General features: G+C 42.9%; 1 protein-coding gene across 1 annotated transcript; it reads left to right on the top strand.

Moving 5' to 3' along the window:
• The first annotated feature begins 40,975 nt into the window (after window positions 1-40,975).
• On the top strand, window positions 40,976-105,090 carry LOC147883764 (pyruvate kinase, cytosolic isozyme-like). The gene is made up of 3 exons (XM_087398317.1): window positions 40,976-41,317; window positions 78,889-79,350; window positions 103,597-105,090. Exons 1-3 carry the CDS (start codon window positions 41,057-41,059, stop codon window positions 104,407-104,409), a joined length of 1,536 nt encoding a protein of 511 aa, XP_087254443.1. The 5' UTR covers window positions 40,976-41,056; the 3' UTR covers window positions 104,410-105,090.
• Window positions 105,091-110,815: the final 5,725 nt, after the last annotated feature.

Here is a 110,815-nt window from a genome sequence, read left to right as displayed (position 1 = left end):
AATCACAACAGTGATGGTTGTATGAGGCTATATGTATGTAGTGTGTGTGTGTGTGTGTGCGCACGTGTAGTGGGGGTGGGGGTCGGGTGGGTGGGTGGTTTTGAATTGGAGGTATTGCTTTATCCATACAAAATCACAACAGTGATGGGTGTATGAGGTGTTGACCCTTAAAGGTGAACTAATTCAGAGTCAAGCAATTAGCAAAAGGCTATAATCGAAGGGTCTAATCATAGAGTACATGGGAGGGGGCTTGCCTGCCCTGAAAATGAGACGGGCAGATGTTCTCATGTATGTAATTCAAGCAAATTGCACTAATTCAAAAGCACGACTGCCTAAATGTTATACATTTGCACTCTGTGCTCCCACTATAAAACTTTGAAACATCATCGTTAAGAAATATGATAATTTCCGTTATTGATCGTCGTCTTACCATTTTTATTACTATTTGAAGATCCGCCAATTCCTCTAGATGACGTAAATTGGCCCAATAAGTAAAGCTAATCTTGGATCCCTTGTATTGGATGTCCTTTGCAATAAATGCTATGCTTAGCTCTACAATATTGTGATTCTTTCAACCAAGTGCATTCCTAATTAGTGAGATTTTTAGGGACGATACAATCTTCCGCCAAGGTTATTCCTAATCATGAAAGAATCACAATATCATTTAGAAAGATTCTACAAATTTAGAGTTACATTTGGGATGAAATTGTATGTAAGGCTAACCAATACCTGAAGTAATTGGTCACTTCAATTATTACACTTTGAAACCAAATTTGTCTTAGCCATTTTGATTTGTACATATGCATCTAGTCATGGGGCGAGTAGTAGTGCTTCACTAATAAAGATAAAACACTCAAAAATGTCTCCTCCTAGTGAGCTTCATCAAATGAAATGAATTCTTGTCTCCCTTTCTCTCATGATGTTGAAGATTGAAAATTCTAAAATCATACATAATATCAAACATTGGCTTGTCCTTACTCTAATCGCGTGGCCACCTTGGCTTAGTCTGTAGATAAGGCTTGTTTTCTAGCTCACTCCATTAGAAAGTGGTGTAAACTCAAGTACAATGTGGCCCACAAATAACTTTATAAGCTTTATCATATCTTGAATGGAGGCATCTTGATTTGAATAGAAATATTCAATAATGCTATAACTCATTGATTATGTAGTGCAATGTTCTATATTTTCAAATTGGTTTCCACTACTATTATTCATGTTCTACACGTTTGTGCGATCATATTTGCTTCTCATAAAGCTCAACACAGATCCATAACACCTTAGGGATGACTAGCTTCAAGATGATGAATATACCTCAACACCACTTCAATTAAGTAATGATAATAGATACAACCATTGTGCATAGTGCCTCTTATATCATCTATATAATCAAAACTCTTAGAAGAAAAAGTCATGCTCATTTGAATCAAGAGATGCTTTTAAGAACATGCACCACCACTTAAGTGCTCAAAAGGTCCATCATCTTGTGTTATAATAGGTTTCACCTTTATTAATTTTGATTGCATATCATGCTTTCTTAACGCATCTTCCTTTGAAAAATAGCAATGGTTCCTAATTTTGCTACTACTTTTTACATTTTAGGTTGAACCTTTTACCTTAACAAGGCTTTCTCATGACTCATGAATTCCAAAACCTCATGCGATTTGCGTGACTTAGATGATTATCGTGTTTTTTGGCACCATCTAGTAAAATTTCATGCAACAAAATATGAATTTGTGGTCATTTTGTTGCATTGGTTAGATTAGTGGGATGTAAGCGTGAAAAAGTGGGGAGGGATGTTTTTTCAAAGAATTGTTCCAAGAGTGAATAGAGTTAAAAAGGCGAAGCATTTACATATGCATGGAATCTAGACTAATAAATTCAAGGAGTCCTTGGAAACACCCCAATTGTGTGGAAGGTTGCATTGATGATCTCAATTACTACGGTGGAAAGAGAGAACTTGATTGCCGTAGGGTTGGCATTTGATACTAATGATGACTTTGCAATGAAACATACCAACTCTCTTATAAGTGACGTTCTTCATTAAGCATCATACATATCAATTCCATGAAAGCCTAATAAATACATACTAAGATAGCATAATCCACAATCAATAGACTTGAGACAATGATTGAGTTTGCATCCTTGTCATTAGACATAGAGGCCAAGGTAAGAACCTACTACATAATCATTTGTATGTGACTTAGATGCATCCCAAGCCTCTCAACTTTTGATATCTTTAAGACAAAGAGCTCTTACTTGATGAAAATCCTTGAAATTTTCATTTTGGCACCAAATGACCCTTCATGAGCCACCCAACCATTTGTGTCTATCATAAAAAAGACCAAATGATGAACGTAAGTCCTACCAAGAGATTTTGTCAACAAATCCCATATTCTGACCATTTTTAATCTCATTTACGTGTATCTTCTTAACAGCTTGATCATTTGGCTAGATTCTTCTCAGAAAAGCAGATGCAATTGACAAAGCTCGAATTTATTCATATCAATTAAACCTCTAGCTATTAAGGCCTCTGTTGCCAATAGACTCCCAAGCTAGATCTATGTTTTTCTTGAAAGTGTTCTATTAGACCAAAAATATTCAAACTAACAGACTAGAAGAAGGCATGCTCAAAGAATTCAGGGATATAGACTTAAGTTATAAAGTGAGCATTTGTATTTGACCAAAAGACCATTAACTAGCTCAAAACCTATCTAGCCTTGTACAACATTGTTAAAATTTTCAAACTAACAATGACATAATACTTGCATTAAATAAAATTTTAACTTAATTGAATGTATAAATTTATATCTTAATTAATAAAACTTGTACTGTAAGATTGAAATTTAAACAACATTTGACACCCACTATCCAAATAATTGTTTCAAAGATGAAGCAATATATCAACGTAACTTGAAAGCTCAAATTTGGTATAAGCAAAATATCAAATGAATTAGAAGTTTACAAATATCAAATTAGTTAGAAGATCAAACATGATATAAGCAATGAACAATTTGGCAAAACTAAGAATAAAACCAAGATGGAAAAAACATGGACTTTACAAGCACTTGTTAGCAGGGAATCTTGGAAATGCATTGACCATGCTAAAAAAAGTTCCATTGTTAATGGTCATCCGGTCTCTTAGAGGTTTTTTGCATGATTGCCCTTTAGATTTATTGCTATTAATGCTTGAGCCAACATGAATTATATGCCATATAGCTTTAGCTAAATCCCATTAGGTTGGGAGCATCTTTCAATAACCATTGCTCAAATCCATTACTTTAGCAATGCACTTGAGTTGGTTCATAATGAAAGCAAAGATGCTCCCCACATAACCAATGATACCTGACCTTTCTTTTATAAAGTGAGAAAACCATATTAATAGCCATGCATGAGGCATAGTTTTTTGTAAGTTCAATGGTTATGCTTGCAGGATTCCTTTAGAAGCATTTTTATTGACCAATCCCCATGGTACATGATGTAGGATATCATCAAAGAATCTGCATGTAGCCAATAAAATAAAATTTGGTTATCAATTACATAACCTTAACACATGAAGAATGATTTATTATTTCTGTATGATTGGAGTGATGGTATACCATCCAATTTATTGTCTTTTTTTGGGGCTTTTACCATTACAACCAGTCCTCCATGTGCTCAAGAGTGATTTGGCATATGGTATCCTCATACTTTGTATTTATTATTTCTCTATGATTGGAGGGATGGCATACCATCTAATTTATTGTCTTTTTTTTTGGATTTTTCTGTTACAACTAGTCCTCCATGTACTCAAGAGTGATTTGGCATATGGTATCCTCATACTTTGGACGGCAATCTTCTTGCTGCTTCTCTTAAAATCTTGGCTACATATAAGGGAAATAATTCATATATTCTTCTTTTGTCAAAGATCTTCATCTTCAGTTCCCTTGAAATCAACTAATTTGCTAGAAAATAATTGTTTCTAAGCCATCAATCCAAAGCTCTTGATCAAGTCGGCTTTGGTTAAGCTAGACTTGTGCTATGAAAATAGAGATTAACCATGTCCAAATATTTATAAGCCACTAAAATTAAGATCAAAAGAACAAAGAAAAACCATTAACAAAGCATGAAACGGAGACTAGGAGAGAGAACATTTCCAATCCGCCCCCTAGTATTGCGCGCTAGGTATCTAAAGTGCTAGTGTGGATAGCTATCTAGCACTAGTACCTAGTTAGCTAACATTGCTATCTAGCTATCTAGCAATGCCAAATAGCACCACTACTACTACCTATCTAGTAGTGCTAGTTGGCTATATAGTGGTGCTGTAGGCACATAATAGATCGGCATGTAGAACTACTACCTAATCACCTTACCTACCCATCTTGCAATGCAAGCTAGCTACCTAGTAGTCCATATCTACTAGCACTACTAGTCCATATCTACTAGTACTACTTACCTACCTAATAGAGCTAGCTAGCTTGCACTATATCTATCCATCTAGTATACTAGCTAACTAGATAGTAATTGTGGTAGATACCTATCTAGAACTACTAGTTAACTAGCTAGCACACTAGGTAGCTAAGTAGCACTACTAGGTAGGTAACTAATATTTCTATGTAGCACAACTATTATTGGTAGGAGGTAGATAGCTAACATTAATAAGTAGGTTGCTAACTTTGCTATTAGGTAGATAGCTAACACTGCTAGGTAGAATAAGCATTCCTAGTTAGGTAGCACTACTAGCATTGCTAGCCTAGCAAATGATTAGTAGATACTTATCTACTAGCTCTAAGATTACCAGTATAGATCACTAGCATTCTTGGATAGTGAATGAATACTACTATTTAGATATTTAGTAGTACTAGTTAGATGTCTAGTCGTACTAGTTATCTAATCGAGAGTGCTAGATATAGTGTTCTAATATAGCTATAGAGCATTGTTAGCTAGAAAATTAGTAGCACTAGTACTAGTATTAATCTCTCTCTTGGGTCGTCTCTCGATACAAAGAGGGATGTGTTCTCCATGATCTCTATATCTGGTGAGTCATATTGATCCTGACACCTCGACTATGGTCATCTCCTCTAAGTAGAGCTGGGATGGGCCGGACCTTCACCTCGGCATCGTGTGTGGTCTCTATATCTCTAGCTCCACATCTCCACATTATCTCTTCCAAGTTCCCACTAATCCACTCTACCCTCATATGAGCTAGTTCCCCCTCCATTTTATTATGTCCTGGAGATGACTCAAATGCATAGAAATATGTGACATGTTACTATGCTCAATATGTCTTTGTCTCCTATGACACTATCACCAACTATTGTCTAATATGTCTTTGTAGGGATCTCTATGTCACCGCATCTCAATCAAGTAGAGACCAATGCAAACCTCATCATGAAAAGTGGATCAACCGAGAGTGTGGCCCAAAACTGTGCCCCTCTTGATAGAGACAATGGTATCATCCAAGGATCTCATAATAGACTGGACAAGTACATAGGAAATGCTCTGTTGTGGAGGGTACTAGTACTACTACCAGCTCTAGGTAGCTAACTAGCATTGCCTACTCATTAGCTAGACTACATAATTGTGATGTTAGCTAGCTACAAGTGTTAAATGGATAGATGGTGGTGCTAGTTAACTAACCTAGAATTGTTAAATACTTAGCTAGTGGTGCTAGTTACCTACTTGAAGTGTAACTTTGTTAGCTAATCGTCCTACCTATGTAATTGGCATTACTATCTCGCTAAGTAGAAGTGCTAGTTGGTTGCCTTAGCAATGCCATTTTGGTAGCTATCAATGCTACTAATCATAGTGGCATTTGCCATTAGATAAAATTCCAGCTTGCAATCTAGTAGTGCTAGTCTCCTTACTAGGAGTGCTACGTATCGATAAAGCACTAATGCAAAGGTAGCTAGTAGTGTTAGTTATCTATCTAGCTCTACTTATAGAATAATTACCAAAGGTTTTTAGTTATCTAGTAGTGGTAAATATCTCTATAGAGAAATGCTAGCTAGAGTTAGGTAGCACTACTAGATAGTTAGCTACCACCACCCACTACTTGTCGAGCTTCCTTCATCAAATCTAACTTTTGTTTATATTCCTAAATAACCTCTAATTCTAGTAATTCTATTTCTTCTAAAAGGTGTATTTGTATCTAATGTATAAACCTATAATATGACTATATGTTTTATTAGGATGGCTCAGTAATTAATCCTAAACATTTCATTTTCCCCCTTAATAGATTTGTATTTCAAGGGAAGGGAGGTTGGGGGAAGCACACATGCCACATAAGACTTAAGGAATCTTGAATTGGATATATTAAATGCACACAAAAAAAGAATTCTTGCTACACAAATATTAAGAAACCTTAAACTCAACATATTAATGTGTATGCATGTATGATGTACATTGGAAAGAAGGTCAAGAAGCCAACATTCTTAAAGCCCACAAAAAATCACTCTCTCAAGACTGAGGAATATTTACTTGAGCCTAATCCAATGCCTTGAGATTTTGGATGGATTCACTATCATCCTTGTAGGCAATTTCATTTCCACATGTACCCTCTTAGAATTTATCAAAGACAACCCATGTGGGATTTGGACTACCTCATTAGTCAATAGTCTATTGTCCTTTGTCTTTAGAAAACTCTAGTCTACATTTTTGTACTTGCTTTGGATAGTATTCTCTAAGATTTCCTTTTCCTGTGAATACCTTTGGAAGGTAAGCATGCATGCATTCATCTAGTCTACATGCCTTTACACAACTCCATAAAGCAAATCTCAAAATTTTCCATGGATAATGATAGGACCTCCTAACATTGGGCCTAACCGCAAGCATTATGTGGTTTGACTACTTCTACACCTATAAGCTCTAGTCCTCTTTCTATAATGTTGCCCATATTTAGAGGGTGAGTGTTGCATAACACCCATGCATGTCTAATGCCATAAGCATCATGAACATACATTACATCAAATGCCTAAAGAGGGTCCACATCCTAATTCAATGGTGGCTCAAATTCTTCCACACAATCATATGTAGTACATATCAAGATAGCTAGGCTTGAGTACTTGCATAGTTATTATAGCCTCAACAAAAGGTGTGCAAGCCTTTTTCATGGTTCTGTTTCATGAATATTTTCTTTACATTTAGGCATTTCCTTTGGAATATTATTAAGAGAGATCATGTATATGTCATGATCTTAATTGTAGAATGATGAAAAGGCCATACAATAGGAATTTGTTTGTTGTGAGTTTTTTCTAACTTTGTTTTTCATAACGTAATGATAAGAATCAACAAATTAAGCCTTCAAGGCTAGTGATACAATGGAGCTCTATCATTAGTAAGCCTTGTTTTTGCGAGAGGCCTTTATCACTTAGAGGTTATGGGTAATCAAAGGATGTAAGCCTTTTACTATGGAGGATCTTAGGCATATGGGAAGCACTTTGAATCTTATACGTATTCAATACATTTGATTTTTTTAATGTTTAAATCCTCTTGGCACATTATGAACAATTCCCTTAAGAGGGAGTTGTGGTTTCATCATTTCTATGAGGATTACTTTCCTTTGACTTTTTGGAGCTTCTCCTGCCAAACCAATGTTTCTATATGTTGAGTATTCCTGCATACCTTATAGGCAAAGACTACCTTTCCTTCTACATATACTTTGGTGGGGAAGTAGGATGATTAGGATGGCCACATGTGAACTCTTAGATTCTAATTCACACACAAGACAATGTTCTTATCGTGGAATTATTCAAGCTTTTAATCAACATTTGCTTCTTGAGAGTACTTTATCCACGTATCATGCTCTTCATGAGAGCATTTTCTAGTCTTATGAGCTCTTTTCTTGCTACCCCTCGAATTAATGAAAGGGTTTAACAAAAGAAAGAGTCAGGATCCTTCTAGAAGGAAGATTAATGCACGTCTTATGCTTTCTATGTTTACTCATTTGTGGAGACAACTAGTTAATTTTTTGTGTGTTTTTAAACTAGTGTATGTCCTAAAAGGGGTTCTTTAACTTAAAATGAAAAGAAGTTTGCCAAGCAATTTTATTATATTATTTATAATTAGTATGATCTTCGGCTATTTGCATTTCATAAGCATGTCTTTAGCTCAAAATGGAAAAGATATTGCAAAATTTTTTACATTGTTTTACATTTCTTTACAGCTCCCATTGCTCCAAAATCGCAAATGTTAAACACTTCTCTTACTCTTTTTCCACTGCTTATTTGACAATTCTTAAACTTTACTAGTCCTTTTCGTATAGGCAATATGTCATCACACTAGGTGATGACCTACTGTCTCACCTAGTGTGTTGTATCCTACTGGGGCAAAGGTGGTGGCTACACACACACACACACACACACACACTCTTGCTATTATCCTTTCTCTTTTGCATCCACTTAATTTCTTAATTTTTCCTTTTCCTATTTTTTCTACTTCCTTTTCCTTCTATCGCACAAACACTTCCTAATTTTTCATGATTCCTCCTAAGTAGTATGATCACACTTCGGATCTCATCTCTATTGTGGCTATGGGAGAGCAAAGGTTTTGTCATAGTCCATTGCTTCCATCTATGCAAAGTCGTTGGCCACCAATCGGGCCTTATAATTGTCCAGTGTTCCATTAGATCAATATTTAACTTGTAGATTCATTTGGCCCCTATGACCTTACATTGGGGCAATTTTGCGACCACATCCTAGTTCTGGTTCCTCTTAATGGAAAACATCTCTACTTTCATGTTGTAGGTTGCCAATTCATACTAGAACCCCATTGATGTTCTTGAAAGGATGAGTCTGATTCCCTTCATGGGATAGCTCTGGCTATTAACCATGATGATGCTAGATCCATAGTCAACTCTATCGAGTGTCTAGAAGCAATACCATGACTTCACCATCTACTTGGAAGCACCATTTTCCATGTGTGTGGAGCACTTCTCCCTCACACAAACCATTAACAAGTCCTAGTTCATGATGTTGGTGGCTACCTTTATTCTTGTTGCTAAATCTGGTCTTGCCTTTCTAGGGTGATTTCATCTCAGGCCTATCTCCTTGCTCTAACATTCACTAGCACATTGTCTTGACTTTTAGATTAGAAACACTTATTATGCTCCCTATTGGATTTCCTCTTACAATCCTCATCTACCATGCTTTTGCTTGATATTACCTTGCCATTTCCTTTATCTAGGAAACCCTTGTCCTTAGATCTTCTAGTTCTCTTTTCTTGGGGCTCTTCCTATAGGTGCAATGGAGCTCAAAAAAACCTCATCATTGCCACACCTATGTCCAATAGTCATAGTCATCATGAAACATTGTAGCTCTAGGGAAGCACGCCTAGCACCAATCTAGTGACCTAATTTGACTTTATTCTTTGACTAATTGTAGCAAGTGGATCCCATGCCACCTTCACCTTGGTGATGTAGCCCTACACCAAATCTCCCTTATCCATCTCCTTGCTATAGAGATCTATCACAGGGTGGAGGATATGAACTTCATTGTTCACCTTGAAGATCTCTTAAAGCTCCTTCAATGCTTTCATTCATATGACATCCAATTGGATGTGACGAAAGATGGTTTCTATGTAATTTTAATAACAACCAATGCCTCTACATCTTGCACAACCAAGTTTTGCACTATAATCAAATCTACTACAATGATAACTACTTTGACAACATTCTTGTTGCCTTCAAATTGCAACTCCATTCTAAGTTATATATTAAGCACCATTGACCATCAAATGACTTTGGAAAGGGTAGTTGGATTCATTGAGTTTGTTGATCTCCATGAAGTTGGAGAAGTTAGGATGGGCATCTAGCTAGCCATCTGCATTGAATTGCCTCACCCTATAAGGAAATCCTTTATTAAGCATCAACATACACTATGAGAATCCAATAAGGCTCTCATGCCAAGTTGGATTTTGAGACCTGACCTACCCTCAAATTCATAATAAAAAATCAACTCAGGGTCCTTGATCTTCAAAGGAATTCTGACTAAACTCTCGAGCACGATGCACACACAAGGAACAAACGAATGTGAGATGCAAACACCAAGGTACAAAAAGACTCTGTGATTACATGAAGTTGTCAAGTGCTTCACTCAAATTTAACCCATTCAAAATGTATAGTAGCTCTGGGTTACAAGCAAGAAGAGATATGGTGGGGATACCACATGCCTGCTCAAATGTCTTTAGTAGAACAGTGCTTACTTTGGCACTTTGGCTCACACGTGTTGTTCCAAGAGTGAAAATACTAGCTTGTCAAGTCTCAGGCTCTCTAATCCATATAGATCAACTTGCAACTTCTTTTCTACACTGCTAAGTCCCTTATGTCTCTAACACAAAATCCAGTAGCATCTATCTACTATGATTGGATTTGCAACTCTCAAGTCAACTGCCCTTTATGCCAAACTATGTCTCTTTTCCCAAAAATCATGGACATGGCAATGATATTAGTTTTTGACTGACTCCTAGAATCATGCCATGATTACCCCCTAAAGTTTCCTCGATGATTACATAGATTATCTTCAAATCTCTAGCTTATAAGTTCAACCCTTGAATCAATGATCTAACTCAACTTTTTATCAGAAGGTTCCTATCATTTGGGTCTTACTCAAGAATCCTACTTTCTCAAAACCAAGTCTCATTGTTCTTGCCTTTTAAGGCCTATCACCTACTTGACCCTACTTCAAGTTTCATATTCACATTCCAATTTGGTTTCCCCTCTATATCCTTGGCTAGGTTACATCAATATCCCTATTTGAGTCTTCATCTAGATCCCTACATGGGTTAACATCTAGTATCTAACTTTAGTGAGAAAACTAGCTTAGGATTGTTCTATCATTGGCCACATTTTCCTCCTCATATGGGTCTCATATATGGGGAATTCATATTCAACATAACTACAAACTAATATTCATGATCAATGCAAACCTTCACACCAAAAGGGAAGGCATACACAATCAAAAAGTATAATCTCCTTACGAATTCTATGCAAGACAAATCAAAAGATTCTACAAACCCTAATAAAGTTGGATCATGAGTGAAGACAAGAAAATGCATTGGAACAACAGTGCCTCAACAAAGAGGTTTACAATTGATACCAACAACTCTCAAGCTTACGGGAAATTTGCCAAAACAATGTCAAAATACAAAAAGTGCTTCTTAGAGAGTCTTCTAGATCTTTATACCACGTACCAACTCGTCCACTCTTCCTATAAACCAGATCATTCTGGCATTTCCAAATGTTGTGAATCACTACAGCTCTTATAACCTGCCACACACAAATTGCATCTCATTGAGAGTACCCTTGTCTCCCGATAACACCTTTTTCCATCTCATTGGAAAAGCAATCTGCATAGAGTTCAACCATGATAATACTCTCCTCCAAACAGGGAGAACTACAACACAACCCCAAAGTAAATGAAAATGTGTCCCCCTAAAAAGATGGCAAAATACACATGTAGACAGAACTCTCAAATTCCACTTGGATAGTCTAGATCTCACAGGTAGCTTTTCAACAAGGACTTTCCATAGCAACACATTGTATTTGAAGAAAGGCCATTCCATAACCTCTTTTGCCAGATAACACACTTATGTCTTAGGGCCTTACCCACCTGCAAACCACAGAAGCGACCCATGGCCCTTGCTGGATCTCTAAATATCTCAGCCCACACTTATGAAGAGCTTTACCAGGTGCATTTACAAAGCCCTTCACATCACCTCCATCACTAATGACATGATTCGTTCTACAATCCTAGTATCTTTCGCTTGATTTCAGTCTGCGCATTTGAAATTCTATACATTCTTCTTAGCTCATCCATGCTAAACCACCTCCTTCCACTAGGATCCCATATATTCTTAAATTTAACCTATTAACCACGGACACCCCCATTAAAAAAAGAGAGGACACGTGGCAGCTTGGAGGAGAAGAGCCTACCACGTGTCACAAAGAAGGAGCTCTTGGATGGAGGCTTAGAGGGGGGAGGAGGTGGAAAGACAAGAGGTAGGCTTTGGGGAGGAGGTGGAAAGACAAGAGGCAGCTTTAGAGGCAAGGAGGAGATAGAAGGTCAATGGAATGGAGGAGATGAAAGGTCGAAGGAGGAAGGAGGAGATGGAAGGTTAATGGAATGAAAGGAGGAGATGGAAGGTCTCAGAGCCATGGGTTAAGACTTAGCCAAAATTTAAAAATCCAATCCAAGTATACAAGGTGAATTGATTAGCAATTTAAGAATCAAAGATCCACCTTCAGATGGGGAGTTGTTGAGGATGGTCATGCATCTTTGCCCGTGCAAAGCACGGTTTCAGTACTCGTTCCTAAAAGTATAGCACATATCTTCCTGCCTTGCTTAGTAGCTTTGATGAAATCGTCATTATATGCATACGTAGAGGATCTTGAAAGCGACGAATCTCCCTAGGAGGATGTATTGCTTGCGTAGTGTAATTGTTGCTCCACTACTCCACTCGTTTGCCCTATTTATCGCATAAATCCAGCAGCCCCGACTGTGTATCATTTAAAGTTACCGGTAGTCTATCCCTCGAGTGGAAGGGCAACACAATGTATCGAGGAAGCAATACTTCTTCTCTTCTTGTGCTTCTAGTGTACAGATTGTGAGGCCTTGTCTCGATTGAGAGGACTACGTGTTTCAAGATGTGATCCATCAAACGAAAGGCGTAACAGATGGCTTATTAATGTCTTTTATCATGTTCTTACCTTTGATTTGGCCCTGTGAATTATAGAGACAAGGATGAACTCCAACATCTCTACTTCCCTCTTGCACAGCGCATGGCTCCTGGGGGGTCTACATAGCCTCCCCCTAAACTCTTCCCCACTCACGCCTTCTAAAGACCCCATCTTCCTCCCTCATACCTCCTTCCTTCTTCTTCTTCTCTTTTCCTATGACCTAAGGCTCCCCTGCCCTACATTCTTCCTCTTGCTATCACATCACCTTCTTCTCACAATTGTCATCCCTCTTGTAGGCTGGTTTTCTCCCCTATTGATAACTATGGTGCTCCTCCTTTTACCTACCTTGGTTTACTTACGTCAAAGATGCATAATGAAACAACCAAAGGATTGGGAGGGGAGAGCTTGAAACCAAGGGGGATGGTGGAGGATTGAGCAAGGATATTTAGAGTGAAGGAGGATAACAAAAGGGCAACAATCTAGAGCTGAGGGGAGGGAGAAAGAGGGAGGCTAAGGGATGAGCATGGTGGGAGGTTGTGTTGAGTTCTAGTGTGTTTCTAGGAAGGAGGCAAATGACATCGCCATGCCAAGAAGAGTAGGAGCATGAGAAAGAGAGAGAGAGAAGTGGTGAAAGAAAGAGGTGGGTGCTTTACATTTTCAGGCAAGCAACTTATTTTATAGAGTGAGGTACAAATATATAGCATGACGCAAGGACATCTTTTCATTTATGTTGCCTGCCTAATGATAATGGGGCCCACAACAATTTGGCTAGAATGATAGGAGTTGAGAGCATGAATGCTTGTTCACACAATCTTTAATAGTGTTTGACTGAGGTCCCTGTGTGAATTTCTAACATTTTGCAAATAGCCCTATCACCTTTGTAGCCTTCATGAAGTCCCATGATGCTAACTCTTATAGTAATCGAGCAAGAGGTGTTGTATGCTCTCTTTGGCTATCTAGTGGGTGTTTAAATGCCTTTCTCCCGAGCCAACATAGATACTTCATAGCATTCTATTGAATTCATAAATAAATAATTAGAATACATACTTGGTGTTGCTTGCTATTGTAGCAAGCCAAGCACACATCTAGAGTGCCATCCTTTTCTTCATTGTCATGATTTTGAAGCCATGTGACAATTTTAGCTATAATTTAAAGGTACACTCTATTATCTCTTAGTATATATACATATTATATATATATATAATATACATTTTTAAAAATTATATGTATGTGTGTGTGCTTTTGTGCATGTGTGTGTGTGAGGGGAGTTAGTAAATGTGGCTTAACACACTATGTGTGTGTGTGTGTGTGTGTGTGTGTGTGTGTGTGTGTGAGAGAGAGAGAGAGGGGGGGTGGAGAGAGAGAGAGAGAGAGAGAGAGAGAGAGAGAGACCCAGTGGAGCGCGTCGCTAACTCATCGTAGACAGGTCCTAGTACTCATCTTTCCTTCCATGAATCATGCAAGGGTGTATTTCTAACCTATGTATGTATCTTTGATGGACATGATGCTTTGCACAAGCCTAACTTTAGTAAGATTAAGGCCTGTGCAAAGTATCAGACACCTTAAATATCAATTACACAGTTGGACATGTATATTTCCTTGTTCACTTACTTGAACCATGGATCTTGCATGAGTATTAAAAGCATAAAACATGCTTCTTATGTTTTGGATGGGCATGATACTTTGCATAGGCCTTAATGTAAGTCCTTGCAAAGTATCATACCCTTGGAACATCATTTGCATGGTTGGACATGCATATTTCCTTGTTTTCTTATTGAAACCCTAAACCCTAATTCTAAACCCTGATTTAATGGTATAAAATTGTTTTAAAAAATAAAAAATATATAAGTATTTTTTTTTAACGCTATCTTTTTTAAATTAAATTGAAAAAAAAATCAAACTATGAAGAATTCTTTTAGTAAACCCCCATTTTGAGCTATCAAATTGAAAAAAAAAATCCAAATGTGAAATTATTATTTTTTGGAAAAAAATGCAAAAAAGTTCAAAATCTATAAACGTTTTTTGAAAAAACCTCATTTTTGCTAGTAATTTGGGGGGGAAATAAAAATATCTAGAAAACCCCCATTTTGAGATATAAAATTGACAATATCCTTCAAAAGTTAATTTATGTTTTTTGGAAAGAAATTTATTAAAAAAAGAAAGTAGAAATGTTTTCTTAAAAACCCTCATTTTTTGCTATTAATTTGTTTTTTTTCCTCAAATTTAGGAGAGGGAGGTTTGGCAAATAATCTCTTTAGCTTGCAGGATAACAGCCCTATGAGGAGGCGATGAAACACAAATCTTTTCACTGGATCTGAGGAGGCAGGGGCGGGGGAGGGGGAGGAGGAGGGAGAAAGGGAGGCTGGAGGCCAAGATGTGGCGCACGCCCCATGTTGGGGGTTTCCCTAATATGTGGCACATGCCACATCTTGCCCCCCGATTAGGTTAGGGGTTAGGTCATAGGCTAGGTCCAGTTAGCTTAGTGGTTAGGTTAAGCTAGTTCTTACGTTAGGTTAGTAGTTTGGTCAGGTTAGTGCTTACGTTAGGTTAGGTTAGTTTAAATTACATTAATTAGATTAAGTACGTTAGATTTAGTTTAATTGAGTTTAGTTAGATTAATTAGATTAATTTAGTTGGATTTAGTTTAGTTTAGTTTAATTTAATTTAATTTAGCTTAAATACATTAATTAGATTAATTAATCTAGTTAATTTAGTTAGATTTTGATTAGTTTAGTTAGATTAATTATTTTAATTTAGTTTAACCTAATTAATTAATTAAATTAATTAATTTAAGTTAATTAACCAATTAATTCTATAATCAATTTAATTAATTAATCAAAGGCAATTAATAAATTATTAGATTAAAAAATGATTACATAGATATTAAATTAAGATGAGTAAATCGAGCACTTCATAAAGACCTTGAAGGGTTTCATGAGGTAAAATGCAAGGTAGCCCGGAGGTAGCATGGCCGATATAGATTAAATTTCAAAATCTAATTAGATTAAAAAAAGATTACTTGCATATTAAATTAAGATGAGTTAATTTAACCTATTTTTATTAATTTAATATTTTAAAATTAATCTAATTTAATCTATTGAAATTAACTTGATCTATCTTATTTAAACCATTTTAATCTTTTTAAATTAATTTAAACTAATTGAATTAATTTAAATTAATATAAGTTAATTTGTAATAAACTTTAGTTAATATATTTAAATTAATTAAATTAAACTATTTAATTTAAGTTAATCTACTTAAATCAATCTATTAAAATTAATTTAATCTATTCAAATTATTAAAATTAATCTATTAAAATTAATTAAAAATAGTAAATCAATGAAATGAATCTATTTATGTTAATCTACTTAAATGAATTTATTTAGATTAATCTATTGAAATTAATTAAATCTATTTAAAGTAATTTAAATTAATATATAATTATTCTAAGTAAATCTATTTTAATTAATTAAATTAATATATTTAATTTAAGTTTTTACATTTAAATTAATTAATTACTATTTTAAAATTAATTTACTTAAATTAAGATTAATTAATCACTTAATCTATTTAAAATTATTAATATATGGCATACTATTGAATTAAATTTAGATAAGATATATAGGTAATTGAATATATATTAAACTTATGTTGATTTTTTAAAATTATTTTTAAAAAAATCTTTTAGGAAAATGTTTTTGAGAAATTTTTATTAAAAAATTAAAATTTTGGGAAATTTTTTTTAATTGGAAACTTTGAAAAAATTTGCATTTTTTGAGTTGTTTTTTGGAAATTTTTATAATAGATATCAAATCATATATATATATATATATATATATATATATATATATATAAAACAAAAAGTTCTCTCCTCTACATGCATTTTTTGCTTCCACTTGGATTCCAAAGTGACAATATAGGGGGACAAGCACCACCCTTCATCATAAAGTTGGTCGAAACAAGCATGCATCCAATTGTAATTGAAAATGGCCTACACTTAAATGGTGTATTTTTACACCAAGAAGGTGTATGTGTACACCATCTCTCCAAAAGAACCAGTCATCTTGATATACTTAAGACTTTGGTTCAAAACTATGTGGTGTCGACCAAAGTGTAATTATTTGGTTAATCATATGAGGTATTTTTGTAAGCTTATCTAGTATTTGGTAATTTGACTAAATTTGGGTTTTCAAAGTTTGCTGGAAAAACTACCAATGGTTACTCTATATAATTGGGTGTGTAAAGTTTTAACCAATATTGCAATATTTGTTTTGAAGTATATGGAAAAAAAACCATGGGACTATGACATTTAAAAAATTAGACTTATATCTAGTCCAGTTTTGGAATTGGACTTTATACAAGTCCAATTTTTTTAAATACAATGTTAATAGTTAAAATATTAGTCTATATTAGTATTAGTTATTATTAGAATGTAGTTAGAAGGCACACATTACACGCATCATTGGCATATTGCCAGTATTCTAAAGACAATAGCATGACCTGTCTAAGATGGGTTAGAGGCCTACTCCACTGGGTCCCAAGGTGAGATCTTAAGATGTTAATTTCAAGAAATAAGACTTCAAGTTTACTCAATGATTTAGGTAGATGAGCGACCATGTGATTTTGATTGAGGGGCAAAGCATTCATACAAATCTCTCTCTCTCTCTCTCTCTCTCTCTCTCTCTCTCTCTCTCTCTCTCTCTCTCTCTCTCTCTCTCTCTCTCTCTCTCTCTCTCTCTCTCTCTAGTATACACCCATTTGCATAAATAGTTTATCTTTAGCACCTCTCACACTTATCACATATATATAACCTCTCTCTCTCTCTCTCTCTCTCTCTCTCTCTCTCTCTCTCTCTCCAAGCGAACATATATAATAGGAGATCCCCCCCCCTTTCTCTTTATCATGTACACTTGCACACACATACATGCACATCCTTGTTACAGACTTTCTCTCTCATACACAAACAAATTAATATATTTGGAGGATCACATCCCTAGGAGTTTGGAGGCACTTTGAGCTCACCAAATCCTTTTTTTCTTATAAACAGTATGCCCATTGGACCCCTTAGCTTTCTGACACGGCTTTGGTTCTTTTATACATGATTATGTGCCTACCGATAACTTCACTGCTAATCTTGGTGTACATGGAATACTATAGTTGATTTATAGATTATCAATTTGTAATTTTATATAGATAGGCTTTCCATCTCTTGTATTACATTCATGTTTCACTTAACATACATTTTTAATGAGATGCTTTCTATTTTCAAGCCACACCAAGAGGAGAAGGCAAAGACCTGCTAGAGAGAGAGAGAGAGAGAAAGAGAGAGAGGGGGGGGGGGGGATTTGTCAAGCTCAAGGATAAGGGGTGAAATCTGCCCACATCATGAGTACATGAAGGTATATGAGTGTGTCACTATAAGGTTACAGCCTAAGACAAATGCTTTTATGCTCATCTCCTCCAATAGTAACACATTGCCTCCATCATCTCATATAGTACATTTTCTTTAACTTTTTTACAAATCCTGCATCCTCTCTCCTTGATTTAGCCTATAGTGTGGGATTATCCACTAGGAAAGGGCAGTTCTAAGCTAAATCTTTGTAACCTAGATTATTTTTGGGCTTCATTGTTGTATTCCATCATGTGCAAAATTGGATCCCCTCAAGTGGGTATTGAATCAAGCAAAGACAAAAGGGTCTATCCTCGGCAAACAAAATTTTTAATGGCTTAATTACCCATGCATACTGATTGTTGAACTTTATACTTCCTTAGGGCACATTGCAATGAGATTGGGTTCCACTTAATTGATGGATGCACATGCATTTGTGTCCTTGCATGTGCATGTGGGTGCATAAATGTACTTGTAATGAGATTGCAATGAGATTGGGTTCCACTTAATTGATGGATGCATGTGCATGTGGGTGCATAAGTGTACTTGTACATGCTCGTGCTAAAGGTTCACATAGTTGGAGGCTGATCACATTCCCTTGGAAGGCCTAAATTGTCTAAAGCCTTTTTGGTTTCTTATAAAGAGTTTGTCCGTTGGACCTCTCAACTTTGAGAGAGAGAGACAGAGAGAGAGAGAGATTATATATATATAGATTCGTGTGTGTATGTGTGTGTGCACACGCATGCGTCAATGAATGAGAATGAGAGAGAGAGAGAGAGAGAGAGAGAGAGAGAGAGAGAGAGAGAGAGAGAGAGAGAGATGGGGACGTGGATAGATGGAGTGGGTGGGGGGAAGCTTATTGGGCAAGGCATGCAAGGAGGGAGGAGTGAGGTAAGTAGAAAAGATAGAGTTTCGTGTGGCATAACCTTCCCTTTTACTCAGGAGGAGTTCTCACAAAAGACACAAACTTTCAAAACCACTCCATGCTCCATCTCTATATCTCTCACTTCAACTCTAATGTCGCTCTGCAGATCACTCCTTAGGAGGCAACAACGCACCACTACGTGGCTATGCTCAGCTCACTCTCCACCAAAAGGCTCTCCCCCAGCTCACTCTCTGGGAAGTTTGGGTGCCACCTATCAACTCTTCCTGCCTCTTTGTTGTCAAGCTTGTTATGTCTCACTTGGGAAGTTGCCCCTTGAGTGCCACATGGCACATCTCCCAACCCCCTATCCACTCCAACTCCTCCTGCCACACTAAAAATGAATGTGCTTTGTTCTTGCTTTTTTTGTCATCAAGTAAGTGGTCTTTGTGCTACCCATACATCATGTGTGCACATGCATGTCTATATGTGAATGTATTAGTCTATGAATATACATATACATACACAAATAGATAGACACACGTGCACTCACGGGTGTGTACACACGTGCATGTAGGTATACTATGTATGGGTGTGGGTGTGGGTGTGTGTCTATATGTTTTTTTGAGTGTGTATGCACATTCATGTGCCTGGTCCCTCACATCCCACTCTATTTCCAACCTTAAGATCCCCCCCCTACCCCAAAAAAAAAAACTCTAGGCCCCCCTACTCTATTTCCAACCTTAAGATCCCCCCACCCCCCAAAAAAAAAACTATAGTCCCCGTCAGGGAATGTGTGCATATTTGTATTTTTTGCCCATTGCCTCGGGGTTGTGCGTGCATGAACATGGGGCATATTAGCTTAAAAACATTGATTCTAATACAAAATCTCTCTCTCTCTCTCTCTCTCTCTCTCTCTCTCTCTCTCTCTCTCTCTCTCTCTCTCTCTCTCTCTCTCTCTCTCACACACACACACACACACACATTTATTTATTTATATGTACACACACATGCACGCGCACACACACACAGAGCGCGTGCATGTGTGTGTACATATAAATAAATATGTGTGTGTGTGTGTGTGTGTGTGTGTGTGAGAGAGAGAGAGAGAGAGGGGGTGTGGGGGTTAAAGGTCACTGTGCCTTAACCCCGGTTATGTACAATACCCAAACACACATATAAATGAATGAAAAAGAAGATTAGGGTGGTTCTGCACCCACCAAAACTTGTGTGGCTCTCTGTCTCTCTCTCTCCTTCTTCCGTTCTTGCTTTCGTTGAGATCACTCTCAACTGGTATCAGAGCACGGGTGATCTAGTTGAGCGTGCGTGAATGCTTGGAAGCTCAGCAACTGTGTGGGAGGAAGGAGAAGCTCTGTGGGAAGCTTTGTGGGCGACTTTACTTGCATCCGAGTGTGCAGAGACCTTGGAGGAACCTTTGGAAAAGTCACTTTGGCTTTGTGAAGTGGTTTTGAGAGCCTGTTTTCAAAGAAAGTCGTTTTTTGAGCTTTTTCCTGTTCCGTTCGATGGCAGAGACTCCGTATTGACTTGTAGAGGCAACTATTGCTTGCTTTTGGTGTCCACATTACTTCAGGTTCTTGGAAACACCTTCATTCTTGAATCTGGGATCATTTCAGTGGATTTCTGACTCACTGTGTCAGTTCTTGCGTTTTTTGCTCGGGTGTTAGAACTCAAGTTTGGAGCAACCATTTGCAGATCTGTCAGTTCCGGTGGACTCAGGAGGTCCTAAAACTTCTATGTTGCTCATCATTCGCACTCCGGTGGAGTTTACAAACAGCTCTGTTTCCAAAAACGTTTTTCAGTCCGTGTGTTGGACCCAGTGATTGAGACCACGGTTTCCAAAACCGTCTGTCCCATTGCATTTCGGACGCCCAAAAGCCCCTACCTGTCAGTTCTTGCGCAATTCGGTGGAGGATTTTCAGAGTTATAGATCTCTGTGTATTCAATTTCGTCTCTCTGTTATGCATTTTTCATTCTAAGGTTTTGAAGCCTTAGATTTATGCCACATGGCAGTGGATAAGTGTTGACTCCCATTTCTCACTCATTGGTTGGGATTTTGGAGTTATAGCAGAAGAGAGATATTTGCAGATTTTCTTGCTAAGTCCGATTATGCAATGGCGCCCATGTTTTGCGGCATCTCAGGTTCTATTTTCAGTAGCGCTCATTACCGTGGGACTATGATTTCTTGAGCATAGCTTATGCAGATCACTCTGGTTGTAGTTTGAGCAGTGTGCGCTCATTCGTGGTATGCATTGGGTTGCAGTGGATGATTTATAGGCCATTTGGATGCATTGCGGTCCTTGTTGGATGTGCTGATAGGCCCAAATTGCCTTGTGGGATGCTATTTTTTTATGGACGCTTTGCACATGGATGCTATTTTATGCTGAGGGACAGCTTTGAAACATTGCAGGTGATGCACTGATAGTGCTATGCTCTCTTGGATGAGACATTATTGATGCATATACCAGTGGACAGTGTTTATGCTTGAGTCATTTGGCACTTATTGGCATTTTCTTTTGGGCCAGATTTGCTCATATGGATGCATAGTATATGCACATGAGTCAGATGCATCTTTTGATGCTTTGAGCTTTGAGTTTTGGTGATATTTCACTCTATTGTGGCATACACATTTGGGTGCACCTGGTATTTGGTGTGATTCTCTCTTGAGGCACTAGCATTTGGGATTTTGCTTTATTTGCATCATGGGATCCTCTTCCATGTCTGAAAAGGAGTTTTTCAACATTAAAAAGTTTGATGGGACAAACTTTTCTTTGTGGAAAGAACAAATAAGGGATGTGCTTATTCAAAAGAAGTAGATTAAACCCTTGGTAGGGATTGAAGCTAAGCCTGCAAATATGTCTGAGGATGATTGGAATGAGTTGGATGCATTAGCAAAGTCTACTATTAGACTTCATCTTGCAAAGTCAGTTTATTTCACAGTAGTAAATGAGCAGACTACTGAAGATTTGTGGAAGAAACTGTGTGCCACTTATGAGAAGGAAACTGCCTCTAATAAAGTTTACCTCATGAAGAGGTTGTTTGAGCTGCAGATGAAGGAAGGGTCTCCATTGCTTCTCACTTGAATGAATTCAATATTATTTTCAGCCAGCTTCAGGCTCAGAAGATGAATTTTGATGCAGAGACTAAGGCAACATTTCTCTTATGTTCATTGCCATCCTCATGGGATACCTTCCGTACAGTTGTCAGTAACTCTGCACCTGGTGGAGTACTGAAATTTGATGATGTTGTGGGTAGCTTGTTGGCCGAGGAGATTAGACGGAAGTCTATGGATGGCAACAAGCAAGATGCAGCCTTAAATGTGCAAAGGGGCAGATCACAGTTCAGGGGGAAGTCCCAAGAAAGAGGGAAGTCTCGTAGCAAATCCAGGGCATGGAACATTGAGTGTTACCATTGTGGCAAGAAGGGCCATATGAAAAAGGATTGCTACAAGCTGAAAAGAGAGCAAAAGGATAAGAAAAAGAATGCAAATTGGGGTGCAAATCAAAAGGAAGAAAGTCCAAGGGAAGACAAAGCAAAAGTGAAGATCGAGGAGATCAATGCAGTCACACATGATAGTGACAATGACGTTCTCTTCATGTCTAGTTTATCTGCAGAGTTGCTTACCACTTCAAATGATGCATATTCCCAGGATTGGATTTTGGATTCTGGTGCTTCATTCCATGTTACTCCCCATAGGGAATGGTTCTCCACTTATGATAGTGGAAAGACAGGTTGTGTGCATCTTGGAAATGACTATGCATGTGACATAGTGGGAGCAAATGACATAAAGTTTTCTTTTGCAAATGGGTCTGCATTTGTTTTGAAACATGTGAGACATGTGCCTAAGCTGACCAAGAGTCTTATTTCAGTGGGTCAGCTAGATGATGCTGGTTTTCACACCACTTTTGGCTTTCAGAGTTGGAAAATTCAGAAGGGCTCTATGCTTTTGGCCAGGGGTGCCAAGTGTGGGACTTTGTATCCCTTACATGTATCAAGGGTATTTGATCATGTTGTTGCAATAACCGAGCAGCCAAGCACTTCTTTGTGGCATTGCAGGTTGGGGCACATGAGCCAGAATGGAATGAAACTCTTATGCCGTTTGGGTTATGTACCGCATTTGAGTTTCTCTAATTTTGAATTTTGTGAGCACTGTCTCTATGGGAAGCAGACTAAATCAGCCCATAAAAGAAAAGGAAAGAAAGAGTTTGAAATGCTTGATTTGGTGCATTCAGACGTATGTGGTCCCACGCCTACATAGTCATTAGGCGGGGCTGAATACTATGTGACATTCATTGATGATGCAACTAGGAAAGTGTGGGCTTATGCTATAGCTCGGAAGAGTGATGTGTTCTAAGTATTTCAAAAATGGCTAGCCTTGGTTGAGAATCAGTCAGGTAGAACGCTTAAATGCCTGACAATGGTGGAGAGTATCTCTCTCATGACTTTCAGTATTTCTATGATACACGTGGGATTAAGAGGGAGCTCACATCCCCTCGTACTCCAGAGCAAAATCCAGTTGCAGAAAAGATGAACCGTACCATTCAAGAAAGGTTGCAATGCATGCTTTCCAATGCAAGTCTTTCTGGTGGTTTTTGGGCTGAGGCAATGAAGACAGCAGTGCATGTGATCAATAGATCACCTAGTAAGAGTTTGGATGGTGGTATTCCTGAAGAGGCATGGAGTGGCAAGAAGCCCTCTTACTCTCATTTGCGTATATTTGGGTGTTAGGCATATGCACATGTGCCAAAAGAGCTTCGAAAGAAGCTAGATCCTAAGTCTAGGAAATGCATCTTTCTAGGTTATGGTGAAAGTGGAGAGATGGGCTATCGTCTCTGGGATCCAGAAGCAAAGAAGATCATACGCAGCCATGATGTGGTCTTCAATGAGAAGAAGATGCATAAGGCACCCATGAGGGATGTGGAAATGAGGAGAATCACTTTCCAGGATGTGAATCCACCTGCATATGTTGATAGACAGCAAGTTGTCCATGCACCAAATGTGCAAGAAATGGTACAACCAAGTACTCCCACAGGTATACAATCAAGGGTAGATGATGGATCATCTATTGGTGGAAATGATGAGCCAAATGTGGCTGATATGCAAGTGGGACAGCAAGCTGAAAGCCCTTGAGAAGATCATCTAGAGTGTCTAGACCGCCTGATAGGTTTGTTCCAGGGGTAGACTATGTGATGCTTACTGATTGCGGGGAGCCTTCTTGCTATAGAGAGGCTATGATGCGTGAGGATCAACACAAGTGGGAGTATGCTATGCAATTAGAGATGAGTTCACTTATGAAGAATAAGACTTGGGACTTGTTTTCTTTGCCACATGGAAAGAAAGCATTGCCATGTAAATGGGTCTACAAAATGAAGGTCACAGGTGATGATGTGCCTAGGTACAAGGCCCATTTGGTTGCTAAAGGGTTCAAGCAAGAGAAGGGTGTGGACTTTGATGAGATATTCTCTCCGGTTGTGAAGATGACCACACTTAGATGCATGCTTGGACTAGTGGCATCAGAGGATATGGAGCTTATGCAGATGGATGTCAAGACAGCTTTCTTGCATGGGGATTTGCATGAGGAAATTTACATGGTGCAGCCGGAAGGCTTTGAAGAAAAGGGCAAAGAGCATTTAGTTTGCAAGCTAAAGAAGAGTCTCTATGGTCTTAAGCAAGCGCCTAGAGAATGGTATCAGAAGTTTGATGCTTTCATTCTGTCCCAGGGTTTTAGGAGTGAAATTGATCACTACCTCTACACTAAAAGAGCTAAGGATAATAGCCTGATAATCTTGGCACTATATGTGGATGATATGCTATTGGCTAGCAAGAATACTTATGAGCTAGATACTTTAAAGGCCAAGTTGCATGAGGCCTTTGATATGAAGGATTTGGGACTTGCAGGTCATATTCTTGGTATGCGCATCACGCGTGATCGGAGTAGGAAACTCCTTTGGCTTTCACAAAAAGAGTATGTTACAAAAGTATTACAGCGTTTCAATATGGAGGGGGGGAAGGCAGTGAGTACTCCATTGCCTCCATATGTGAAACTGAGTCATACAGATAGTCCCAAATCAGATGAGGAGAGGGCCATGATGGCCAAGGTTCCTTATGCATCAGCAGTTGGGAGTCTTATGTATGCTATGATAGCTACTAGACCAGACATTGCATTTGCAGTGGGAGTTGTTAGCCGGTATATGGCTAATCCAAGAAAGAGGCATTAGGAAGCAGTTAAGTACATCATGAGGTACATGAAGGGTACCAAGGAGATGTGCATCTGCTTTGGTAAAGGAGACATGCGTGTACTTGGGTACACAGATTCAGACTATGCAGGGCATGTGGATAGTAGGAGATCCACTTCTGGTTATGTGTTCACCTTTACAGGTGGTGCAGTGTCGTGGATGTCTCGCGCACAGAAGTGCGTTGCTTTGTCTACCACAGAGGCTGAGTATGTTGCAGCCACAGGGGTTGCAAGGAGGCTATATGGCTTGATCTGCTAGTGGGAGATTTGGGGATTCATACAGGTGTACCGACATTGCATAGTGATTCCATGAGTGCTATTCAGCTAGCACGGAATCCGGTCTTTCATGCACAGACCAAACACATTGAGGTCAGGTACCATTTCATCAGGGAGGTACTTGAGGACAAGCGCATAGAGCTTGTCAAGGTTCATACAGATGATAACCCTGCAGATATGCTGACGAAGAGTCTACCTAGTCAGCGGTTTGAGTATTGTCATGTATTGATGGGCATTGGATAGTATGCTCACTGGTTGTTCTCTCTTAAAGGCACATTATCCTTTAAGTGGGAGGTTGTGGGGGTTAAAGGTCACTGTGCCTTAACCCTGGTTATGTACAATACTCAAACACACATATAAATGAATGAAAAAGAAGATTAGGTGGTTCTGCACCCACCAAAACTTGTGTGGCTCTCTGTCTCTCTCTCTCCTTCTTCCGTTCTTGCTTCCATTGAGATCACTCTCAGGGGCGGCAAGAGAGAGAGAGAGAGAGAGAGAGAGAGAGAGAGAGAGAGAGATCTATGTATATCTCCATGGCACACTTCTGGCACCAAATTCATATCTTTTAGCCAAGGACTTGAACTATAGAGTCCACTTGTGAGGGTTGTAAAGGGGGGTGTCTGATGCTGCACCATAACCAAGCCCACTGATGGGGACCGTATCACCAACTTTGGAGGACAAAAAAGCTTGTGGGCATGGTGCTAGCATGCCTTCATAAACAATAGCTCACTGAGAAATCAATTTTTCCTTAAAGCTACTTAGTGCAGGCAAGCTTTGGCCTCAATATAGCCACTATCGGTATAGCTGCTGTCGACAGAGAATGGATTATGCAGCATCTACTACAATAATCTAGCCATTTACACAACCAAATGGATAGAATTTGGTAAGCACGTGATGCCATTATATATCAAAATCAGAGTGCAAAAGCGCTGGAGTAGAAATACAAACCTGTTGTTGTGGCGTGACTTGCATGGGCAATTTATACAATGAAGCAAGGTTGCACAATGGCCAAGTTGGTGCTACAAGAGGAGCCAAAAGAGGTTATTCTAGATGGAAGACAGGAGGCAATGTAAGGGAAGTGAATCTGTCCAACCATTCCTCATCGCTAGCAACATCATGATTATCCCTTTAGATAGAGACCATCGGCAACGAATTGGGTGTGCTTAGAAGGGTGAGATCTTGTGTCCAAAAGTGAAATTGTCCCTTGAAAGGAAGCTTGATCAGCTCATTATCTGACTCACAACAACCCCTTGAGTGGAACACCGGCCACCTCTTGTTTCATAGTTCACTGAGCCCCTATTAAACCCTAGCCTTATCACTTAGCATACCATTCATGGGTTAGCTGTTACAATGGGCTACTTGGAGAAACATTGTGGAGGACTGAGAGGAAAGAAGAGTCAAGCTAATTTTGGAAGCTTCAAGTTGTGGGCAAGGTGCTTGAGCATGATGGAAAGTGACCACACGAGCTCAAATAGAGGAGGAGGAGAGCACATATGTTGTCAGCCTGGCTTGGCTTGTCCTCAATTATTGAGAGAATCAAGTAGCATGACCCGTCTACAATGGGCAAGTCTCAAGGTTGGGATACTAAGCTTTATATTCTTCCTTGCACACCCTTCATTGTGTTGCTCCAGCCTCCAAATTCATGTTCACATTTTTGGAAACCTTCTACACAATTTTGAACCCTTGAATTTGGAATCTCGACATCTTAGTGAAGTAGAGGCAATCACGATGCATATACTTAGCTACTATTCAAATTTTGATCTTGAAGTTGCTTCTTGGAAAGACTTTCCACTTGAAGGATGCCCTACCTCTTTTTAGTATTAATTTACATCTAAAAATCTATAGTACTATGGCATATTCTCTTTTGAATGTGCCTTGAATACAATGGGAAGTTTAGACACTCAATTACCATGTAGTAAAGGAAATAAGCCTAGCATCCATCCCTAGTGGAAATTCTAATATCCAAAGTCCTCTTTCACTTTATGACTTGTTGTTTTTAATTAATTGGTTCTATAATTTCCCTTTCTGGCTTCATAAAATTTATTCTTGCCCTCCTCTTTTCTTGAATATGATATTGTTTTCTCCAATATCTATCAGCTAATCCCACAAAGCACAACATTCCCCTACAAAATAGACTACCACCCAAATATTGTGCAAATGTTAAAGAATTCTCCCTTCTCTCTAATCTTTAACTCCCCACCAAGGAAGGTTATTTTTACTTATAATACTGAAAAAGTAGTTTGGTACCTTTTAAAACTTCAACAACCCTTTGATTGAGTTTTAAGAAGAAGAGTTTTAAAAAGAACATACAAGAATGCCCAGAGACCCTACTCTCTTCAACTCAACTCTTTGAGGCATGACCCAAGAACCCACCTCCATGCATGATGCATATAGTCCAAAGACGAGACTCCTCAAAAGTACGAAGTTGTGACCACAAAATATATCTTGCTAATAGCTATAATTCTTTGATGGACCATTGACCTCAAACATTCCTCACTTTATTAAGGATTCCCTCTTTATCCATCAACTTGCTCAAGCAACAGAGGCTGCTAAAGTAAAAAATTGACAACATTCAAATCACGGGTATTTTTGATATTTTGTCACCCTATATAGCAAGACATACACATCATTGGCTATATGAGGTGATGATATGACACTAAGAAACATCTTAAATTATAAATGGTTTGCGAACCTTAGAGGTCAAATACAGGTGCATCATTTAATTAAGGTGTTTACATGTATGTTAATAGCTAGAAAGCTCCTTTGGAGCTATTGAAGAGTATAGCCATGCTAGATTGTGCTCAACTCATAAAAAGAAATGACATATGATTGTGTACCCAAGCATCCCTTCAGTAGAAGAATTCATCATCATATTTGGCTCTCAATTCAGTCATCTCAATTCTATGCATCTTATCTTACTTGTTGTTGTGACCCAGGTTCCTCAAGCATGCATTAGAACAACAATAACAGCAATTGACAAGACCACCTCCTCGCTTCATCACAAGCAACTTGCTCGAAAAGGACAGAGTTCACAGGTAGCTTAGTCATGAGGATTTGGGGGAGATCACCCACAATATTCTACCTCAGCTGTATTCTGACCATCCAACCAGGTTGTCCTTGTTTCTTAATTTCTATGGCATTCATTTTGTGTCTCTATTTCTGATGATCTTTGACCTTCAACTTTCTGTCAATCATGTAGGGAAGACGTTTGGGAGCCGATGCTATACACTATGGATCTAAGAATCCTATGAGATTTGTCGTTTTTGAAAATGTCGTGTTCAAAATTTATATTCTTTTTGGATTGACGATCCAACAACTTTTCCATCGATCCTCTGGACTGATTCCATCTGATCTTATCTGTCCTCATCCATAGATCCATTGGCTCAAGCAACCTTGTATCCTTCAATCTTCCTCTTCTCTCACACATTCAATCAACGCAAGGTAGGGAAGATGGGGTTTGAGATGGCAATGAACATAAGAGAAATATTGCCTTAGTCTCCGCATCAAAATTCATTTTCTGAGCCTGAAGCTGGCTGAAAATAATATTGAATTCATTCAAATGAGAAGCAATGGAGACCCCTTCCTTCATCTGCAGCTCAAACAACCTCTTCATGAGGTAAACTTTATTAGAGGCAGTTTCCTTCTCATAAGTGGCACACAGTTTCTTCCACAAATCTTCAGTAGTCTGCTCATTTACTACTGTGAAATAAACTGACTCTGCAAGATGAAGTCTAATAGTAGACTTTGCTAATGCATCCAACTCATTCCAATCATCCTCAGACATATTTGCAGGCTTAGCTTCAATCCCTGCCAAGGGTTTAATCTGCTTCTTTTGAATAAGCACATCCCTTATTTGTTCTTTCCACAAAGAAAAGTTTGTCCCATCAAACTTTTTAATGTTGAAAAACTCCTTTTCAGACATGGAAGAGGATGCCATGATGCAAATAAAGCAAAATCCCAAATGCTAGTGCCTCAAGAGAGAATCACACCAAATACCAGGTGCACCCAAATGTGTTTACCACAATAGTGTGAAATATCACCAAAACTCAAAGCTCAAAGCATCAAAAGATGCATCTGACTCATGTGCATATACTATGCATCCATATGAGCAAATCTGGCCCAAAAGAAAATGCCAATAAGTGCCAAATGACTCAAGCATAAACACTGTCCACTGGCATATGCATCAATAATGTCTCATCCAAGAGAGCATAGCACTATCAGTGCATCACCTGCAATGTTTCAAAGCTGTCCCTCAGCATAAAATAGCATCCATGTGCAAAGCGTCCATAAAAAATAGCATCCCACAAGGCAATTTGGGCCTATCAGTGCATCCAACAAGGACCGCAATGCATCCAAATGGCCTATAAATCATCCATTGCAACCGAATGCATACCACGAATGAGCGCACACTGCTCAAACTGCAACCAGAGTGATCTGCATAAGGTATGCTCAAGAAATCATAGTCCTACGGTAATGAGCGCTACTGAAAATAGAACCTGAGATGCTTCAAAACATGGGCGCCATTGCATAATCGGACTCAGCAAGAAAATCTGCAAATATCTCTCTTCTGCCAGAACTCCAAAATCCCAACCGATGAGTGAGAAATGGGAGTCAACACTTATCCACTGCCATGTGGCATAAATCTAAGGTTTCAAAACCTTAGAATGAAAAATGCATAACAGAGAGACAAAATCGAATACACAGAGATCTATAACTCTGAAAATCCTCCACTGAATCGCGCAAGAACTGATAGGTAGGGGTTTTTGGGCGTCCGGAATGCAATGGGACAGACGGTTTTGGAAACCGTGGTCTCAATCACTGGGTCCAACACACGGACTAAAAAACGTTTTTGGAAACAGAGCTATCTGTGAACTCCACCGGAGTGCGAATGATGAGCAACATAGAAGTTTTAGGACCTCCTGAGTCCACTGGAACTGACAGATCTGCAAATGGTTGCTCCAAACTTGAGTTCCAACACCCGGGCAAAAAACGCAGAAACTGACACAGAGAGCCAGAAATCCAATGAAATGATCCCGGATTCAAGAATGAAGGTGTTTCCAAGCTCCTGAAGTAATGTGGACACCAAAAGCAAGCAATAGTTGCCTCTACAAGTTAATACGGAGTCTCTGTCATCGAACGGAACAGGGAAAAGCTCAAAAAACGACTTTTTCTTTGAAAGCTCTTAACAGGCTCTCAAAACCACTTCGTAAAGCCAAAGTGACTTTTCCAAAGGTTCTTCCCAGGTCTCTGCACACTTGGATGCAAGTAAAGTCGCCCACAAAGCTTCCCACAGAGCTTCTTCTTCCTCCCACAAAGCTGCTGAGCTTCCAAGCATTCACGCACGCTCAGCTAGATCACCCGGGCTCTGATACCAGTTGAGAGTGCTCTCAATGGAAGCAAGAACGGAAGAAGGAGAGAGAGAGACAGAGAGCCACACAAGTTTGGTGGGTGCAGAACCACCCTAATCTTCTTTTTCATTCATTTATATATGTGTTTGAGTATTGTACATAACTGGGGTTAAGGCACAGTGACCTTTAACCCCACACCATCACCATAGGAGGAGGCCAAAGGAGATGGATAGGGGGGGGCATGAGATGGAGAGGGGGATGGAGGAGATGGATAGGGGGACGTCCTTGAGCTACACACAGAGTATGGTTGGGATATCACACTACAGTATGCTTTGGCACATTGCGAGATGCTTGCTTAGGTGGACATTTTGCAAAGGATTGACACGTGGCTTGTTAGAGCCTTTCTCCCTCCTTTACATATAGAAAGAAAGAAGATAAGAAGGATTGTATAAGGTCTCATTTTCAACTTTAGAGTATTCAACATTGTCTATGTTCTTTTTGGTATCGTAGCCTTGGTAAACTTGTGAGGGTGGCTTTCTTTGTTCTCATAGATTCTCTGAAGTTTGTGATATTGTACAACCTCCATGACTACATCAGTGGGAAAACAAAACAACCTCCTCTATGATTTGGCTCTTTTTGGCATGCATCCATTGTTTTGAAATGAGGCTAGAGAATCCACGCTTAGTTGATAACAATTATAAATGCATTACATTGATTGGCTTAGCATAATGATTCAATGAAAGATATCTTGATGAATATAGATTGTGAATTGAGTAATTCAAATAAAAAATGGAGTGTTAGAGACAATTAGAAAAATTGATCCGAGATGTAGAGTCTATGTAGCTTTGTGCACCTAGCTCTATTGTGAGATTTGCATCTTCTTCATTTTTTTTTCTTTATCAAGCCCCATATCAAGACTCACCGATCCGCCTTGCAAATGTTAAGGGTAGTGCTTTAATGACCAAGTTAGTGATGTATTAATACTAATGACTTTGGGATCTGAAACCTAGTAAATGCATAAGTAGGGCATATTTTGTAAGTTATCAATTTAAGACTTGCTACAACTTGTAAGATGTTGTGGCCCATGGTGTATACAATAACGTGCTCCATCATGTCTTTCAATTTCCCAATGTTCCTTCATCATCAAGAATATGCATCAAACTAGATCCGAGCAGGTAGCTGTATTGAACTAGAATATATATAAATGAATTTAGTGCTTCCTAAAAATTGTTGCATAATATTTTCCATTTTGACTTAATTTTTAAAGTTAATTTAGAACATAGATTTATGTAAACTTGCGATTTGAGAAGAATTAATTATGATATCAAAAAGAGCGCTATAATAGTAGAAATATTTGAAATACACTACAATATTTTATAAGAGTAACAATACATGAAAATTTATGTAGTATACTTAAAAGTGTTTATTATTGGATTTGTTTTAAATGGAGTTATATATCACTAAAAACATGACGTATTTAAAAGCATTTTTAAATAATAGTTCATACATGAAATATTTTTTGAGTTTTGGAAAAAATTAGTAATGTTTTGAAAATTAAAAAAAATTGAGTAATATATGCTATGAATTAAGAGTCCTTCAATACTATGACTTTACTATAGTTTGAAATAGGAAGTGCCATGGGTTTGGTTTTCATAGCATATTTAGAAGGTAATATGATAGGCCTGTGTTGGTTATTTTTTGAATATTCATATGTGCTTGCTACAACAGTAATATTCCTGCATGGTATGGAATGACATTACGATGTTCTAGGGATGGACGGAATTAGATCCATCTTTGTGTGAGAGGATCTAAAGTAGGTTTAGTTTCTAAATGTATAGGATATGGAAATCCATATTTGCATTTGTGGTTTGTGCTTGAGTTAAATAGATTGCATGTTGGCCTACATGTGTGGATTTGTTTTTTCTTTACCATATAGTTAAGCTTTCTTTGAATTGAATTCTCTGGCCAGTTATTAAAATCATTCATGTAAGGGATATATGCATTTATCTGGTTTGATATGATCTCTATGTCTTGTTCATCTACCCATAGCATTATGTGTGCATTCATAGATCCTTGATTTTGTACCTCATATCTTATGATGTGATGGTTGACTCTACCTAGTAGTCCTTTATCACACAGAATATATCTTGCTAAGAATTGTTGCAGTCTAACATGGAAGAGCACTGCGCATTCAACTGGACAATCTCTCCGTGTGAAGTTCTTATTGAATTGTTTAGCAATGTTTCTATTTGATCGATTTCACACCATCTTGTGGTTGATACCTCATCTACAGTAAGTGTAAGGAATATATTGGGAAGGTGCCATGTGTCAACCATTGCCATTAGATCTTTTAAGTTTCTACGGTGCCATGAAGGAGATCCAAGAATAGAACTTGGTATTTGAAACTTAAGAATACGTCTAATTATCTCTTGTTCAAATATTCTTGGATCTTGTTGTCTTTGTTGGCTAATATCTCTTTGTAATACTGTAGTTTGAGTAGAATTTGCCATTATAATAGATTGACGTATTTGGTACATCAATAACAAGTATGGTTTGTAAAGAGTGAACACAGAGAATAATGTTAATATTCTCATTTTTAAATATATGTTGAAGAACATCTTGCCATCATGAGCACCATATCCGAAAGAATAGAGGAATGGGAATAATGCATAAAGTGTTAATTCGTCACATTGTGACAGACCTTCCATAGATGTTATGGGTTAACGCTCAATAATTCTTGTTGAATCACAAAGTACAATTGTACCGACTTCTTGCGATGAATTGATGAGTTGTAGGTAGCATGTTAATTTGTTCTAGTAATGACAAGTAGTTGTCCTCATGTGCAATTTTCATAAGATCGAATGGTGAGTCAGTAGAGTGTCTTTCAAGAATATCAAAAATAACTTCTGAAGAAAGAACACTTACTCCTAGTTTTGGATGCGGTCGTTCATACATTTCAAGTATTTTTTAAATATGGGATTTGTTCTAGAGTTAAATGCTAGAACGTGTTTTGTTGTCGATAGTAAGTTTGTTGAGTTAGTACAAAATCTTTGTTGGCAATTGCAACATATTAGTAAATTATCCAACATCGATCTTCTTTGTAGTATACCTATTTCTAAAGATGTAATACCTTTAGAAACGTTTAGGGATATATCGATTATAGAAAGCATTTGCATTTGAAATATGTATGCACCTAATACATTCTATAAATAGTCTGGATCATAGGGAACCGAGTACAACTTTCTGAATGGACTATCTATGCATGCTCTACAAGCCATTTTTTATCTATGTCCTATGCCATTTTCTACATGCAAACTTATGAACATATCGGATAAGTCATATGGTGTTATACTTGATTCTAGTAGTGATATTACTAATTTTAACTTTGTAAAAGAACCTGTGTTAAATTCTATTCTACCACAAAATACACAATATTGCATCTTCGAAATATATTGAGAAGTAATTTGGTTCCATTCTTTTAGAAATTTATCGATGAATAGCCATGAAGAGAAACTCGGTTGTAATCATCTTTTCTTGTTTTCTATGCTAATGTAGGAAGCATGTTCTCTTGTTTCAATAAGTGACCTTTTCATATTTTTAAAGTAAATTATATGTTAAAGTAGAAGCACTTACTTTATTTTCCCGTTGTAGATCAAAGCATTAAAAATGACTTGAAATTCACCAATTCAAATAATTTGCAAACAAAATATCAAGGTTGTTAACACACTATATTTTTACCAATTTGATACCAATTGGAATATAGCATATAGGAATTTGAATGTAGCATATAGCATTTTGAATTTGGAACATGGTAAACATCTCTTTCTTTTTGCACATAGGAGTTTTTGTTTAACATATTTTTTTTGGCATGTTTTTAGTAGCTATTTGAATTTGGGATATAGCATTTTCATTTATCACTTTTTATATATATGGTAGCAATTTGACTTTTGAGATATAGCACTTTGAATTTTATACAAAGCATTTTGCATTAAGAATTAGCACTTAATCATTGAGCAACTACCATTTTTGCATTTATCATATAGCGCTTTGTATCCAACACATAAACAAATAAACTTAACCACACATTTGTGTGGGGGGAGAGTCGACACATTTCCTCTCCCAAAATTATAAGACCAAGGAACGTGCCCTTTCTTGGGTTCATATCAATTTGCATTTTGCATTAACATATATTTTTTTGCATTTTTTTGGTAGCTATTTGAATTTGGGACATAGCATTTTCATTTATCAATTTTTATTTTTATGGTAGCAATTTGAATTTAAGATATAGCACTATGAATTTCGTACATAGCATTTTGCATTAAGAATTAGCACTTATTGAGCAACTAGCATTTCTGCATTTAGCATAGAGCGCTTTGTATCCAACACATAAACAAATAAACTTAACCACACATTCAAGTGGAGGGAGAATCGGCACATTCCCTCTCCAAAAATTATAAGACCAAGGAACGTGCCCTTTATTGGGTTCATATCATTTTGCATTTTGCACGTAGTATTTTGCATATAGCATGTTGCAATTTGAGTTTGGGATATAGAACATAGCATTTTACATTTTGCACATGGTACTTTGTTTTTAGAAATGTATGATTTTGTGTTTTGTACATAGTATTTTGCATATAGTACATAGAATTTACTAACTAGTATTTTTGCATTTAGCACATAGCACTTTGTATCCAACACATAAACAAATAAACTTAACCACACATTCGTGTGGGGGGAGAGTTGGCACATTTCCTCTCCAAAAATTATAAGACCAAGGAACGTGCCCTTCCTTGGGTTCATATCATTTTGCATTTTGCACTTAGGATTTTGCATATAGCATAAATAATTTGAGTTTGGGATATAGAACATAGCACTTTGCATTTTGCACATGGTACTTTGCATTTAGGAATGTATGATTTTGTATTTTGCACACAATATTTTATATATAGCATGTAGCAATTTGAGTTTGGGATATAGAACTTTGCATTTAGTATATAGTAATTTTCATTTAGGTATTAGTGTTAAAATGGCTAACATGCCATATCAACATCTTAGGTGGTTCTTGTTCTAGGTATATGTGCAGCGAGCTATATGGTGTGTTGACTTTGTATGGTTTCAAGCTTGCAGAAGAGGAGCGAGGAATGAGGGGGGGAGGGTGGTTTTGGGGGGGGGGGGGGGGGGGGGGGGTACGTGACATCTGCGCAAGGGGGGGAGGGGAGTGTAGGGGAGGGGGGGTTGCCCGACATGCGCACAAGGGGGGGAGGGGGTGTGGGTCCGCGACATGCACGCAAAGGGGGGGAGGGGCATGGTGGGGGGGGTGCGCGACATGCGCGCAAATGGGGGGTGACATGCGCGTGAAGGGGGGGGATGGGGTGTGGGAGGGGGGGTATGCAACATGCGCGCAAGCGGGGTGGGGGTATTGGGAGGGGGTACGTGACATGCGCGCAAAGGGAGGGGCATGGGGGGTGTAGGGGAGGGGGGGCGACATGCGCGCAAGGGAGGGGGGGAGGGGCATGTTGGGTGTGGGTGATAGCGGAGGGCTGTTAGGCATCTTGGGAGCTATGTGTACAGGCAGTATGGTTGCATAGTGGAATGACGAGCTATTGTATGCACTGTACAAACTGCACGGAGCCCTTGGTTTGATCATAGGTAGCACGACTGTATGAAATTCATAGGTTGGCTCTGTGTGTGTGTGTGTGTGTGTGTGTGTGTGTAGACCAACACACAAAGCAGTTCCATTTGGTGCTCTACAGGCTAAAAGCGTACGGACTATACGGACAGTCTGTATGCTAATATTAATTGCTGGCCAAAATGCTAGGTTGTATGGAATTGTAGACAGATGGTATACCAAGCTGAGTACCACTTGTGGCTGTACATGTTGTATGTATAATCCTTTATAATGCAAGACTTACAGCTTACACAATCCTTGTATGTAGCTATACGAATATGCACTGATGTGGTAGCATAGGAGTACCTTCTCCTTTGGTTGTGACTGGTTTGGATGGGTCTAGTTGGTTGGTAGCTCCCATGCTCATAGGGCTTCATGATTGTGTTTATAGATAGCTCATGGGTTTGGATGCAATCCATTACCTTCCGGTTTACTGTCCTTCATTTCTTGATGCTTGGCATCCCGTTTTTTGTCCCCTTTCTTGCTATCCTTGATACCCAAATTCTCTCTTGCATCCAAGCATTGGCTGTCTTTGCATTCTCAATCAACTGAGTCATGGAACCAACCTTGGTTTTGATGCAATAGTCACACAACTCACTTGGTAATCCACAATAGTACCTCTATCATGCCTGTAAGAGATCAATGATAGCAACACAACCCAAAACCTTTGAGTATAATCCTCAAGATTCTTGCTGTTTTTATATGACAAGTCATGCCAATGTGAGAGTACTTCCACCTCAAAAGTTGGAGTAAGCTAGGTAGAGGAAAATACTTGTTTAAATTCTAGCCGAGTGGAAGGAGCATCTCCTTGAAGCATTAGGTTGGTATATCACCTGAGTGCATTGCCTTTCAAGAAAGTGGCAACCTTCCTGATCTTAGATGCTTACGTAAACAAATCACCCATCAAACTGTTGAAGAAATGTGATGGCTTTGTACCTATCTTATACTCCATTATATGACTCAAACTTGACATGAGAACCACCATCCTTGAATTCCTTATAAACACTGGATGTTGGCCGTCCAAATGGTGGCTGTACATTTAGGCATGGAAGCAAATACTGTGGGTTGCATACATGGCTCTAGTGTCCTTTGTATTGTTTCCATTGCATCTATGTCCCATGTCAGACCCAAAATCTGTGGATTCTGTCTGGTTTGAGCCTGGCAATGCTTCAGCGGAGGCATGTCCTGCACAAATGTCAAGTCCTTTTTGTGATGAACTGAGCTCGATCCTTGACACACGATAAAGCTATGGACCCTTAGTGTTGGATGCCCTCTACATGGCTGATGCCGTCATTATATTCTTGGAAGCTTGCATTGAAAGATCTCTGCATGGTTGATGCAGTCAATCAGTCCAAAACTGCATTAAATAGGATTTCTCCTCATCAAAGACAAATCCTTGCATAGAGGAGAGCTTTTCCTTACTACTCATCTCTGATTCCATGAGAACTCAATAATTTGAGACTGGCTTACCACCTCCTAACATAACTTTTGTAAGCACAGATCCAACAAAAGGGAATCCTCACTCCACTGAAGCAATTTATGTAATAGGCAAGGGTGAATTGGCCATCAAGCTCTCCACACATTGTGAGATTTTATTCTAAGTCCATTCCTCAATTTTCTTGATGATGAACAAATGAAACATGGGCAACATGATAGCTGCCATGTGGGCACCAGGGACTGCACAAAAGACTGGCAGATGACTGCAACTTTACAGGAGTACCTTGGGGCAGTGAAAGACATCAATGCAAAGCTATCACGTTCATGTTAGAGGTTTGCAAGTAGACTGCAGCACCCAGGGTATGTTGGGAGCTACAAAGGTAGCAAAGCATAGATGTCTATTCCAGGAAAGAAAAGGATGATGAACAAAAGCAAGGACTAGTAGAGTGGAGAGAAAAGAGAGAGAGAGAGAGAGAGAGAGAGAGAGAGAGAGAGAGAGAACATGGAACCAAATGAGGAGAGAGTCAAAGGGCATGATTCGATAGACCTCACACCGGGTGGTTACTCACATGAGGACAAGGATATGTCCTCTCTTTATGACACGGGTAGATAAACCACTTGAGTGAAGGTAGCACTTGCTAGACAGTGGTCCACATCACGAAGACTATAGAGTAGGAGGATAGACCTAGACAAGTTGAGCAACACTAGCATTGTATCATTGATTTGCTTCCTTGATGCTAGCTCTCACCCAATCTTGTGCCATTGTTAGATGAGCTTTCCTCTCCCCTTAGCCGCCTAGTGGAGTTGGTCCCATAGATATCATACATAGGTCCATCTACTTAGATGGACAGTCAATCGATTGATAGCTAGCTAGGGGACTCTTCTTGGTGTTTGCTTCATCTTTTGGGTGCTATTGTAGCGATATCGTGAGCATCAGTCTTGGCAAGGGCTAGTAGAGCGGAGAGATCAATGTGCCCAAGCCCATGTGAACCAACTTCCCAAGGAAGAGCCTATGGATGTGGGCTAGGATGAGGACCAACACTACTTGCTGCTGTGTGCAAAAGTATTGCTCATGAAAAGGGAAAACTACCCTTTAATAACAGAGAGGGCTGAGAATCTGCTTGACTAGTATGTTGGGGGGCCAATTGGCCTCATTTGGAGGGCTTACTGCCCTATATAAAGGGCCCTAGGCAAGGGGTCAAAAGTACTTTAGAGATCTTGCACTGGGTGACATCGAGAGCCCCAGTTGATGTAGAGTGCAATGATCAAGCATGTGCCCCTCTTATCACAAACTTCTAGATGCCAAATCAAAGGCTGGCATTAAAACTTCTCTCTACACTATGGACTGGTTTGGAAGGGGAGGGGTCCCATCCCAAGCAACAAAGGATTAATTGATGTGGAGGACTTGGTGATAAGCCAAGCTTCATCTACGAGCTTGGCTACATGCTATGTATGCCTTATATTTAATATCCACTGCTGCTCGGGATCTCAATTTTTATTGCTACTAGCTAAGGAGGATTTCAGAAAGCCGAGTCAAGTACCGGGCCTGAAATGACATGTTGTAAGTTGGGGTAACAATTATAAGAAGCTTTTTGAAAGTAGGGTTGTCAGAAACTTGGCTGCTTGTTGCTGGATTTTGCAACGTTGAAACTAATATTTTCATGTGTGAATGATTGGCGATGACAGTGTGCGCCTTTACCGCCTCAACCCCTCTTTCTCTACCTTTAAAATTGTTCACCTAATGTTGCACATGGTGGGAAATCCTTTAATTTCTAAAGCCAATTCACGCTGATCATAATGTGTATAACCTATTGACCTCGGTAAGGACAAGGACGTCAAACTTGTGGGCTCCAAATAGCAACAACTATCGCTAGATGTGCCCTTCTCTCTTGTGGTAGTTTCGATATGCGATTCTGTAGTGAAAATTTGAGCGTATAAAGAGACAATTACTAGATGTCTGTTGTAACAAAGATTATCTATCAGTAAAATAGCTTACAGCGGAACTTACCGCTAAGAGGACTCAGAAAGTGTCTTGTGTTTGTAATGCATTCGTTCGAGGATCCGATGTGAAATGGCTAGGGTGATCTTTTGAAGGGTCAATGAATCGAAGTTGCTGCCATGAAGGTTGATTCCACGTTCTACACCTCCAAGCTTCCTTGGTAAGCAATGACTCTAGAGAAGGCAACTTTGATTCTAAATTTAATCGTTGCACACTTTTCTCACGCTCTGAGGATCCTTCAATGCTGCATCATCGAAAAGGAGGAGATCGGCCACTCATAGCAGGAAGGAAATGAAACAAAGAGGGGAGCTTTGAATTGGGAAAGGCAATCACAAAGATGGTAAAACAGATTACAATTGCAATTCCTTGCGTTACAGAAATCTTCGAATCAAATGTGGGGAAAGAAAGGGAGAGAAATTGGGGAGGAAGGCAAAAATTGAAGGCACGGTAAGAATTCTTGCATTACGCCCTAGCTACAATCTCTACCACCATCGCGAGTTGCTGCAACTACAAATGATGATGATGATGATGCTTCTTCTTCTTCTTCTTCTTCTTCTTTTTTAGCAGAAAAGAAACATAGAAGCATCAAGCAGCAGAGAGAGATGAAGCATGAGGCCATGGCATTGTAGATGATGCAAATTCAAATTGAAGGTGGAGGAGAAAGCGAGTGAGGAGGCCATGAAAGCTTCAAAAGAGGAATAGATGGAGATCATTGGAAGATTGAAAAATTTGAAAGCTAGAAGGCTACGAAGATAACAAGACGACGACGGAAGAAGAAGAAGGATCAAGACGGTTTGACCAAGATAGGCATTTCCATTCCAAAAACAATTAGAATTTTTAGAGTTGAAAAATGATGACACGTGGCTTAAGGAGGGCTCACCTTTTCATTTGATTCCACAATGCTACCTGCCTAAAGAGAGTGTTCAAACCATCAAAACAACATATTTTTTTCATTTCCCCAAAACACATAATACATACATCCACACATACACATACACTTAATAAATAAATAAATAAATGTATGGTGAACCCTGATTAACTACAATTAATCAAATGAAATGATAATTACAATTGAAAATTGTCAATGCTGGTGCAATGATAGTAGAGCTTTGACGGACGAGGACGCACAATTGCCTGCTCTCATTTCGGAGATTCGTTGCAGATCAGCTCTCGAAATGGCCGTTCTCGACCTCGACGCCCTTCTTAACCGAGTGGCTGAGGCACCTGGAGGAATTCCCAAAACCAAGATCGTATGTACTCTCGGACCCAAGTCCAGGGATGTGCCTGTAATAGAACGGCTCTTAAAGGCTGGCATGAACGTTGCAAGATTCAACTTTTCCCACGGATCGCATGAATATCACCAGGAGACCCTCGATAATTTGCGGACCGCCCAACACAACACTCAGACGATATGTGCGGTCATGCTCGATACGAAGGTCCGTTGAGCTTCTCCTCTCTCAATCTTATTAGAGGTAAACTTATTCCATTTTCACCCGAATTTGTTGTAATTCGCACGTACTTTTGGTAAGTCTCCCGTGGACTCCCGATTCTCACTTGTTGTGGGTTCGCGCTTTATCGTATTGGGTTTAATTTGTTCATTGTCCCGTGGACTTTTGATTGAGGCTTTGCGGGCTGGATTCACGTAAAAACAAGGGATTCCTAGCGTCTCAGCGTAACGGAGTCTGAGAATCAGTTACGTTATGGCCAATAATTTAATATGCTGGACGAAAATTTGATTGATAATGGACCACGGGTGTCTTAGAACGCAGAGATGATCGCGGAAGACCAAGGCTGCTGTCCATTGGCAACGGAGTCCTCTAAGCAGTTTGTGAAGAGTTCGCTGATGTAAAGCTGGATGTGTCGGATGGTGTTCACTTGGGTCCTCTGTGGTTTTGCTCATGAGGTTGCTGGTTCTGATGAGAAGGATCCGTGACTGGGACAGAAAACCCTTGTTTAAGTGAGACGTGAGGTCTCCATGTAGGGTAGGGCTTTCTGGATGATGGGTTGAAAGATCATCTCTGTGAGCTCAAGCAGAAGGCCAGGAAAAATGGTCCAAAAGGAGATGAGCCTCGGCCTTGAAGCATTTGGCATGACGGAGGCCACCCAGGAGTAACGTGTTCCACCGACTTGTTGAAGGTGAACGGGCTAGATGTAAGGATGAGCTGAGTCTGAAGCTTAGTATGATCCTCTCTGTGAGCTCAAGCAGAAGGCCAGGAAAAATGGTCCAAAAGGAGATGAGCCTCGGCCTTGAAGCATTTGGCATGAAGGAGGCCACCCAGGATTAACGTGTTCCACCGACTTGTTGAAGGTGAACGGGCTAGATGTAAGGATGAGCTGAGTCTGACCTTAGTATGCATGGTCATCTTTCATACTGTAACGGCTCATCCAAAACCCATGTTTGTGCCCAAGACATTTGATTTTGTCTAGGAAGATTTCACATTTCTTACCTTCAAATTTACTACTCTTCCTCAAAAGCCACAAACTTATGGTTATCACAAAATAAATGATCTATTATAGCTGGAAGAAGTTCTCAGAATACAGGTTGTGCAAGATTTTTTACAAAACAAGAGATGGAACAACTCTCATTGGATGATTGTCGCTTAGCCCCCATATTTAGCCTCACAAGGGATTTCAAGGTGAAATTTCACTCTCAAAACTCGACCTTTTTTGGTGAGCGGTTGGGTGTCCTGGTAGAGGTCTAATTTAGCACAGGCTAGGTGTTGGAGGTAGAAGGTTTAATTTAACAGAGATCGTTTAAATTACTCATAAATTTCAACTCCATGATGATAGGTCTCTTTTGTGTTGGCTGTGTCTTCTCCAATACCTTGAATTCCCAAAAACGCTACTCAGGGGTACAATAGCTTTTGGTTAATAACATACATTTTTTTGTTGCTCCTAAAGCCTCGATAAAATGAATTGTACTTGGCGAGCATGCTCACGTTAAGGTCATGCCTTATTGAGCAGGCACCTCCTTTCTGTGCCTTAGAACAACATGCTATACTCTTTGCTCGATATATGGGTGCCGTTAGGTGTGAGTCTATATATATAAGTTATTGGCTCATTTGTAGGGATCTCGCGGGATGAATTCACTCCTTGGGCTATGGGAGCTAGAGCAGGCATATGTCATGTCTGGCCTTACACTTGGGCTTGTGGTATGGGACACAAGATATGGCCATGGATGCGGGCCGGTGCTTGGGTATCCTCAAGGTCGGAGGGTGATCCTTTAAATTTGAACTACAACTCGGTGGTAAGCTTGCCAGCTCTCCCGATCCTTTTGTAGGTCATGGCTTCGGAGTAAGATCTTGGTTCACTTCAAGTTTGGGCTTAGCTACCCCTCGCCTTGGAGCACATTGCAGTTGGCATGAAAGCCACTATTTTGACAAAGTTTGTGCGAATCTCCTCATATGAACGTAGATTGGTTTCTATGAACTTTTGTATCCCTCTGGTTAAGGTTGGTCTTTCAAGATGTGGTGTTTTGAGGTTTGTGGTGAGGAGGATTGATTCAATGCATCTGCTTGAATGTTCCTTACCATAGCCTTAGAAATTGACAAGAAGTTGATCGCCTCTTGAGGAGAGGTTGATGGTAACATTGAATCACTTGAAGGTTGTTTGAACCTTGGCAGTATCTGGGTTGTTGAAACTCTTTTTAAGTGGTGGTAGTTTCAATTTTGGCTAGAAGGGTTGATTGGTGGATGAGTTTTATAAGCAGGATGCTGTGTGATAAAACTAAGTGTTATGGCCTCAAAACGATAACCTAAGTGGGCTGATCGTCATTGTCTAATTACTGTTTGTGTTGCAAGCTGATGTTGATCATCATAGTTGCGTGCAGAGGATTAACACAGGTTGTCAGCGCGGTGGGCAGTAATTGGACGCTGGTTGTCAGCATTATGGGTAGCAGAAGGATGTTGCTATGGTAGGGGTGATTGCAAAGTGGGTGACCTTGGGTTGTGAGGATCGGCATGGGTTTGAATTCAAGGCCATTAGCAGTACAACTTGATGCAGCAATCGCTTGGTGTGCTGGATATTATCACGATCTTGGGTGAGAGGACTTGTTCCAGCAGGATGGTTGCTTCTAGATGGAAGCTCTGTCATTCAAAAGACAGGCTACTTTTCATGCATGAATATGCATGCTTTGCATGCAATTGCAAAGTGCGTGGAAGATCATGTGGACCAAAAGTCAAATATGCAAACCACAACTCTTACATGACATACCAGTAGTATACAAATCAATGCTGGAAATTTCAACAAACATACTAGGCATGGTGATGTCCACTATGTGTACAACTTGACCTTTTCCCTTATCATTTTGTGCCCTGCCTTATGGCACTTCAAGCAGAGAAACTGCTCCTTATCCTTGGATGTCTGCTGAGTCTTTTTTGTTGCTGATTTTGTTGAAAATTAGCAATGGATGATATAATGGTGCAAGGCCTCTTGGCACAATTGTTCTTTTGATGGCCCTTAGGTACGTGATTCATATTCTGGGGCACCTTGTTCTGGTAGCCTCGTGGGAGACCGCTATAGTAAAACAAACCAGAATTGATTGAGAAGGTGGGAACCTTGTGCCGCAAAAGGAGGAATTCGTTAGAATCTGCATCCATCCTTGCCATGCATGAGGAGCCTTGAAACTTATCATGCTCTTTGGAGAATTTGTTCCATGAACTTTGCCTTGAATTCAGCCCATGTAAGTGTTAGAATTCGTGGTTAATGCCCCACATGTTTTGCCCCCCCATTTATGAGGAGAAGGGCAAGGGGCTTAGGTGGTTAGGCGGTTAGAAGGGGGAGTGATTGAGAGGGCGCCGACCGGTCAAAGTCAATGGTCGGTGGCCAAGGTCAAGGTCAATGGCCGGTGGTCAAGGTCAATGGTCGGTGGCCAATGCCAATGGTCGGTGGTCAAGGTCAATGGTCGGTGGCCAATGTCAATGGTCGGTGGTCAAAGTCAATGGTCGGTGGCCAAGGTCAATGGTCGGTGTCAATCCATTACCCCTTTGTGGTCTCTCCCCTCTATTATATAAAGCCCCCTTCCCCCTTACTATCATATAGCACTCAAGCGTTTTCAGCCTCTCAGCACTGAAGCTGATTCTTCAAGTTTGCACTTGTGTTCTTTGATGATATACTGATATACAGCAAGAGTAAGGAAGAGCATTTGCAGCATGTTGCTAAGGTTTTGGAGATTCTCAGGCTGCACCAGTTATATGCCAAACCTTCTAAGTGTTCTTTCATGGTGCAAAGGGTGGAGTACTTGGGTCACATCATCTCACCCGAGGGTATCTCAGTGGATCTAGCAAAAGTGCAGGTGGCTAAGCAATGGCCAACACCCTCAAATCTCACTCAGGTAAGGGGTTTTCTTGGTTTGGCTTCTTTCTACAGAAGATTTATTAGGCATTATGTCAAGAGAGCTGCAGTTTTAACAGATTTGCTCAATAAGGGAGCCTCCTCATGGAGTCCATCTGCCCAAGCAGCTTTCAATGATCTCAAGGAAGCTCTTACTTCAGCACTTATCTTGACATGCCCAGATTTTTCAAAGCCTTTCTTTATTGAGGCTGATGCTAGTGGCAGGGGCACAGGGGCTGTTCTAAAACAGGGTTATGGAGTTATTGCCTATGCCTAGCGGAAGGTGGACGTGAAGAAGCGCCAGCAAATGTTCTAGCTGCACGATTCTCAATACGGATGAAGGCGTTGTTGCAAGGCGACTCTCACGTTGATTGCTGGCAAGGTGGATTGCAGTAGGTATTGGGCTAATTGAAAAGCGATTCGCTAAGCCCACAAATGGGGATGAAATGGCATAGTGTTACGATGGTGTCTTGTAGTGGTTGCGTCGCTCCATACCTTGCAAAGTTTTTTTTTCTAGGCGCGAATTGCATCGGTGACTGTCCTGTTGGTATCAACGGCGGCAATTGGGCTCGCTGCTGAGGCTCTCCGAGGATTTGATTGTACCAAGTCCCTTCAATCGACGAAAAGCCGAGCGTCAGACAGGAATTCAATGGAGGTAGCCAAGGTCGACGACAAGAGGGGACGATCATTTGCCTATCCTCTGACGCACTGCTCCGACACGATCAGATCGTCCTGCATGCTCTCTTCAACGTGGCACTGACGTGGCAGTTTTGCAGGCGGATGGCGTGGCATGCATAGTACGTAGGTGCTGACTGCTAGACATTGACGTGGCAGCCAAAGTAGCAGCTGACGTGGCAGATTTGACACATGGCACAGCACGCATGCAGTTGATGTGGCAGCCAGCTGACATGGCAGACAACTAGATCCCACACACCTAACCAGACTAGTCAAACTAACTAGACCAGATTGTTTGAGCTAACCAGACTCCAGTCTGGTTTGGTTAGCCAGTTACCCCCCCCCCCAAAAAAAAAAAAAGGATATGTAAGGAAAAAACAGTCTGTTAGTGTCTACCTGGCAGAAAGCAGAGAAAAAAAAATCTGAGATTTTCTTGACAAATAAAAGAGTGATGCATGCCTTTGAACAGTAAAAGGGGAAATCAAATGCATTCTTGAGATTTGTTGCAGTAGCCAGAAATTGGGGCAAATACACTTTTGCAAAAATCTGAAGTACAACAGAGCCAATTAATGATGTGCATCAGTTGTGTATACCCATGATGGGGTCTGGGAGTCAAGATGCATTGTTAGTGCTAAGTGCATTACTTAGAAATGTGGGCAACAACAATAGAAATTGTAGAAATTTGAGCTTGGACTAGCTCACAGGTTTATAAAAGAAATTGTTGGCAATGGCTTCTCAGGATCATGCACATTCTCCCCATGAGGGGATTGCAGATACTACCCAGGTCAGGCAGGAAGAGGGCATGCTAGCTAACAAGGAGAGAGAATTGCTTGCTCAGTTAGTGGAGGCAAGAAGGGATCCTTTGTTTTGCAGATTGGTGCAACCTCTTGCAGAGGAAAGGACAGTGAAAGCTCCCTCCGGAGCAACTCAGAAGGAGTTTGGCAGGAAGAATCCCTAAGTACAGCTCCTATTCTTCCTTTAAATGATGTATCCATGAAGAGTAAGTGGCCAGTATGGTCATACAGAGAAGACCATGCAATTTATCAGGCAGTTGATGCAGCGTTTGGTACAGAAAATTTTTATGAGTCCTCCAAACTGTGCATGGTCAGCTTACAAGAATATGAAACCATAGATGCCGATCAGATGTTCCATGGGGACCGTATGCCTATTATTCCCTTGATTGGGAAGCTTCGAGTCCATGTGCAGAGTTACGTAGATCAAGAGGATTTCTTCATTTCCCCAATTTAACAGTTACGTAGATCAAGAGGATTTCTTCATTTCCCCAATTTAACATCATGATGTAGTTTTGGGAATGGCTTGGTTTCATCGTAAGGCAGTTGTCACGACTTGGTACTTCTCTCAAGAAATAAATTATAATCTTTATTAGAAATTGACTTCGGTCAAAGAATGTTGACTTTGGTTAACAAGAGTAAGTTTTATTGTTTTACTTCTGCTTTGCATTGGTAAAAGAGAACTGTGGGGACGCCCAGAAGGGACTAGGATTAGTCCAAGAACTAGGAATGCATGCATTTTTATAACCTCTAATGGGTTAAAGTATTGGAATTTGTTTGTGCAATGTGTAGGATCCAAGAGAGTGCAAAAAGGACCCAAGATTGGGGAGAAAAGCACATAAAGCAGGTCCCACAAGGCTCTAAAGCAAGGACAAGGGAGCGCCTCTTTAAAAAGAGGGCCCACAAGACTTAAAAGGCGCCTAAAGCCTCCAATTTAGGAACAAAAGCCTAAAAGCTTGGCTTTTATGTAAAAGTAAGCAGGCCCTAGGTTTTTGCTAGGCCAAGTCTATAAAAGAAAGGCCCCAAGCCTCCCAGATGTATTGAGAATTGTACTCAGCTTCATGCTCTTTTAGAGCTAGTTGCACAAAGTAGGGTCTGGCCCTTTTTTCTAGGCCCTAGTGCTGTGTTTTGCGCTCTCTCTCTCTCTCTCTCTCTCTCTCGCTCTCTCTCTCTCCCCTAGAGCTCTTTCTACTATTGCGAATTGTGTTTTCTCCTTCCAGACCAAATTGCGATTTGTTGTAGCACAGGATAGCTGCGTGGGATAGCAAGTGAGCTTTAAGCGGCCACACTGGGCGAAATCCTTTGTATTAATTTTAGTATTTTGGCCCATACCCTGGACTAGTGGTTGAACCATACAACCAAGAGCCACACCCACCCATACTTCATCGTGCATCGGGCCGGCTCTCGTCTTCACCCGTAAGCGTTTACCTCCTTGGAAGGAGTAGGGGTTTTGGAGTTGATTGCTTTAGGCCTAGTCAAGTTTGATTCAGTGGGTTCATTTTCCATCTCCCACATCATGGTTTCAGAACGAGGCAGCTGAGGTACATGACAGCCCAGTATGAGATGCCCTATTGCACCTGATGAAAATCTAGATGAAGAATTCATAAAGGGAAGAATCGAGGAGTTCCGGTCCCTGAGAAAGATACCTCGATTTCAACACCTGTTTGAGGAGATGATGTCTTAGCATGTTCCACCTTCCCACAAAGAAGGAATTGATCGAATATCTCCGTCAGTTTCTAAAGAATCTCCTAGGTAGCATTGTGTCTCAAGAAAGCGTTCCTGAAGTTCTGCTTCAGTTCAAAGGTATTCAAATTTGAGGAAAGGAGAAGGGAGTCCAAAGTCTCATGGAAGATGAAGCAGAAAGCACCGACGGAGATTTCCCAGCTCTAGGTCATCTTCTTTTAGTTTTTTCTTCTTCTTCTTCTTCTTCTTTCTCCTCATCCTGAGACCATTCATCTGCTGGGCGCAAAATGAGGAAGAACAGATCAAGATGAAAGGATTTCAAAGGAGGAGGCAAGTCTGTCAAATTTTCTACTTTTGATGGAAAGTACGGGGCAAGTGAGAAGCTCTAGACTTCATCCGACAATTCGACATAGCTTTCTAGGCAGAAAATTATCATGAGAAGTCAAAATTGAAGATTGAAAGTCTCCATCTTACAAGCAATGCCAGAGCATGGTGGGGAGCTCTTTTAGTGGCAGATGAAGCACCCAAGAAGTGGAAGAGTTTCAAGAAGCAAATTTTCGAGCAATTTCTACCAAAGTTCATACAACTTGGGAGAGAGTATCCATGACAGCTATGGATACGGTTGAGAATTACAATCAGAAGTTCTTTTCAGCATACCTCTAGATTACTCCCTTCAGGGAAATTTCAGAGAAGACAAAGATGCGGAAGTATCGGGCTGGTCTACATCCAAGTATTCACACCCAAGGGAGCCTTGAACACAAGACAAAGCTACGAGAAGTGAATCCTGTCGAGAAAGAAAAATTTCAGTTTCTTGATTCTTTCAAAGATTGTTTTCTAGATTCTCTTCAAGGAGAGCTTCTTGCTGAGCGACCGAAAGATCACGCCATAGAGCTTCTTCCAATCAATGCGACTAAAGATCGTGGCCCTGTCCCAAGATATCATCTATGCAAGGGATTGGAAACCTATTCTTGATCATCATTTGGTTGAGAGCTCTATAATCCACACACATACGATAGGAGCCATCTTTCTTTTGAACTAGGAGCATGGGTGAACAGAAGGGTGAGGAACTGGGTCTGATGAGTCCCTTAGAAAGTAGATCATGTACCTGTGTCATGATTTCTTCGGTTTGCGCACTCACACGATAAGGTGGCTGATTCGGAGGCTCGCTTCCTTGAAAAGTGGGGACCATTTGATAAGGATCCATCCTCAAGATGTCCCTAAGACAGCTTTACGGATCACTTTCGGATTGTACGAGTTCTTCGTGATGCCCTTCGGGTTAACCAACGCACTAGCCACTTTCAATCGTAATTTGACCAAGAAATCGGGAGAACGGCAAAGAACAACTTTTAATACTCTTAAAGAGAAGTTAACAACCGAGCTGATTCTAGTTGTTCCAGATCTACATATGGATTGTGATGCATGCGGAGAGTATGTAGGAGCTGCCCTTCACTAGGATGGTCAAGTGATAGCTTATGAGAACAGAAGCATGCATGATGCAGAAAGATTTATGGGTGTGTGAAAAAGAGATGCTAGCGGTCATTCATGCTTTAACCATTTGGAAGCATTACCTTCTTGGAGCTGACTTAACAGTCAAGACGACCATCAGAGCCTCAGTTATTTCTTGACTCAGACAAAGATCTCCGAAAACCAAATGAAGTCAGCAAATTTATTGTCCATGTTCCATTTCCAGATTGTTTATACTCCAAGAGCTAGGAATAGGGTAGCAGATGCATTATCCAGAAGACCTTGTGTAAACAATGTTACCATAGCTTATCACAGGGACCTCGAAGCCATGAAATAACTCTATCTTCAAGATCTAGATTTCGGAGAAATTATGAGGAATATTCAGTAGGGGCAATCATCTAGTCAGGACTCATTGAAAGATGGTTTCCTCATGAAGGATGATCACCTTTGTGTGACTCAAGATATGAGAGAAAAAGTATTGGAAGAATGTCATGCCCCTCCTTATGTAGGACATTGAGGTATCTCTTCTACTACGCAAGCTATTGAAAGAAAGGTGAAGTACAATTGGCACAAGACCCTAGGACTTCTTATGCCATTGCCCATACCACAGGGACCATGGGAGAGTATTGCTATGGACTTCATCTTTGATCTTCCCAGATCCAGATACGGGAATGATGGGATATGGACCATAATTGAAAGGTTTAGTAAGTGAGCCCGGGAATGATGGGATATGGACCATAATTGAAAGGTTTAGTAAGCAGGCTCACTTCAAACCAGTAAGAAAAACCAGTAAGGTAGACCACATGGCAAGATTGTTTCTAGCACAGATCTTCAAGCATCATGGGATGCCTAAGTCGATTGTGAGCGATCGAGACCCCAGGATGACTAGTTTATTATGGCGAGCATTGTTTAATAACATGGGTACGAAGTTGGATTTCTCATATTCTTTTCACTCTTAGGCAGACGGACAAAGTGAAAATGCCAATTCTATGGCATTAAATCTTCTAAAGTGTTATGTGTCCGAACAGAAAGCCGAATGGGAAAGGTATCTTCCTCTTGTGGAATTTATAATATTGTACACAGCTCCACAGGGAAAGCCCCATTTGAAGTCATATATGGAAATGTGATTTTGCCACCTATCCTCAGAACAAAGGACGAGATATTTGCAGCTGATCAGTATGTTCAAGACTTGGACAGAGCCTTTTTCCAGGTTCGGATAGCAATTGAAGGATCTCAACAGAGGCAAAAGAAGGCTATAGATAAGCATAACTGGGTGTTACTCAAGTTTGGAAAAGCACGTTTAAGAAAGACAAAAGGGAAGGAAAAGTATATCTAAAGCTGTCTCCTAGATATTATGGGCCTTTTCGGGTTACTGAGCCCATAAATGAAGGCACGTATCGACTAGAATTATTCGAGACTAGTAAGATTCACAATGCTTTTCATGTGAGTCTTCTCAAGAAGTATTAAGGACTAGAGCCTACAGAACCAGTACAAGAAGAGCCACCAGAGGTAGAAGAGATGGAGGAGATCCTCCAACCAGAACAAATTGTATACCACACAGAAAAGAAGGCAAGGTCATCCGCAGATACCTTCTCAAGTTTAAGAACTATTCGGCACTTGATGCCAAGTGGGTAGATGAGGACTTCTTTTCAGAATATCCTCAAGTTTTGCACTCGTATTAGGAAGCTTTTCAGTTGAGGGCAACTGATTAGAAGCCGAGGGGATGTCACCATTTGGTACTTCTCTCAAGAAATAAAGTATAATCTTTATTAGAAATTGACTTTGGTCAAAGAATGTTGACTTTGGTTAAGGATAAGTTTTATTGTTTTACTTTTGCTTTGCATTGGTAAGAGAATTATGGGGACGTCCACAAGGGACTAGGATTAGTCCAAGAACTAGGAATACATGCATTTCGCTAACCTCTAATGGGTTAAAGTGTTAGGAATTTGTTTGTGCAATGTGTAGGATCCAAGAGAGTGCAAAAAGGACCCAAGATTAGGGAGAAAAGCACAAAAAGCAGGTCCCACAAGGCTCTAAAGCAAGGACAAAGGGGCGCCTCTTTAAAAAGATGTTGCTAGGAACAGAGGGGAGACCATCCCCATTGTATCTAACGTTTCAGTTGGAACAGATTGGAGACCATCCTTATTGTATCTAATGTTTTAGTTGGAATAGACGGAAGACCATCCCCATTGTATCTAATGTTTCATTACTAACTTTGTACAAGAGACCTATTACGTGGCTCACTTCCAAGAATAAGCACTATTTGATGGTCTTTAGGTATCTCAGGAGGTAACTCCCTTGGCAAAGCATTTGAAAAACAATCTTTAAAATTTATAAGAAACTGAAATTTATCTTTATCTGCCTTATTCATTTCAGCATGCTTTTCTAACTTAGCGAGAAGAAGTCATGGCCTAAGTGCAGGACTTGTCCAAAGGGCTGATTCAGTAGAGTTTCTCTCCGGTTTGTGCTGCTGTACTCCTTGTGCAGAAGAAAGATGGTTCATTTCGTATGTGGGTCGATTATCACACACTAAACAAGATGACCACCAAAAATAGATTCCCAATTCCGCGCATTGATGATTTGTGGACTAGGTCAATGGAGCCTCAGTTTTCAGCAGGATAGATTGGAAGAGTGGTTATCATCAAGTTTTGTTCTGCTGTACTCCTTGTACAGAAGAAAGATGGTTCATTTCGTATGTGGGTCGATTATCACGCACTAAACAAGATGACCACCAAAAATAGATTCCCAATTCCGCACATTGATGATTTGTGGACTAGGTCAATGGAGCCTCAGTTTTCAGCAGGATAGATTGGAAGAGTGGTTATCATCAAGTCAGAATATAGCCATAGGATGTGTACAAGACATGCTTTCGCACTACATTTGGGCTGTATAAGTATTTGGTGATGCCTTTTGGGTTGACAAATGCCTCGGCTACCTTTAATAGAATGATGGATCGTATCTTCAGTTCTTATAGACAGTTCACATGCACCTTATTCGATGACATAATCATCTTCTCAAAGCTCGAAGAGGAGCATAGGGAGCATCTTGCTACTGTTTTCCAAGAGCTACGTAATCATCAGCTTTATGCAAACGGCAAGAAAAGTGAATTTTTCTTGGTAGAGATCCACTACTTTCGACACATAATTTCTAAGGATGAAATACGGCGAAGATCCAAGCCATCTAGGAATGGCCAGAGCTGAAAATTGTACATGAAGTCCCGTAGTTTCCTGGGCCTCTGTTCATATTACAGAAGATTTATTAGGGATATTGCCGCTCCTCATGACTTGACAAAGAAAGGTGCAACTTTCAAATGGGGTATTCCATAGAAGAAAGCATTCACTACATTAAAAGAGAAGCTGACTACAGAGACAATTTTGATACTTCCCAATTTGTATCAGCCTTTTGATGTAGATTGTGATGCTTGTAGAGAGTGTGTTGGGGCTGCATTGCATCAGAATGGTCATGTAGTGGCTTATGAAAGCCGGAGACTATGGGATTCCGAGAGTTACTTCGGAATCTATGAAAAAGAATTGCTAGCGGTGAGACTTTACCGTAAAGATAGTGGCTTATGAAAGCCGGAGACTATGGGATTCTGAGAGTTACTTCGGAATCTATGAAAAAGAATTGCTAGCGGTGAGACTTTACCGTAAAGACTGATCACCAAAGTTTGAGATATTTCTTGACTTAGACTAAGCTCTTAGAGATCGCCAAAGTTTGAGATATTTCTTGACTCAGACTAAGCTCTCAGAGAAGCATATGAAATGGGCAAATATGCTGTCAATGTATCATTTTCATTTGTTGACTCAGACTAAGCTCTCAGAGAAGCATATGAAATGGGCAAATATGCTGTCAATGTATCATTTTCAGATTGTTCATACTTCAGGAGCACATAATAGAGTGGCTGATGCTTTGTCTCGAAGACCCGAGGTCAATAATGTGACTATTGCCTATCACAGGGATCTTGAAGACATGGGAGAGCCAATGCCACTGATGCAGACTTTGGTGAAATATTGCAGCAAATGAATCACCCGAGATATGAGGCAAAAGATTCTGGAGGAATGCCATGCACCTCCATATGCTGGGCATAAAGGAATTACAACTACCATTCAGGCTCTACAGAGGTATTTTTATTGGCCAGTTATGCAAAAAGATATACACCAGTTTGTTACGGAATGCCTCGCTTGTCAAAAGGTCAAATATGACAGGCGGAAGGCACTTGGCCTACTTATGCCTCTTCTCTTGCCTCAGGCACCATGGGAAAGTTTTGCAATGGACTTCATTTTTGATTTGCCAAGATCAAAATCAGGAAATGATGGGATTTGGACTATCATTGATAGATTCAACAAGCAGGCTCATTTCATTCAGTACGCAAGACTATAAAGGCAGATCATATGGCCAAGATTTTTATGACATAGATCTTTTAACATCATGGAATGCCAAAGTCCATTGTCAGTGACCGAGACCACAGAATGACCAGCCTATTTTGGAGAGCCTTATTTGATAATATGGGGACGAATCTGAAATTTTCTTCTTCTTTCCATCCCCAGAGAGATGGTCAAAATGAAGTAGCGGATTCAATAGTGTTAGATCTTTTGAAATGCTACGTGGCTGACCAAAAATCAGATTGGGAAAAGCACCTTCTAGTGGTGGAGTTTGCATATAACAGTACTGTTCATGGCTCCACAAGGAGAGTTCGATTTGAGGTCATTTATGGAAAGGTAAATCTGCCACCTATTCTAAGAACCAAAGGAGATATATTTGCAGCTGATCAATATGTTAGAGACCTCTAGTGAACTTTCAGCCAATAGAAGTCGAGGGGATGTCACTAAGTTGTATATACTCCAACTCAAAGTTTCAGTTGACCATTTATTTGATCATAATTATAGAGTTCTCTATTTATTTAATTATGGTCAAAGAGTTATTTTCTATTGGTCAAAGTATTGATTTCGGTCAACGTTACTTATCCTTGGTAAAGTAAGCCTAAGCTTGGTTTTAACCAAGGAGGGTTGACGTCGGTCAACCAAGTTCTTCGCGACTCCGGTTGGAGAGTTTTGGCTTTAATTAAGGTAGCTCGAGCTATGGTCAAAGTCTCTTAATTACGGTCAAAAGAGTTGACCTCGGTCAACTAGAGTATTCTCTATGTTATGTGTGCACATGTGCTTAGTGGGGACGCGCACAGTGACTAGGAATAGTATAGAGTCTTATTTTGCATGCAAAAGCGCTAACATCTGGTGGGCGCCATGGTGGTATGTTTCATTAAATGGCTGCAGGTACCAAGAGGGGTAAAAAATGCCCTACATTTGAGAGAGGCTAAGGCTGCTTAACAAGAGGAGCTTACATCACCATGTGTCAAGGACTACAAGATTCCAGAGCCGCCCTATGTGGCTAACTAGGATAGTAGTCTAGGACATTGACAAATGACATGCTGCCAAAAGAATGAGCCATGGGCTCTTGGAAAGAATTGTATTCACGTATGTTTTAGAGGTTCAGCCTTGAAGCTGAAGCTTGTATTCAGATTTTCATCAATGAATACAAACCCTCGGGGTGTGCAGCTCGACTATTTGTCCTGGGTCCTAGTGTGCTTGCAGAGTGAGAGAGGAATAAAGGGAGAGAGACGCTGTGATCTATGCTTACGCAAAGAAAGAGATAAATCTACGACGCTTTAATTGGTTTTATGTAGGCAGTCTCATCACCTCCCTAGGTTGAGCTGAACCGCTGGCTCAACTTGGGGGGTTAGTCTCAGCAGAGGGTGGACCAAGTATTGCAGGCCACAATGGCGTCAAAGAAAATGAAGAGTTTTGTTGCTGCGACCTCAACCTCGATTCCCACCAAGGGACTCTCCCACTCAGCAATGGCAGCTGCCGGACACCCACCCCGTATGCCAAAGGCATACTAGAGGAGGAAGATTATCTCTGACCCACATGAACAAATATATTACTGGCAGCAGGAAATAAGAGAGCTCAAATTTCAACTTGCAGCTCTTGGAAGGAAAGTGCAGGGCATGGAGAGCAATGGAAAATAGGAATTCATTGAAGAGGTAATACACAAATGCAATGCATCTCCACCAGTATCATTGCTTGTTTCCACGATTAAAGAGATGATCACCAACCAAGTGACCTCAATCAAGCAAGAGATGATTGCTGATGCCAGCAATAAAGTAAAGAGAGCTGACCTTTATGGGGAAGTAAAAGAGCAGGAATCTTGGGTGAACAATAGAATGATCCTATGGATTGGGGGTTTGCAAGATGGCTGCTTGGATGATGAGGAGAAATATGTGGAAGACAAAATCATATGCCTCAAGAAAGAGATACACAGGTCTAATGGGATGAGAATGATATATATGATATCACTCAAAGTTCAAAGAGAGAATAGTAGAGTTAGGATCCTCAAATAAATACACAAATTGAAGGTATACGGATTTGGATATCTGAGGAGCTCACCCAAACTCAGCTCAAACAAAGGACCATCGAAGTCACTATAGTGCAGAAAGCACGTGAGGCATGAAAATGGGTGGTGTATCATTGCGGGCAAGGACTGATTAGGGACTTCAAATCCAAACCTAAGACTCTTAGTCTTAAGCTGGTGTTATGAAACCCGTTTTATGATAGTTTTAGAATGTAGGGACTGTAGAGACATCTGGAGTTCCTGTTAGAATTATTGGCATATTCTAGGTAGTGACCAATGTAATCCATTAGTGAGTTAGGGGCACTTTTCCCTCACTAGAGGTTTTTCCCCCTAACCACAGTTAATGGGTTACAAAACCACTTAGACAAAGCCACCTCCTCACTTGTAGACTCTCGATCTTATCTATTCAAGCATTCTACGTTTTGCTCGGCTCTCTTGCTTCTCACTCCCAATTCAACATTTGGTATCAGAGCCAGGTTGAGCTCTTGCCTCCAGTCCAAGCTCCTAACGTTCGTGCTTGTTGCTCGTGCTCCTGCTGCTGCTGGTCGTCTGTACAACATTTTCGTACCAGCACGTCCGTACAATCCGTACGCTTCTTGTACCAGCACGTCCATACAGTCCGTACGCTTCCTGCACTAGCTCGCCCGTATAGTCGGTACGACTGTACGAAAATCAGTCGCCATCCGTACTGCGCAGCTCCTGTCAGTTGCATTCCGTCCGTACAACCCCTTACGTCGGACACGCAGCACAAGCTGCAGTACACGCAGTACATCCGTACACACCGTGCATTTCCGCACATTCGACGTACACCGTAATGTCTGTCCCGTACAGAGACTGTGCACTTGTGCGTACATAGTATAGATTTCCGTACATCTTGCGGGTGTCTGTACTCTTCTTTGGCGTCCATACATTGTGCAGGTTTTCCTTGTAGGTTTGCAGACACCTTCCTTTGTGGGTTCTTCTCTTTGCAGAGAAATTGAGGCTTCTAAGTTCTTTGCAGGCACATTGCATTTTTTGGAGTGCTTTTGTGCAATTTTTGGTTAGACATTGCAAACAGGTTGCAGTTTGTCCAAAAATTTGGGGCTTTTGCTGGCAAAGTGCAATTTTGGCAACATTTGGGGCTTTTGGTCAATTTGCCCCCTTTCATTTGGAATTTCTTGAAGGAATTTGGGGCTTTTGCATTTTGGAGGCAATTTGGCAGTGGACAGATAATTTGGGAGTTTTGCAAGCAGTTTTGGATTCAATTTGAGTCACATTGCAAACATTTGCCATTTTTTGCCGATAGATTTTGCAGATTTTGGGCATTTGCAGAGCATTCTGGTGCATTTTAAGCCTTTGATAGGCTGTGACAGCAAATTGTCATTTTGGGCAGATTTTTTGCAGACTTTGGTTGTGCATTTTACATCCCAGGAAGGGATTTCACTTGTTAGGTTTGCCGCATTTTTTTGAGTTGCCTGGCAGATATGGCTCAGAACAATCCCAATGAGGTCTTTGGTGTCCTCACACAGGAGGATAAGTTGGATGGCACCAACTACTCCTTGTGGAGATTTATGTGCGCAACATCTTAGTTGGCAGACATCTATGGGATTATGTCAACGGAGATGAGACAAGGCCAGAAACTGTGGCTACACCTGTCACTCCTACTCAAGGTGGAGGTAGGGGTAGAGGTCAAGGTGCAGGGCAAGTGATAGGAGCAGCCGCTGCTGCTTTGGTGGCTCCCACACCGGAATAGAAAAGGTGGGATTCACGGGATGCACAAGCTCTTTCAGTCATTTCCCTTTCTTTATCATTCCTCACATTTGGTCATGCAAGACCTCGAAGGCAGCTTGGGATATTTTAGAGAGCATGTTTGCAGCCAGACATGATGCCCGGGTTTCATTCCTGAAGAGAGAGCTATTTCACGCACATATGGATGAGGGTGATTCCATGAATGCTCACCTCATCAAGCTTCAGGATTTGAGGGAACAATTGCTGAATATAGATGAGATCATTCCTGATTCAGAGATGATTTCCACCACTCTGAATTCTCTTCCTGAGTCGTATCTCGGTTTTTATACCTTGTTGAATTTGTCATTGAGGGGGGGTAGCAATCCTCTCTCTTTTCACGAGTTGGTAGGACTCTTGTTGCAGGAAGAGTAAACAAGAAAGAACATGGCCCCACGGGCTGGCGAGCATGCCATGCTTTCAAAATTCAGGCCCAAAGGGAAAGGGCAACAAAAACAACATGGAAATCAGCCCACACATCAGCATAAAGCTGATTCCGTACAACCCTCTCATAAGGCTAAAGGTGATGCAGAGAAGCCAAAGAGGAAGGGCATTTGTCACTACTGCAAGAAGCAGGGTCACTACGAGGTCACTACATTGGTGAATGTAAGAAAAGAATAGCAAAGGAGAAGAAAAAGGTTTCGGGTATGGCTGTCTTAGAGGCATCAGCTCATGCATATGAAGGAGGGGATGTTACAGTCAACTTTGTGGAAGAGGATTATGCCTTTTTGTCTTGCATTTCAGATTTTCCAGTGGCTAGTCCAGATACTACAGCCACTCTTGAGGATGACTCATATGCTTTCCTGACTTGCAGCTATGACCCTTCGAAGGATGCAGGCTCTTTCAATGTCAATGAGAAATTGAACACATGGTATTTTGATAGTGGTGCATCCAAGCACATCACTTCATGGAAGAGTCTTTTTGCATCTCTGCATGCACCACCCGCTAAAAAGAAGGTGACGTGCAAATAATTCTTCCTATTTAGTGTGTGGAGTGGGTGATATTATACTTACCTCCAATTGATGGCACAGATGTCAGAATTACTGATGGTCTTTATGTGTCTGGTATAAAGAAGAATTTACTTTCAGTATCCTCTCTCAATCGGGGAGGATTTCAGGTTATCTTTGATGATGCTAAGTGTGCAGTCCGAGACAAAGAGAATGATTATGCTTTGATGTTGTTTGGCACTTTGTATCGGGGTCTTTTTCAGCTTGATATTTATGAGCAAAGATCCGATCTTGCACTTGCAATAAGCACTCCCACTGCTGCCATGCAGAATGCGGAGTTATGGCATGCCAGATATGGGCACATGAGCTATGGCAGCTTGATGACACTTCAGAAGCATGCTATGGTGGATGCATTGCCTGCTTTGGAGTCACCTCCTCCTTATGCTTGTGAGGGATCTGATATTCAGTAAAAGTATTACTGAGCATCGTGAACACTTAAGAGTAGTGTTCAGTACTTTGAGGAAAGCCAGTCTTTATGTAAATAAAAAGAAAACTATATTGTGTATGGTTACGCTTGAATATTTAGGGTTCATAATTACTCCACAGGGGGTAGAAATGGATCCAAAGAAAGTGGCTGCGATACTAACTTGGCCAATCCCTCAGAGTCTGACCGCGCTGCGATCATTCTTGGGGTTTGTCCAGTTTTATAGAAGGCATATCAAAGGATATTTCGAGATAGTATCGCCATTGACTGATCTGACCTCAGATAAAGTACCTTTTATATGGGGACAGAATTAACAAGAAAGTTTTAACACCATAAAACAAGCTGTGGTCACAGGACCGGTGTTAAAAATAGTTGATCCCCAGAAACCGTTGTTCCTGGAAACCGATGCAAGTGGCATTGCGGTAGGAGCAGTTCTCCTTTAAGAGGAAAGGCCAGTAGCCTTTGAAAGCAAGAAGCTTTCTCCCTCTCAAAGGAATTGGCCAACTCATGAATTGGAGTTGTATGCTGTTATCCATGCTTTGAAAACATGGAGGCATTATTTGTATGGTTTAGAGTTTTATGTGGATGTGGATCATGATACTCTGAAACATTTTTGTAAACAGCTTGACTTGAGGGGCCGCCAAGCTAGGTGGGCAGAGCTCATGCAGGAGTTTAATTTAACGATTCGGTACCGAAGAGGAAAAGATAATAAGGTTGCTGATGCGTTGTCTCGCATTATGCACAACCTAAGTTTCACGGTATTAGAGAGTGCTCTAATGATCGAGATCAGAGAAACTCAAAAAGTGGACGAGTTTGTCCAGAGCTTGTGGCCTAAAGCTCATGTGTTAAAACCCGGGGAAAATGAGAAGGATGACCTGGCATCCAGAAAAGGCCAAACTTATGCGAGATATACCATAAGGGATGGTATGCTGAAAAGAAATGGCAGGGTTGTAGTACCTAGTCAGAATGATCTCAGGCAGAGAGTCATTCGACAGTGCCATGATAGCCCATGTGTGGGACACCCAGGAGTCGAGAAGACATATGATCTCGTGAAGCGAGATTTCTTTTAGCCAAAGATAAAAGAGCATATTCATGAATATGTGACACGGTGTTTCTCGTGTCAGGTAAGTAAGGCCGAGCGGGTGAAGCCACCCGGACTTTTACAGCCCTTGGAAGTGCCACTAAGTAAGTCGGAGAGCATTTCCATGAACTTTATTGTAGGGCTGCCTATGACACAAGGAGGGTATGATTCTATCCTTGTGGTGGTTGATCGTCTAACCAAGATGGCTCACTTCATTCCGACTAGAGAGTCTGTTAGTGCCCCGCAAGTGGCGGATTTGTTTACTAGACATATATTTCGTCTGCATGGATTGCCGAGATCCATAGTGTCAGACAGAGATGTCAGATTTACCGGTCATTTTTGGACAGCGGTATTTGAGACATTGAGGACTGAGTTAGGAATGAGTAGTGGGGATCATCCTGAGACGGATGGTCAGACGGAGAGAGCCAACCAGACTTTAGAGGATATGCTGAGGGCATATGTGTCATTGAGGCAACATACGTGGGACAAGTGGTTGCCATTGTTGGAGTTTGCCTACAATGATAGAAAACATTCCTCTACCGGGTTCAGTCCGTTTGAGCTGAACTATGGTTATAGACTAGCAAATCTAACTATAGTTGGAGTACCTCAGAAAGTGCCTAGTGCCGCGAACTTTGTGGTTCAGATGCGGGAGATGCTAGCACTTGCGAGAGCTAATATCCGCCAGGCTATGGATAGAGCCAAGGTGTATGCGGATGAAAACCGATCTATAAGAGTATTTAAGGAAGGAGAAAAAGTTTTTCTCAGAGTTCCTTCGCACTCGAAGTCGTTGACTTGAGGAGAGTGTGCTAAGTTATCACCTCGATATCTTGGGCCGTGGTTATTTCTAAAGAGAATAGGCAAGGTAGCCTATAAATTAGAATTGCCACAGGGTGTAAGGTGCACCCGGTTTTTCATGTTTCGCGCTTAAAGAAATTTTTACATACATGTGACTCACTAATCGAAGGTGTGGTTTTGTTTCAGGAGATAGAGGATAATGCGAGGCGCAAACCAACAAGAATCTTGGACCGAGGAACAATGCAAATACGAAATCGGAAGATACCCACGGTGTTGGTTGCATGGCATGGTCAGCCTCTATCCGAAGCTACCTGGGAATCCGTATACCAGTTGCGGAGAGTGTTCCCAGATTTTATCATCGAGGACGCTGATGTCTGAAGAGGGAAGGAATGTTACGCTCTAGCCGAGGTAGCATGACCTCGGAAGAATGAGTCGACATTTCCCTTAAAGGATCTATGTTTGTAATTATTTGTTTGCGCTTCATGTGAATGATCGGGAGGGAATTAATGTCAAGGTCCTAGGTGAGGGTTGATAGCACCAGACTAGGTGGATCTAAGGCTAAGGGCCTAATGCAAGGGTGCCTAGGGACAAAGGAATTTAATGCATCCCAAGAGAGGGGTGAGATGTTGCATTAGGAAGGCCCTGTGATGATGACATGTGGCATCTAGATCCATCTAGGGAGATGGGGCTTGTTGAAGCTTGAGAGAGAAGAGAATAGTGGTTTTCACGTATGTTTTGATTCGTAATTCTCTGTCTGCTTGAAAGCTTCAACAAGGTTGGCTGGGTGGATTAACTCCGGTGCTGCTCCCGTGATCTGTAGTAGGAATAGTTGTATTTTGTGTTACAGGATGGCGAAGCTAGCCGGTAGGAGTGGATAACGCTGAGCGTTGACGAGCAGCACACTACGGATCCTTGTTGGTTAGTCGACGACCTCAGTAAGCTTCCGCATGGCGGCTCAGCATAGCAGCACACGAGTGTGACAGCCGCTTTCACAATGACTCAGACCTCGTAGTGGCTCCCTTCACAGGCGAGGTTGCTGGAGTTTATGGCTACATGCAGAGGGCTACTGTGCCGTCACGAGACTTGCTTGTGTTATTTGGAGGTCTTGGTTATCGGCGAGTGCTATGCAGATAGCATACAATAACTTCTGAAGGCTTAGTCATAGGTATTGTGAACGCACGTAGGAATCATACGTTGACGTTTCATTGGAGAAAGCCCTGGAGTATAGAGCTCGTTCACTTTGATGGTGTTACGATGACGGCTGCAAGTAACGAGAAGATTGTACAAGGGTTACGTATAGGTTTACGTGTGTTTCCTTGCTCACAGTTGACTGGACCAGGAACTTAACTGGGTTTTGGAGAGGCATTGCGCGTGCTTTGTTTTGTTGGTGCTTGAGCTCGTGGGAAGGGGTAGACAGTCCCACATGTTCGTGGTCACAAGGCAGGTCATAAATACGTATTGGAGTGGCTTGCAGGGACAAATTGATCTCTCCATGTAGCATGAATGACCAGGGAGTTTTCTATGCTTTTTAAAATCAGTTTTGGTATATGTTAATTCATTTTGCCTTAGGATTTGAGGTTTCTGAGATTGCAGGAGTTTCCCTAGCATAGGGAAAAGCGGTTTTGGTTTGCAGTTTGATATATGTCTGGTTAGCTGTAATTGTGGGTTGATTGTAGATACAATTCAGGTGTTCAAAAAAAAACAAAAAAAAACACACACACACACACACACCCCCATCGACCTAAATGGAAGTAGAAGAAGAAGTTTCTAGGGTGGATCCCGTAGAGTCGGGAGTCTGGCCGACCCCGCAGGTGTCGCACCCAATAGGCCATACACTATCTGGTAGAATTGCATTATTGGAGGATGCCTTGCAACATATTTGAGCGTAACCTTGGATTGTAGGAGGGGACTTCAACAACCTTGAGACCTTAGAGGATCAGCAGGGACGGGGCCCAGAGTTCCTCGGTATAGCTCAGGCAGAGCAGGCAGATTGGGACTCCTTCCTCTTTGCAGTGGGAGGTCGGGACAGTTGGAGGGAGCCTTCCTTTCGCAGTCTGGACTTCTCTTGGGGTTACAGGAGGGAGGGAGGCAGACTCCTGGAGCGGCTGGACCATTTCTATGTTAGTGATTGGGCGCTTGGCAGAGGAGGAGAGTCAGGAGTGGTTCCAGGGACGACACTTTCAGACCATGCCCCAGTCATCCTAGTCCTGGACTCGGCCTCTCAGTCCTCACCTCCACGTTCATGCCGGATCCCAGATTCCATCTATACCAGAGCAGCGGTCCACAGCAGGATAGTGGACCTTTGGGAGCAGGAGTGGGACCCTACCAGGGATATGGTTGCACAGGTAGCTCAGGCGCTTGCTGAGTCTAGCCGCATTTGCCAGCAGGAGGCGATTCAGGTCAGACAGCGGTGTTGGGCGCGGGAGAGGGGTCTCAGACGTGATCTCGCCTCGATTCAGAGGATGCAGCAGTCTTCTCCAGGCTCTGAGGAGCTCAGACAGCAGGAGGTTCGGGCCTGAGTCATGCTAGAGGAGATCACCCAGCGTTCGCTCAGAGTTTTCATTTCATGCTTCCAAGTCCTTCTGGGCTAGGAAAGGCGACAGGATGTGCAGAGAGTTCTTCAGGACTCATGGACAGAGGTCAGCAGGAGAACAGCTCCGGTCTCTTAGGGCGCAGGATGGTAGTGTCAGGACAGATCCAGATGAGGTCCGGGACTTGGCGACAGATTTCTACTGATCATTATTCCAGCAGGAGCCCCCAGACCCTCATGGCCGCATGTGCAGGGAGGAGGTGTGGAGATCTACACCGAGACTCGTGCAGCCCAGCATGCGCGACACCCTTCTTGCACCTTTCACTGTTGCGGAGATGTAGGATGCGGTGAGTGCTATTGATGGGCAGAAATGCCCAGGTGAGGATGGCCTCTCTAGAGCTTTCTTCACCACCTTCTCGGAGCAAATCCACCGGCCCTTGCTCGCAGCCTTCCAGCACATCTTCTCCAGTGGGCAGATGCCAGAGAGCCTTGCGACAGGCCTGATTTGCCTCATCCCCAAAGGGGGGGACCGCCAGGAGATCAGACAGTGGCGCCCAATCACCCTCCTCCCGACCGCCTACAAAATCCTCGCCAAGATGATCAGCAGTCGCATCCGCCCCCTGCTACACGACTTGATTCATGACACCCAGACTGGTTTTGTCCAAGATCGCAGCATCTTGGACAACATCTTCACTTTCTCAGAGGCGACGGAATGGGCCCAGCACAGTGGCCAGCACCTTGCCATACTCCTCGATTTTGAGAAGGCGTACGACAGGGTAGACTGGTCCTTCTTGGAAGGTACACTCGCTCGGTTCGGTTTCCCGGACGAGTGGATCAGAGGTATTGCTAGCCTTTACAGATCGGCCTCCAGTCGGGTTATCATTAGCGGCAGGATGGGGGAGAGATTCACACTCGAGCGCTCGGTGCGTCAGGGTTGTCCATTAGCGCCCTACCTCTTCCTATTTTTTGCGGAGGCCATGACACACTTCCTTCGAGCTCATACCACTGGTCTTCGCGGGATGTGTCTCCCTATTCGAGAGGATGCCGAGCTGCTGGACTCCGAGTATGCGGACGACACAACCCTATATGTGCAGGATGATGTCGAGTCACTGGAGCGAGTGAGACTGTCCCTAGAGATTTTTTGCCTTGCGGCTGGGGCGAAAATCAATTGGCATAAGTCAGTTGGTTTTCTTACGGATCCGGGAGCCAGCTCACAGTGGGGTATTTTCCTGGGGTTTTGCTGGATCCCTAGAGGACAGACGACACGTTACCTAGGATTCTAGGTAGGCCTGGACATCACACCGGCTCAGCAGTTCTTGCCGTTCCTAGCCTCCATACGACGGAAGCTTGCTTTCTGGAGCACGGCTCGGCTTTCCTTGGCAGGCAGGGCCCTTGTGGTCAACCAGGTCCTTCTTGCCACTGCTTGGTATGTGGCCTCTTGCTGGTGTTTCTCGAGGTCTTGTGTAGCCCAGCTGAGGAGACTGGTGCGGAACTTCCTATGGTCTGGTTCAGACGGTTCCGGCACCACCAGAGCTAGGGTCGCCTGGCAGACGGTCATCCTCCCCAAGCAGAGGGCGGCCTCGGCATCATAGATCCAGAGCTGCAGAGTCAGGCACTTCTTGGCAAGCTAGTCATCCGCGGTTTGACCCCAGGAGGATAAACGTGGAAGCTCTTGCTACAGCATGGTCTCAGTGGGTGTACTCCCCAGAGAGGGGGTGTTTGGGAGCCTTCTATCCGATGGATCTTCACTTCAGCTCCTTTGACTCAGCCCCGTTTCCCCTTTCTCCGTAGCCTTATTTCGGTCTGGAGGAAGTTGCGACACAGCCTTTCCCAGGTTCCCCCTAGTTACCGAGAGGAGACAGACAGACAACCCTTGATCTGGAGCAGCCAGGTGACAGATGATACAGGTCGCCAGCTTGGAGAGAGATCCCATATCCCTTGGGCGCTCTGGGCGCGTGGACCCACGCGCTCGTTCCGGGTGGAGGGACGTCTACAGTCAGATGAGCCCAGGCGAGCTGGCAGCAGCAGTAGACACGGCACGTGGGATCCAGGCTCGACGAGCGGAGATTGATGCTGCCATCCCTGCAGGTTGGAGGATTCCCGCAGGCACCGGACAGCTCTTCCCGGGAGATGAGAGGTGGCTAGGACAGTTCACTCCACGACGCATTCCTTTGGTGGTGGTAGGCCTCTTCTCGGACTCTTCGGTACACTTCTTCTCCATCACTGATGACAGTCGCCTACAGAGCAGAGAGGCCATGCTAGCCTCCATACGGCGGAAGCTTGCTTTCTGGAGCACGGCTCGGCTTTCCTTGGCAGGCAGGGTCCTTGTGGTCAACTAGGTCCTTCTTGCCACTGCTTGGTATGTGGCCTCTTGCTGGTGTTTCTCGAGGTCTTGTGTAGCCCAGCTGAGGAGACTGGTGCGGAACTTCCTATGGTCTGGTTCAGACGGTTCCGGCACCACCAGAGCTAGGGTCGCCTGGCAGACGGTCATCCTCCCCAAGCAGAGGGCGGCCTCGGCATCATAGATCCAGAGCTGCAGAGTCAGGCACTTCTTGGCAAGCTAGTCATCCGCGGTTTGACCCCAGGAGGATAAACGTGGAAGCTCTTGCTACAGCATGGTCTCAGTGGGTGTACTCCCCAGAGAGGGGGTGTTTGGGAGCCTTCTATCCGATGGATCTTCACTTCAGCTCCTTTGACTCAGCCCCGTTCCCCCTTTCTCCGTAGCCTTATTTCGGTCTGGAGGAAGTTGCGACACAGCCTTTCCCAGGTTCCCCCTAGTTGCCGAGAGGAGACAGACAGACAGCCCTTGATCTGAAGCAGCCAGGTGACAGATGATACAGGTCGCCAGCTTGGAGAGAGATCCCATATCCCTTGGGCGCTCTGGGCGCGTGGACCCACGCGCTCGTTCCGGGTGGAGGGACGTCTACAGTCAGATGAGCCCAGGCGAGCTGGCAGCAGCAGTAGGCACGGCACGTGGGATCCAGGCTCGACGAGCGGAGATTGATGCTGCCATCCCTGCAGGTTGGAGGATTCCCGCAGGCACGGGACAGCTCTTCTCGGGAGATGAGAGGTGGCTAGGACAGTTCACTCCACGAGGCATTCCTTTGGTGGTGGTAGGCCTCTTCTCGGACTCTTCGGTACACTTCTTCTCCATCACTGATGACAGTCGCCTACAGAGCAGAGAGGCCGTGCCAGCCTCCATACGACGGAAGCTTGCTTTCTGGAGCACGGCTCGGCTTTCCTTGGCAGGCAGGGCCCTTGTGGTCAACCAGGTCCTTCTTGCCACTGCTTGGTATGTGGCCTCTTGCTGGTGTTTCTCGAGGTCTTGTGTAGCCCAGCTGAGGAGACTGGTGCGGAACTTCCTATGGTCTGGTTCAGACAGTTCCGGCACCACCAGAGCTAGGGTCGCCTAGCAGACGGTCATCCTCCCCAAGCAGAGGGCGGCCTCGGCATCATAGATCCAGAGCTGCAGAGTCAGGCACTTCTTGGCAAGCTAGTCATCCGCGGTTTGACCCCAGGAGGATAAACGTGGAAGCTCTTGCTACAGCATGGTCTCAGTGGGTGTACTCCCCAGAGAGGGGGTGTTTGGGAGCCTTCTATCCGATGGATCTTCACTTCAGCTCCTTTGACTCAGCCCCGTTTCCCCTTTCTCCGTAGCCTTATTTCGGTCTGGAGGAAGTTGCGACAAAGCCTTTCCCAGGTTCCCCCTAGTTGCCGAGAGGAGACAGACAGACAGCCCTTGATCTGGAGCAGCCAGGTGACAGATGATACAGGTCGCCAGCTTGGAGAGAGATCCCATATCCCTTGGGCGCTCTGGGCGCGTGGACCCACGCGCTCGTTCCGGGTTTGGAGGGACGTCTACAGTCAGATGAGCCCAGGCGAGCTGGCAGCAGCAGTAGGCACGGCACGTGGGATCCAGGCTCGACGAGCGGAGATTGATGCTGCCATCCCTGCAGGTTGGAGGATTCCCGCAGGCACCGGACAGCTCTTCCTGGGAGATGAGAGGTGGCTAGGACAGCTCACTCCACGAGGCATTCCTTTGGTGGTGGTAGGCCTCTTCTCGGACTCTTCGGTACACTTCTTCTCCATCACTGATGACAATCGCCTACAGAGCAGAGGCCGTGATCGACCCCCAGCTTCCCTGGCAGCGCCTTCGCATTACAGGGCTGCAAGGGAAGACTTGGCATATAGACCCCCTGATTATGCAGGACCAGGATTGGAGACTCTGGATATGGGAGGGCCGTTCCTTGTTAGAGGTGGAGTGGGACCCAGGGGAGTGGCGTTGGCCACCATCGGAGACCTCAGAGAACCCTACCCCCTTCTTTTCTTATAGTGCACGCACGGGTCGGCGTGCTCTTGGGGCTCTCCAGCGGGCTACCCACACAGGCACATAGGTGGTATGCCCAGGGGATATCCTTGGTCTTTCTTCGCACTTTCTGGAAGACTCTTTGGGCTAGCTGGCGTCCGAGGAAGATCTCCTACTTCCTTTGGATGGTGGCACACAAGGGGCTTCCAGTTGGCAGTTGGCTGAGACAGATGGGGCAGGAGGGGCATTGCCAGATGTGTTTTTAGGAGGAGTCGTCCCTGAAGCATTGCCTTTGGAGCTGCTCGCATGCGCAGACGGTTTGGAAGGGAATCATGGGGATCTTAGCTAGGGCTACACCCGAGCTAGGACCGATCACTTGGGGAGCCGTTTGTTGGTGCAGCACTGAGCCGGGACATCACTTGGCCTATGAGTTCTCTAGACAGGATCCCGTCTTTTTCATCACGCAGGCCACTTGGGCATACATGGACAGTTTCCCATGGCATCTGACAGAGACAGATGCAGGAGCGATGCCTCGACACCCAGTTTGGGAGATCATAGGGAGCATCACAGGCTGGCATATCTGGACTTCCAGATGCGCGCAGAGTGTAGGAGCTCATACTACTTCTACTACCCAGACCCTAGCAGATATCTGGAGCACGATCATTCACACGCTCAAGGGTCAGTGGGATCAGATTCAGGGAGAGTCCCAGGTAGGGAAGGAAAAGAGACGACGTTTCCTTCGCGACTGGGACCACCGGGAGTTATTCTTCCAGCACTCCACTCAGAGTCTTCAGTGGCATTACGCCCCTCCACCGTGGCTGTTTGTCCACTCTCCGATGATTATGCCCTAAGAGGCTTGTATTTAGTATTTTGACTTCTCGGGCTGAATCCGTTTTGTGATTACAGCCCGCTGGCCTTCAGGCCTTCTTGTACTCTCGCTTTCAAGTAATATAACTAGCACTACTTTTTGCGCAAAAAAAAAAAATTTGAGCGTAACAGTTACAAGCAAATGTAGGGCAATCCGAGCTCAGGAAAATGGTTCATAGTATGTCTACTAGACCATCTCGTGAAGAGAAAGGTAAATCTCCAATGGAGCCTAAAACCAGTGTTAATATAGTCGAGCCTAGGAGGGCTAAGGTGCCTAATATTACCAATTATAGGCCAGAAAAGTATTCTGGTTGGATGTCTGACCGTAGTTTCGATATCATAGAGACCTGGTTACACAAATGGGACGAGGCCTTCGCCATTTGTGAAATCAGGAATGATATGAAGAAAATTTGTGAGACCAACCATATGTTTAATGAGGCAGCGGATAGGTGGTGAATAAAACAATAGAAAGATGGAGTGGCATCAACTACTTGGGAGGGGTTTGAAAAATAATTTAGAAAACACTTCTTACCTCCTGACGAAGCATCCCGAGCTTGGGATCAGTATGGAAACCTTTGTCAGAGAAATTTATCAATGGCGGAATACACTGATAAGTTCAGAGAAAGTGTAATGAAAGTTTATGAACCTCTACCTCAGTCAATCCAGGTAAAGATTTTATCTTATCTTTGGACTGAGTGATCAAATCAAGATGGAAGTTTGGGCTAAGTATGCGAACACGCTAGATGAAGCAATTGCCATAGCATTGAACTATGAGGATGCCAAAGGGAACAGACCAAGTGGGTTTGTGCAGGTTAGGACTTGGTATGAGTACTCGAAGAAAATTGGGTTTAAGAAAAAGTGGATTAGCAAAGGGAGTGCCTCATAGCCTAGTGGTCAAGCCAAGCAGGGGAAGCCAATTGAGACTCCTAAACCAAGTACCACCATTGGAATGAAAAGAAAAGTAACACCAATGGCAGCCCGGGCTTGGTCGAAGTCTTCTTTGAACCCAGAGCAAAGAGAAAAAGCGAGGAGAGAAGGCTTGTGTTTTGGATGCCTTCAGCCTCATCAGAGAAAGATTGTCCACAAAACAAGGATCGTCGGATGGCTGAGATGGTGATCTCAGAATGTGACGTGGAAATGGAGGAAAGTCCCAAAGCAGAACAGATGCAGATTCAGCTAGCGGGATCTTCTCAAAGATCAGTACCTGTTTTGTTATGTGTGTTTGTTGCTAAGCTAGTAACTAGTGCACCTAATAATGTCATGTCAAAGCCCGCAGCAACGGGGTATATAACCTTTAACGATACGGAGTTAATTAAGATGAAGGGGCAAGTAGTTAATCATGACGTCATTGTGTTGTTTGACTCTGCGTCAACGCACAATGTAATTAACTCCAAGCTTGTAAAGAGGCTGAAATTAAAGACTAGCCCATTTGACTATGCATATACAGTCAGAATGGCAAACGGAAGTTCAATTGAAGTATGGGACCAAAGGGTTACTCAGTTAGAACTTCGAATTTAGGACTATACAGAGAAGCTTGATTTTGAAATGACAAAGCTTGCTTACGCAAACATAGCCCTTGGTAAGGCTTGGCATTCCAGGAAGAATCCAGCCATAGATTGGAAAAAGCACATGTATCAATTCAAGATGAATAATGTGCTGTATGTCTTACGAGGTGAAAAAGATATACCTCAAGGACTGTTGGTTTTCGTAATGGAAGTTCAAAAAGCTCAAGAAGAGTTTTTGTTTCTTTGTACAACATCGGTAGAGCCGATTGATGGTCCTTCGGCTAGCACTGATGTTACCCAAAATGGAGAGATGGTCAAGTTGGCTGATCAAATAGCAAAGGAGTTCTCTGATAGTTTTAGGGATGAGTTACCTTATGGGTTACCTCCAGAGCGGAATGTTTAGCATAAGATTGAACTAACCCCGAGGGCAGAACCTGTAAATAGACCTCCCTATAGATTAAGTTTTACCGAAGAAGCGGAGGTATGAAGACAACTGGAAGAATACCTCAAGTTGGGGCAGATTCAATCCAGTTTCTCACCTTTTGCTTCGCCAGTGAAAAAAAAAGAAGAAGAAAGATGATACTTTTCGCCTCTGTATAGATTACAGAGCATTGAATAATATCACTATTAAGCACAGGTATCCAATGGCTCGGATCGATGATTTGCTAGATGCGTTACATGGGGCCATAATTTTCAGTAAGATAGATCTTAAATGTGGTTACCATCAGATCCGTATTAGAGCCGAGGATGTGCATAAAACCGCTTTTAGAAGCAGGTTTGGACATTATGAGTTTTTGGTAATGCCGTTTGGACTTACCAATGCTCCAGCTATATTCGTCATGCTTATGAACGATTTACTACGTCCGTATATCAAGTTTGTAGTACATTTTATTGACGATATTCTTGTGTTCAGCAAAAGTATTGCTGAGCATCACGAACACTTAAGAATAGTGTTCAATATTTTGAGGAAAGCCAGTCTTTATGTAAATAAAAAGAAAACTGTACTGTGTATGGTAAGACTTGAATATTTAGGATTCATTATTACTCCTGAGGGGGTAGAAATGGATCCAAAGAAAGTGGTTGCGATACTGACTTGGCCTATCCCTCAGAGTTTGACCGCTTTGCGATCATTCTTGGGATTTGTCCAATTTTATCGAAGGCATATCAAAGGATACTCCGAAATAGTATCGCCATTGACGGATCTGACCTCAGATAAAGTACCTTTTATATGGGGACAGAATCAACAGGAGAGTTTTAATCCCATAAAACAAGTTGTGGTCTCAGGTCCGGTGTTAAAAATAGTTGATCCCCAGAAACCGTTTTTCCGTGAAACCGATGCAAGTGGCATTGCGGTAGGAGCAGTTCTCCTCCAAGAGGGAAGGTGAGTAGCCTTTGAAAGCAAGAAGCTTTCTCCCTCTCAACGAAATTGGCCAACTCATGAATTAGAGTTGTATGCTGTTATCCATGCTCTGAAAACATGGAGACATTATTTATATGGATCAGAGTTTTATGTTCATGTTGATGTTGATCATGATACTCTGAAACATTTTTGTATTGAGGAGATGACCTCAAATGTAGACATGTGGCATACTAGATCCATCTAGGGAATTGGGGCTTGGTGGAATTTGCAAGCTGGAGCCTTCATGTAGTTGGATGTTCTGAGAGTTTGCTACCACTGAGGTTGGTTGGGAGGAAACTTTGAGTGCCTGCCCCGTGATTGATCGTTGAACTGACGATATGAAGCAGGTTCAAGTATAGTGAGCGTGATAAATATAAGGGCATTGGATGAGATATATAAAGTTTCCATGGTGCATAACCTCTATTGTATCGAACTACGAGCTTTTGAACCCTATTTGAATGGTAAAAAAATGATTACTCATGAATTGATTTATATTTTATCATGTAAAACAAAATTTCAATGTTTAAACTTTGGTTATTGTTGGAGATATCATAGCTAAAGAGTGTGGTGATACGGGAGTTCTAGTACTAGTTCATGTGTGTGAGTCATGTGTGAGTGCCATGTGTCACTATGGGACTTATCCCATATGCACTTGGTGCATGTGTGTGAGTGTGTAGCCTATAAGGCTTGTACTACTGATGATTATGAATAAGATAGCCTTTCATTATATCTTCATTTATGTTTCATTTCCTCACACCCTAACCATACCTCTCCCTCAATTTTATCCTAGATTCACAAGTAGTGTCTTATGACACTTGATGGGCTCTCTGACTCATACCAAGGTTTTGCTACAAATTTGAGACTAGTTATCATGGCTAATCCCAATTACTATTCTTTCGGTCAACTTGTTTCCCTACTCGTGCAGGAGGAGTAGAGTTGTCAAAACAGGGTTGCTTTTACTCATGCAGATTAGGCCTTTGCCTCTGATCACAAGGGCAAAGGCAAAGGGGGGGAAGCTTACAGCAAGCTCAAATATTCATCTGGCACCTCATCATCTTTTCCTCTTGCTGGCTGGAAGAAGAAGAAGCATTGTAATCGTTGCAGGAAGCCCGGTCATGACATCTCTGAATGTTGGAAGTGTATTGCTTCGGAAAAGAAAAAATAGCAGCAAGGTCTTGTAGATACAAATCCTCCCGCTGCCCATGATCACTCTCATGAAGTAGCAAGCCAGGTTTGCTACCTCATGAGAGTGGGCATTTGTTGTGATAGGCAGCTATAGCAGCTAATGCCTTTGCTGAATCTGCGACTTCCAACACTCCCTTATGGCATGAGAGATTGGGGAATCTAAACTTTAACAGTTTGTTGAAGATGCTTCCAAAGGACATGGTGGTAGATCTCCCACCCTCCCATGCTTGCAGCTACAAAACATGTATGTGAGAGCTGCTGATTGGGGAAAATTTATTGGTTCTCATTTCTAAAAGATGGGACCATTGGTGTATCCAGGAAGTTGCAGCTATTACATAGTGATGATAGTACCACTTGGGGGCTACTTATACTATGCTACTTTTGTGAAGGACTTCACCATGTTTACTTGGATTTTCCCATGAAATCCGAGTCCGATGTCGTCTCTTGCTTCAAGCATTTTCTTGCCTTAGCAGAGAATGAGTGTGAGGAAAAACTCTCGACCCTTCGTTTTGAGGGGGGGGGGGGGGTTTGAATACTTATCCTGGGAGTTTTCTGATTCTTTAGCAGCTGTCAGGAGGGCGTGAATTTTTTATTGTGAAATTTACGAGTGGCTAACCTTGGCAATACTTTGGAGAATTTAAGTGGGAGATTTGAGTGCCAAAGGTCCCTTGGTCTTAATTGTTTGGGCTTTTGGAGTGGTCCAAAGAGGGGGCAAGAGCGCTGGCCAACCTTCGGCTGTAACCCGACCTACAAGTCGGTGTAACAGGGTGGCTGGGGGCCTGGTTGGCCTCCTGGTTGGCCTCCCCAACTAGGCGCCTAGGTGGTGCCCATGTGGTGACCACTTGGCAGCAGCAAGAGCCCGGGGGTGGGCCAAAATTGACTTGCACCCCCTGCAAACAGCCGCAGCCAGGGCAACTCTAAGACGGCCCGCAATCAGCCGTGATTTGGGCCGTACAGATCCTCAGCACCCTTTGCAAGGTGACAGCTCATTGGGAAAGCCTGTGTTTGCTTGGAACATGCTGCAATCACTAGAAGTCCTTGGAAGAGGTGCATGCCAGGATACACAGCTAACACCTGTCCTAGACTATCCTCACATGGGGCGCGCACACCCACATCACATGGTACATCCGGAGATGCTCCACTCTAACACCCCCTCTCAACTCTTGGATGTAGCATCATCTCTAGGAAGTTGGGTGTGCCACTGGAGCATCTGAAGGAATCCATCGCGTGATCCTCATGTTTGGCTTCTTCCAAGTCTGTGGCGTTAAAGGCAGGGTCTGTACACAGTCTTTCTTTTCATGGTACCCATTTCTATTTTTGTCATGTCGCATTTTGAGGGGAAAAACCATCTCTATGGTCTTTCCTTTTTAAAAATTTATTTCACTTTTTAAATCCTCACTCTTTCTATCATGAGTACTTCACTAATACCACTCTTTAAATCATCAAATTCAAAGAAGGGAGGTTCTCAGCACTAAAAGTGTAGTAGGTTAACATCCCAAGCGAAGGGGGCCACCAATGCAAGTTGTGTATGAGAAGGCGGCCACCTCCTCCACCCTCTCGAGTGCCCCACTCATGTAGGCAAGAATCACTCTCCCGGATCCCACTGCACCTCCCGAAGAAACTGGCTCTCCCATAACAAAAGATGCTACCATGACCCCTCTTGCTTGGTCACAAGGGCACCAAGTTGTGGCCCAAAGGACTTGCTTGGTCACAAGGGCCCTTCCTACTAGGGAGAGTTTGGATGAGCTTCAATACAAAGCTTCTGCTGCACTCTCTCTAACACGGGGGCAATCTACTGTCCTTTTGAGATGCCAATACCCACCTGGTGCATCTGGTTGGCGCTCCTTGCATATAGGCAAAGACCGTCCGAATCTGAAAAACCCCATTTTAAGACCCGTGCAAATTATCATACCTATCGGATATTTTTGCATGGTAAGGGAAGCATTTTTCCTTGTTTCTCACCACATGTCATGCATGAGGGTCAAAAAACATGCATCGGGGTGCATCATTCAAATGTGCGTGTCTCTGATGGGTACAATACTTTGTATGGGCCTTAATCTCACCCAATGTAAGGCCCAAGAAAAGATTACTCAGGCCTTCTCGAAATCCAAGAGGACTGTGATAGGTTGAGATTCCTCTTGAGCCTCCCAAAACGTGAAGATGTCCAAGAAAAGATCACTCCACCTTACATAGGCCTTCTCAAATCCAAGAGGACTGTGATAGGCTGAGATTCCTCTTGAGCCTCCCAAAAGGTGAAGATGTCCAAGATATTGTGTTCTGAACAAAACTGTCTATGTGTCGTGGACGATGTCAATGAGGTGGGGCCACAACCATAGTCACAATCACAACCACAAGAACGTAGGGGCATCCGGCTGGCGCTCCCTGCATACAAGCAAAGACCTCCTGAATCCATCTGTCTAAAAAACCCCACTTTAAGATTCGTGCAAAGTATTGTGCCTATTGGATATTTTTGCACGGTTAGGGAGCATTTTTCCTTGTTTCTTACCACGTGTTATGCATGAGGGTCAAAAAACATGCATCTGGGTGGGTCATTCAAATGTGCGTGTCTCTGATGGATAGGATAAATTTATATGGGCCTTAATTTCACCCAAGTTAAGGCCTAAGAAAGATCACTCCACCCTATCATAGGCCTTCTCGAAATCCAAGAGGACTGTGATAAGCTGAGATTCCTCCCAAGCCCAATCCACTGCCTCCCAAAAGGTGAAGATGTCCAAGATACGATGTTCTGAACAAAATTGTCTTTGTGTCGTGGATGACAGCGAGGTTGGGCCACAACCACGGTCTCAAGATCTTAGCTGAGATTGTAAGTGATATCTAGCAAGGTGATCAATCTCCTCGGTCGAATGTCAGACCTATTCCCCCCTTTCGAAATCTGTCAAATCCACCCTTGACTCAATGATTGGAGGAGCGAGCTAGAGTCGAGAGAAAATCTCCCGGAAACCTAGACATAGGGGAGTGTGAATGTACTTCCAAGGCGTTTTTGCGGAGGGGGTCTTTGTAAGCTCCTCATCAGTGACAGGCAACTCCACCTATCTACTCATGCCCGAGGAGACCACTGTTGGGATATGGCCTTTGACTTCCTTGGATTAAAGTGGTCAATCTTTAAGATCTCTTGCAGGTTTGAATGCATCTGTCCGCTCGCATCTAGCAACTGTTGAAGTTGTGGTGTTGCTAAGCGAGGGCTAGTGGTCCGAAAAAATTATGTGGTCATCCTGTCTCCTTGTTGCACCCATTTTTCCCTGAAGGTATTATAAGAGAACTCAATCCGGCGGATCTCCGTGGCCTGGAGGTCTAGCTGAGTACTGTTGTACCAACACCCATTCTGCCCTGAAGGTATTATAAGAGAACTCAATCCGGCGGATCTCTGTGGCCTGGAGGTCTAGTTGAGTACTCTTGTACCAATCTGCTAGCCACTATGAGATTGGGTCTTGCTCCTAGAGACTCTCAATGAAAGCCAAATCTCCTCTCAGTACTCTCTCTCTCTCTCTCTCTCTCTCTCTCTCTCTTTGTGTCTGTCTCTTGAAGAGGGTGACAATCATGTAAAGCCTGGGTCTAAAGCTTCTCACTGCTTCTTTGAATCATATTGGCTACTCAAGCGGCCCATCCGACCTTGGGGGGGCTATCTGGCTGCTTCCAAATACTGCCACAGGCTGCTGCACCTTCTCCTCTTATGACAAAGCATCGAGGATGCAAATGCCCTTCTGTGGGAGTCCGTGATGTGGCTGCTCTAAGTGCATCACGATGGGGGAGTGATCGGGCACTGTCATCCTTGGCAAAATACTCATGGCTCCCCCTCTGTGCATCGTCCAATCCCCCACGTAATTTTTGTCACGTCTCTCTAGCAAACCATCATACCGCAGTCTTGGACCGAAAGAGCAGCGCATACTACCTGGGAGCTTGCGAAAATAAACACTCCCAATGGCTATGCTCGGGAGAGGGCATTGTCGAGAAGGAGGCTGCACCCTGCTTATCCTCCTCGAACTCTAGATTGTTAAAGTCTCCTCCAACAATCTAAGAGTCTACATCGCCTCCGGAAAGAGGGATGCCGTTGTCAACAAGCAAGGGCATAAACGTTCAGGATCCCGATCTTGTAATCTCCCTTCCGTAGACCAATCTAGACCACGCCCTCCAATAAGCTCAAACACATGTGGGGCCAACGACTGGAGAGACACACACACACACACACACACGCACGCACGCACGCACGCGTACACACATTTTTTTGGTGTCAGCTATGAATGTACACACACACACACACACACACACACAGAGTGAAATGCAAACCTCTTCTCTTGTTAACTGTAGGGGACCACACCTCTGGCATTCTCCTTGGGAGGAGCCCGTGCCATTGTCTGATGTTTGCTGTTGCAAGCATGTGCTCCTAAATCAAGAGGATATCTACTGACTGTCCCACCACATCCCTTTTCAGCATCTGGTGAAGTATCAACTCTGTGGCTGCCGTGCATGATCATGAAGCATGTGCACATTCCAACTCACCATGGTCCAGCTCATGGGGGAGGGGGGGTTGTGGCAAACTAGGCCCCCTTATGCGTGGAAGCCTGTGTAACAACCGTGGAGTTCTAAGTTTTCGAAGGAGACTTTGAAGGTTAGTAGTTTTTGGTCGTGCAACAGTGTGCCACTGGCTCAATGCCTCCTAGTAGTGTCCCTTGCATAAAAAAGGAAGTCTGCATGCGTAGCTGATTGGCGTACTGGTTCAATGGCCAGTCTGCAACCTTCCTGAGCTGCTTCTCTGACAGAACAAAATCCCTCTTGTGGAAGATTGGCAGGCCCCATGTTTTGCTACCATGTTGGATGAAAATGATCTAGATGAAAGATCACCTATGTTCCAACATGAAAATACCATTATTAGTAAACATATGAGAATTTTTTCAAAGTGAGGTCATGGTCAGCTTAATTCATTTTTTATGTACTTTGCTCACATTGTTCAGGAAGACCAAAAGTATCACTTTCATTTGTCTAGAGTTTGGTAGAGTCTATGGCAGAAAGTTTACTCTCATCTTTCCTCACTATAGCATTGGGATCATTATAGATAATTCTAAACCGTTTTAGATAAAAAATGAAAATAATAGGTTGAAATCCAACTTTGAGATATTTTGTATGGTCTTGCAATAATTATCTGCGAGGTGTATGACCTTATAATTCTGCATTCTTTGTGTATTTTGTTTATTAGTCATGTCTCGGACTTTCTCTTGGCAACTGTTTCAAGGCATCATCGAGTAAAGGAATTCCCAGTTGCTTAATGATCTGCGTCAGTGTGTGCTCGTAGAAGTGTTTGCAACTACAATTGGAACCTTTTTTCCTGCTTGTGGTTCTTGTTGCTGGGCACCACTGTACATCCCTTTATTTGACAATGTACATTCCTGCGACGCTTGGAATAAATAAAGGTAATCAAACATTTCATTGAAGTGTTGACGACTTTTCAAAGATTAAGGGGTCCGATCAATTGAATAGACACAATTCCGGAGAGCACTTTTCTGAAGTTCAGAATGTAAAATGCTTTCGTTTGTTGCTGGACCAGGACATTTAAATATAGCATTTATGCAAACCATGTCTTTGCTCAATTATTTCATTTCTCGTACTGCAATGCTTATATACATCCTGGAGCAGGGGAAAATTAAGAATCTGAAAGTCTACGAAACTGTGATCCACAATCAGATACAATCACTTTCTGTAGTGACAGTAACTCTATGTATAAATCATAATTCCTTCTGTTCTGGTTCAGTAAGTATTCTTATAGTTTTTGTTTCATGCAGGGTCCTGAAATACGTACTGGTTTTTTGAAAGATGGTAAGCCCATTCAGCTTGTGGAGGGGCAAGAGCTAATCATTTCCACAGATTATAGCATTAAAGGTGACTCGAAAATGATATCTATGAGCTACAAGAAGATTGCTCAAGATTTGCAACCTGGGAGTACCATTTTATGTTCTGATGGAACAATCACTCTCACTGTGTTATCATGTGATTCAGCAGCTGGAATTGTTAAAGTTAGATGTGAAAATACAGCCACCCTTGGGGAGAGAAAGAATGTCAATTTGCCAGGGGTGGTTGTGGATCTCCCTACATTGACTGAAAAAGACAAAGAAGACATTTTACAATGGGGTGTACCTAACAAAATTGATGTGATTGCCCTTTCATTTGTTCGCAAGGGCTCAGACCTTGTCACAGTTCGGCAATTACTCGGCAACAATGCAAAAAGTATTAAGTTGATGTCAAAGGTACCAATAGTTATTTACTTGGGAAAATGGGTTTTAGGTCATTTAGTTTACGCTTTTCCTTTGGCCATCCAATGGAGGCTTATCAGTATCATTACAAAGGTCATCAGGACCGATATGATTGCCCACTTGAGACCTGGCATTTGCATTTGGATGCACACGCACTCGCACACAGACTCACATGCGCGCACGCATAGGTAGGTGTATATATGCATTTTGCACGCACATTTACTCATGAATATATAAGTGCACATGCACACACACGTGGAGAGAGAGAGAGAGAGAGAGAGAGAGAGAGAGAGAGAGAGAGAGAGAGAGAGAGAGTTTATTAAAGTCTGATGGGTCTATGAGACTGTGAAAATCCTGGTACAAACGAGCTGTGAGGGTTACACAAGCATCCACACCAATGCAGAATGCAAAAAATGCAACATGATAGTTACTAAGTACAACATAGTCATGTCAGTGGTTGGCTACATATCATCATCATCATCATCATCAGGACATCAAGGTGGATGAGGCAATGGAGGCATGAAATCGGCGATAGAATGTTGTCGGCTGCTCACGGGTGTGGCCCTTTGATGTCTCTTGGTCATAGCGCTGCGCCTAACAAGGGCTACAACAACCCCTGTCAGCCGGGCTCTGACTCTGAATAGAGAGGGGATATCCTCAAGTGTAATTTGCTCGTCAACCCTCTGTCTGAGCTGTCGAGTCACTGGCTCTGGGTCATGATCATGTCAAGGCCTCGTATTGTGGGGGTCCGTGTGATCTTGCTGGAAGAACTCCGTGGTAGAGCTCTGAGAGGGATCTACCCAAGAAGAAGTTTGTTTCTATCTCTGTGATCAAAGTAGCCTCTCGCGGTGCCTGGCTGCCTCATGAATTAAACCCCCCAAGCATCTCTGATAGGAGAGGAATGGGGACAAAACCCTAGAGCTATCTATGAAGAGGCAGTATAAACGCCCTCGGATCTCATAGTAAACAGGACACTTAAAGATGAAGTGCTCTTCCGTCTCAACCTCCTGTATGTCACATAATGTGCATATGCGCCTCTCCCTGGGTAGGCCCTCTGCTCTGCCGCTCTCAATACGAAGTCTATGTGAAGAGACCCGAATCTACCCAATAGAGATTCTCCGTCAGTGGGGTAAGTGGATCTGCGTGTATCTTCGTGGGTCAATGAAACCCTCCTCTGTGATATGCAAGCATGATCCATGTAGAAGTTGAGCTTCACTGGAAGCTCGCTCGGTCCCAGTGGTCCCAGCCAGGTCCGGAATGTGTGTAGCTGTAAGAGGTCCTCACGGATGACCTGGTTGACATCGTGTGACAGGAGGGGAGAAAACGGAGCGTCCATACTGTACTGGAAGGGAGGGAGTCTATCCATGTGGAGCCCCAGTCGCTCAAACCATCTCTCTGTGCGTGCATACCAGCATCTCTGGTCACCTCCCGTTGATAGTGCCATAGAGGACAATGCTAGCCATGGTAGTCTGCTGCGCCGAGAAGTGTAATCCCCTTACTCCTTGACTTGATATAGATATTTGATGACCTGAAATGCCACATCTAGCTGTAATGGGAATGACCCAAACTCATCCTAAATGATCTGGTGAGGAACGGATGTCTTACCGTGAATCATTCGCGATAGCATGAGAACCTGTAGCCGCTCCACACGAGCCCACTCTATATATCCGACAAATTTGGCCCCCAGCAAGGGCTGCCATACATCCCTGTTGGGCGGACCAGGGAGTCAAAAAGCAGCCCCTTGGTCCCTGGATTGTCGGAAGCACTGCCTCTCTAGTTTGGCCAATGAAGCGTATCCCCTACCTAGGCGGGCCTGCATTACGGGTCTCATAGTGAAGATGGGTCCGTAGAAGAAAACCCCAAGATACGTGTATGACGAAACTATCTCAACAGGTGATCCCTCAAACGTGAACTGCTCCTGGTGCATGACGGCTCGAGATGTATTGAAGATCATAACCTTGGTTTTACCAAGGTTGACCTTCAAATCATGAGACTCACAAAATGAGACTCACAAAAAACTGTAGTGTGTCAAGGTGTCTCTGGAGCCTCTCTGCTGAGGAAGACAAAAGTGCCACGTCATCTGCATCCGGATCAACGTGCTAGCAAGAGAGCATTCCCCCTGTGTCGACATCACTGTCTCAATGTAGAGGCCAAACAAGATAGGTGATAACGGACACCCTTGTTTGACCCCAAATAGTGCTCATGATCTCGTTTGTCTACCCAGATCCTACCCGGACTTTGCCTGAGACTGTCTCGTAAAGTGCCATGACAGCCAAAATGTTCTCCTGGTCATAACCCAAATCCTGTAGGCGTCGGAGGAGGCGGGCTCTCGGAATCGTATCAAATGCTTTGTGGAAATCTACAAAGACAAAACGTAGCCTATGGGATGCAAATACTTTTTAAATGAAGGTAGGAACTTTGTGTGAGCTATTGGAGTAACTAGGTGTATGAGGACATAACCGACGACAATTGGGAACTTCACTATACAAGGACATTCAGATTATAGAACACATTGATTTGCAAACTGGGTGAAGAAAAAGTAGATCCTAGCCCTTTTTACAGCTCTTTACTTGTTAGGTTGCGGATGTCCATCCTCTTACCTACTAGCACTCTTGAACACTTAATCTGAAATGGCTCACGAGGGGCTTTGTATAGAGTACATGGCACATAGTATTAGTACACTGGCTCCAATCTTGGCAAAGCTATTTAATGGAGTGGTTTGTACCGGTTTCTCCCACACCTAGATTGTTTACACCATTACCCCAATCCACAAGGTAGGGTATCCCATGGGTTCGAAAACTACAAGATTATCATGATTCGACATGTCATGTGCAAGATTTATGCAGCAACACTTAACACTCACGTTACCCGAGAGGCAGTGTGAGGGATTTAGAGCGATTGGGTAGGCAGGCTTTGGGGCAGGTCATGCTGTTCTGGACCACATCTTTACACTGAGAGCTGTTATTGAGGGGCATGAAAGTAGAGAGTTTATTGTTGCGTTGTGGATTTTTGCAAAGCCTTTGACACTGTACCATGAGCTCAACTCTTCAGACAACTTATTTGAAACCAGCCTCAACAATGCAAAGGGTGGTAGGATCCACTTAATTACAGCATACACAGTAATTTGACAAATAAATATGCACCACAGATTTAAATCACAGGGGAGCTAGAGCGCTCCTACTTAGAAACAAGGACACCGATTGGCCCCAAACGTTGGCGCCCCTTGCGGTATTTATTTAACATTCATTTGAAGCCAAGCGGCTGATTACAAAGGTCTTTGGGAAGCTGCACCACAGGCAAACCAACACCCACAGACTCCCTGTCCAGCCCACCCTGTAATTCCCTGCTCAACTCCAAACGGTGAAATGGCATCCAATTACTAGACAATCCTGTATCCTTAGCCAACCAAAGCATGCAACAGAGACCCCAAAAGCATCCAGTGTCTATGCCACACATGCAATTGCACAACCCAGTTGAGATTGTTTCATCCTATACATACCTGGGGATTCTTTTCACAATTCGACCACCTATATAGGCCCATTTGAGCAGGGGGTATGCCACACTAGCCAGAGTCAAGCGTCACTGCTTCTACTTAAATTTCTAGATTCGAGAACCAAGTCTCTCCTATTTGACTTAGTGGTCTGCCCAGCAGGGACGTACCGTTGTCCTTTCTGGGGGATAGACTTATCAGGGACAGACTGCTGGTCTCGCTTATAGAGACTTTGGGTTCTGCTTCTTGCTCGGATGATCCGTAGCAAGCCATCGGTCCCGCATTAGATCATACTAGTAGATTTTGGGGCTACCCCTCTACAACTTGATGCTGTTTTTCAAGTGGTCACTTATCTTCATAGGGTCAGGGACCTTGTTACCACAACCTCCTGAAGATACAAATTGCCACGGCTGACTTCATTTATGGCATTGGAGATGGAGGGTGATTAGAGGAGCTAGTATGCTTGGGGACGCAAATGGTTTGCAGGCTTGGGCTACAGAGGTACAGATTGTTAGCTGCTTGTTAGGAGGAGCTGCATATTGAAGACGTGGTTAGCACTACATAACTTTCGATTAAACGTAGCTTCTACAGAGATTGTTGCTTGCGGGCCCTAGAGGAGGGGTTTACTGAACTGTTGGGCTACATGCAGATTCATCTCCCGCATGCATCGAGGATCTTGATTGGTCAATTCTAGGTATCTTCACATAGGCTCTGGGTTGAGACGGGGCGGGCATAGGGCATCCCATGTGAGAGATGGATCCGCATTTTTTGTGATACGTAGGAGATCGAGACAGAGGATAACTTTTTTTTTTTGCGCAAAAAGTAGTGCTAGTTATATTACTTGAAAGCGAGAGTACAAGAAGGCCTGAAGGCCAGCGGGCTGTAATCACAAAACGGATTCAGCCCGAGAAGTCAAAAAGTTAAATACAAGCCTCCTAGGGCATAATCATCGGAGAGTGGACAAACAGCCACGGTGGAGGGGCGTAATGCCACTGAAGACTCTGAGTGGAGTGCTGGAAGAATAGTTCCCGGTGGTCCCAGTCACGAAGGAAACGTCGTCTCTTTTCCTTCCCTGCGCGGGATTCTCCCTGAATCTGATCCCACTGACCCTTGAGCGTGTGAATGATCGTGCTCCAGATATCTGCGAGGGTCTGGGTGGTAGAAGAAGTCTGAGCTCCTACAGTCTGCGCGCATCTGGAAGTCCAGATATGCCAGCCTGTGATGCTCCCTATGATCTCCCAAACTGGGTGTCGAGGTGTCGCTCCTGCATCTGTCTCTGTCAAATGCCACGGGAAGCTGTCCATGTATGCCCAAGTGGCCTGCGTGATGAAAAAGACGGGATCCTATCTAGAGAACTCATAGGCCAAGTGATGTCCCGGCTCAGTGCTGCACCAACAAACGGCTCCCCAAGTGATCGGTCCTAGCTCGGGTGTAGCCCTAGCTAAGATCCCCATGATTCCCTTCCAAACCGTCTGCGCGTGCGAGCAGCTCCAAAGGCAATGCTTCAGGGACTCCTCCTCCTGAAGACACATCTGACAATGCCCCTCCTGCCCCATCTCTCTCAGCCAGCTACCAACTAGAAGCCCCTTGTGTGCCACCATCCAAAGGAAGTAGGAGATCTTCCTCAGACGCCAACTGGCCCAAAGAGTCTTCCAGAAGGTGCGAAGAAAGACCAAGGATATCCCCTGGGCATACCACCTATGTGCCTGTGTGGGTAGCCCACGCTGGAGAGCCCCAAGAGCACGCCGGCCCGTGCGTGTACTGTAAGAAAAGAAGGGGGTAGGGTTCTTTGAGGTCTCCGACGGTGGCCAAAGCCACTCCCCTGGGTCCCACTCCACCTCTGACAAGGAACGGCCCTCCCATATCCAGAGTCTCCAATCCTGGTCCTGCATAATCAGGGGGTCTATATGCCAAGTCTTCCCTTGCAGCCCTACAATGCGAAGGCGCTGCCAGGGAAGCTGGGGTCAATCACGGCCTCTCTGCTCTGTAGGCGACTGTCATCAGTGATGGAGAAGAAATGTACCGAAGAATTCGAGAAGAGGCCTGCCACCACCAAAGGAATGCCTCGTGGAGTGAACTGTCCTAGCCACCTCTCATCTCCCGGGAAAAGCTGTCCGGTGCCTACGGGAGTCCTCCAACATGCAGGGATGGCAACATCAATCTCTGCTCGCCGAGCCTGGATCCCACGTGCCGTACCTATTGCTGCTGCCAGCTCGCCTGGGCTTATCCTACTGTAGACGTCCCTCCAAACCCGGAACGAGCGTGCGGGCCCATGCGCCCAGAGTGCCCAAGGGATATGGGATCTCTCTCCAAGCTGACGACCAGACAGAGGATAACTTTATATTTAGATGCCTCGTATACTATGCACGTAGAAAGTTCCTAGCACATCCTGATCAGTGGCGAGTGGCCACTTTCGTTTTTGAGGCCTAAAGACATGGAGGCCAACTTATATGAGCAAGAGGGGAGCACATGAGGAATCGGATGAGCCCAGCCAAAGCAAGATTACATATTTTTTCTATGGTGACCGGAGCGAGGATCAAACATAGCAGAGAGCCAGCGTGCACGACCTGATGGACCTAGCCTTGGGTGGACACTTACACGAGGACCATAGACATATACTCTCTCTTTGATGTGGGGGGATAGCCACTGGAGTGACGATAGCACTTGTCAGACAGCGGGCTATACCATGGAGATTACAAAGGAGGGATGTGTAACAAAGCTTAAAATTACTAAGTTCATTTCTATTCTAGTCAGCCTCTAAATGGCTTTGTAAATAAGTAGTACCTTAGTGCCACATGGCAATTTAGCCTAAGGATTACTTGCACTTCTATCCATTTACTTCTAGCTGCTATCATTTTTGCTAGTCGAAGCTAGTGATTAGGGGAGGTCTAGCTAGGCTGTAGGCTGGCTTAGCTACATTGGTATCAGAGCACTTTTCATGGGAATTTGTGGGCAAAATCTTTTCATGTCACTCTGAAACTTGGAGCATGTGCTCATGAGCCTATGGTACACCTTTGTACCAAAATTGGTCACGAGACGTTATTCCAATCATTGTTTGCCAGGCGTTAGGTTGCTAGAGAGTCACAAATTCGAATTTCTCAGATTTGTAAATTTCTTACATCAATCTGATCACAGTGATCTCCTGAATCAAAGCCCTAAGGAATTCCAGCGAAATTCTTGGTTTGGACCTGCATTTTGGGCCTAACAGTTGACGCAGCTAGTTTTTCCTTTTTGGAGTGATCTGGAAATCCACTGCTCCAAATAAAGTTTTGATTGCATCCAGGGAGTGCCCCCAGCTGCAGCAAACTCTGTACTACGCTTGGGAATCATCCGAGCTCAATTGGGCCAGAATTGCCCAGGTTTATGTGATGTAGGCAGTTTTCTAAATTTACTGCGATATGGACATTTATAGCTCAATTGGGCCAGAATTGGGAATCAATCCGAGCTCAATTGGGCGAGAATTGCCCAGGTTTGTGATTTAGGCAGTTTTCTAAATTTACTGCGATATGGACATTTATAGCTCCAAATGATGTTTTGATTGCCTATAGGGAGTCGCCCCAGCTGCAGCTAGCATTGTACCAGGTTCGACTCTGATGAGAGCTCATTTTCCCTTTCGTCTGCCCCAAAATTGAGTTTCAGAAGGCGCAATTTCTGTCAAATGTTAATGACAGCTTATGGACCTCCATAAATTAGGGCTTTCATCCCTAACTATTTCACTCTGTTATATCTTGCTCAAGCCTAATTTTGTCTGTATATCTTGCTCAAGCCTAATTTTGGAGCGTTTATTGCAATTGGATCCCTAATTCAGCAAACTTTGTACTGTGCACTGTGCATCTACCACGTGGACAGTGAATCTGCTGTCTTAGCAGTTGGCATATTGTAAGAAGCAGCCTATGGGGGATCTTGATCCCAGCCATGAGGATGATGCTATGATGGATAGTACAAGGATGGGTATTGGCTCCAGTGGGGGAGTCCTAGATGATGGCATTGATAATATTGAGACCCCTGGCAGTTGCAAACATGAGTTTACAGATGGCACCTCAAATGTGCAAGCATCTCATTGCTAGGAGCAGAATAATAATGGATATGTAGACTTTATATTGCAGGGGCTCAAGGAGTTGACCATGGAGATTAAGGCCAATGGATCAAGAATGCAGAACTCCTTTGCCACTATGAATAGAAGGCTTGATCAGCTCAGAAGAACCAGGTTCATGAAGCAGGCCAGAGTGATGACTCAGATTCTGATGCTGACATCCTTGCTGAACCACATGCAGACATTACTGGTTTTATGTCAAGGAAAGCCTAATATTCTAATGGTATGACGCTCATGGGAGCAGGAAACCACCAAGAGGCAATGTGCCCAAGGGTACCGGTCCTGAAGTGGATGGCCTATGTCAAAGGTACAATGATTACAAGGCGCTCCCAACAGATCTCAGGTCAGTTATGCCCTTCCACCAATACATTCAAACTGTTAAATCTCCTGAATCCAAGGGACCCACTCATCAGGACAAGGATGCTAAGGATAAGATTGTTTTGTCCAATCTTGTACCCCTAACGAGCTGGAAGAGTGGTTAAGTAAAATGGAGGGACGATTTCATGCTATATCCGAAGAGTGATCAAAGCAAGGTTAGGTTTCTTGTGCTACACTTAAGACTATGCATGGGCTGTACTCAAGATGTGTCATTTGCCTAGCAACCACTGCCTGCATGTGACCTATCTCCTAAAGAAACCAAAAACATATTCCCACACGAAACATGTTACCTGCCAAAGCCAGCAAATAGGATACACAATGAATTCGAACCCGCTTGCATTCAGTGCTCTTCCCATTCTCAATGGGGATCAATATCACAAACATTAGCCCTGCAGGACTCTGCTCTCACACCCATATGGCCATAGGCTTCCATTCTTAGTGCAAACGCTTGCATCAGAACCCGGGAGCTGTTACTAGCAGCCCATGCAGGACCACACATTCCCGAGATGACTGTTAAGCCAGGCAATCTCCAATTCTCCAGGATCAGATAAACAGGTACAAACACCACTGGTGCCTCTCCAAATCCTGTCAAAGAAACCTCGCATTGGAGGCAAAAACCACAACCAAAGAAATGTCAAAAGCCCCGGTGCAGAGGAGAAACAAACATAAAAAATTATTTAAAAAAATGTTTTTCTGGTCTGACCAGATCTGGCCGACCAGATCTGGCCTGGTCGGTCAACTCTGACCAGGTCGGTCAACCTACAGGTTGACCGACTTTTTCTGCCCCTTCCTATTTAAAGGGGGGGGGGGCTAGGTATTGATACATCATCTCTTCTCCAGCTCCAGAGGTTCCTGCACACCCTGAGCCACTTCTGCCTCCTGGCTGCCTCCTCTGCTGCCTCAACTTCTGCCTCCTGGCTGCCTCCTGGCTGCCTCCTCTGCTGCCCTCTTTTCTGCCCCAGATCTGCCCCTTCTTTCTGCTCAGATCTGTCCTCCTTTCTGCTCAGATCTGTCCTCCTTTCTGCTGCAGATCTGTCTCCTTTTACAGCTCCAGATCTGCCCTTTTTTCTGCCCCAGATCTGCCCCTCCTTTCTGCTCAGATCTGTCCTCCTTTCTGCTCCAGATCTGTCCCCTTTTCAGCTCCAGATCTGCCCTCTTTTCTGCTCCAGAACAGCCTTCCTTTCTGCTTCAGTTCTGCTCATCTTTCTGCATCAGATTACCTCCAACTTCCGCTCCAGATTCCGTTCTTTCTACTCCAAATCTGCAGCAACCCCTTCATCAGTTTGTTGTCTCAGATTTGGTTCAGTTCCAACTTGTGGAGCTAGTGCAGAAGTCCACTACAGTTGTCAGGACTGAAGTTTGTTTCAGAGCTTCTCTTCACTTGTACTAAGTTCCGTTTGTGATATATATATCTTCTTCAGCCATTGATTGTCTTCAGTATTGTTTTATTTGTCTCCAAGTATTTTCTTTATATGGTATCAGAGCCAGGTGTGCCAATCGACACCTGAGCCTTGATCTGGAAAGCTTGGAAGATAAATCATCACCTGAAGATGTCTTCTCCCTCTTCTCCGAAGCGATCTCAGCCTGAATCAACCTCTATTCAACCATCACCTTCGACATATGTCGAGAGAGAGTCTGCTAGGATTGAAGGTGATGAATACCTCTCCAAACTCTTTAAAGAATTTGCTGAATTCCAGAAATGGAAGGAACTTGAAGCAGGTACCCGCACACCTCGTGCCTCTACCTCTCCACGGTTCTCTCCAATACGTCAACAAGGACCTCTATTCAACTCAGAAGAAGCTGAGCAACATCTCAAGTTCGGTCCCAACGAAGAACAAGTATCCCCTGACGAAAGAGGATAGGCCGGCATGAGAACATTGGATTATTCGACAGTGCCTATTCCACAAGAATCAGTGCAAGGTATGATGCCCTATTCCCTTAGTGCAACTCCTTCTGTTATGCAAGGCATAGGAACAAGTAATCACGAGGACACAGATCCATACATGCATGTGAACACTCGCAGACGAGAAGGAAGAAATGCGTCTGACAATGAGTTTGCTTTCGGTTCACATCCCTCCCTCCCTCCCTTCCCTCTCATCTCTTCCGCTGCCATCTTTCCTCCAGTGGTTTCTCATCCTCCTCCTTCTCCCATGCCACTGGATTCCTATAGTTTATTTCCCTCTATCTCTCCCGCTGCCTCTTTTTCACCTCTCATGTCTTATCCCGCCTCTCATATTCATCCCTCCCCCTCAGGACCTTTTTCAAATTCCTTTATTCCTCCGGTGATGCCACCTCTCCCTTCTTCTCACTCTGCTACTATTCCCAATTCTCTTCTGCCTCCACCGGTTGCTTCTCCCTATCATTCTATTTCTTCCCCTCACCTTGTCTCTGCAACAGCCAAACATGCTTTCACTGATATGACTCGTTTTAACGGGTCTAATTATACCACATGGTCCAATCTTATGCGCCATGTGCTTGATTCTCAAGACCTATGGGAACTCGTTCAAGGTACCGAATCGCCACCTGATCCTCATGTTTATCCTCCTCAGGTAGTTCGTTCATGGCGACATCGTAATGCCACTGCCATTGTTGAAATTATGCAAGGTCTTTTACCTGAATTTCACTCTCAATTACAGCATTTTGATCTTGCCTCTGAGCGATGGGCACATCTCACTGACCGCTATGCAGCTCGAGATCGTACTCGTCGTATCAATCTTGACCATGATCTCCAACAATTCCAGATTCTTGCTGCCGATAATCATGCTGATATTCTTACCAAGCCGGTTAATCGCCCTACTCTTGAGCATCTCTGCCCACGGTTGGGGATTGGTTTACCTCCTCCTCTTTAACAGTTTTTTTTCTCTTTGTGTACTTAAGGAAGTGAACAAATCCCCTGCGAGGGCACTCCTTCAAGTCTTTCTTTTTTGTACCATCATCTGGGCATTTAGTGAAGATGAAAACCTACTCTGTAGGCATCTCCATCTAAATGAAAACCCCACCCAAAAAAAAAAAAAAAAAGGCTGATGAAGATGATAGATCACTCATGGAACACCTCTTTGCTTCTCCTGTCTGCATTGGACATTGAGAGGGGGTGTTAAGCCAGGCAATCTCCAATTCTCCAGGATTAGATAAACAGGTACAAACACCATTGGTGCCTCTCCAAATCCTGTCAAAGAAACCTCGCATCGGAGGCAAAAACCACAACCAAAGAAATGTCAAAAGCCCCGGTGCAGAGGAGAAACAAACATAAAAAATTATTTAAAAAAATGTTTTTCTGGTCTGACCAGATCTGGCCGACCAGATCTGGCCTGGTCGGTCAACTCTGACCAGGTCGGTCAACCTACAGGTTGACCGACTTTTTCTGCCCCTTCCTATTTAAAGGGGGGGGGGGGCTAGGTATTGATACATCATCTCTTCTCCAGCTCCAGAGGTTCCTGCACACCCTGAGCCACTTCTGCCTCCTGGCTGCCTCCTCTGCTGCCTCAACTTCTGCCTCCTGGCTGCCTCCTGGCTGCCTCCTCTGCTGCCCTCTTTTCTGCCCCAGATCTGCCCCTTCTTTCTGCTCAGATCTGTCCTCCTTTCTGCTCAGATCTGTCCTCCTTTCTGCTGCAGATCTGTCTCCTTTTACAGCTCCAGATCTGCCCTTTTTTCTGCCCCAGATCTGCCCCTCCTTTCTGCTCAGATCTGTCCTCCTTTCTGCTCCAGATCTGTCCCCTTTTCAGCTCCAGATCTGCCCTCTTTTCTGCTCCAGAACAGCCTTCCTTTCTGCTTCAGTTCTGCTCATCTTTCTGCATCAGATTACCTCCAACTTCCGCTCCAGATTCCGTTCTTTCTACTCCAAATCTGCAGCAACCCCTTCATCAGTTTGTTGTCTCAGATTTGGTTCAGTTCCAACTTGTGGAGCTAGTGCAGAAGTCCACTACAGTTGTCAGGACTGAAGTTTGTTTCAGAGCTTCTCTTCACTTGTACTAAGTTCCGTTTGTGATATATATATCTTCTTCAGCCATTGATTGTCTTCAGTATTGTTTTATTTGTCTCCAAGTATTTTCTTTATAATGACCACAAGTGTCCACTGACTCACTGGAATACCCAAACAATGGGTGAAATCATCACGGATCTGCCCACAATTCTTGGAAGCACGAAATTACCTTGCAAGCAGTCATTGTGAATCATCCTACCAAGCAAGACCCTCCAAAAACACAGCCCAATGCTCACGTGCAATCACTAGAAGGGATGGATGATCCCTTTACCAGCCAAGAGCTCAACCAAGCTCATCCAGGAGCTAATGCATACCCATTTGGAAGTACACTTTCCATCTTTGTTTCACAAATAGCAGTCTGAATAGCCAAGAATCACTAGTGAGAAGGCTTCTCGTGACGAGCTCCAATGAGACCAGCCAACCCTTGTCAATTCACAATTGGAGAGGGTAGAGAGTCCTTGTGTGCTCAGCCAAGCCCTGAGCCCTGCGTCAGCCTACCTTCAGCTGTACATACGCTGAAAGTACCCCTGGAGCGTACTTAGGCCATGCCTCTGCAAACCGTACACACATCCCATTGCAACAGTCTATACATCAAGCCCGTACATAGGCGTTGTACTTGCAGTCCATACATTGGCATCCGTGCCACTCGTATGTATCTTCTGTACCAGCAACCGTACTAGGCCATACCACCAGGAACTCCAAGGATCTGTACAGCCATACGTTAGCAAACATGAACACTCCGTATAGCCGTACGACTAGGGACTCCAAGGTTCTGTACATCCATACGTTAGCAAACATGAACACTCCATATAGCCTACCTTCAGCTGTACATACGCTGAAAGTACCCTTGGAGTGTACTTAGGCCATGCCTCTGCAAACCGTACACACATCCCATTGCAACAGTTTGTACGTCAAGCCCGTACATAGGCGTTGTACTTGTAGTCCGTACGTTGGCATCCGTGCCACTCGTATGTATCTTCCATACCAGCAACTGTACTAGGCCGTACCACTAGGGACCCCAAGGCTCCGTACATCCATACGTTAGCAAACATGAAGCCTTACGATTCCAAGTATCCATTGTTGCAAGCTCCAAAACACTGTGAGATCCTGTCGCCCGTACGTGATTATCCCGTGCCATTTTCCTTCACGAGGCCTTCCAAAGCCTTCCTTTCCAAAACCAAATGCATGGGCTTGCCACATGGCAGCCCACGTCTTAGCTTGCCCCCAAGGGCTTTAATTTGCCCCTCTAGTTGGGCCTTTTTAAAACCTCACCAATGACCAACTTCAATTCCTAAGGTTCTTTGGGCCCCTCTTGGCCCTAGACCTCTCCAAATTCATCCCCAAGGCACATATGCTAGAGGTTCTAGCACATCAAGCAACCCTTGACCTCGCCCCTTATTTTCTCAGGGTCTTGCCCACATGCAGGCCAACATGCATGCGCCAGAGATCTCGCCCTTGTGACATACCCCTCTCTTGAAACATGGCAAGCGTCCTCGATTGCATCTAAAATACATGTGAATATAGCATGTATTACCATTTGAGACAACATATATGATTGCTCAGAACCTAGGATAACAATCCATATAAACTGCAAAACCCCACTCATAGTGACTACTACACTCATCATAGAAGTCCCAAGGCAGATATATCATCAGCAACCAGTACTTTGGGTGTACATACAATGTCACAGAGTGACCTCTAGATATCTGAGCATGTCTAGAACAAAGATACAGAGGTACTACCCCTCTCTTGAGCATTAGGCAATTCTCTAGACCCACACTCTGTTGAGCCTGAAGGAGCCACAACCGAAGTCGGCTCAAGCTAAGAAACTTCCAAATAAAGCTGAAACAACTGAGGTGTATCTGCCAGATGACCCTCTTCGAGCCACTTTGCATACAATGGTGAATGATTCCAAAATTTCACCAGAGAAACTTTACCTGTGGATTTCCTTCCCTTATGTGCCAATACTTGCTCTGGAAGTAAGATATCATCAAGTTCCCCAACTTTTGGCTATACACAGAAGGCATATCCCCTGGCACATCTCCTGGAAAGGTTTGAGAAGATTCACATTTCAAGCATTATGAATCCTTCAAAGATCTGGTAGCTTCAAGCAGTAAACTACATCAGTGATCTGGTAACATATGATGCAAATACCTACAAAAGCATCCATCTCTTGTCACAAAGCTGGCCAAAGAAAGTCTCAACTGCTTTCAATAAAGCATCAATACATCGATGCCCTGCACACTAGGCCTAAACTGCTTGTAACACCAGAGACGGCCATGCATCTGAAGGAATCCATCTCTGAAAGTATGATGCAAATGCTACTGTCCATCAGACAACTGATCGTCGAACCTTGCAGACTCCCCATCCTCTACATACTCAGCTCAGGACTCAACACATGCTTCTCCGACAACCTAGTCTGAGTGAGGAAAATATCTCAAGGTTTGATGATCTGTCGGCACTGTGAAATCAGTCCCTAGCAAGTAATGCTCCCATGCAGAGAGAGCAAGAGCCACAACCAGCAACTCTTTCTCATATACTGCAAATTTCTTTCAGCATAATGCAATATTCTACTCTCGTAGGCAACAACCCGTCCATTCTGCATGAGGATTGCACCAATGCTGTTCCCACATACATCACAATGGACAACAAAAGCCCGACCAACATTGCCATTTCCCATAGCAGGGTTTGCCAAACCAGCCCCAGTTCCTTGCATACCAAACATGCCGAATTCTCCTTGCTGCAATTCAGTTACAGGAAGCAATACTTGCAACCAGAGACAACCATTGGCTCACCTACTTAAAGAAGATGGTGATGTCTCCTCACCAAAGCAACCATGGACTCACCCCCTTGAGAAAGTTGCTGATGTCCCGGCGACGGAACCATGAAACTGGCCTTCAACACTGTTACATTACCAATTCAGCAAAAGTATTAGCAGCAGATTGGGACTAGAGTGCCCCTGCACCAAGACAAAGACACAGATTGGCTCCAAACCTTGGCGCCCCTTTCGGTATTTCTTTAATTAAGTGAGAGATCCAGAATTCCAGGCTACAAAAAGGATACATTCCTTCTTACAATTGGGGCATTCCACATCCCATTGGGCATCCACATACCCTGCATAGCCTTTACTGCTCACTACTCTCACCAGTTCTAGCATAAGGTCTCCATTCCTAGTCCAGGAAGCTTGCACACAGCCTGGAACTGTCACTAGTGACCACACTTAGCCACTTCCCCATAGCTGTCACTAGTGCCCAAAAAGTCAATATATGCGCAAAGCAGAAAAAAGAAAGCATACACAAGCTTTCTCCTCTGACCAGGACTGCCATGACTAATAGTCTCTCACCCTATGGGTAGCACATATCCTAATACAACAACTTGTTTCTTATAAGGGAACTCGCATCACAACATAGTGTTTGGGAACTCGCATCACAACATAGCAAACACTATGGTAGTCACACCTGTACCATCCCTCTCAAGGTTCCAGGGATACTTCCCATTCCAAGCATGGATTCTCGAACCCTTTTGAAACCGGCCTCTAATCACTTAGAGGGCAGTGGAACTAAACCTTTAATCACTTCAGCACTTATTTACAGCTCACAAAGCATATATCACAACCATTAACCATTGCATGATCACCATTTGGCATTTACCCATTTGTTCACAAACAAAACCACTGAAAAAGGGATGGAGGCTAGAATGCCCCTACTCAACAAACATAGACAAGTGCACCCGATTGGCCCCAAACACCGTGGCGCCCCTTTCGGTATTTCTTTATATTTCACAGTGAAATGATTACAAGTTGCATCTGGGAGACCTTCCCTGCAACTGAGCACACAGTCCCAATTCACTAAGCCTTCGCAAGGCTTTCAAGCATAGAACACCATCACATAAGTGCACTTAACCCATAGGCTCAACCCAAAGACATTCTCTTTTCCGAGTGCAATTCCATTGGTTGTCCAGATGCAATCACACTGCACCCCAGCTGCACTCTCTTTGAGTGGTTTCCAGATGGCATTCACAAAGCTTCTCAAAGCTCCAAAATAAAATCAGCAAAGTACCCAACCAAAGAATGACTCATGTAGCACTGCCTGGGCACCTATGAACCAAGAAAGAGCGGCACACGAGGCCAACCAATAGCTTATGGCAAAAAGAAATTGCAGCAGCAAAATCACAACTCACCAAGCCCTGAAAACTCGAACCAAGTCCTCAATCGCCAAGAGGACATAGTAGCCAATGCCCAATTGCATTCTCAGCCAAAGAGGAGTGCAAAGGCATGAAGAAAGAGCATTTACAAGAGTCGACCAGCAAGAATTCCACTGAAAAATGTGAAAAGAAGCACTTCTGTCGTGAAGAATTGGGAGTTCTTGGGCTCAAAAGAAGCGTGCTTCAGAGAGGAATGCATTGAGAAGGTTTTGGAGAAGTTTCATCGTTGGAAAGTCCTCCAAAACTGAGAAAAACCAGTCAACCAGCGCGTGGGACCACTCGAAATTCAACAGAAAGCTGTAGCTTTGCAAGAGGAGAGGCCCATGAGGCGGTAGAAGCAAAAAGGTTCAGAAAAAGCCACTTTTGCAAATTCGACCAGCAAAAGAAGTGCTCAGCTCTGCCCGTTCTACCAAACGCACGGAGGGAAAAGCATATCACTACGAAGGGGAGGCAGAGGGGAAGCCATCGGGCCAAACGGAAGTTGAGGAATCCAAACGGGTGAGGAGTTATGAAGAAAAACGGAATTCAGCTGAAGGAGGCTGAAAAACCAGTCCAAAATCTCAACAAAGGGAGAAGATGAGAGAGAAAACCGCACATGTGAAGTTTAGAAGGCCCAGGAAGGTCCAGGAATGGCAAAGGAGCATGTAGAAGGCACTAAAGCCACCTGGAACTCTAGGGGGGCCACTGAAGGTACATGGCTCTCTAGGGGGCCCATTAAAAATGCCACATCATCATTTCCCAACAACCACTCTTTTAATTCCTTGGAATGCCTTTGGGCCTAGGGATTAATTACGCTTATGTGCTAGGCACCATGCTGCGTTTAATTACACATTATTAAGCCCACGCTTGGACTTTTAAAACCAAAGTTGTCACGGTCTTGTAGTACATTAAAGTACTTAGAATTTCACGTCCCCGTGACACCTTCCTACTTAGCGACGTGGCTATACTAAAGATGTGTCATCTGCCTAGCAACCACTGCCTACATGTGACCTATCTCCTAAAGAAACCAAAAACATATTCCCACACGGACCTTGTTACCTGCCAAAGCCAACAAATAGGATACACAATGAATTCTAACCCGCTTGCATTCAGTGCTCTTCCCACTCTCAATGGGGATCAATATCACAAACATTAGCCCTGTAGGACTCTACTCTCACACCCATATGACCATAGGCATCCATTCTCAGTGCAAATGCTTCCTTTAGAAACCGGGAGCTGTTACTAGCAGCCCATGCAGGACCACTCTCTCCCTAGACGACCACAAGTGTCCACTGACTCACTGGAATACCCAAACAATGGGTGAAAGCATCACTGATCTTCCCACAATGCTCGGAAGCACGAACTTACCCTGCAAGCATTCATTGTGAATCACCGTACCAAGCAAAACCCTCCAAAAACACAGCCCAATGCTCACGTGCAATCACTAGAAGGCATGAATGATCCCTTTATCAGCCAAGAGCTCAACCAAGCTCATCCACGAGCTAATGCATACCCATTTGGAAGCACACTTTTCCATCTTTGCCTCACAAATAGCGGTCTGAATAGCCAAGAATCACCACTGAGAAGGCTTCTCATGGCAAGAGCTCCAATGAGACCAGCCAACCCTCCCTTGTCAATTCGCGATTGGAGAGGGTAGAGAATCCTTGTGTGCTCAGCCAAGCCCTTAGCACTGCGTCAACCTACCTTTAGTCGTACATACGCTGAAAGCACCAATTTGATGTATGGTAATATTGGCATGCAGCCAGGGATGCAATCAGGAATGCAAGGGATGATGGGAAATCCTACTGGTGTGCCAAATATGTTTAAGTTCAGGGGGTGCCATGCCTAATGCAGCAATGGGTAGTGATAAAGCCAGCTAGAATGTTAGTAATCATGTTCTGACTCCTTTGTTGAAGCCCCCTTTGTATGATGATTTGACCTCGAAAGGGAAAGCTAAGGATTTCAAAGAGGCAGGCTCAACTGTCAAATTTGAGACCTTTAATGCTGTACAGGATAGATTGAAAGCTCTAACTTTCTTGCAGTGATTTGATGCAGCCTACTCAGGAGGAAACTTCACGGAGTCCGTCCAAGATTATAAAGGCTGCTACTTTTTTGGAAGGTAATGCATTGCAATGGCGGACGAATTTTTTGTTGAGAACAGTGCCCCCACCTCTTGGGTAGAATTTAAACATGTATTTTCAGCTTCTTGGTTGACCACTAGTGACCTTCAAGGTTGATGTATAGACAACCTAGCATAACTTAAACGTAGCTAGTTGCCATAATCTCGAGGAGTATAATAAGAAAATTTGGCAAGCATTATCACCTATTAGATCTTATCGACATGTGCCACTAGCTGAGCAGATTGATAAACATTGTTGTGGTTTTCCTAAGGAGATCTGTGATTATTGCATGAAGACACGAGTCACAAATATGTCCCAGTGGATGAAAATGTTACAACAACTGATGCCTTATTGCAGGGGAAGTCTAGTGGATGGAAGGCTTCTAAGAAAGATGATGTAGGGAGTCTGGAAAGACAAGAAAGCCTGTTAAGGCTAATTGGGTGCAGGAAAAAAGACAGGTAAGGGCAGTGGTCCAAAGATCAGGTGGATGAATCCGGAGGAGAGGCAGGCTCTCAGGGATGTAAACAAATGCTTTCAATGTAAAGAAGAAGGGCATGTGGCTCGCAATTTTCTCTAATAGGAAAAGGAAAGACTCTAATGATCATAGAGATGATAAGGGTGATTAAAATGATCGAGGGGAAGAGCCGAAGCCTTCTGTGGGGTTATTGCTGGATGTGATAAGTGAGAAACCACCGGGAGAGGAAACAAAGTTATGCCGTACTGGGGTAAAGTGAGAGATCAATTAACTTTGATCTTCTTTGATCTAGGAGCTAAAGCTAATTTCATCTTGCTAAGCTTGGAATTTGTGCGGTGGAGATGGGTCCCTTGTGTGAAGCCGCAATGGCTAATCCTGAACTCACTACACCGGTGACTCTGATTATTGGAAAGCTGTCATTGCATACACAGAGTGTGGTGGACAGTGAGGACTTCTACATTATGCCTCTACATGATTGTGATGTTTTGCTGGGCATACCATGAATGCATAAAAGGGATGCCGTTGTAGAAACCCGTAAGAGAAATGTTACTATTACTCATCGAGGGAAGACTCATGTGATTGATGCCAAATTGAAGGGAGAGTCAGTTTCTATTGTATCGGCTTCTACCATTTGTACAGTAATGAAAAATCATCTTTTTGCGTATATCAGGAATCTAATCCAATTGATGAAAAGTCCACTCTTTCTAAATTGGATAATGAACGGGTAGGTTTTCTAACCAATTTGCTGATTGCTTTCTGATGCTTTTCCTGGTGCACTTCCGCCTAAGAGGCTAGAGGATCATGGTATAGATTCAATGTTAGGTAGTAGGCCGCCTAACAAGCCGCCATACTGGGTTAGTGCGAGTAGCAGGAAGAAATAATGAGTTAAGTTACTGATCTTCTAGAGAAGGGGCTGATTCAGCCCTGTAAATTCCCGTACTGCTCTCCAGTATTGCTTGTTCAAAAGAAAGATGGTTCTTGGCGTATGTGTATTGATTACTGCGCCTTGAACAAGATCACCATTAAGAATAGCTTCCCGATTCCTATTGACGATATTTTGGATCGACTTGAGGGCTCGCATCGATTTGAAAAGTGGTTATCATCAGATTCGGATATGCCTTGAGGATGTCTATAAGGCAGCATTCAAGACTACTTTTGGCTTATATGACTTTCTCGTGATGCCCTTTGGGCTTACTAATGCTCCGGCCACATTTAATCGTATAATGGACGAGATTTTTCGGGAGCACGGGTCTTTATTTGCCGTATACGTTCTTTGATGATATGATTGCTCGAAGAATGACGAGGTGCATAGGAAGCACTTGGCCATTGTATTTGACGAGCTCAGGAAGCAAAAGTTGATTGTCAATCCAAAGAAAAGTGAATTCTTCATGTAGCAGATACACTTTTTGGGACATATTGTTTCCAAGGATGGGGTACGCATGGATCCAGCTAAGGTTGAGGCAATTAGGAGTTGGTCCCAACCTAGGAACTTGCATGAGTTATGGAGCTTTCTTGGGCTATGTTCATATTATCGTCGTTTCAGTTGTCATTTTGCCAAGATTGCAAGACCACTACATACTTTGCAGAAGAAGGAAACACCGTTTGTCTAGACTGAGAAGCAGAATGCCACTGAAGGAAGAGCTCAGTTCAGATCCGGTGCTGATTGTGCCTGATTTACACAAGGCTTTTCATGTTCAGGCAGATGCATTTGTTAAAAATGGTATTGGGGCAGTCCTGATGCAGGAAGGACGGGTTGTGGCTTATGAAAGTCACATTTTATAGCCTTCGGAAAAGCATTTGCAGATTTATGAGAATGAAATGTTGGTTGTAATTCATGCCCTCTCTACTTGGAAGCATTATTTGTTGGGAGCTGATTTTATAGTGCAGACTGATCATCAATCTTTGCTGTATTTCCTCACGCAGTCCAAACTATCAGAAAACCATATGCGATGGGCAAACCATGTTCCATTTTCAAATTATTCACTTGGAGGGTAAGAAGAATGTAGTTGCAAATGCTTTGAAACCACAGGTATCTGCAGTTTCTATTGCTTATCGTGATGCTTTGCAGCCCATGAAGGGCCAGTATGCTGAGGATGAAGATTTTGCTCAGGTTTTTGATTAGTTATCGGAGGGGCAGTGCCTAGACCATTATGCTCTTAAGGAAGGGTTTCTCATGATGCATGGCCGCTTGTGTGTAACCAAGCAGGTGAGGCCTAAAGTGATCACAGAGAGTCATGCGCCACCATATGCAGGGCACAGGGGCATTGATGCCACAGTGAGGGCGGTGGAGCATTATTTTTATTGTCCTAGTTTGTGCCGAGATGTGGAAGAGTATGTCAGGACATGTTTGACGTGCCAAAAGGATAAGTATGATCGCCATAAACCACCAGGTTTGTTGCAGCCATTGCCGATTCCTACCAGGTCATAGGAAAGTATTGCCATGGATTTATCTTCGATCTTCCTCGTATGCCTACGGGACATGATGGAATCTGGACGATTATTGATCAGTTCAATAAGCAAGCTCATTTTATTCCCTTCAGGAAGAAAATTACAGCAGATCACATGGCGCAATTGTTTATGCTGCATATCTTTAAGTACCATGGCATGCTGACATCTGTTGTAAGTGACAGAGATCCTCGCATGACGAGTCTTTTTTGGAGGGGACTGTTTGATAATTTGGGTACTACATTGGAGTTCTCATCGGCATTTCATCCATAGATTGATGGACAGTTAGAGCAAGCAAACTCAACGGTGTTGGATCTTTTGAAATGCTATGTCTTTTATCATAAGGCTCAGTGGGAGCAGTGTTTACCCTTCGTTGGTATAGTGCATACCAAAGATACAATCTTTGAGGCTGATAAGTTTATAGAGAACTGGGATGAAGCTTATAGGAAAATCAAGCTTGGCCTTCAGAAGACTCGGGAGAAACAGAAAAAGGCCACGAATATGCATCGTCAAAATTTACAGTTCATTTTCATTGAAGTCGATTATGTGCTGCTGCATTTTGCTGAAAAACATCAAAGGGAAAGACAGGTTGTATCCTAAACTCAGCCTACGATACTATGGGCCTTTCAAAGTTATTGAAAAGATAAATGATGTGGCGTACAGGCTAGAACTATTGGATGGTTGGAGAATTCACAATGCCTTCCATTTGAGTCTCTTGAAACTTCAAGAAGAGGGTAGTTCCTCCGCCTCCTTGTCACGGACAAGCCTAGGTGTCTAGAAGTCGCTTGGTGACACTGTATGTTTCACCCGAGGTACTGAGCTGACATTATATTTGCCGTGGGACTTCTATACTAGTGTACTAGTCACTTGGATGTATTTTGTATTGATGTATGATTTGGTATCCATGGCTCTACTAATCATATGTGCAATGTTGGTTTTGAAATGCTTGTGAACATTTGTAAATCTGATCAATTCTCTTGTTCATGTATTTCAGTGGCTCGCAATCGAGGTCGATTGCCTTGGACCTTGAATTTCGAGAGTCCTGGTATGTGTATCTAGCTCGGGGAATTAATTCCTAGTGATCCCAAGCAAATTGTGCACGTGTTGGTGTATTAATTGTGCCTTGGGGTAGTTTTCTGGTGATCTAGAAGAGTGATAAAAATCCCTTTCGCCGCTAAAAATAGCTCAAGGAGCCACGTTTGGTTAGGTGGCTTGGAAAGCAAGCAGAAAAGGAGAAATTTGCTTTGAGGCTTGTTTCTGGACCACAGAAGAACACGGAGAGGAAAGTCACAGGCTGGGAGAGTGCTCCAGGTGTATTCTATCACATTGCCTTGCTGATTTACGACTCAGGGCAGTGTGTGGGCTGTTGGCAGGCTGCCAGGTCAGGACTTTTCATCTGGGGCAGTTCTGGGGCTGTTTAGGAGCTCCTACAGGCTGGAACGAGGTTCTTTTTGGGCCTCCTGGGCTGTGTTTCTGCTGGCTGGTCTGTCTTTTGGTGATTTCTAACAGAGACCAGGCTGTGGATGCCGTGGTTGGTCTGTTGTTGGACAGTTGAAGGGTGGTCATTGAGATTTTGGGCTGATTTCAGGTTGGTGGTGATTGTGCGGTGAGATTATTCACAATTGGTCAGCTAGGGTGCCTGTCTGTGCATTGAAACCCAGTGGTTGTTAGTTGAGGGGCACCATAACAGCCAAGGGCTGAGTGCTGGCCTTGCTTTCCATGGGATTGATCCCGTTAAGAGCTAGGTAGGGCTGAGATTGTTTGGGTGATTTCCACTGCAAGAGCTGGAGGTAGGTTGCCAGGCGATTGGATGACTACATGGTTTTGGATTGGCTAAGTTTGCTGGAAGCAGAGGTTATGCTATGTTTTGGATGTCTACGGGGCTCGTTATAAATTGTTTTCAGTGCAATAAATAATAATGAAATACCGCAAGGGGCGCCAGCTGATTTAAGGCCAATCGGTGTACTATTTCTTTGAGCAAGAGCATTCTAGCTCCCTTGTGTTTTGTTTCTGCTGTGGGCGTTTTGCCAGTGGGATAATACTTGCTTAGTTGTGATTTTACCGCCTTGATTTTATCACAGGCCAGTCATAGAACTAGTGAATTGGAAAATAAAGCAGCTAACATAGCCACGATGAAATGCATGTGGATGCTTGATCATCTTTATAGGAAGATGTGGTCACTCCCATGTACTATTGTGCAATTGGAGTGTGCATTGCCATCGCAAAGAATCCTGTATTTTATGCTCGCATGAAAACACATTGAAAATTATATTGTTACACTTGGGGTTATATCAAGGATGGTTTGATCGATCTCACTATTTTCCATCTGCAGACAATGTGGTGGATATCTTTATCAAAAGCCTTTGCAAGGACAGCAGGCTTAGGGATAAGAGATCTCACAAGATTGTTGAGGGGGTAGGGAAATGATATGTTTACTATATACTCCCTGAGTCTGGGTTTATTGGGATGAGTTTGTGCAACCACACTAGGTACTTTTGAGATATTTCCATGGTTTTTCCATACCATCTAGGGGAAAATCGAAGGGAGGTAGATAATAAAAATGGTAAGGTTAAGTAGGTAAGTCAACTCCAGCGTTTGACTTTTTTAACGGGGGACGTGTGTAAGGCAACTCGATTGTATTTTAATTGTTGGTGGATCATTGCAGAATACGCATCTTTATGTTTGGCTTGTCCACTCACTTGTATTCCTCTGCACTATCATATGATTTTGTTTATTTGAAAGCTTGCTTGCATAGTCAGATGTTACCTTTGCTTTACAATGTGCCATGATCTACTGTAGCTTAGAGCTTATGTGAAAGAGGATGTTATGGCATTGTTGTTGACAAAGATTGAAATGGTATGTGAACTTGGCCTCATCCCAGCAATTTGTATTTGGGGCTTACTCGAATCTCCTATATATTTTTCCAGAGTGTACAGGTAGTTGGTATTGTCTCTTTTTCTGTGTCATACAAAGGACCAGAGGTCACAGTCTGATTTGATTTAGCAAGCATATTCATGATTACGATCGTGCATAGTTTACTTTTATGCAGACTAATGACATGCCTTTCTTCGCATGCAGATAGAGAATCAGGAGGGTCTTGTCAATTTTGATGACGTTCTCAATGAATCAGATGCAGTGATGGTTGCTCGAGGTGACTTGGGCATGGAAATTCCGGTTGAGAAAATCTTCTTGGCACAAAAAATGATGATATACAAATGCAATGCGGCGGGAAAACCTATCGTCACAGCCACGCAGATGTTGGAATCCATGATAAAATCCCCTCGTCCAACACGAGCTGAAGCTACTGATGTAGCCAATGCTGTTATTGATGGCACAGATGCAGTGATGCTTAGTGGAGAGAGTGCAGCTGGTGCTTATCCTGAGCTTGCAGTAAAAACTATGGCACAAATTTGCTTGGAAGCAGAGTCGTCATTGGACTATAATGCGATTTTCAAGCAGGTGATTATGTCAGCTCCACTTCCTATGAGCCCACTTGAGAGCCTTGCTTCTTCTGCAGTCCGTACAGCTGTAAATGTGAATGCAGCACTCATTGTTGTGCTCACACGTGGGGGAACCACAGCCAAGTTAGTTGCAAAGTATCGTCCTTCAGTGCCCATCTTGCTCGTGGCAGTACCAGTTTTGACATCTGATGGTCTTGCCTGGTCATGTAGTGAGGAGACGCCTGCTCGACATAGTCTCATGTACAGGGGAATGATTCCAATTCTAGCTGAGGGGTCTGCAAGAGCTACTGATTCAGAATCTACCGATGAAATTTTGAATGCAGCATTGAAGACTGCCATCCTAAGGAGGCTATGTAAGAATGGTGATACAGTTGTAGCTATTCATCGGATCGGAGCATCTAGTGTCATAAAGATTATGGAGGTGAAATGATTCTATAGTACGACCCTCTTCTGCAACTTGGCCAAACAACTGATAGAAGGAAGTATGTATGTGCAATTACAGTCTCCAAATATGTCATGCAGATATGCAATTGACATGTATACGAGGAAAATTAATAAGGTGGGTGTATTCATTTAAAACATGTGTTTTATGCACTCACATGTAAACATCTACAGCCCCGTTGTCATGATGGAAGCTGTCAAACTTTTCTACAAATACTGATATGTCTCGTATTGGCTGCAGAAAAGCCTGCCTTCTTTGTCTTTAGGGATGTCTATCGTTTTCTTTTTGTATGTGTATTGCAAGTGGATGGTTACTAAATAGCCTTTCCAAGGATGAAAGTCTAGAATTTGTATTGGATCTTCGAGCACAGGCATTGGCTTTAAGGATTTTTCTTCCACTCGGGTGTCTTTCACCCAGATCAGGCATCAAGCTCTTAACAGAATTTACAGCTTATCCAGTTGGCAGGGTCCCACCTCAATGCTCAAGCTAACTGTGCAGCTTCCTAGCCTATAAGACCGGCGTACTTTCTTGGCAGATTTCCATCTTATGAGCTTATTTTGCAGCTCCTTAGCCCATGAACATACCCATTGCATATAATAAGAGATGGGATGTGTGTCAATTCTATGTTGCATCTATGTAACATGTCTGGTTGCATCTATGGGACGTGTGTTAATTATATGCAGAGTCTTAAAGCCTGCAACTTTAAGATCACTGGCAAATCGACCCACGTTTAAGATTCAGAGTTTCTCTTGATAATCTGGACTGCACATCTGGCTAATCTTTTGGCAGGAATATTCTATTTCATGGGTTAATCTGAGATGCCTAGATCTGGTGCGATACAAACACGTGTTCTTATCTTCTATTTCTCCTTCATTGTGTAATATGGAAATTCTGTCAGCCTTTTGCATTCCTCTCCAGCTTCTCACATTGATTGCAGGTTGTGTGAGGTCCCTTGACTCACGATTGAGCTGCTTTTGAACTTGCAAATGTTGTCCCACTTATTTGTGCAAAAGGAGGTAGTCCTATTCCATGTATGTCATCAGTATTTTAATTAGAACAGTGTCTACAACTTGATTTTTTCCTCTGGGGAGCTCATGTTCCATCCCTTCCATGTGCCCCCCATTTCCATTATTACTTACGTGTTCTTTTTTTCTGGGGTCTTTGTAGCTCAATGCCTCGCCTTGTAAGCACAAGTGTGCTTCAATAAGAGGTACGTGATCCGCCCCCAAGAACCTCTTTTAAATATTATATTTGATTACTTTGCCAAGCCTCGCTCCGAAGATCGCCTCGCCCCGAAGATCACCTATATTAGAGTAAGTGGTTGCTAGAGCCTTGTATGATTTCTTCGTTCTATTCTCAAATCCCATTAGTGTCTTTGTTGCATCTGTTGCTCCAGTGCTTTTGTCCTCCAAGTATCCTTTCTCTATGCGGAAGTTGTGTTTTTGTGATTGCCTCAATGGATACTCTTATCCATGGTCGCTTTATCATTCTTTGACAAAATTGATGTAATGCTATTATGGGTCTTATAGATTTGGTTTATTTATTGTGAGTAGTACATGTTTTCAAATCATCAATGGATGTACCAGATGGACCAAGAGAGAAGCGTTATCGCTCAACTTTATGTCACTAAAAGAGATTGTTGAGAAGAACATCAGCATGAATTTGGGCTCAAGGAGGGTCTAAAATTCCACGTTGTCCTATATTTTGAATGTATCATGGCATGTGAATGACAAATTCGAACCTATTTCGCGTATCAAAATATATTAATTCCTCTCTCGAAGCATTCAGGATTATTATCCTTCAAACCTATGATTTTACTACGCTTTATACAAAGATTGAGCCGGATGATCTTAAGTTTAGAATAGAAAAGCTAATGGCTTAAGTTTTTAACCTGAGACTTGACAAAGATGTAAGCTCTAAAAGTTGAGAAAACATCTTTATGCTTTCCTTCGGTTAGGCAAGCACGTCCTCCTGTTGGCTGACATAAAAAATGCAGAACAGCTACCGCATAGGGCAAGAGCTTTTAATACTCCCACCAACTTCTATTGCCTCTGAGGTATATAGTGTGAAAGTGCATGTATCTTTCCTTTTGACAAGGAGAATGTGAATGCTTGTGAGATTGGAGAATTTTGGAGAAGCAGACTTAAGAGTTACAACATTTGGAGCAATTTTCTAAATGATACAAGTTCAAATGTATCAACCTATCCAACAACTTCAATTTAATTTGTTTGGAGATGGCCAACAAGGTCTTTTTGGTTGGAGAAGACTCAAAGCAAGTGGAACAACCAACACATTCCATCCAAATACATTGTCCATGCAAGGATAACTAGCTTGAGCATGCTAATCTATTCAAAGCAAGCATCGACCAAATCGAAAACTTGCGTCTTTTTAAAGCTTACAGTAGTTGTTGATACTAGGTGGGTACATAACAAGAAATTACTTTGTGTATATGGGACCACCATTGTTACTTTGATAGCCAATTGTGCATGCGAGATGAGCAAATATTTATCTATTCCACATCTTTTACTTAGCTAAGTGAACATGGGACTATTTCATTCTTGCAAACTTATGCAAAATTATGCAACGTGGAAGCAAAAATATTTTCTAGTTCCATTTTTTAGTCCACAAATCTTGGTTGCTTTGATAACCTATGAAACATGTAGGTAACAATCTCGGTTGCTTTGATAACCGAGGAAACAATCTCAGAGTATCCATAGGCTTGATGATTTGATCACGCATTGCTATGCTCTTATGTAGTTCTTCCCATTGATATTACAAATCCACTTAGTAGCAACGAGCTCTTCAGTACCATAATGGTCGATAAAAACGTCACTCTTGAATAGTTGGAAGTTTAATAATTATTTGATTGCAAGAAAACGTAGGTATAAGATAACAGAGGTGAGAAGATTGAGGTCTCCTCAACATATTTCCTTCAAATATGTATAAAGATATCTATCTTTAGGAAAATGATTACTTTGCTAACATGATGCAGGCCTTAGAACAAGTTAGTTCTAGATAGAGCATAATGTGTTCAGTTTGTCGCCCATTTCTTGCAATGCTAGCGTAATTCATGCAATTGAAGGCGTGGTAGACAAGACGTACATTAAAAAGGTACAAAGTAAAATAGCATGAGCCAAGCATTTAATTGTACAATTGATACAAGCCAAAACCATACTGAAATAATTTGCATCATACTAGCATTCTGCTTGCACCACTTTCTCTTTCCTTTTACCAATGATAAAAAATGATAGGATGTACCTAGTATCGAACTTTCTTCCCCTCCCATCTAATATTGGAATGGATTTCAAAGTGCCAACACATGTATCAACCCAAACACTACGAATATACTAATCGTTGCAAAAATCTACCAAAAACTTTACCATGTATATGAGGACACGAAGAAACAGGCCAATTGTGTAGGAGAGGTAAAAGGAGATGACTTTCCAAAATTTAACTTCCATCCATACGATTGTGAAAACGAAGTCCAATTTAAATAATGCAAAGCATCCGTTTAAAACACATCTATATTAAAATAAGAACATTTTGTAGAAAATCATGAGAGGACATACTAACCTGCATCCATCTAATAAAACACCAGTCACCTATAAATCCTCGAATTAGAGTCATCATATCCAAATTGGCTTACAAAAATAATGATAGAAGTTTGCATGAAATGGTCTCTTGCCACCGTATATGTGCTTTGGTGGTTCTTAAAACTATGCTCAATGCTTTTAGGGAACGAATCCATCCTTGTATGGTGAGTGTCCCACCACGCAATGCATGTGGTTGAATAGCAACAGCCTTAGTGGGATAGTGCATACAAGGCTGTAGAATTCTCATGTCCTTCAAATTGGCAACAACCACCTAGAATCTGATGAGCATAGAGGTCATCACAGATTCTCATTGAACAGCCATGCTCGTTTTGAGGCTCTATGGCTGAGGGAGCAGTTTGATGTTAACGCATTGGACGCTTTGCGATGGTGTATGCTAGTGAGTTTAAAACTATTACTGAGGGAGCGGTTTGATGTTAACGCGTTGGACGCTCTGCAATGGTGTATGCTGGTGAATTTAAAACTATGCTAAAGCAAGATTCTAGCACCGACATGAGGTGTTTAGAACATGGCCACTTTACGTTGCTTCAAGTTCCTCATCAACTCAAATGCAATAAGTTAAAAGACAAGTTGGTCCAAATGGTACCGCAAATGTGTGGATCTAGAATGATCTTTGCAAATTAAGGCACTTGGTACGTGCTCAAGTTTTTGAACCTTTCCAAGTGATTCTTTCACAATTCATAACACCTTGGTAGCATGTAACCACGAGTGGAGCGGCCGGCCAGGGGGGTAGAGAGAGAGAGAGAGAGAGAGAGAGAGAGAGGGGTGGTGGTGGTGGTGGAGATGGAGGGGGGGGGGGGCGGGGGGGGAAAGGGGGGTGGTGGAGAGGGGGGGTGGTGGAGATGGAGGGGGGGGGGGTGGAGATGGAGAGAGAGAGAGAGAGAGAGAGAGAGAGAGAGAGAGAGGTGGTGGAGGGGGGTGGTGGTGGAGATGGAGGAGAGGGGGGGGTGGAGGAGGGGGGGGTGGTGGAGATGGAGAAAGGGGGGGAGGAAAAGGGTGGTGGTGGAGGGTAGAGGGGGTGGAGGGTAAAGGGGGTGGTGGTTGTGGAGGGTGGTGGTGGAGGGGGGGGGGGGGGGAGGGGAGATGGAGGAGGGGGGGGGAAAGGGGGGGGAATGGAGGGGGGGATGGAGGGAGAGGGGGAAAAAATGAAAAAACTTGACGGACGGAAAACTTTGACAGAAATCCAAAGGGAGGAAGAGATGGTCACTAGAACGCTCTCCAAGTCTTTCTCGATGTAACAGGATTGTTGAGGACGAATGGACAGTGGGTGGATGGCTAGGTTATCGCTGCGAGATGGGCTCGAAGTAACTCACCGTGTGAGGATGGGAGTAGGGTGGTGGTCGATGGAGAGGAAGGAGTATCTTGCGTAGGGCTCGGAATGGGAAAGAGGATGGAGGCAAGATGTGAAAGAAGAAGAATGAGGGGGTGGAGTGAGTTTTTATAGGAAATGGGTGTACGTTTAGGGTTAAACCCTAAACTCTTCCCGAGTCACAACTTTTCATGGTTAGCTTAGTTTGCTCTTCAGCAAAAAGGTGAAATGATCGAAATTGCAAGCTCTACGCATTCATATCCACTACCTAGCTTGATTTATTTATCAAGTGGCTTCTTTTTAAGAAATAAAGAAAATTTCTTAAGGTAGTAACCCAAGGTTGATGCTTGGGGTTGATAAGTTTGGCTACAGCTGGAAAAAAATTTACTCTCCTTACCCTTGAGTGTTATGTTCATGAAAATTCATAGTAGTTTGTTTTTTACACATTCCTGCATATGTTTACTCGTTTCTTGAGATGCTAGTCTCCTCGGTAGTGGCGCCAACTTTCCCACGGCTTCCGTTGGAAGAGCAGGGTATTCTCAGTATGCAGGGTTCCGAGGTTTTTTTGTCACCTACAGATATATCCAGGTTGTCGTTTGTAGTGTACGTGTAGCTTAGGACCTCGAGTCGTATTCCGATGAGAGACGTACACTTAAGTGTGGCAAGCAAACATAGTGCATGCATGTGTAAAAGGAACATTCATCATCATGGTTCAGGTAATGAAGGCTTTCGCCTTCATTGGGGGTTGCAGGGTTTAGGAGGAGTTTAAGGGTTAGAGGGAGGTTCAAAGTTTAGAAGGAGGTTCCAAGGTTTAGAAGGAGGTTCCAAAGTTTAGAAGAAGGTTCTAGAGTTTAGGAGAGGTTCCAGAGTTTAGAAGAGGTTCAAGGGTTAGAAGGAGGATCCAAGGTTCAGGGTAGAGTACATGGTGGAGAACTCATGTCCCTTGTAGATCATGGAGGTTAAGGTTTGAGGAACTAAGGGTTTACGGGGAGCATAGGAGTGGGAGAGGAAGAAGGTGTAAGAGCATGGGGGAAAGAAGAGAGAGGAGGGAGAAGGAGGAGGGAGGAGGAGGAGGAGGAGCGAGGAGCGAGGAGGAGAAGGAGAAGGGAGGAGGAGGAGGGAGGAGGAGAGGGAGAGGATGGGTTGTAAGGTTGGAGGAGAGGGGAGGAGGAGTTGCAAGGTTAGGACATGCTTTTGGACATGGAGTGTAAGGAAGCATGGACACTTGAGACAATTGCTTGGAATACCAAAGTAGAACTCAGCACAATGCCCCAAAGAGTGTGGGCTTATTTCTATTATGGGATATTTATACAAGTTGGAGAGCTTCTCTCTCTGCATGTAGGAATAGTAAGACATTCTCTCTCTGCATGTAGAACTTGCATATAGAAGTTGCATGTAGAAGTTGCAAGTTGCATGTAGGAGTTGCATGTAGAACTTGCATGTTGCATGTTGCATGTAGGAGTTGCATGTAAAA

Source organism: Dipteris shenzhenensis, chromosome 27 (genome assembly GCF_047967505.1).
Source record: "Dipteris shenzhenensis isolate YYH24624 ecotype China chromosome 27, Dip_SZ_1.0, whole genome shotgun sequence".
NCBI classification, from domain to species: Eukaryota; Viridiplantae; Streptophyta; class Polypodiopsida; order Gleicheniales; family Dipteridaceae; genus Dipteris; species Dipteris shenzhenensis.
Note: the sequence above shows the minus strand (reverse complement) of the source record. Positions and strands in the feature narration are given on the sequence as shown.

What these genes read in the sequence shown, in the direction of transcription:
- LOC147883764 (XM_087398317.1), top strand. Translation starts at nt 41,057, where the DNA reads ATGGCCGTTCTCGACCTCGACGCCCTTCTTAACCGAGTGGCTGAGGCA. An exon ending in CGGTCATGCTCGATACGAAG is followed by an intron (nt 41,318 to 78,888) that starts GTCCGTTGAGCT and finishes TGTTTCATGCAG; the next exon opens with GGTCCTGAAATACGTACTGG. An exon ending in GTATTAAGTTGATGTCAAAG is followed by an intron (nt 79,351 to 103,596) that starts GTACCAATAGTT and finishes CTTCGCATGCAG; the next exon opens with ATAGAGAATCAGGAGGGTCT.